Source organism: Stegodyphus dumicola, chromosome X1, assembly GCF_044657685.1.
Source record: "Stegodyphus dumicola isolate Sdum_Otavi_A_Nest chromosome X1, ASM4465768v1".
Taxonomy (NCBI): domain Eukaryota; kingdom Metazoa; phylum Arthropoda; class Arachnida; order Araneae; family Eresidae; genus Stegodyphus; species Stegodyphus dumicola.
Genome location: NC_140780.1, coordinates 161,547,235 through 161,691,413, shown reverse-complemented (window position 1 = coordinate 161,691,413; position 144,179 = coordinate 161,547,235). Strand labels below are relative to the sequence as shown.

The following is a 144,179-nucleotide window of genomic DNA, read 5'->3' as shown; positions in this document are numbered from 1 at the left end:
ATTGAATCTTTCAACTTCTTAATCAGTAAGTTTGCTGAATCTCAGCTGTATCTTAGAACGCGGTTATCCTGTCATTTATTTTTAGTTGTACTTTTCTATTTTGTTAAACCGCCGGGTCGACGTAGTTTGTGAGCGTCAGGTGAACGCAGCTGTATTTCTAAAGTGGAATAAAAAGGGATTTAAAACCCTTCTTACGAGTTTGTGTAATTTACAGTTCAAAGCAGTCACTACCACTGTTGCTGACAAGTTGGGGCCTCGCAACATTATAATGGCGCCCGAACACCTTACGAACTGAGATGGCCGAAAACTGGATGGAAGCTCCTGTACAACTCCAACAACAAGAAACCAGTTAGAAGGATGTGAATACCTGGTCCAAACGATGAGAGCATCTATCAAGCCAAACGTCAATTTCGACGGAAAAAATTCGGTGGCGATTTTCTTAGAAGGCCTCGAAAATCACTTCCAGTTATACCCTGTGCCTGAAAGACAAAAAGTTGCCATTGCCACGTCTGCACTAAGAGGACAGGCCTCACTATGGTGGAAGAGTATAGGGAAATTTTTATTAGGAGAATTCGGAGTCCAAACATATACCTTTGAAAATTTCAAAATATCATTATTAAAGGCCTTCCCCATAGTGAAAGACCGAGCAAAGCTAGAAGCCGAGCTGTATAGTTTTTATCAACGTAATATAGAAGAGTTGACGGACTTTATTCTGCGAAAAGTTAAGCTGACGGATATGCTGTATGGAAAGAAATCTGACACGGAGATAATTGAAATAATCTTACCAAGATTGCTACCTGCTGTCCAAGATTACTTCGAAATCCGAAACCCAAGCACTTTGCAGGAACTCTTCGAATTCGCGGTCAAGTTCCAAAACCGAAGAATAGCAGAAAAATCTAGAGGGGCATCGTATTCTCAAGGTCCCCGCAGGCAATTCTCAAATCAACAGACCGGAAACACAAATCGCTCTTATGGGGGAAAGAGCTATCAAGCCAAGTCATCGAAGCTCGAAGGTCAAGGCCCAAAAAGGAAATTTGAAAACAATCGTCCGCGTACCCAGAAGACTGAAGTTGAAAGGAAAGCTTTAAACGAGTAGACGGGCCTGTAAAAGCGAGGGTCCAGACCACGGAAGTTTCAAAAAAACCCTCAAGAAGATACCTAAATACGGTCATGGTAAAGAATTCACAATTACCGATTATTCAAGTCCTGGTTGGCGATGTACCAGTAGAAGCCCTCATTGATACAGGGGCAGAAGGTAATTTTATGAGTGATACATTTTTCAAGAAGAATTTTAATAGGTTACGATTATTTAAAAATAAAAACACAGAAATTATAGCGGCGCAAGGAAAAATCTGCCAATGTATCGGGAAATTATCATTAAAAATACAGGTAAAAGAGGAGAGCCACAAAGTATTAATTTTTGTGGTGAAAAATTTGCAGAGTCCAGTCATCTTAGGCATGGAGTTTTTAAAGGCCGCGAAAGCCAAACTAAATTTTCAGGAGAATTAGATTATACGGGAAATGGATCGGAGGGTGGTGGAGCCAGTGCAACAACCGCAGGTAGACCTTAGCCATTTGAAGGACCATGAAAGTCAAGCCATCCAGCAAGTGGTGAGTACATTTTCAAACTTGTTTTCAGAACGGCCTGGTAATTGTCAAATTGTAACGCATGATATACAACTAACTGCCGATAAACCCTACCGGTATGATAAACAGAAAGAGCAAATTATTGAAGAACACATTCAGGAAATGTTGCAGAATCAGATAATAACGCCCATAAATAGTGAGTACGCGAGTCTAGTCGTACTATGTAGGAAAAAGAATGATTTCCCTCCTTCGGATAAAAGGGCTTGGAGGTTTGCTATCGATTACAGAAAGCTTAATATTATTACTAAGTTCCCAGTTTACCCTTTGCCGGTAATAGAGGAAATTATTAGAAAGATTAAGTCTGCGAGATACATGACTACTTTGGACTTAACGTCTGGCTACTATCAAATAGGTATGAGACCTGAAGACATACATAAAACCGCGTTTATCACAAAATCGGGCACTTATGCATTTTTACGCATGTCCTTTGGGTTGTGTGGGGCCCCATCAACATTCCAGAGAGCTATGGACATTGTTCTAAAGCCTGTCCTAGGAAAATCGACTTTAATCTATCTAGATGATATAATTATAACGAGTAGTACGTTGGAACAACACATTAAAGACTTGGAAGAGGTTTTTAAATAATTAAAAGAGGTCGGTCTTACAATTAACGCATCAAAATGCAAGTTCGCGACTAAAGAACTTAAATATCTGGATTATAAAATTTTGCAAAAGGGACTCAGGATTCAAAAGGGACTCAGGACTCAGGATTTAAACTCAGGATTCAAAAATAAAAGCCACCAAGAATTTCCCACCTCCCAACACCGCCAAGAAACTTTCTTCTTTCCTTGGGTTATGTTCTTATTATCGGTCGTTCATAAAAGATTTCGCGAACATTGTTGAACCGTTGCTAGTAATTAAAAGAAAAAAAAAGTAAGTTTACGTGGACAGCAGAAGCAAATGCAGCATTTGAAAGGTTAAAAGAAGCACTCATCAATGCCCCTGTTTTGAAATTCCCGGGAACGGACGAAAACCTGGAAATTGCAGGAGATGCGTCGGACTATGCCGTAGGTGCGGTTCTCATGCAGAATGGCCATCTTTTGGCATTTTTTAGTAAAACTTTAAATTCTACGCAAAGGAATTATACAGCTACAGAGAGAGAAACATTAGCCGTATTAATGGCTGTACACAAATTTCGAGTTTATTTCGGCAAAGCGCCAGTAACAGTCTTTTCGGATCATGCGGCTGTTGGTAGACTTTACTCGGGGAAAAACCTAACGCCCAGGTTAATAAGATGGGCTTTAAAACTCCAAGAATATAATCTAATAATAAAATATAAACCGGGTAAGGAAAAGAATGTTGCTGACGCACTATCTCGAATAAAACTGGACGATGAAGGCAATGAACTCAAATGCGCTGTGTTGACTTCAAAAATTTTAGATTCTAGAGAAACAATTATTGCTGAATTGAAAGCTGATCCTGAATTTGGAAGTATCTATGCGTATTTGAAAGACCACGAAAGCTTTGAACAAATAGAAATAGAGCAGAGAACTATGAAATAATAGATAATTTATTATTTTATACGAAAACAACAAACGAAAATTTCGAATACAAACCAGTCATCCCAGCCTCGCTTCGATTAAACATTTTGAAGGAATTATACGACGCGAAAACAGCGGGTCATTTAGGGGTCAGAAAGACTTTAAAAAGGATACGCGGGGCGGTATATTTCCCGCAATTATACAAAATAGTAACTGCGTATGTAAGATCCTGCAATCAATGCTAGTTAATAAATTATATTAGTTACAGCCCTGCCGGGTACTTAAATAGCATTCGCGCTACATTTCCGAATGAAATTTTAGGCATAGATCTTCTTGGTCCTTTCCCTCAGAGTGAGTTAAATAAAAATCGTTTTCTTTTAGTAATTGTAGATCATTTTTCAAAATGGACAGAAATTGGTTCGCTTAAACGCGCGTCAGCCAAAACAGTCGCAGATGCATTCTTACACCGATACATTTTAAAATACGGTGCAACGATAAAAGTCATTAGCGATAACGGTAAACAATTCGTTAGCCAAATGTTTGAAAACATTTGCACTGGACTTGGCATACGCCATATCAAAATGGTTCCGTATAGACCACAGGCAAACATCGCAGAAAGAGTTAATAAAAATATTGTAAAAATAATTCGAAGCTATGTTAGCACACATCACAAGCGCTGGGATGGCTACATAATTGAGTTAGCTTATGCTTTAAGAACAGCAAATCATGATACTACGGGAAAAACTCCAGCAGAATTATTTTTAGGACGTAAGTTAATTACGCCACTAGATAAATTATTCTTTGTGCAACAAAGAGAAGAAGAATTCGAACAAAAAGATAGACAGAAACTTATTGATCAGGCGGTTAAAAGTTCGGATACGGCAAGACATAGACAGGTGACGGAGGACGGGGACGCCTGATGTTTAACAGAGGTAAACAGGCATATGTCCCGCGCCCTTCCCTATCTAGTGGCAGCAACTCCCAGCAGCCTCATGAGGCCACCTCGGGAGTTTTTTGAAGAATTTTACGTAATTGTACATGGCCATACAGAGGCGTCTTAGGAATACATTAGTTTTGATCGATAGGCGGATGATTTGTTACATCTTGGTTTGTTAGACACTGTTAAACACTAATTACAGCATATACATACACAAGACATAGACAGAAACTTTACTGTGATAGAAAACGCCGTGAAGCAAATTTTAAAGTAGGGGATAAAGTTTCAAAGCGGAAATTTTCTTTATCAAGTGCCCCAGATAATTTCACTGCAAAATTGGCTCCAAAATTTGAAATGTTAAAGCCAAAATTTGGCCGAAAGTAAAATACTTTCGTATTCTTGTATTAATGAAAAATTTAGTTTCAGTGCCGCCAACTTGGCGAAGAAAGCGCGAAGTAAAATTTTATTTTTATCTTATTCATTTTATGGTAAATTGTAAAAATCATATGTATTAGAATTTTGTAAATATAGGTAAATACTTGAAAGTTATGTAAAAGTAGAATTTAGTCTAGAAGCATAAAATTTTAGATGCTAAAAGTAAATGCTCATCAGAAACGAGTTCAAATCTAAGTATTAAACAGTAGATAAAATCATGCTTTAGAGCGAAAGCCTGCATGTCTAAAGATGAATGAGGGGGAATTTAGAATGAATGTGTTTTTTAGGGTTCTCCACCTACACTTGAATTTTAAGAATGTTAAACATAGCTCATCGAGTTTCAGTATATTGGATTAAGGTGTGTCATATTTGGTCGTTTGTATGCTAACAAATCATTGTGGTTAGGGGAAGTGTTGTAGTACAAAAACACGAAGATTTCCCGTTTGACACCACACATGGTGGAGAACCAGGGTAAAGTTAAATTCATGTTTGAATATTTGAATGAATGTGAATGTAAGCAGTTAAATAAGGAAAAGAAAAGGATCGAAAACGAAAATGTATCGAGTGTTAAGAAAGTGTAAATCATAATGTATTTCGAATATACTGATACTTATTCCTTCCAGATGCTGGAAGGAAGAGAAAAAGTTTGAGTGATGAAGACCAAATTCCAGAAAGGATCCTGTAAGAAGATATGGTAATTAAACATCTACAGAAATGATTATAATTGTTTTAGGAAACAGTTTATTTTATCTAAACGGAGCTCTTGGGTTTTAGGTCAGAATATGGAAACTTTTTCAACAGGTCGTTTCTAGGACCTGCTTCCAAGTTTACCAAGTTCTGGCAGCGGCAAATGTAGGGTTTATATTTATTTTTAACTAACATTTATTTTAAGTTTGTTGAGAATAATCACACGTACTCCCCGTTCTTGTTTTAATGTCATGCATTTTAACTGTAACTGTTTTATAATTTTTGCTTAGGTTGATCTGGCAACGGTTGTAGTGGTGCTCGTGTGATATGTAGAAACGTGCTTTACCATGTGCGTGAAATTCCATCTTTTAATAAAGCCTCTACTTAATTATCATCGGCCTCTGATTCACTTCTTTTAAATCTTTACAGCAGAGCGTGGTTCTGATATTGAACACGCTAGAGGCGAAGCATTTATATTTGTTTTGTGGAACTTATTTGTTTGAAACGGAATCGCGCGTTAAGTGAAATTTGAAATGGCAGCACGTGATGAGAACACAAAGTATTGTGTTGAGCCGTTTAACGGTAAAAACTTTTCTCTGTTTAAGCGCCGTGTAGAAGCTGTGTTTGCAGCCAAAGAACTTGATAAATATTTAGACGTTGAAGCGGATGAAACGAAAGTCGCTGAAATCAAAGATGCAAAAAAGGCTTACGCATTGCTGCTAACCCTTCTAGATGATGCCATATTGGCGACCATGTCGAGTGAATCTTCTGCATGTGAAATTTGGAGCAGTTTAAAGAATAAATACCATAAGGTGAGTGCAGTTAGTCAAATATTAGTACGAAAGAAATTATCGACACTGAAGAAACGCCGAGATTGCAGTATGCAGTCACATATAAACGAACTGTTGGCTATCGTAAATGAACTGCGGCTTTCGGGTGCTGAAGTCAAAGATATGGATGTGATTATTTATTTGTTGATGTCGCTACCTTCTGAGTACGACATTAAATCGACGATTGAGAACCAGCCAAATGAAATGCTTACGCTGGACTTTGTTATGCAAAGGCTCTTGAATGCTGAAGAATTGCAAGGTGAGAGAAATTCTTACGATTCTCGTATTTCTGGCTCAAGTAATAACGTAGCTTTTAGCGCTGATAAGCGTGATATCATCTGCCACAAATGTAAAAGTAAAGGTCATATTGCCAGACTTTGCAAGAAAAAATTAGTTTGTTTTGGATGTGGACGCCCAGGGCATTACAGGAAGGATTGCAGATTTAAGCATAAATCAGATTATAGAGAATCGGCTGCAGTAACATTCATGGTTGGTGAGCCTGTTGGAAATTTCATTCTGGATTCTGGAGCATCTACACACATGTGTAATAAAGGTGAGTGGTTTGAAGAAATTAAACCTTTTTCTGGAACTGTTGCATGTGCTTCAAAAAATGAAGTTTTAAAGGTAGAAGGTATTGGTACAGTACCTGGAACATTAAATGGAAGAGAAATATTACTTAAAGATGTGTTATATGTGCCTGAGTTGAACGGTCAATTAATATCTGTGAAGAATATTCAAAAAGCAGGTTACAGTGTAATTTTTAAGAATGATGTAGCTGTTATTGAAAAGAGGAATGAAAAATTTAAGTTTGCTAAACTCAATGAGAAAGGACAGTATGTGAGTCAATTTGAACCAGTTAAAGCTTCAACATACATTGCAAATCATAGTGCAGAATTATGGCACAGGCGCATGGGGCACTCATCTGATAAAATGTTAAAAGAAATGGGTTTGCCAGTATCTGAGTCACCTTCAAGCTTTTGTGAAGAGTGCATATTAGCAAAACATTCCAACACCCAATACATAATCAAGCTTCATTCTGTTTTCATCTAATACACCAATTCTTACCAGACGACGAAGCAAGGCATTACCTTCAAAAAGTCTTCTAGTATCTTTTTCATCAAGAGTAAGCAATTCCCGAGCAGTTTTCCGTATTTTGGCTAATGTATACTTCACTCTCCAAACTTCACGCTTGTTTCGGAGTCCAAAATCTCCAATAAACTTCAATTCTTGGTCAAGACGCTCCTTTTCAAAAGGACGACGTGGGGTTACATATGTTTTACTATGAACAGTTGGTATTCGAGGCATCTTTCAAACCCGTATATGCCTCTGACGTATTAAAACTCTGGCATGATGTATACTTTTAGCAAGACCTTGTTTAAATACTTGAGTCTGAAGTCTTCGTTCCAAAAAATGTTCCACACGTAAACCCAATACAGTGCATAAATGCAACATAACAATCAGCAATAGCCTCAATGCTGTCTGTGGATACACAATCAATTTGCTCCAATAAAAAATCCTCAAATTCATTTTTAAGTGAAGGAGGAATCAAATGAATTTCTTTCAAACATACAGCTAAACATTGAATTGCACCTAATGCCCACTGATCATTTTGGCTAGGCATTTACATAAGTTTACAAATCGCCGTGCCTCACTTAAACGTGAAATATACACATCATCTGATAATGGTGGCATAGGTAATATCAAGTTTTCATCTAGAGGTACCTTCCTCATTTGATCACTCGTAATAAAGAGGACAAAATTATTTAGTATTTGTTGCATAGTTGTAAGCATTTTTTTATAGTGGATCAACCACTCTTCTTTATACAATTTTGGACTGCCTTTCGCAATACAAAATTCGGTGTGATAATGCCAAGGAATACGTGTCTGGTGAACTAGCTCGTTATTGCAAGAAAAATGGTGTTATGATAGATCCTGCTCCTCCATATTCACCTCCTTTAAATGGTGTGGCTGAGAGAGCCAACAGATATCTTTTAGAGAAGGCCCGAGCTCTAATATGTGAAGCAAAGCTTTCTAAATCCGTCTGGGGCTATGCTGTACAGACAGCTGCATATCTTAAGAATAGAATTCCAAATCAGACTGTTGAAAATGTACCTTATAAGCTCAAATATGGGAAGCCGCCTGATTTGAATATTATTAAGGTGTTTGGATCTGATGCATACATGAGAGTTCCTGATAACTTAAGAAAGAAATTGGATCCAAAATCAAAAAAGATGATTTTTATTGGATACTCTACCATGGGTTATCGTTTACTGGACCCAGTCACAAATCATGTTGTGGTTTCTCGAAATGTATTGTTCAATGAAGAGAAAAAGAAATGTATCTCAGTTCAAGATGATTTTTCCATAGAAAGTAAAGATCCTGCTAAAGATGAGGTAGTATATGATTCAAGTGATGTAGATTCCAGAAATCTTGAAGAAAGTCATGAAGAAATTACTAGGCAAAGAAGAAATGTAAAATTACCTGTAAAGTTGAATGATTACTTTATGTATGAAGCTAATGTGGCAACTGTTGATACAGTAACATATGAGGATATAACATCATTGCCGACAGAAGAGCAAGTCCTATGGAGGAAAGCCATGCATGAAGAAATAGCTTCTCTTAATAAAAATAAAGTGTGGGAGTTAGTCAACTTGCCAAAGGATGAAAAGCCAATATCCTGTAAATGGGTGTTGCGCATCAAAAGAAACAATGTCTACAAAGCTAGATTGGTTGCTCGTGGCTTTGAACAAAAGCCAGGTATTGATTACTTTGAGACCTATGCTCCTGTAATTAGTACATCATCACTTCGACTTGTGCTGGCTATCATTGTTCAAAAGAATCTTGAAATCTATGCATTAGATGTAAAGACTGCATTTCTGAATGGTGATCTCCAAGAAACAATATACATGGAACAACCAATGGGCTACAATGACAACAGTAGTCGTGTGTGCAAGCTTCTTAAGAGTCTTTATGGACTTAAGCAAGCACCGAGGCAGTGGTTCAAGAGATTTACTGATTTTATAATTCTGTCAAACTTCCAACAACTTAACTGTGAAGCATGTACTTTTGTAAGAAGAACTAAACAGAGTGAAATATTTATTGTGCTGTATGTGGATGACTTGCTAATTGCTGGTTCTAATGATTCAGAGGTAAAAATTGTGATTGAATTACTTAGAAATGAATTTGAGATGTCCAAGGCTGAAGTTGCAAATGAATTTCTTGGAATAAGTTTTGAATATTCACAGAACAAACTTACTTTAGGCCAAAAATCTTATGTTGAAAAATTGTTAAATAGATTTAGAATGTTAGATTGTAAGCCATCTGATACTCCTCTAGTGCCTAAGTCAACTTCATCAAATTTTGTGAATGGTGAAAGATTTCATGGCCCTTATCGTGAACTTGTAGGTGCTTTGCTGTATCTGTCTATGACAACTCGTCCAGATATTCTGTTTTGTGTGAACTGTCTGAGTCAGATACAAGAACAACCCACTAACAGTGCTTGGGCTGGTCTGAAGCAAATTCTTCGATATTTAAAAGGGACATCTGAATTCAAATTATTATTTTGTAAATCTAATAGTGTTGATATTATGTTAAATGTTTATGTTGATGCTGATTGGGGGTCAGATACAAATGATAGAAAATCTATTTCAGGGTATATTATTTTCTTTAATGATTGTCCTGTAACTTGGTCTGTTAAAAAGCAAACATCTATTGCTCTGTCCTCTACTGAGGCAGAAATTTTGGCTTTAGCAAAAGCTATTCAAGACCTAACTGTATTTTATAATTTATCTAAAGAAATTTTAGGAGTCGACAATATTAAAGTTTCAGTTTATGAGGATAATCAGTCTGTAATTAAAGCAATATTGAATGAAAGTAATTGTGCTAGACTAAAACATTTGGATATTAAATTAAAGTATATTAGGGATATTGTAAAATTGTACGATATAAATCTCGTATATGTTTCTAGTGAAAATCAGTTAGCTGATTTGTTTACAAAATGCTTGCCTAAACCAAGATTGTGTTATTTAAGAGATAAATGTAAAATAATATGTGATTAAGGGAGGGTGTTGAGAATAATCACACGTACTCCCCGTTCTTGTTTTAATGTCATGCATTTTAACTGTAACTGTTTTATAATTTTTGCTTAGGTTGATCTGGCAACGGTTGTAGTGGTGCTCGTGTGATATGTAGAAACGTGCTTTACCATGTGCGTGAAATTCCATCTTTTAATAAAGCCTCTACTTAATTATCATCGGCCTCTGATTCACTTCTTTTAAATCTTTACAAAGTTTAAGCTATCTGTCCTGTCAAGCCTCTACTTTTCCCTAGAATTGCCAATGCCAGAGTATGTAAATCGTAGTAGAACGCGCAGAGTATTCAAATTTTAGCAGAAGTAAATTGAGTTTAAATAGAAGGGAAACGAGATTGTAAGTGTGCGTCTTGAATCGCGAGTGTGAAGGTTGCTAGGTAGAAATTTAAGAACCGCGCGTTTCGGCCTGTGTTCCTATTTCGGCAGTTCGTTGAATCTTTCAACTTCTTAATCATAAGTTTAATTTTGATTAAGATAATCATAAGATTAAGTTTGCTGAATCTCAGCTGTATCTTAGAACGCGGTTAAGTTAGTTACGATTATAGAGCCTCGTAGGTAGTGATTTCGTTATTTATTCATCCTGTCATTTATTTTTAGTTGTACTTTTCTATTTCGTTAAACCGCCGGGTCGGCGTAGTTTGTGAGCGTCAAGTGAACGCAGCTGTATTTCTAAAGTGGAATAAAAAGGGATTTAAAACCCTTCTTACGAGTTTATGTAATTTACAGTTCAAAGCAGTCACTACCACTGTTGCTGACAAGTTGGGGGCCTCGCAACATTATAAACTTAACTGAAAGATACCCATGTTTTACATTGTCAATAATTTACTTAGCAGTGAACTCTTCCAGTCTTTTGAGAACGAAATTAATTTATCATACCTGACAAATAACTCCTACATAGTTATGATACATTACACGAAATATGGAGCAGACTTCCAAATAATGATCTAACATAGTAATTAACTTAAAAGACCTAACACAAATAATTTTAAGTTAGAAATTTCAAACTGACATTGCTTAATAATGAACTTTTACAGCATTTTTGTCATTTAACTTCTCATAGATAGTAAATAAAATTACACACAAATAATTATACAAAATAAGTAATAATGACAGAAAGTCCATATAATGATCTACTATAGTCACCAACTTTAAAAATTTTAACGCATTTTTTAATTTGTCATAAGAAAGACCACACTTTTTTGAAAAGCATTTTTTTAAATTAAACATTGGAGCCACACAATCCTGCTCACATGTATAACATTTTTATTTATCATGAGCATGACACATAATAAGTAAATAAAATACATTTCACAAAGTATGAAACGCATTTTCTCTTTTAACCGGCTGTACTCTTAAGAAAAGATGCAATATGGAATGCTTAGTACCACTTGGTGCCTCATTTCCCCACGCATTGATCAAAATATACGCGCACTTTAAAAATCAGTTAAACAAATTCAAATGCAAGTATTCAAACAGGAATACTTCACAAATTAGATTAAAGATAGGTACACAATAAACTTAAGTGATAAACACAGAAAGCATGTAAGGACTAAGAAACAAAAATGTATTCGTGAACTTTTTAAGATAAACTTGCTCTATATTTTCACATGGGTTGCATTTTTCGTTTCAGATTAAGCAAACATTCAAGATAATTACTGTATAGCTAGGGATTTTATTCATACTTGTTAGTAACGTAATTTATTAGAACAGTGACAGACATATAGGAGAAGTATGCCATATCCATGGAAAAAAAAATTCCCAAGCCAGACTTAACAGTGAAATATAAAATGGAATAAGAAAATCCCCTATTTCCAACAAAATTAGTATCTAAGTATGCAAAAACATGAACAAGAAACGAATATTTTTTCTGAAAATTTTCCGAATGAGATAAGTCAGGACTAGTTTCATGAACAGAGCATGAAATATAATGATGAATTTTTAATTTTATTTTGTCTGTAGTACATTTACTTATACTGAATTCTTCCACTTGGTTGACTGTACTTTACATTTAGACGCAAGTTGATAAATCAGACTGATTTTGTGTTTTAAAGCTTCAGATTCAGAAATAATACAACTCAAAAGTAAAAAGATTAAAACGACAAGGGAATATACTGTAAACAAGCGAACGTGATGAATGACCTGATTTTCATGAATTCAAAGATCGATAGCAAAATTTTAATGCATTGTATATGAACTACTTTTTCAAATGTATTAAGATCACTGTTTTCCAACTTTACATAGACTTTAAGTAAACATTTAATATAAATTTATCGTTTTTCCTGACATTTATCTACGTATTTACTTAATTTTTGCATTTTGTTTCCAATTATAATACCAAAAGAACATAAGAGAACATTTGTTTCTTGAAAACGTCCATTTTTTTACCCAACTGTTATTTCTTTCATATCTTTGAAATAACCTATTAAATACATAGTTATCTTGTATTGCCCAGACAACTGTTGGTCTTGCCAATGTCTGAGGGAAGTCACAAAGCTAGAGAATTTAAGTAATATTTTATCATTACGGAGAACTTCGTTTTTTGATGAAAATTGGCCGAATTTAGTAGTTCATTACCGATCTAGGAGCCTTTAACTATTTCTATTAAAAACAAACACACTCAGAAATTATCATCAAGATTTTCCATACAGATATATTTGTCTAATTTTCATGCCATTGCATTTCCAATAAAATATGATTCATTGCCAGATAATTAAATGTTTGTTATTTTTCCCGCATCCGAATGCTCATTACATATTATTTAACAAAATTGCAAACAAGTTAAATGAATATTTCCTGAAATACTGAACATTTCATTTCGGAAAGTTTGCATGAGTATTTTCATTTTGAATCGTTTAATATTTCTTTTCCTGCATCTCAAGTAAATTTTTAACATAAAATTTTCAGTTTTGACGAAAGTTAATTGCGGATGGCTGTGATGTGTTCGTGTTTTCATAAACAGTTTTTTCTGAAGTACCTTATTTGTAACCTTTAGAACACTTTGAATATTACCATTTTTTACATTACTTCCACTGCAAATCACTGAATTTTCAAATATTTTCCTATTTATCGTTTACAATGCCTTGTAAAGTCTTGAGAACAAATTTTTACTAAATAGTTATATTATTTGATTTAATAATTGTGTTACACATTTAGAAGATTTAACAATACTACTACGCTGAACCAGAAATTAAGAAAAGAAATAGAATTTTTATCTTAGTATGCTATAGGAATAGATTAACTTTCTCTGACTTAGATGTATTCGAATGTAGATAATGGAGACTTTTAACTCAGCTCATACAGACTTCGAATATTTTCTCTAAGTCACCACGATCACTGACTTGAATTGTCATAGATTTTTCTCGTAAAGACTATTTCTTAAAAGAAGTTTATATACTAATTTCATTAGAAACATGTCTAAAAAATATATCATCTTCATAAAAAAACATCAACGCTTTGATTTGAATTACTAGGAAAACAAGAACCATCGTTTTGTAAACATGGTTTCTCTCTGACTCAAAAGTTTCTGCTCTGTCATATTCGAAATAAACAATTAACCGTACATACCTAATATATTGCACTGAGAGTTATATTTTAACTTACTGCATTACATTTCAAGTGAATGTGTTTATTGCATCTTTTAATAAAATCTTAAAGGCTGAAATGAGTGTTTCATTACCAAATTTGTATTTTCTAACTTCATTCTACTGAAACGAAAACATTCATAACTTATTGCGAAGAAAAATGTTTACGTGTTATACTTTTTGATTAATTTTCATACCACAGTATCATCTTTGAAAATTTGTTTCTTAGTCCACTGCTAATATATTACTACTCCACTGCTAATATATCCTAGTCCACTGCTAATATAGTGACTAGTTTCCTAGCCCACTGCTAATATATTTTCGCTCTTTCAATATATTTCGTACGTGACGAAAAAACTCAGTTTAGAAAATGTTTTTATTTAACAACTTGTATTGCATTGCTGAACCGGAGCAATGCTTTCATTTTTATTTCATATCATGCGAATATTTTAAAAAAGGCATTTTTTCCCCTTCTGTTAGCACAGTTTTAACCAGCATTTTACTATTACAGAGACTTCTTTAGGAAAATCTCAAGGGTTAAATTTAACGTTTCATTACTAATTTTGAAGATTCTGGATATATCCTACTTAAAATTTCATAACCGATTAGCAAAATAATTTATATATGTACTTCGTTGTGCTCTTGGTTAATTTTTAAATCGTTGTTTATTTATAATATTTGATTTCTAGAGAAGTATCGAAATGATTATTTACTTTCCGCTTTTTCCAAAGAATTTCGTAGACACATATGTTCAGTATAGAAAATGTTCCTAACTTAAAAATATTATTACCCAAATAAAAAACATGCAAAATTTTCCTAAAAAATTATATATTCGTTTTTTACAAACATGTACAGAAATACCCACATTTAGTTATTTAATGTGCATTTTCGTATATCAGAACTAAAATTTCGAACGAAAATTTTTAAATAATGTCATGTTCCATAAAATTTATGTCTTATTGAGATCATTGTCTTTTCGCGCGTGTGTGTGTGTGATTATGGCAAAGCCTCGAGGGCTATCTGCCTAAGAGGAGGGATGCCTTCGTTCGTATTCGATGCCGATACTTTTAAGGGAAACTGGCTCGTATACACGTTACACGTGGAGAAAACAACGAAAACGCCCATGCAGCCAGCCCGTTCGCCGGATTCGAACCTCGGACCGAACTACCAGTGTTCAGTGATTTTACCGCTTGGCCGCTAGTGGGCCCCATTGTCTTTTCGCAAACGTTTTGAGAGTGTGCTCTAGGTTGTCGTTTAGACATTTCGAAACTGTTTTCTCTTTGCTATTGGAAACTATTTTATCTTTGCTGCTTTATCTCTTTGAACATATGCCAATGAATTCCCGATACTTTTTTGGTTTATCTTCAGCTTATGAAATATTAAAATACTTAAAAATATATTTGTATATCGTTTATGTTGACACTTGCGAAAGATTTTCTGGATGTTTGTTTTTGAGAATGTATTTATTTTATTCACGTGAATGAAGCTGATGTTTTCTTAAAATTTTATTATTCAGAGTATTATTCAGAGTATGACAGAATGCCGGATTTGTTCTCTTTATTCAACATTCATATGAACTTCAGTATTCCAAATATCTCACGTAAATGTAATTTTCCCCATCAGCAATAGGAAGACGAATGGGATAAATGCAGGTTATGCAGATATAAGGTAAAAAATTTGGAAGTAAAAGCAATTTTTCAGATCTAGGCAATTCAGTTGAATGTGCTAATATTCATCCTATTCGAAGCTTACTATTTGGAATGACATAGCATATAAAATGTAAATTTGACAAAAACAGATATAATGAAGATCAAGTACTCTGAAAAATCTGGACGGTAATTATACAAAATAAGTTATATGGCAGTTTTCCATAAGAAGTGGTTCCAGCGAAAGAAACATGCCGGCAATCTCCTGAAACTTTAAGTGGGCATTTGACCTTCGCTCTTACGTAGAATTTACAATTCTATTTAGCTTTTGTCAGAGCAAAGATCAGGTGCTTACTTAAAGTTTTAGGAGATTGCCGGCGTGTTTCCTTCGAAGGAACCACTTTTTATGAAAAACTGCCATATAACTTATTACGTACTTCAACTTGTAAAAGAAATCAAAGGTATTGGATCCTATTCCCGTATTAAAACACCTTTTTAAGTAAAGCTGATTCATGCCTAATCTATAAAATGATAATAATAATAATAATCGCTCCCCCTTTGAGTGAAATTTCATTTGTCAAATCTCATTTTTCGTGCCCTTTCATTCGACGCAAGACTTTTTTTCACGAAAATATGTTCCCATGCACTGTGTAAAACGTTTAAGTTTAGGTTATTCGAACCTTATAAGAACTTATTTCAAGTTATTATTTATTTATATTATTCATCATTTTACTCATAAGGACTTATTCATTGATTTTTATGTAAATATATGTTCAAGATTTTCTTTGAAAGGTCTAGAGGATATTACATTTTTAGTGCAGAAATAAATTACCTATGTAAATCAATTGTCATGATATTTAACTTTTTGTGAAGGGGAGCCTATTTCTAAACCATTTGCTAAATATCTAATGTTTTTACTGTGACCATGAATTTTTAAATGAAATTACTTTAATAAGGTGATTTAATTAATTTTTTTAGGCTGAAAGGTCCTTCACCAAAAGCCTTTGCACGCTGTGCGGCGTGCAATGGCAATTCCTGGGACTTTCCTGAAAGAAAATTTTTTAGGTTTCCTAAAGATCCAGAAAGGTAATACACATTTTTTGTTTAAGCCTAGTACTTATAAAATATATTAGAATATGTACAGTTAACATTTCCTTTAAAGTGGCAACTGTGGCCAAATTAGTGGATTGAATTGCCAAACTAGTGACATGCAACTTTTAATTATTGCCAGGCTGTGTCTGCTTTAATAAGGAAGTAACATATAGTGCATATATAGCAGTTTCTTTTTAAATTTTCAATTTTAATGATAAGTTCACTAACAATTAATGATAAGTTCATATGCTCCCAACTTACATTAGCTGAAAGTTATGCAGCACCTTATTTTATTTTACACATTTGTGCTTATAGTTAATTTGTATTTAAAACTATCTGTGATTCTCAAAATCGTAAAAACAACCTTGTATTTAGCGTAAGTATAATGAAACACTCAATCGATTTCGAGGGCAGCTAAAGGTCCCTCCTCATCAGGAGAAAGAAATACCTAGAAAGAAGAAAATAAAGGGGAAGGAGTCTCAGAAACACGTGGTCCTTATCAGCACTGCACGTGGTTATAACTGGATTTTTAATCAGAGTTGCACTGGCCGCCTACTTTTACTGAGCCAGGCTGTCTGATCAAGTATAAAGAAATATTAGCGAAGTTAAAATAGGGAGCGAGGGGCAAATGCACCTTCACGCTCAAAATCTGAACTTCAAATAATGGAAAGCAACCACTGAACGAATTTTTATACCCTCTGGTAGTACCAAACGCGAGGAGGTAACGCCATCTATCGGCAAAAATAACTGAATTAAGATAGTAAAATTTTAAAGGCATTAGGAAGGACTGGATTGGACTTCAAATCATTAACTAAACCTGCTAAATCTTTGTGAATATGAAAAGCCTCAAGAAAATCCAATTCACCTATGGAAGAAGCCTTTTGGATAATTTTTGCAGACCCAAAGTCAAAATTATGGTTAAATGTCCAACTATGATACGCTATTGAAGACTTGTTAATTTCGCCTTTTCTAACATAAGATTCATGTTCCTTGATACGAAACTTCAACGCTCTTTTTGTTTGGCCAATATATCTTAAACCACACTGACACGATATACTATAAATTCACCAAGAATTCAAGACTCTCTAGTCTTATCTGTGATTCATTAAATGATCTCTCTTCTAGTCTTACCTGTGATTCATTAAGTGATGACAAACAAAAGATTGCTTTGATGATATAAGAGTTTTAAAAATGGAATAATTTATGCTAATTGCCTAAAAACTAGTTTTATCTATGTGTAACATGTATATAAGCCTTAAAAATATTTTACGATGTCATCTACAAAGATCACACACAAACACACAGATAGCTTTTGCCACAATCCTAATAACCCAATCCAAGCCATTCTTGTGCCCATCTGCGGCCGAGTGGTAAAATCACTGAGCACTGGTAGTTCGATCTGAGGTTTTAATCCTGTGAATGGGCTGGCTGCCTGGGCGTTTTAATGGTTTTCCCCAAATGCAACATGTATACGAGCCAATTCCCTTTATAAAGTCCTCTACGAAGGCATCCCTTCCCTTAGGCAGATAGCCCTTGAGGCTTTGCTGTAATCACATAACCCCAAACCAACCAATCCATTCTTCTATATACATTTACATTATTGTCATTTCAGGTGAATTCAAAGGGTTTTCTATACAATTTTTTATGGTAATTAGTGAAATATACTCAAAATTATTTTAAACAAAGGAACAATATTTATTTATTTGACAGGATGAAATGTATCATCTCAATTCATTATTAGGCTGCTTTGATGAATTTTTTTAAGACGCTTCAATGATTTACATTAGATGTGTCATTTTGTCTTGTTAATTTTTAAATTTCTTTGGATACACATTTTTATTTTTTTTCCCTGGTAGATCAAAGCTATGGGTTGATGCTTGCAGCAAGTATTTAATTGGGCGGGACAGAGATATAATGCAGAAACCAGCAGATGTTTTGTATAAGACCAGTCGGATCTCGCTCCCTTGCTGTAGCTGCCGAGCGTGTAGGCCGCACTGCTGAGCACTTCCGATTTTTCGTACTGCGAACTGTCCCAGTCCCGTAGGCGGACGGTTAAGTATTCTGAGTAGGTTTTTATTGCGAATCTCTGAGCTCGACAGGTACCTCTGGGTACAACAAAATGTCCTTTTTTAGGGCACAATGTGAATCCTCTGACGATGACATGGAATCGGACCGATCGATGATTTCCACCAAATCTGTGCAGTTTCGACTCCGACGAGCAGACTTTATCAAATCACCCAAGAGGGCGAGCAAGAAAAAGAAGAAATTCTCCATCACTGCGGCTGATATCACCCAAGAGGTAACTGATAGTGCTCCGACCAAAACCCACGCATCATTAATGAAAATGCTTCGTGATCAACCGGGAATGCTTGAAAGGTTTTTGGAACCACCTGGACTGAATGACAGCCATGCAATAACAGAGCCAAGACAAGCAGAGAACCCTCCAAGTGCTGATATTGAGACATCGAAGGAAATATCATGGGTCTCCCCCAAAAAGACGGCGCGGCAACCTGCCAAAACGGAACAGATGGAAATCCCTACCGAAAACAGATTTGATGCACTAAATGAAACTTCGAAGTTACCCGAAAACGTATGCACTGAGGAAATACCACCCCCCATTGTCTTCAAACAAGAGCTGGTAGACTGGCTTATAGTTGAACGTGATCTGCGAGAAATTTGCACGGAAGAAGTCGAAGCGACCATAAAAGTAAAATTAATATACGTTAATACCAAGAAAATGGAGGACTACCAAAATGCCTTGAAATTTCTCAAATCCAATGAAATCCCTTTCCATACTTACCTGACTGATAACGAAAAACCGCTTAAAGTCATTTTGAGAAATCTCCCGACCAAAATTACCGAAGAAACGATTTACAATGATCTCGCAAGAAGAAAGTTCCCGGTGCTCAAAGTCAAGCAATTCTGCCGAAGCAAAAAGTGCAACTCGGAAAAACTGCCAATATGGCTCATTGAATTGAAAAGAAATGACGCAGGCCATGCAATACATCAGCTGAACTGTATGTTCAGTATGAACATAAGGATTGAAAAGTACAGCCCCAAAAAGCGACCGACGCAGTGTTTCCGATGCCAGGAGTGGGGGCACTCCCAGTACTTATGTACCAATGAAATCCGATGCTGCAAATGTGGTGAAAATCACCGCAGTAATACTTGCCCGAAAAATCAGGATGAAACTCCCACATGTCTATTCTGCGGGAAAAACCATGTCGCCAGCTATCGTGGATGCGAAGTGTATAAGAAGAAATTCGATAAAAAGACAGTACCGCGAAAAACTACAGACTCCGTCTTCAAAACTGATGAGCTCCCACGACAGTCTACAAAACCCGATGACAATATACCACTTCCCCGGAATGTCCTATACAGCGAAATGCTAAAGAAGAGGCTGAACCAAGTTCCTGCAGAAGACAGAAAAGCCCCTTCCAGGCCCAAAGAAGAGAGGATGCAAGAGTTTATTGAAAAAATTATCTACTTCATAGAAGGCATCAAAACAGCTAAAACAACTACTGAAAAACTCTCATGCGGCTTTAAGGCTGCTATTTACTTCATGAAGATTGCTGATGAGGACTTTTAAGGATACACACCTACGATATATGCAGTGTCCTTATGTATTTATTTTCATCTTTCGTCTATCCTACCACTAATTTATGTCCCTGTTCCGGGTTTTTCAAGCAGCATCGTTCGGGGTCAGTTTATGGGAGGGTGACCTCCCACGTGACTGGGTCCGACGAATCAGCAACTAGAATTATGTAAAAATTCTCTTTCAACTATGCACAGGACTTGTTCGCACCAGCCCGACGGCTTTTATCATCTTACTATGCCATCTTATATTACAGCTTTCCAGAACTAATGCTTATGTACCTTGTTTTAATTAATAATTATGATTTTTGTTTTTCTTTTGCACATTTGTTCTAGGAGATTTCCTGGTTATTTTCATCACAACATTCGAAGCCACCAAACTATTCTACAAGGGGTAAGGCCTTCGGCCTAGGCACCCTGGTGTCTCAAACACCGCTCTACCGGGGAAAGTGATGTTTGTGCATACCACACTACAAAGATGCATTTCCTGCATTCTTCGGCTAAACCAACAAAATTTGGTGAAACAGGTATGTATTATATTAGTGTTCAAAATGTATGCAACTCATGCTCTTGTTTTTATGGTGCGTGGGCTTTGTAAGAAATGGAAACAGGTTATTGGTAATTTTTTTTTCTTCTCACACTACTCCAGGTTTTACATTGTATACTTTGGTCATGGAAGCCCTTTCAAAATTATTTGTTTGTGGTTTGACTCCTGTGGCATGGCGGGGCAAATAATGTTATGTGTTACAAAAAAGCAATGAAAGTCACAGAGGAGAGACCACATATTGAGTGTCAAGATAAAAAGATGTTCACACTTTTTGATGTGCCTCACCTTTTAAAATGCTTGTGAAATAATTGCGAATGTTTAGAAGGCAAGCTTATTTTTATAGTTTTCTAAGTTGAGAAACCATTCTTCTATCTCATTGTTAAATGTGAGGATAATTTTCATTTGCATCTGAATAAGCTTTTATGACTATTAAATTAGATCAGGTTTTCAGGAAAAATAAGTATTTAAAAATTGGAACTTTATAATTTGTTAAATGAAGATAAAATGTTAATTATTTTAGGAGGAGAACAGAAAAAAAAATTGCATGAAATTGAGAGATTCATTTATTTAAGATTCTTCTGTAGTTTACATATTTTGCTACCTATCATAACATGTCATTCACAAAATTTTTATTTTTATAGTTAATAGAACTCTGTAACTAATTGAAAAAGTTTAATCATATGAATTTTTAAGAAAAAATTAAAACATATATTTCAAATATTGTCTTTGTAATATGTAAATATATCATAAAATTGTATCTGTCATGACATATGAATGATTTTTATATTGATAGAAATGTTTGATTGAGAAAGTTAAACCTTTAATGAATTATCATTTATTCTTAGTTGATTTTGTATTTATGTAATATTTCATAATGTTACAATTTATTGATTTTATTATTGCTGTAAGGGTATCTTTAGAAGGGGACTTGTGTTTTCTGAAGTATGTTTACCAAAACAATTTCAAAGCATTATGAATGAAAGATAGTAAACAGTATTAAGTAAAAAATGCTAAAAATATTTTATTATTATTCCAGAAATTTGGTGATTTAATTCAGTTTTATTAAGGAAACAAAAATTGTTTTTATTTTTGTATGTACTTTGAAAATTCCATTAGAGCAATTTAATTTCTGCAAGTTGCACTGTTTTACTAAAAATCAGTATATTATTAAGATTATATTATAATGTAGGTTTCTTTTATTTTCCTTATTCTGTAAATTATCAGAAAACCAACCTGTTTATTATGGATAATATAGAGATTCTGATATTTTGTCGTAAATTACCCAAATCTCTTTAACAGTTTGTAGATGCTTTTATTTGTGATCTATGAAGTGAAAATACATCAGTGGTCAAGTTTCCTGGTTGGTTGAATCATAGTGGAATAAATTATTTGAAAATATAATCAACAGTCTTAAGCTGAATTTTTATGTCATTATATGCAATAATAAAATATACGATCAATTTTGCTTCGGAAGTATTCAGTTGTTGCTGTATGATTTATTCATTGTTTACATATCATGAATGTGAATATTTTAATTAATAGTTTTTAATCATAGTAATTTTACTTATTTTAAATGAAATTAATTTGTTTAAAATAACTGAAAAGCTTATTGTTTAAGACTGTTAAGTATTATTATTTTCAAATTATCAAAGCTTGTTGTGTTATTTTCATTTTTAAAAATATGTAATTCTCTGACTATGATAAAAAAAAATCTGTGATAAAATTTGTGCTAAAAATATGTCATAAAGATGTTAATTTCAGTACTGTGTATAATTTTTCAGCTTCCTGCCCAAGATATTTGTCTTTTAACTATTTTAGTTTTTTATGTATAGCAACTTTTGATGAATAGTAAGCAATCTAATTTAGAAATATTTCTGGAAAAATTTAGTTTTTATTCATTTAATGTTAAAAATGTTATTTTAGTTAGCAATCTTTTAATGTGTTAGCATTTTAGAATAAAAGAAATTTAATTGTTTTTAATAGTTCAAGAATATTTTCACTAAATGTAGTTGTAAAAAAACTGAAATTATACATTTATAATTGTATATATAAATATGACAAAAATATTAATTTTTGAAAAACATTCTTTATTTCAGAGTAGTAATAGGATATATTCCATAAGCTGTAATCTAATATTAGTTAAAATATAAAAGGAATGTTTTGTCAAATCATTTTTGTTATAGTTTAATTAAAAAATCATTAACTCTAAAATTTGTTTAATTTAAAATCTACAAATACAATATTTTCATGATTTTTTCAAGTCTTATATGAGAAAGGAATAATCGTGTGGTAATTTCTTTTGTCATAGTATAAAAATTATGTGTATTTAATATGAAATTGTTTGCATATAAATAAATTTTTTTCATTATTTTAATTGTGTTGTCTTCACTTTTTACTCTAAAAATTCTTCTACATATATTTAATATTTAGCTAATTTTTATAAGAGATGAATTTAATTGCTGATCAGCATTTTAAATTTTCTCCTGTCAAAAAATAAAATTTTCCTTCTGATAAATTTTTCACAATAGTTTTCATTTCCTGTTTAATACTATTGTATTAATAGTACATTTTAAAAAATTTCTAAGTAAAAGTAATAATGAGTAATTTAAAATGCCTAAAATTTGCGCTAAAGCTGCTAAGGAATAAATCAATAATTTATTATTAGAAAAGGTATTTAGATATCATATCCAAGGAAAAGAAAATTAAAGCTATGAATTATTAGAAAAAACAAGTAAGAATTTTTAAGTAGCTTTCCAAGTCAGTATCCAAAGTTATCCGAATCTATTGTAGTAGTAATTATTTAAAATCAAAGCATAATTTCAGATATTAATTTTATGAAATATAAAGTTCGAAAATTATAAAACGTATCTTTAAAATATTCTACAGCTTAGGAGATTTGAGAAACGTACAAATCGAAAATTAATTCGAAGCAGAGAATTTTATTAAGAGGTAAAGTAAGTACTTACATATATGTTTTTGCACTTTCTCACCAATTCGACAGCCTCTGTGCCTCATTTATGTAACAGCTTGATTACTCCCAGCTCATATCTAGACCACTTGTTAGTCATACTCACATTTAATTCAAACCAAACAGATATTGCTGTTGTGTTGTATCCTGCCAGCTCATTTCCTTTTATACCCGTATGTTAGGAGACCCAGCAGTTAAAAATCTCACAGTCATGGTTTTGTAACTTTTGATGTAATTATACAATGCCAATTAATAGAGAAGTGTGTGCGTCAGAAAAACTTTCTAAAGTTTTTAGAGCACTGGATGAGTTTGTGTAAATTACAAACTTTTTGTGCCGTAGCTTAAATATGAAAGTGACAGCAAGATAAACAGCAGTTAATTCATCATTAAAGGCAGAGAAAACATTGTGCAGTCGTTTGTTGTCGAAATGATTTCCACTCACAAACGATGCTACATGACCAATTCTCTTTGAACCATCTGTATATATAGGAATGAAGCCCTTATACTCATCTCTGTGCTCAAGAAAATTCTGCCTATATATATATATAATATTTTTAATGGTTTTCTTATGAAGATGGCGGAAAACATGCAGAAATCGAATTTTCAGGTTGTCTCAGGACGGAATTTAGAGATGCTTTATTGCCAACATCCAACAAGCACTATATATTTTTTCACATCCAACAAGCACTAATTTTCGATCAATGTTTCAGTTCTTTCAAAGAATGGAAGTGCATTGCTGTACAGCAAATAAAAGATTGTAACTAACATCAAGCTTACATTGTAAGGATCTTAAGTTTTACTAACGTTTATTTTATTTTAAATCTTTACTATCACTTCTTATTTTCTACTTCCGGCCAGAATTAAAAGCTTTAACTTATTTATGCAAATTTGTCTGGCAAACGCCAAGTACTTAAGTTGTGGCTTTTTGCCAAGCGAGAAGAGAGGAAGGAGTTAGTCGAAGCAGGCCGCTTGTCTTAGCAGTTTTACTCGGTTGCTGGTTGCCTTCCAGGCCAGAGGTTTAATCCTCTTGATAATTTTAAACGTATTGTAGTGTTAACAGTTCTCTGTACTACATACGGCTTCCTGTTAATATACGGCCAATCTTCCACGTAGGCCCTTGTTTATTATTCCAAATTTAAGTTAGAGTTAAGTTAATATTTTTTATATTCTTACGTTCAGACCACAAGTAGTTGGTCTCTATTCCGAAGTACGGAAATTATTGTAAAGAGTGAAAAATAAAGGGTTTCGTATACCCTTCCTGTGTATCTTGTCTACTTCCCACATTTATTGGACACAGCTTTAGTAAGCTCCCTGTTCCGAGTCAGGTTCTTGCATGTTCCCAAAGCAAGTAAGGCGGAACATTGAACCTGATAGTGGCGCCCAACGAAGAAGAATAAACATGGCCGAGTTTCAAGAAGAACCTGTGCTGCCTGCAGAAACGACTCAGAATCCAGAAATGCCAGCTGCCGCCCTGGAAGGATTTGGTTACATCGTCCAGACCATGCGCACTTCGATGAAACCAGAAGCAACATTTAATGGAAACTCACCGGTAACCAGTTTTTTGGAAAAACTAGATGACCACTTCATGATATATCCCGTGCACGAGTTCCAAAAAGTCACCTTAGCTACCAGCGCTTCGAGGGGCCAAGCGCTTAATTGGTTCAAATGCATAGGCAGAAGTCTCTTGGGTCAAGCGGGAAGTCCCACCTATACTTACGAAAATTTCAAGACTGCCTTAGTAAAAGCCTTCCCTGTCGTAAGGGATCGTGCGAAATTAGAAGCGGAACTTTTCAGCATATACCAGAAACCAATTGAAAATCTCTCAAGCTTTATTTTAAGAAAAATTCACGTCTTCAAACTCTTGTATGGAAATCGTCCGGATCCTGAGATAATTCAAGTGATTTTGCCGAGGTTACTTCTCCAAGTACAAGACTTTATTGAATTAAGGCATCCGACTACACTGGAAAAGTTATTTGAGCTAGCAATCCAGTTTGAAAGTAGAAGATCGGCGGACATTGAAAGAAGACGCCAATATCAACAACGAAACCAATTTGGTGAGCCAAGACCACAGCAAAGTCAAGCACACGGCTACGGAAGCAAAGCGAATCAGTGGGCAAGGAAACCCGAGCATCCAAAAACAGCCGGCGAACGTCGACAGTTCAATAGCAATCCAGGAAAAAAGTGTCAAGGCCAGTGGAAAAAGAAGGAAAGCATGGAAAGAAAAAAGGATTTAAACTAAAACGGATTTCTGCTGACGGGAGGGTGCGGAAATCCGAAGGCCAAGAAAACCCCTCTTCCTTTAAGTTAAATACAGTAATGGTGAAAAATTTGACTCTTCCGAAGATTGCAGTGTTGGTGAATAACATCCCAGCCACCGCACTCCTGGATACAGGCGCGCAGTGCTCCTGTGTGGCAGAAGATTTTTTTAGGAAGTATTTTCAGAAATACCGCATATATAATTCGGATAATACGACAGTGTTAGCTGCGCAAGGAGAAAGATGTAAGTGCATAGGTAAATTATCGCTATACGTTCGTATCAAGGACGAACAAGTAAAGGTTATGTTTTTTATAGTAAAGAATCTGCAAGCACATATTATCTTAGGGATAGATTTTCTTTCAGAGGCAGAAGCAACGCTGGATTTTAATGAAGCGTCCCTTAAGCTGACGATGAAACCAGTTCGAGAAGAAAAATCGGAACCGCCAATGTTAAACCTTGATCACCTGCCTAAGGAAGAGCAACAAAGAATCCGACAAGTGGTAAGTGAATTTGCTTCGTTATTTAGTGATATTCCAGGATTTACTCAAGTTACTAACCATAGTATTGACAGAGATTCAATGCCAGTTCGCCACAAAGCATACCGGTATGATAAGAATAAAGAAAAAATTATAGAATGGCACATTAGCGATATGCTACGTAAAAAGATTATAACGCCCATCTCAAGTAGTTATGCTAGCCCGGTGGTTTTATGTAAGAAAAACAATGACTATCCATTGATACATCCAAAAAGGTGGCTTTTCGCGATTGACTATCGTAAATTAAACTCCATAACTAAATATCCGGTATATCCGTTACCTATTATTGAAGAAATTCTAAGGAACATAACGTCTACCAAATATATGACGACTTTAGACTTAACGACTGGTTATTTTCAAATAGGGGTTAGACCGGAGGACGTGCCTAAGACTGCTTTTATAACCAAGTCTGGCACTTATGCATTCCTGCGTATGCCGTTTGACCTTTCAGGGGCACCGGCAACATTTCAGCGATGTATGGACATTGTGTTAAGGCCTGTTCTTGGAAAGTCCACATTTATCTATTTAGACGATATCATTATTACTAGTGATAATCTGGACCAACATGTACAGGATTTAAGACAGGTGTTTTCTTTATTAAATGAGGCCGGTCTAAAAGTTAATGTCGAAAAGTGCAAATTTGCAGCCCCTGAATTAAAATATTTAGGTTACAAAATATCTCAGAAAGGAATCGAGACAGACGAATCAAAAATAATCGCTGTGCAAAAGTATCCGCCCCAAACACGGCGAAGAAGCTCTCTTCTTTTCTAGGACTTTGTTCATGTTATAGGTCCTTTATAAAAGATTTTGCAGCTATTGCTGAACCATTGTTAAAATTAAAAAGGAAAAAGGCAAGATTCTCGTGGACGGCCGAAGCCAATAGTGCTTTCGAAAAATTAAAACAAGCATTAACGCAAGCCCCTGTGTTGAAATTTCCTGAAAAGGATGAGAATTTAGAAATTTCAGCGGATGCTTCGGATTATGCGGTAGGAGCGGTACTTTCGCAAAATCAGCAGCCCGTGGCATTTTTTAGTCGAACTTTAAATCAAACACAAAGAAATTATTCCGCGACTGAGAGAGAGGCACTTGCAGTTCTGTTAGCAGTGCAAAAGTTCCGAGTCTATTTTGGAAGAGCGCCAATAACAGTGTATTCTGATCATGCGGCGGTAACTAGATTGTACTCAGGGAAAAACTTATCCCCAAGATTAATAAGATGGGCACTCAAGCTACAAGAATATAATCTGGTAATCAAGCATACCCCGGAAAGGAAAATATCGTAGCAGATGACCTATCCAGAATAAAAATAGATGAAGAAGGTAATACTGTAAAGATGCAATGCTCACAGCATGTACAATAAATTCCCGAGAAACTGTAATAACCGAACTGGGTAAGGATCCTGAGTTTGGAAACATTTATGAGTATTTAAAGGATCCTGAAAATTTTAGCCACCAAGATATTGTGGCGATAAGAAATAGGGCGGCCCATTACGAACTAATAGATGGTCTATTATTTTATACAAAAACTACAAATTCCAACAACGAATTTCGACCTGTTATCCCAGCTAGTCTTAGATTAAATATCCTGCAGGAGTTACATGACAGCCCTTTAGCTTCTCACGCTGGTATTCGAAAAACTATCCAACGCGTACGCGAGGCAGTCTATTTTCCTGAACTGCAAAAGTTAACAAGGGCGTATGTCCAGTCCTGCCCAATATGTCAAGCAGTTAATTATATTAATTTCCGCCCGGCCGGGTTTCTAAATAGTATTAAATCCGAATTTCCAAATGAAATAATTGGCATCGATTTATTGGGCCCTTTCCCAAAAAGTCAGTTAAATAAAAGTCGCTATCTCCTTGTTATGGTTGATCATTTTAGTAAATGGACCGAAATTGTTCCCTTAAAACGAGCCTCCGCGAAATTAGTAACTGATTCTATTTTAAATAAGTATATTTTAAAATACGGGGCGCCCCTAAAAGTTATATCGGATAATGGTCCTCAATTTGTAAGTAATATATTTGAAGACATGTGCCAAAAACTGGGCATACGTCATTTAAAAATTGTCCCGTATCGGCCGCAATCAAATATAGCGGAACGGGTCAATAGAAATAAAGTGAAAATTATCCGTAGTTATGTTAAAAATTTTCATAAAAGCTGGGATAACTATGTCAATGAATTTGCTTTCGCCCTTAGGACCGCAAAACATGATACAACGGGCAAAACTCCTGCTGAGTTATTTTTAGGCAGAAAGATTATAACGCCGTTAGATAAATTATTTTATGTTCAACAAAGAGCCCCAGAATTTAAAATGGGTGATATAGAAAAATTAATTAAAGAAGCAAAAAAGAACACATTAATTAAAGTAGCACAAAGAAAACAGAAGCTCTATTATGATTTGAAACGACGGGGAGTAACTTATAAAGTAGGAGATGAAGTATTAAAAATTAAGCATTCACTTTCTTCAGCACCAGAAGATAAAACCGCCAAATTTTTTTCCACGATTTGAAGGACCATATGTCATAGAAAAAATAACTCAGGCTGTAGTGGTGTTAAAAGCCAGGAATGGTGAAACATGCTCCGCAAACATTGATCAAATAAAACCATACTATGACCGTAATAAAATGCAAATATTTACAGATCTTTTGCAGGATCCGGCACGGCAGGCACAAGCTCCAGAGATGGAACAACGTCAAGCACAAGGACAAGCCATTAGGAGGCAGGAGCAATTGAAAAGAAAGTTTTCCCGTTGGAAAATTGAAGGTAACAAGAAAAAGAAGCCTTTCCACCGTCCAGAAAAGAGAGCGCACGACCACCCCCAGAATGAAGAAGAGAGAAGTACGACGAATGCAAAGAGAGCCAGGAGAAATAACGGCAACTATAACCCGGCTCCCAAACGGAAGATCTACTCATAGGACAGGGCTCTCTGCAGCAAATGTCGCCGAACTGCGGAAGGGCCACCAGCGGCGGAGGAAAAGATACAAGAAAAATTTGAACGGCCAGCAACGAGGTCCAAGCAGGAACGAGAGAGAAGTGTCCCGGTTCCGCCAAGACCAGCGGCCATCAAACGGCCAGGACCACAGGCAGAGGCGAAAAAGAAGATATTCAAGGGTGATCGAACTGGAGGGAAAAGAAAGCTTCTAGAGGAAGGCACTGAAGGGCGAGCCCGCACAAGAAGGAGGATAAATCAAACTAGAATCTTCGCTACCTTCCAGGACTGGGCTGAGAAAAGAATGTCCGAATATCACAAAGATAAGTAAAATTTTATGTTACTTTGCAAACTTAAGTTAATCTTTCATTCTTACTGCAAGTGGCAGATTTCAAGACGTTTTACCTCATGTGAGGTCTACCTTTATCGCCAAAAAGGCGAGAAATGGGTTTTTACCTATTTTGGTATTATGTTTTTCAATTACTCGCGAGTAAAATTAAAGTTGATGTATAATAGGAATGTGTAAATACTTGAATATTGTAAAAGTTATTGTATAAATTTTATTTAAAACATTCTGGCAAGAAAGAAGTTTTAGTCTGAAAGACTTTTGAAATGTAGTATTTCAATGTAGAAGAATTGGCACTTGCTTGGGAAAGAATAGAAGTTAATAATGTACTACTAATGTATGTTTTAAAATGCGTAAAATTAACGGCATGTTAATATGTTCTTATATACAATGTGAACTGTTATTTTAAATGTTAAGAAATACTGTGATATGGTAAAAGTGAAAATAATGCCAAAGATTTTAAACTTATTCGTGTGACTGAAAAAAAAAAAAAAGAGAGAGAGAAAAGTATTGTGAATATGTGTTAAAGGTTGAATGAATGTAGTTAGGCTCTCTGACGCTACACTTCAGAGTTAGCCACTTTCAGAATAGTACCTCAGGGTTTAGAGATGAAGATAGGGTGTGTTACGAGGTCTTGTTATGTTGAATTTTAACACGTTGGTGTTTTGATTGTAGGCGGCAGTGTTGAACACGTATACATAAACACATTCCTGGTTGGTGTTTTCTTTTACAACACATGTCAGAGAGCACGGGGAGAGATAATTAAAATAAAGTCATGAATGAAATAAGAATGTTAAGAGAAATATAAATATTCATGTTACTTGCCATTTCATTGTGTAACATTTCATTAAACTAGTTTTCCTTCCAGATCTCTGGAAGGAACCAGATTGAACTAAAAGCTCCTGTTTAGATGCAGTACAGATGAAAAGTGGTTGTCCATGGAGCTGATAATGTAAAAACAATTTTTTTTAATTTCTAGTTTCTAGTGAGAAATGTTTGTAAAAGATTGGCCTCGCGTTAGATTCTAGAGCTAAAAGTTTTCAACAAGGTCGTTTTAGACCTCAGTTTCAAACTAATTAACTCTGGCGGAAAGTATGTAAGGATCTTAAGTTTTACTAACGTTTATTTTATTTTAAATCTTTACTATCACTTCTTATTTTCTACTTCAGGCCAGAATTAAAAGCTTTAACTTATTTATGCAAATTTGTCTGGCGAACGCCAAGTACTTAAGTTGTGGCTTTTTGCCAAGCGAGAAGAGAGGAAGGAGTTAGTCGAAGCAGGCCGCTTGCCTTAGCAGTTTTACTCTGTTGCTGGTTGCCTTCCAGGCCAGAGGTTTAATCCTCTTAATAACTTTAAACGTATTGTAGTGTTAACAGTTCTCTGTACTACATACGGCTTCCTGTTAATATACGGCCAATCTTCCACGTAGACCCTTGTTTATTATTCCAAATTTAAGTTAGAGTTTAGTTAATATTTTTTATATTCTTACGTTCAGACCACAAGTAGTTGGTCTCTGTATTCCGAAGTACGGAAATTATTGTAAAGAGTGAAAAATAAAGGGTTTCGTATACCCTTCCTGTGTATCTTGTCTACTTCCCACATTTATTGGACACAGCTTTAGTAAGCTCCCTGTTCCGAGTCAGGTTCTTGCATGTTCCCAAAGCAAGTAAGGCGGAACATTGAACCTGATAACATATTGAAGGGGATGATCAGATTGTGACATAATACTGAAATAACGATTAAGAGACAATTGTTCACGTCTTAACTGTAGTGATGATTTAAAAGAATCAAAGTTTGGCTCTACATGGAGATGGCCGGAAAGCTCCAGAACAAATTCGCATAGCCTGATGATGAAGGATCTAGTTTCAATAGAATTGAAGCCCGAGAGGATCCATAAGCAAGTGAGCCATAGTCCAATCTAGAATGGATAAGCACTCTGTAAATCAGAAGTTTAGAGGAGTGTTCTACACCCCAGGAAGTGTTCGTAAGGACCTTTAAGAAATTTAGTATTTTCGTACACTTATTCCTCAGTTTTAAGACATGAGAAAGAAAAGTCAGTTTTCGATCGAACAATCACCCCAAAAACTTTATTTCAGTTGCACCTGGAATCAATGATACATTAAGATGTAACTCAGGCTCAGGATGGAGACCTTGCTTTCTAAAAAAATGCACGCACACAGTTTTCTGTTTCGAAAAACTAAATTCTTTGTCTGACCATTCCTGGATATTATTCAAAACGATCATTAATTGCCTTTCTACACGTCTCATATCTTTCCTTGGACAGCTAATTTGTAGGTCATCCACATATAAAGTTACTAAAATGATGAGAGGAAATTCCTTTCATACAGAGTTTATTTTTAAATTAAACAGAGTAACACTCAACACGCAGCCTTTAAACACACCCTCATCCTGTTCGAAAACATCTGCCAAAACACAGCCAATCCTTACTTAGAAAGTTCTAGCGTTCAAAAAAATTCTGGATGAAAACTAAGTTTCTGTGAAAGTAAGTAATGTAGATGTCACATAGAATACCATACCTCCCTGCCTTATTATAGAATAAAAAAAAGTGACAAGATGGTTTCTTCTCACAAAAGCTTTACGAATGGATGTTCCGAGAAGGAGCATGTTATCCACGGTCATTCTTCCCTCTCAAAAGCCGCTTTGATAAAGCGATATATTATTATTCTTTTCTAAGAAACAGACTAGGAGGCTGTTTACCATTTTCTCAAACAGCTCGCATACACAACTGGTAAGTGCAACTGGCCGATAGCTTGACGGATTTTTCAGGTCTTTCTCCGGCTCAGCTACAGGAATAACAACAGCTCTTTTCCATGTACTGGAAAAAGCATATTCCTTCTATATCTGATTCTAAGCAGTGAGAAGGGCATTCAATGACTTATAGGACAGATACTTCAGCATTTCATAGCTCTCACCATCTAGAACAGAACTACACCTATGCGTTTGCAACGAAGCTCACTTTAACTCAAGTATCGTAAAGTATCTTTTATAAGGATCAGAGTTAGAAGAGTTGAATGCAATGGGATTTCTTTCAGAGCAGTTTAACAGAAAGAATTGGAGGTGAATAATTTCCACTGGAAGAAATGGCAGCAAATGTCTCACCTTCAGTTTTTACAATTCCTTCTATGGAGCTAATCACTCGTCTATCTTTCTCCAGAAAAAAAGTGAGCGATCATTATATATACCTCATGCTTTTCGAACTCATTCTCAAACCCGCTACTTGGCATAGAAGGCGTTATTGGTGACACATATGAAATCCATGAATCCCTCTGCCGTCTTAGTGTTTGTGCATTTGCTTTGGGTCTTTTGAAGGCTATATGGTTTCGCTAAGTGGGTTGGTTGTCTACAAAAAAGTCCCCAAGCTTTCCTATGCATTTTTAGTGCTTCATGGCAATCACGATTCCACCATGGTTTGGAAAGTTTTGTCAATTTTCCTGATGTTTAACAAATTGAGAGGATAGCTGCCTGAATAATTACACTAGAAACGGCTTCCACTGCATCACTGATGTAAGATTACACTCAATAAGAACACAGTAGAGCACAACTTAAACATAACTAACTACTTTATTTTACTAATATGAAATAAAATGAATGAAAAGATGGATTAGGTAAAAGTGAATATTACAGGTGGTAACCTCACAACTAACGTTTCAGTCCAAACAAGGATTCCTGTAATGATGTACATTTTTCACGCATTATCAGTCTCTAACAGTTCTACAGGCGCGCAGGCTCATGCCTTGAGAGAATACGTCTATTCTCATCCATCGACGGCCAGCTATAGCCAATATGATTAGCTTGGCTACAAGGAACTTGAGTATCGAAGGAAACCGTCTGTTTCCCACCAAGTTATCGAGGATCCGCAAGCCGTCTGCTCTCCTCCCTTCCTTTCCACATCTCGAAGTTATCTGGGCGTTGTTTCGATTGCGCCGAGCTGTGCTAAGCTGCGATGACGTCACCTCGCTATGTAGAAGTAGAAGTAGAGGGAGTCGAAGAATATGCCCCCACATTCTCGGCCATTCGGCAGGACATCGTCGCGAATGTCGGTTGAGTGGACATCACCATCGTCATGAGGTACCTACAAAGAGAAAAAAAAAAAAAAAAAAAAAAAAAAAAAAAGATTATCAGGTCCTTAGATTTGAGCTGATAAAATCATCAATCAATTTGACCATGGCTTCATTTGGTCAGCCGCAGTAGATGATAATATTTGGTCCTTCATGGCATCCTAATTTTTCAACTTCATATCTATCATTCGATTTAACTGCTATGACTTTGTACGGTCCGTGAAAGTTAGGTTCACCCGGTCCGTGAAACTTAGGTTTCAAACCAGTCCCATACTGAGTTCGCTGAATGCCTACCAAGTCGCCAATCTTATACAGTGTCGGTTTCTTCCGTATTTTGTTAAACTGTTTACGATTCTCTTGTTGTAACTTCAAAATATTGTTTTTGTACCTTCTCTCATTTCATCCCGTTCACCCATTACCTGCTTTAGATATTCTTCATTCTGTTGTTGTGCTAACCGAATCTTCTCATTTACATAGGATGTGTATGATGTCAAAGTCAAAGTATTCCTACTTAGGGCATCAGCGTGTTTCATTTGGCTTCCCGAACGATGTACAATTTCGTAATCGAATTCTTCAATAAACATTGCCCATCTTGCAATTCTTGGGAGTAAAATCTTTCTTATCTAAAGTTTTCTGAAAAGCGCTACAGTCAGTTACAATTTTGAATTTAGAACCTAACAAATAGTTTCCAAACTTCTTAAGAGCTTCTATAACTGTAAGGGCTTCTAATTCGTAACTACAGAGTTTCTCTTGCTGCGGTGAAGTATTCTTACTCATATACTGAATGGGTGATAACTACTATTGTTAGACAGTTGGAGTAGTACAGCACCAAAGCCTTGACGAATAGCATCAGTATGAAGTTCTAATGGATATCCTTGCCTAAAATATACGTAGAACGGGTTCTTGACAGAGAATTTCTTTTAATCTACCAAATGCTTCCTGTTGTTAGGAATCGAACTTAAAACCAGTACCTTTTTCTAAGTAAGTCACTAAGAGGTTTGGCTATTTTAGCATAATGTGGAATAAATTTACGAAAATACCCTGTTAGTCCTAAAAAGCTTTGTAGTTTTTTAAAATTACGCGGTTGTGGAAAGTTTTGAACAGCAACAATTTTGGAAAGTGACGGTCGAATAGTTCCGTTTTCAATTACATGTCCCCAAAATTCAATTTTTCGCTTTAACAACCGGCACTTTTTGAAATTTATTTGTAATCCGTATTCCGAAGCGGTTTTGAAGACTCTTTATAATTTCTCTAAACATTCAATTTCATCCTTAGCCGGTACGATTATATCATCCATATGAATAATTAGCACACTTCCATTCAGTAAGTCTCGAAATACTGAATAAATATACTTTTGAAAAAAATTTGGACTAATACATAAACCAAAAGGAGCTTTAAGAAATTCATAAATACCATTATGTGTTACGAACGCGGTGTATTTTGTGCAGTTCTCATCTATGTCTACATGAAAAAAGCCATTTTTTAAATCTAGTGTTGTGAAGACCTTTTATTGTTCTAAGCGATCGAGTATTTCCGGAAATAAAGGCAGTGGAAATTTGTCTTTAATAATCTTCTGATTTAATTTCCGAAATTCAATGCATAATCTTTTAGACCCCTCCTTCTTGTCACACAAAACTATAGGTACAGTATAATTCGAATTGCTAGGTTTTATAATGCCATCTTTCAACCACTCTCTAATTTGCTCGTCAACAATTTTCTGTTCCGCGAAAGACGTGTATCTTCTATTTTGACAGTCAGGGATTTCATCACATAAATTTATTTGCATCTTGGAATCAGACTCTATTTTTCAGAGGCTGGTACGAAATAATTAATCTATACAGTCTTTCTTTATGTTCGACATTCGAAATATGCGTTAAATCAATCTTGTTTGTAGATAGCATTTACCACATGTGCAAGGTAATTAAATTGCAAGTCATTTCCTCTTTCGGGGTTGTTTACATTAAGAGAGACGCTAGACGACTGCGAAAGATTATAAACATTCTTCAATAACACAGCGGTATTCAAATTTCCCATAACACAATGAACATTAGCATTCCGATATGAGTCAGCAGTTATTGTTGGTTGTGCATTAGCACTGAAGGCGTAATGAGTACGTTTCCTCAAGCACAGAATTAAAGAATCATAAGTCAAAATGTTAACTACGAAATCTTTATTTAATAAAATAGGATAATTTTGCTTAACTTAAGCATAACAAAAAAGTAATAATCTTCACGGACATTAAAACACTGAAGTATCGAAAAGAATAACTTACATAGAATCATCATCAGTCTTAAATCACCAGGCTTACCTATTTTAGGCAATAAAAAAAAAAAAAAAAAAAAAAAAAAAAAACAGGAATATACTTTGACACCGCACCTGAAAAAGAAGGCACTAACTGCATTAGACCTTTGGCCAGGTACAAGAAGCTAGGGTGAAAATCAAATATACTGCATTGTTCATGAACTTAACTTTCTCTCGCCAATATATATCTTGGCGCACGTTCGTTTCGTATGCCTTTCGAGTTTCATTATGCAAAATACCCAAATTTATGCTAACATTGCCCCTGTTTTGCTAATGAAACTCATATCAATTGCAATTCATTCCTGAAAAACTGAAATTTAGCTTTAGGAATTGGTTTAGTCATAGTATCAGCAACCATTTGCTCTGTTGAAAGATAAGCAAGTTTTACTATTCCTTTGTTATTCAAGTCGCGTATATGATGAACTTTTGTATCAATATGTTTTGTGCGCGAACTGAATTTTTCAGATTCTACAAGTCTTATAGTAGACTGATTATTTTCAAATACCTTTATCGGTAGAGTTTGGGGTAGATTGAAATCTTTTGTTAATTTTAATAGCCATAACAGTTCTTGCGTATCTTGCGATAATGCAACATATTCAGCTTCTGCTCTAAACACAAGTTTGTTTTCTTGAAAACCACGAAATACAGTTTCTTCCTAATAAAATAACACTTCCTGATGTAGATTTTCTATCTTCAATATCTTGTCCCCAATCAGCATCGGAATAAACTGTAATATTAGGTTCTTCACTCGACGAAATTTGTAAGGATAGATTCTTTGTCGTATTTAAGTATCTAATGATTCATTTAACAGCATTCCAGTCCTTTTGACGGGGATTATTACACCTTCTGCTGAGTATGTGAGTTGAAGCTGTGATATCTGGTCTTGTAATAGACGATATATACAAAAGACTTCCAATAGCTGGGCGAAATTTATCATTTGAAGTTAGGAGATTTTCTTCTTTGTTTAGGTTATAATAGTTCGTTTCCATTGGTGTGCTAGCGGGTTTCGCTTCTTCAAGTTGAAATTGCTTGACAAGTTGATTTATTTTATTTTTCTGTGATAAGAGATAACTTCCATCTTCTTTGCGATTTATTTCCATGCCTAAGAAATATTTAGCTTCACCAAGATGCGTTATTTGGTAACGTTTCTGTAAATCATTTATTGTTTGAAGAATTAGTCCTTCTTCTGTAGAACTTATTAGGATGTCATCAACATACATTATTAAATTAATTCTTTTATTACGAACCACTTTTGTGAAAAGACACGTATCTGCTTTGCTTTGACTGAACCCAAGATTCTTCAATGTACTTTCAATTTCTGCATTCCAGCACCTAGCTGCTTGTTTGAGACCATATATCGACTTCTGTAATTTACAAACTTTATGTCTTTCTTCTGGAACCACGAATTCTTCTGGTTGTTCCATATATATTTCTTTATTTAAGTTGCCATACAAAAAAGCTGTTTTAACATCTAGTTGATGTACCTTGGCATTATTATACGCTGCCCATGCTTAGAAAACTCTTATCGTAGTGTGTTTTACTACTGGTAAAAAAGTTTCATCATAATCACTGCCGTATTTTTGAGTAAATCCTTTGGCTACTAAGCGTGCTTTGTATTTTATATTTTTACCAGTTTCATCATATTTTGTCCTAAACACCCATTTGCTGCCTACTGCATGTTTTCCTGGTGGTAATTCTGTAAGTGTATAGGTTTCATTTTCTTTTAGAGAATGTATTTCTTCTTGCATAGCCTTGATCCAAGCTTCTTGTTCACGTTTTGGTAAGTTTAGAATTTCTTCAAAGCTTTCTGAATCTTTATTTTTAGGTAAGATTGATTCTTCGTCTTCTGCTTGATAAGAGAATCTTTCTGGTGGGACCCCTTTGGTTGATCTGCTAGAAACCCTTCTTTCTACATTTTCTTCACATTTAATTAAATCTTCAGAACTTTTTGAATCTTCTGTAAAATCATCGCCAAGATATGTTTCTTCATTATTTTCTTCATCTTCTGGCGAGTTATTGAAGTGAATTAATTCTAAATCTTAAGCATTATTTTCTGCATGTTTGTCAGATAAAGACGCGTTTTCTGAAAATTTAACAGTTCTACTTACTATTATTTTTCTTCCGCCTTCATAAATCCTGTATCCTTTACTTCGTAAATCGTATCCTACGAATATTCCTTCTTCGGCTTTGTTGTCGAATTTACGCCGTTTTTGTTTGTTCACGTAATAAAATGCTTTACAGCCAAATACTCGTAAGTGACTTAAGTTTGGTTTTCTACCATTCCACAATTCATATGGTGTTCTATCTGTGGCTTTAGTTGGTAACCTATTTTGAAGATATGCAGCAGTAGCTGCTGCTTCAGCGCAGAATCCTTTCGGTAATTTAGAGTTTATTAGCATAGCTTTTGTCATTTCTATTAAAGAGCGATTTTTCCTTTCTGCGACGCCGTTCTGTGCCGGACAATAAGGAACCGTAGTTTCATGAAAAATACCAAGTTTCTTTAAATAATTTTCAGTAGTTTTGTTACAGTATTCTGTACTGTTGTCGGATCTGAGAACCTTTATTTTTTTTTCTAAATTTATTTGTTGTCGATGCAACATACTGTTTAAGTTTGTCGAATACTTCATCTTTTGAAGTAATAAAATAAATTTTGAGTATAACGCAAATAGTAATCAATGAAAGTTACGAAATATCTTTTCCCTCCTAAGCTGTTGACTTCAATTGGCCCACACACATATGTGTGCACTAAATCCAGTGGATTTTTAGATCTAAAACTATTTTTGGGATAAGGTTTTTCAGTTAGTTTCGCTTTTACACAAGTAGAACATTCCAAACTATGAGTGCATTTGCCAAGTTTAATGCCGTCTGCCAAATCATTTTTCTCAAGTGTTTTTATGGCATCTATATTTCTGTGGCCTAATCTTTGATGCCATTTTAGTATACAGTTCGTATTTGAACATGAAACATTATGTTATTAGTATGCTTTCTCGTCAATTGAGTTTACAGTCAATTTATATAAACCTTGCTGAGCGTTGCCGTCGGCTACGAGTATATTGTTACGCTTTATGTAACACTTATTATTATCAAATGTAACAATGCAACCTTTATTCGTAACAGATTGAACAGAAAGTAAATTACTATCTAAACCTGGAACATACAATACATTTTCTAATTTTATTTGTGTAACCTGACCCTTTAAGTTTTGAACTTTAAAATAACCTTCACTAATACCATAAGAATTTAATTTTGGCTACAGTTACTATTTGTTTATTAGAGTCATTTAATTGAGAGAAAAAATTCTTATCACTCGTCATGTGAGTTGAGGCTCCTGAGTCGATAACCCATTCTTGCGTTTGCGTGTTTTCATGTTTATTTTCCACTTTTAGAACTTGATTAAACTGAATCTGCGAATTTTCAGTTTCAATACTTTTAAGATACTTATTTTCTTTAAGTTTTGTTATGTTTTCTACACCTTGCGTATTTACTATTTGGCATGCATTACTTTTATAATTTTGAGAATAATTTCTTACTTTACTGTTATTTACATTTGTTTTCGGAGAAGTTCTAGCGTTGCGTTTTAAATGAAAACAGTCATTTATCGTATGGTTATTTCTCTTACAATAATTACAATATCGTGATTTATTTTCGCTTTTACTTTTTAAAGCAACTGAATCGTATTTTTGAACTTTCTTAGTTTCCACACGTCTACAATACTCATCCATTAGTTTGTTTTAAACATATTCTAGCGACAATTCAGCTTCCGATTTACTTTCTATTGCAATTATTAAGGAGTTGTATGAATTTGGTAAAGAACATAGTAATATTGCTATTAAATTATTTTCTTTAATTTCTTCACCTATACTACGCACCTTTTCAGCCAATTCTAGTACTCCTTTGATATGTTCCTGCATTTTAGAACGTTCATTATATCTAATGGAATATAGTTTTCTAAGAAGAAATAACTTGTTTATTAAATTTACACGTTCATGGACACATTTTAACTTCTGCCAAACTTCTTTTGCAGATTTACTATGCAAAACATGGATAATTTGCGAATCCGAAATGTTTAAGCATATTAAAGCTTCAGCCTTACGATCATTCTTTAACCAAATATGAGTAACAGTTTCCGGTTTTTCTTCTAATACAATATTATCTAAACCTTCTTTTATTAGAAGTAGTTCTATTTTAAATTTCCACACTGAATAATTTTCATCTGTTAACTTTTCTATACAAAATGATTCTTTTAGAATAGACATAATTATTCGTTACAATTATTCTTTTAAACTTTGTAACTAGTATTTTCAACAAAGAGTTTTGACACTTTATGCCCCTGGAATCTTACAACATTACAAAATTTCAATTTTAGAATTTCGTTTAGAAGCATTTCCACAAGGCAATTATCCTAATCAGTCTCATAATCTTTTGTTGGTTGTGCATTAGCACTGAAGGCGTAATGAGTACGTTTCCTCAAGCACAGAATTAAAGAATCATAAGTCAAAAAGTTAACTAAGAAATCTTTATTTAATAAAATAGGATAATTTTGCTTAACTTAAGCATAACAAAAAAAGTAATAATCTTCACGGACATTAAAACACTGAAGTATCGAAAAGAATAACTTACATACAATCATCATCAGTCTTAAATCACCAGGCTTACCTATTTTAGGCAATAATAATAAAAAAAAAAAAAAAAAAGAAACAGGAATATACTTTGACACCGAACCTGAAAAAGAAGGCACTAACTGCATTAGACCTTTGGCCAGGTACAAGAAGCTAGGGTGAAAATCAAATATACTGCATTGTTCACGAACTTTACTTTCTCTCGCCAATATATATCTTGGCGCACGTTCGTTTCGTATGCCTTTCGAGTTTCATTATGCAAAATACCCAAATTTATGCTAACAGTTATAAAATTCACATTACTTTTATTCCGATGAGAAATTATTTGAAGGCCATTCTCAGTGAAAGAGAAGTTTAACTGATTCATTACATTTAAACCTAACACAATTTGATCACACAATGATTTAACTACATAAATTTTGGTACGAAGTGAAAAACCATCAATTAAAATTCAGAAATAAAAAGCCAATGGGAAATGTTTGCTTTGCCTCGATGCCGAATAATGTGATATCGCTAAAATTTAAATTTGGAGAACCAATTTGCTTATGTAACTCTACACTGCATATTGTAACATCTGAACCAGTGTCAACTAGACTATCAACTAAATGATTACTTATTTCTACAGTCTTCATAATGCTACCATTATCCGGAATTTTCTGAACCAACGATGTTTGCTTCTCGGGGATTTCGTTTTGACAGTCAGTCGATTTATGCCCCAACTTTTTACATTTGAAACATTTCATTCCGCTTGATTTGCTTTTACACTTAGATGACTTTTCTTACACTCAGAATGACCCAGTTCACCGCAGTTAAAACACTTCACTTTATTTACGTTAGACTGATTTCGGTTTGATAACGCAAGCTTACTTCTATCTTTAATTTGAGTGTCTACTTTAGGTTTTTGATTTTTAAACTTTGTCCGCTCTCATTTTGTCATAAATTTTTAGCCTTTGCTTAAATTCAGGTATTGTTTCGCAATCATAGAGTATATTTTTCCTCACCACCGAATCTGGAATACCATCTATGACATATTTAATTAATGAAGCATCTTCCATATTACCTCGCGAACACATTTCTTTCATTTTAAAAAATACTCACTTAAAGATTCATTAGGCATTAATTTACGCTTACATAACATTTCATGCAATTAACCTGAATTAAAAGCTTTACCAAATTCAGATTTCAAAAGCTCTTTTGACTTTCACCACTAATTGACATTAAGTTCACTCTGAACAAATAGTTTTGCTTTACCTTTTAATGACCTTTTATCAAAAACTAATTTATGCAAATCACTCAATTTCAAAGAATTTATGACATCTTCAAATTCATCAATCCCTTTATCAACATTTTCATATGCATTACCAGAAAAAGGATTAACAATACTTTCAATATCCGAAAAACTAAGATGAGGTTTAAAATGATCTTAAATTGGAAACTGCACATTGTTATTTACTTGAGACTCATTAAAACCAGGATTGTCTCTTTGATTATCATCAAGCATTACTTCAGCAAATTTTATTAACACTTCCGTCTTATATATCACTATTTTCTTCATGCAAAATATTTTCAAATACTACAGATAAATCGCATAGAATAGAAACAATTCGGGTTACTACTTCTGTTTTCGAACCCTCCGAATTTATGCATAGTACATTACAAACTTTAATTAGCTCATTTAAAGAAAAGCTATTCTGTACTGTATCTATTTTCTTATTCAGTTCTTCAGAATCTGGTTTAAATGTAAAGCCAGGAAATTCACGTAATCTTTTCCGGTTATTTCTGTCACCTTCAGTATTAAAAATAAGCTTGTGCAAACTTTTGATTTCGGAACTTTTACCCTTCTTTAAAGCTGCTTCCAATTCTGGAATTTCTACTAACTTCATATTGAAAAGAAAGTTTTGTACTCACCCGTCAGATGATCGTCTTCAACCGGTAATCCAACGCCTCGTAATAATAATCCACTAAATTAACAGTAAGATAATACACAGTAAAGCAAACAATAGCTGAACTTGAAACACTACTTTTGGATTCGCGCCACTGTTGGTTGCCATTTTATTTATAAGATTATACTCAATAAGAACATAGTAGAGCACAACTTAAACATAACTAACTACTTTATTTTACTAATGTGAAATAAAATGAATGAAAGATGGATTAGGTGAAAGTGAATATTACAGGTGGTAACCTCACAACTAACCTTCCAGTCCAAAGAGGATTCATGTAATGATGTACATTTCTCACGCATTATCAGTCTCTAACAATTCTACAGGCACGTAGACTCATGCCTTGAGAGAATACGTCTATTCTCCTCCATCCACGGCTAGCTATAGCCAATATGATTAGCTTGGCTGCAAGGAACTTTGAGCATCGAAGGAAACCGTCTGTTTCCCACGAAGTTATCGAGGATCCGCAAGCCGTCTGCTCGCATCTCTTCCTTTCCACGTCTCGAAGCTATCCGGGCGTTGTCTCGATTACGCCGCGCTGTGCTAAGCTGCGACGACGTCGCCTCGCTATGTAGAAGTAGAAGTAGAGGGAGTCAAAGAATATGCCTCCACACTGATATGCACATCGTGTACCATTTGAGCTGTGGAACAGAAGAGTTCCCAGTCTGCTCTATCAAGTATAAACCGAGGGGAACTTGACATGGACTTTGCTCCTTTTCGTGCGAGAGATGCAAAAGTGGGACAATGATCGCTGCTGTAAAGATAATTTCCAACACTAAAAGTATAGAAAGGCAACAGGGATGGCGAACAGATTGTACGATTAAGAGCGTGAAATGTTCTTGTAGGTTCATGGAAGTGCGTGTCCTGCTCATTATTCAGGACAGAAATACTGATTTTCGATCATCTGCTCAATTTGTCTTCCATGGAAATTCGTGTCTTTACTTCACCAGAGCGAACTATGGCCCTTAAAATCGCCTATTATGATAAAGGGTTCAGGCAGCTGCTCTACAAGGTCATTTAATTCCTGTTGATCAAAATGCTCATTTGGAGGTAAATAAAGAGAAATGAATGAAACCACAATATGAAAATTTGCTTGTATAGCGACAACTTGGAGGAATGTTGTCAAAGGTAGTGTATCTGATGGATAATATAGTGAAATGAAGAAACTTACACCTCCACTGGCACGCTCACCTGCAAGAATATATTCCCTGGCATATATTCTTGCAGAATATATTCCCTGGCATATATTCCCTGCCATATATTCTATATGCCAGATATATATAGAATATATTCCCTGGCATATATTCTTTCCCAATACCTGCAAGAATATTGTTCCGTTTCAGGTTTGTTTCTTGCACGGCTAAGCACACAGGGGAATGAGCATTGATCATATCCATGACGTTAACCAGGTTTTGATGGAATCCGCGACAGTTTCATGAGACGAACTGGGCCATAATGCTTAATATTTGTTCTTTCTGTGCTATTTTTAAATTTTGCTCAGATACAGATGTTTGAAAACTTCTAACCCCTCCTCTACTTTCATACTGTCTGAATCTGTAGATTCACACACCATGTCATCAAATGAGCTATTGCTAGGGCTTCTATATCTGTTAACTGTTTTTGAGAGATATTTTTCGGTTTGCTTTGAATTAGTATTTCTTTCTCTTTTTTTGCATCACATGAGTTGATTTTCCATTTTTCTTGCTGCTTATAATCTGATGGGTTTTAGTCGGTAAAGTTTCGGTACTAGTTGAAGTTTTGATTGCAATTGTATGACCTGATTTAACAGCACTAGCAAAGAGATATTCGAAGCTGTGCGCTTTGAACTAGCTTACTGACTTCAGCATACGAGATGTTCCTAGTAACTTTCGCAGTCTGTACTTCATTTACTGATTTCCAATTTGGGCATGAGTGCGAAAACTCTATATGTCACCCTTGCAATTGGTATATAGTGGCGCAGAGGAGCAGTTTTTCACTATCGTGGCCAACCACTAAACATAGCGCACATGTCAGGTTTGCACAGCAAGAGATCTTAAAATGACCAAATCGCTGGTACCAGAAACATCGCATCGGGTTTGGAATATAAGGTCTTTCGCGACAATTAAGATATCCAGCCTTAATATTCTTAGGTAAATCAGATGAGTTGAAGGTCAGTATCACGTATTTTATTTTGAACAACTGACGCATCTTGATTGCATCTTTACGCATCTTGATTTGCCTAGTCGCACAGATGTTTCTGTTTGGCTAGCTCAGAAAGGAATTCTTAAAAAACAAACAGAATGTCGATTTCCGAGATTACGTCTCGACAAAAGTTCAGCATTTTACGCGCTGAAACATTTACGTTACTTTGCCCAAGTTTAGATATTTGTAGTAAAGAAGCAGAGTAGGTGGCCGAAATCGTATCAACAAGCAAATCTCCAGAACGCGGAAGCTTTACCTTTCTTGACTCACCAATACATGTATGAATATGTTTGTTTATGAGAACAGGATATATCTTTTCTAATTAACCAGATGGGCTAGGTATAATAAGGAAAAGTGGACAATTACTGGATTCGCTGGCATTTCCAGTGTGCGTATTCGCTTTGCAGTTCTTATTTCGTCATATTCAGTATTTGTGTTTGGGACATTTGTGTCTGGTTTCTTATCATGACGATTATGTAAATTTTGAAAAGCCATATTTGAAATAAATAAAATTCAGGTCTAACCGCCATGCTTACAACGGAGCCCAACGAGGAAAATTGATTCTAGTATTAGGGCTAGCCGGACCTATACATAAATTGAAGCCACACAGTCGGCTTTCCCTAGAGCAGGTACTTCCGAAAGCCTATCTCCAAGCTGCTGATACAAAGGTCAGGAGACTAGCCGATTGATACTAGTGACAACAACAAAGTGCCTCCCGTTTACCTGAAATAGAGGCCAAAGCAATGTGTGTGTCTCAACTACCAGAAGCCTCTTTTCCAACGACACGAGTCTCCACGCACGGCAAATTACGTGGGCAGTTTTCTCGCCACTTGAAAACTAAGGATAAGAGCTATGTAGCTTCTCAAGACCTCCGAAGAGGAAAACCATAAATGAGAAAGGAAAGTTATAGCTAAGAAGAGGAGAGCCAGAAAACAGGATGGATCAATGGGGCTCCAGGATCTTCACACCTGTCTCACGAACAAGATGATCCCCTGAAGGGCCTTGGGTACCTCCGGATAGCCACACCCGTACTCACAAAATGTGAGCCATGAGGATGGGCGTTCTTAAACTGTTTCAGCAAAAGGAGAGAGACGATACTACCCATAAAAAAGAATAATATTTATAACGGAACCTATAAGGCATCAATATACTCAGAGTGATAGAAAAGCGTAAAATTAAATGTCCAAGTTTAACTTTCAATGGTGAAAAAAAAAGAATTAACTAACTCATCAAAACAGCTCAAGTGGTTGCCCTATTGTCTGCGACTAAGATAATTTATTTACACCATTAACGTAAGAAAATTTTATATTTTGTTTTTACACTGCTGAAGCACAATTTAATTTAGTTTTACAATGATTACCTGAAGATGAGCACTTTTGTTAGTTTCAACAGAATGGAGCAATTTTCTATAGGTCTAATTAGGCAATTTTCATTTCTCACAGGCAATTTTGTTGACTGTCTCATTTTGAAAGGGATCTAGCCCCTACGTTTTCTTGTTTTCTCACCCCGAATTTAATTCTAAGGGGTGACCTAAATATGATGCTTATGTCAACAAACTACATTCTATGAACTCAAAGCAAAAATTAAGCATGATTTTTTTTAAAAAGGGGGGGGGGGGCACTAGTGCAAAGAGAAAGGTGGCAGCAAATTTGGGAAAACGCTTTCGTGCATGTATTCGAAGAAAAAGGTGACATTTTGAACACTGAGCCTGTCGATGTTCAAAGTTTTGTCATTTTTATTTCTCACCATAACCATTTCAATTTAGTTCATGCTCATAGTTTGATTAATTTTAATATTTTTGTAACATTTTGCATAGATTGAGTGACTTTTTCCCCCTTGTATATAAATATGCATATATATAAATTTACACACATACACACACGCGCGCACAGCAAGTATCACAGATTTATGTCTATTAGAGCCAACTTCAAAGGTTCAAGCAGTGTCACCTTAATTATGGTTCTTATGTAGAAGATTTATTTTTATTAATGCTGTATTTATATAATGGTCAAAGTGAGTATCTTACACCAAGAAGAGAACATTTAGTCAATTATCGTACATCAAACACAAAAAAATGTTTCTGTCGTTATATGACATCTTTCTTTCCTATTACTGAAATTCGTATACATGCATACAAAAGATACTTAATATACTAAATACTGATTATAAGTCAAATTCTTATTCTTTTATTGAAATTGACTAATACTCTATATTTGTCGAGATTATTATTAAAATTTTCTGAATAATAAGTTGGTGAAAATTATCGATCAAAAGACAGCAGAGCTCGAGGCAGCATCTTACTGGTTGAACATAATCATGTTTTTTTTTTAAAAGATCTTGCAGAAGGTTAGTAGTTCTAGATGTCTCGATTAGGTTAATTTATTGAATAAAATAATACAATATAATCCAAGATTTTGACACAGATCTCAAAATACTGAATTGAAGAGCAAAGGCTATTCTTACGAAATGCCCAGCTGCGGTAAGATAGCTTCCATTCAAAGAGGGTTTAGGGTTGCCAGAAAGTAGCAAGGAAAGGCAAGTTTGCCATATTTGTTTCGAAATCGTCCATTTGGTGACAAAATTGGCAATATGACGGAGCGAGAACATTCTAGAACGAATTCTTATCGGTTTTTCATGAATCTGCTCGAAGACAGGCCAAAAGCTATATATGCCCTTCCTGTACGCAGAGTAGACTATGTTGAGTGCAGAGACTAGTTTGAAAGCGACCGAACCGAGTCAGGAGATGTACACTGCGCAAATGGGACAGTTCTGTATCTTCCATTCTACTGTGCCAAATGACGGAATTCAAATTGCGTTTTTCATGTCTCGAAAGCGCGACTTAGGATATATATTAGATTTGTATATGGCATTGTTCTAACATAGGTATTATGACACAAAATCGGACTTTTTCTGAAATAACATACCATTTTTTTTTTCCATATTTCGATTCTACGACTCAAATTATGCGTAAGTATGAAATTTTGTAAATTTTGTTGAGAAATTGATGGAGAAATTTAAAACTTTTTCTTGGCGCAATTTTTTCAGTTTGCGCCAAGAATAATCACTTGGCAAAGTTCTTAATTTACAGCAACCTATTTTCCGTTCCCTCTTTTTTTTTTTTTTTTTTTTTTTTTTTTTTTTTTTTTTTTTATGTACATGAGCGGAAAAATAGCCAACGTTCATACTTTCAAATAATTTTGACATAGTGCGTAAATCACATTTGGCGTTATTATCGCTTATAATAAAAAGCTATGTTTCAAAACGCGCCAGTATGTAAACTCACGTATATCTTAGGAAAGTTTCAATAAAAAACTCTAATTTTTTGTAGGTATGCTTAGAAATACATCTACTTTAAGATGATGGTAAAATTTTATAGATTATAATTCAAATTTGTTTTCGAAAAATTTATAAAAAATATTTTAAAATACAAATTTAAAAAATAAATCATAAATAATGTGCAAATTGTATTTGGATTAAGCCTAAATTTCAAATTCTGGAAGAAGGAATCAAGTAAGTTTAATAATAAAAAAAGAGATATTAATAAATATAGACCAAATTCAATTAACATTTATAGGAGAAAAAATTTTGAGAACTCATTTTTAAAAAAAACTACTCGTGCGATTTTTACAAAACTTGGCAGTTTAGTATAATTTGAGTCCTTTAGATTGGAGTCGAAATAAGGGAAAAAAATGGCATGTAATTTCAGAAAAAGTCCGATTTTGTGTCAAAATACCAATATTATAACAATGCTATATATAAATCTAATACATATCCTAAGTCGCGCTTTTGAGACATGAAAAACGCAAGTTGAATTTCGTCAATCGGCCCAGTAGAACGGGAGATATAAAACTGTCCTTTTTTTGTTTTGTTTTTGCGCAGTGTACTTTAGTGCTTTACTGTAAAGCTTTCTTCACCGTTGTAGCCTGAAGGCTGTGTTTCTGATTATTTCAGCATGTTTATCGGAGTTTTTCGACGACTGTAAACATGTCTTTGGAACTATCTTGAGTAATACTGGCGAACAAATTGTGTCTCCATTCGTCATCAAGTGTTGTCATCAGTCACTCCAAATTCCCTAACCGGTAGAACGCAACACTATCTAGCTTTGTGGGGGGAGGGGGTGAATAGGTTATTTGAATATGGCAAAGCACATAAGGGCTATCTGCAGAAAGGGGAGGAATAACTTTCTGATTAAAACTGGCTCGTATTCGTTACACATGGGAAAAACCAAGGAAACCAACCATGCAACCAGCACGGTCTCCTGGGTTCGAAGCTAGGACGAGCTGCTAGTATTCAGCAGTCTTTAACCACAATACCACTGGTGGGGCGCTTTATTAGAAGGGATGCTTTCGTAGAGGGCTTTCGAAGAGGAACCGCTGCATGTTTTCATTACACACGGGAAAATTCTTCAACAGGCGTAACCGCCAGAAACAGATGCTAGCAAGAGCTATATGCGTTTCTCGGTTTAAGACTTTCGGCCATTAGTCCTCTTCCATTAAAATGATTTTAAGTTTATTCAGTATTATTTATCTTTAATCTATTGAACATCATTTGAATGTCATAAGGGAAACTGATGCTTTTTATCAAAATGACATTAATATGATCTATTCTCGAATGTTCCAGATAGCACTGAATAAAATAAGATAATATTATTTATGAACTATGATAAAGTGATTAAAAATTGTTCAGCTAAGCTCCTCCGTATTTCTCATTTATTAATGCAATATTCTTTGTGTCATCATTTTGAAATCCTTTAATCATGCTCATAATTTTCTTCCACTAGTGAGTTCGGAAACACAATTTAATTGGAAACATACCACACTGAGTTTGCGCTTTGGATACACACAAAATAAATTGTATGTAATACATTTATTACTTATCATCACAGAATAGACACAATCTAAAAATAAAATTCTACACAAATAATAAATTTCTATTAAAATATGGCACTAATCTTCAGGAAACCAGTCTTCATCTCTGTTTTCAGTTACTGTCGTATTTAGGTCATCGGGTAAACTGTAACTGACTTGAGAATTGTACCCGTGCTGGCACTGACAGTTGCTAAAAAATCCTTCACTTGTTCGTGTTATCCAATTTCTTCCTTTATGATGACGTGGCATCCTCGCACGTTCACTAATGTGATATAAAGCTTTTCTATTGTCCACCATCTGTTATCATATAAAAACATTTAGATGAAATAGATTATTTAAGATTCTGCAACAATAATTTGAAAAGAATACACAAAAAATATAAATTTTGGGATACTGTTTTATGCATTATGCATCAGCACTTACAATTTATACTCATTCTAAAAATAAAATACAAAGTTTTGACTCTCATGCAGTAAAAATATAGAGAGACATTTAAATTTTGAATTCCTATTTCCTGAAAATTCATTTGTTGTAAATAAATATTAGAGCGGAACCTTCCAAATTTTATGTTACTGAGAATCAAACATAATTTTAGGAAACGATTTCTGATGTTAATAAATTAAGCGATGAGAACTGATGTTCGCAAAAAGATTAAAAGAGAGGTTGCCGCAAAAAGATTTGATCAATGCTTTTATTATCAAAAAGGAGGTCTTATTTAGAGAATCTTTTGGGAATCATATTCCGCCGCCTTAGATTGGAAAGTGGTTGTTGATTCTGACTACCCCTACCGAAGTCCGGGTTAAAATCTCGGAGAAGGTATAGATGTACACTGCTCATCAAAATTAAAGTATAATAACAAAATATGTTTACTAAGTTAATGTTGCAATCAGTGTCCAATGCTGTAATTATTTATGTTAATTAAATACAATCAAACACAAAATTGAACTTTAGTGCACACGTTAGAGCCAAAAATATGCAAATTTGGTGCTTTACGTTGCGCGCACAAAGAACGCATGCTGGAATTCCAGTCTATAGTGCTGTTTAAAGTGAATGTAGTTTCTGAGAGTGATCAGTGTTCAGTAGTTATGGCTCAAAGGCATCATTTAAGTGAAGGTCAAAAGTGGCGAATAATTGGTGGAATCGAGGGAGGTCAAATACAAATGAAGGTCGCAAAAGGTTTGAATATCCATGAAGAGTCTGGAGCCGCTTTTTAAGCAATGAATCAGTTGATAGACATCCTGGTCAAGGGCGACCAAGAGCAACAACTGCATCAGAAGAAGTTTTCTATCGTTGTCGGCTCGAAGAAACCTCGAAGCGGCTGCAAGAGAATTGGTTTTAGAATTTCAGGCTGGCACAGGATCTTGAATTAGTAGTTTCACTGCTTCACAAAGGTTTAACGAGGTTGGACTGTATGCGGGAAAACCGATAGTTTGTGTCTCACTCCAGCTTCCAGAAGGACCCGTTTAAACTGGTGCTGTCGTCATGTTCAATGAAGCCAAGACGACTGAGCTCGAGTATTGTTTATTGATGAGCCCAGATATAATCCGAACATAGATTCTAAAAGTGTTTCATATAAAGAGAGGACGGCACACGCGACTTACCGTCCCTTGTCTGTGAAATATCCCGTTTCCACGACGGCGGTTTAATAGTTTGGGGAAGAATCATGACAAATGGCCGCACCGACATCATATCATTCAAGGAGATTCTGTAACCACTTCATATATGTGTGTGTGTGTGATTATGGCAAAGCCTCGAGGGCTATCTGCCTAAGGGGAGGGATGCCTTCGTGGAGGACTTTCTAAGGGAAACTGGCTCGTATACACGTTACAGATGGGGAAAACCACGAAAACGCCCATGCAGCCAGCCCGTCCGCGGGATTCGAACCTCGGACCGAACTACCAGTGTTCAGCGACTTTACCGCTCGGCCGCTGGTGGGCCCACTTCATATATATGGACGAAGTATTGGAAGCCCACGTTAGATCGTTTAAGCGTGCCGTTGGCCCAGATCATGGAGGTAGGAAAGGGAGGAGGGGCCATTCCGCTTTGGAAGTGAAGCACTGCTTTGAAGCTTGGGTCACCAGACGGGGTGTTCTTTGTTTACATTCAGAAGCTCGCTTGACAAGATTCTGATAGTATTTCGACACACGACAGTTCCATAGAAATCGAAAAAGGGACACTCTCGCATAAAAGAAACATTCATAGTGTGATGGATAATAGCAATTTGTATAGTTTACTGACATTTACGCAAAAATCACATCTTGGTTGTTTTTCGACAGCGATTTCGACAGCGATTTTGATTATGAATTTGTTTTATAAAATTCTAAGCTGTTGCACTACAGAAATATAGATTTTAAGAAAATTGCTAAAAGAGATTTGCCAAAATTTATTTTCTAGAAGATTTGAAAAGTTTGAAACTTGATGGCTAAATGTAAATAGAAAATTATGTATGTTAAAATATTTCTAATTAGGCACATAGGTCAGATTAAGTTTTTATTAAATAGAGTAACGCATGCAAGGGCTATCTGCCTAAAGAGAGAGATGCCATCATGGAGGAATTTTGAAGAAAAACTGACCTTTGAGTGGGTATTAAAAATAATACTTATAATTTTCCTTCAAATTATATTCATATATATTTTTTATGTAAAACTTTCGGGTGTATGCTAAATTAGTGTAAATTACTTTACACGAAAAATATAGTGAATGCACAGAAATTAAAGATTTGCACATGCCGGAAATGATAAATAGGAAATATGTATGGATATTTATGCATGTGCTTGCAAAAAGCATGTATCTGCCTTTGACAAAATACTTAAATATTCATTAAATTATTTATAAATGTATTTGAAATGAAGAATTTATTCACTTATAAACAACTGTGAAAGTACTGTGAAGAAATCTAATGATTAAATGTATCTAATTTATAATGATTATAAATGTTATCTAAATATATAATAACCTTAATATTGAATTGTAAACATAAATTGAAATCCTGTTGACAAATACGTTATAAAACTATTTAAGCAAGAATTGTTCGTATTGGAAAGCAATCTGTTAAAAGGTATTGTAAAGCAAATGCTATGAGATGCGCACTTAAGAACGTAATAAAGAGTTTTGGAATATGTATTGTTGAAATGAAGGGTAAAAAAAAATCTGATAAGTATAATTAAAAGAATTATTCGCTTTACATTTTATAATAACTCAGTTACAAGTTTTAAATAATACTTAAAAAAAAAAAAACAACTTATTTTATTCCCTTTCAGAAATGTTCAGAGAAAGTCAAATACTATTTAATACCTATTTAATTATTAGGAATTAGCGAAATACTTATTTAAAGTATTTCGCTAATTCCTAATAATTTTCTAATTTAAAATGAACCGAATAGAGCATTAATTATAAATTGACTTACATTTTTCGATTTAAAAGAAGCCAAAAAATCATGTCATATTTAAGAAAGTATTTTAGGAAGAAGCTCTATAAATAGAAAAGAAATAATGCATAATTTTAATATTAATAATACAATAAACTTTGATCTTAATTTTTGTACCTTAACCGAATAAAATCGAATTACCTTCATTTTTTTTTCTAATGTAATTAACGAAAACTTGTGAAAATATTTCATTCAAATTAAGAGATTCCATTCTGAGAAAACTGTCCTGTGAAAAGTATAGCATTTAATTCCGTTCAGAATGAAATGTTGTTTAAAAATATGTTGTTTTCACATACTTAGGACTCTGAAGTGTTGTAGAAAAAGAAAATATATACATTTATATGTATATTTGCGACGTAATTACAAAATATTTACACCCGAACGCGTCAAATCCCATAGAACTCAATGGTAAATGACCCAATGTTTTGGTCACCACGTAGGGATCGCCGGTGCTTCAGAGCAGGGTACGGAGAAACTTGTTTAGGCGACTCCATCTTACTTCCTACCTCCATGGCCCAGATGTTTTGCTAATGGATGACAATACTCGACTCCGTCGAGCATATGTGGTGCCAAATTAGTTGCAGACAGAAGATATCACTCGAATGGATCGGCCACTTTACTCATCCGACTTGAACCCGATTGAGTATGTGTGGAATGCCTTAGGGCACCGAATTTCAGCACGCCAAATTCGTTCCCGAACCCTACAGGTGCAGAAAAGTTTCAGTTTTAGAAGAATGGCATGCAGCTCCACAAGACTTGATCAACACTTTTGGGAAGTCTATGAAATCAAGATGTGAGGAATGCATATCTGTCCGAGGTAACCATACACCATATTAAAGAAAACTCAAGAGGTGACTTAATTTTCCCCTCATTTTCCAGTTTCTGTAAATTTGGTTTAAATTTCAATATTTTGCGAATAATCAACTGCCAAACATTGTAATTTATGTTGACGAATGTTTTTGTACAAATTTTTATAAATAATTTTTCATGAGGCATCAGTTGCGTTTTATTTCTGTCATTATTCTTTGATTTTGATGATCAGTATAAACTGTCTGCCCCTTTATAGGAGACAACAGTGAACTACATATTAGGTGCCTTCATAATAAAGTGACCACCGCTTCTGGCCTTAGCACTGGCCAGCGCCTATAATGGCTAGTGCCCGCCATTGGGAGGAAAAAAAAGGGTTCGTATTCCAGAAAACAGTGACAAGGTGGTATTGGTAGGCAGCTGATTCATAACATTATTTGCATAAATTAAAAATAAAAAAAATATTGTTCAATGAATTTTTTTTTGTGTCAGTGTAAGATTATGAACCTAAAGTAATAAAGCCGCATATGAATATTAAAAATGTATAATTTATTTGTTAAAAAATTCTTTCACTTTACCGAATGTAACAAAAGTATTAATGAAAGTGTACTAAGTGCAAATAAATCACAAAGGAATATCACTGAGTAATAAACAGAAAAAAAAATCAAGCTAAAATTATTCCAAATCAGTATTTTTTAACCAAGCCTTCGAGCATATGATAAGAATTACTTTCTCACATTGAAAGGTCTAAAAAATATCAAACTTTGAAATTAAAAGACTAGGTCAATTTTTCCCGTACGGATTTCAAATAGTTATGTTTTACTATTTAAAATGTATATAAACTGTTATTAAACATTATTATATGTACCGAGGGACTTAAAAAAAAGCAAGATTTCGTAATTTTTATAAAAATGAACAAGCTGTATAATTGGAAGCACAATGTTGATGAAATGCTGTTAAAAGGTGTACATACATGATACAATAAAAGACACAATAAAACTTAAAAATTCAAGAAAATACTTATGTTCTAATGAGGTTATATGATAAACGAGATGAAATTAAATCATCATAGAAACAAAATCTGTTTATATGAGCTTTGTTCTTCCCTTCTATTAGATGAGCAGAGAAAGAGGGAAATAGCTACGTCTTTTAAATAATCGAGAAAGATAATTTACATAATATTTTGTTAAGTGCACCACCTTCCAAAAGTTAAATATGCAATGTAAATTCTGATCTCGTAAATGTGCCCTTGAGTTTCAGTAGAAGGTTGTAAAGAGAATATTCAAATATCATATGATACGGCCAGTTAGGATTTACTATCCACAAATGAACAAATTAAACATTGATTGAAGACGATACCTGTTTCAAGTATTTGAGTTTATTGCTTCAACTGCTGATAAAAAATTTTCGAAAGAAATTGCTTGTTATTTTTCAATTAACTAATATCAGTACCTAATACACATTGGGTGATTCTCAACGCTGGCGTTCTCCATTATCTAAGATGTACCTCACCTTTTGATGATTAGTATATGATTTTAACAGGTGAGCGATAGATCCTGTCAACTTTGAGAGCAACGGTCAGTACCACAGTTGGCACTGAGATTCATTATCCCAGCAACTACTGAGATTTAATAATTGTAATTCACGAACTATTTATAGTGTTTTGAAATATATCTTTCTGACGCAGATATTAAAAAGGAGAATTTGCCATATTATTCCAATCTTTTGCATCGTGAGAAGTCTCAGTTCCACAGATTTTAGTTTGCGAAAGTGTACTTATTTATTTTGTTTTTTTCGACATTGTTTCAGGTATTATATTTCTGGGAATAAAAGACAAATTTTGCAGATACTTCAATTTTTCATTTTTGATTTGCTGTGACACCTGCACTTTAAATTTCTTTAGGTGGCAGCATTTGCTAAGAGTCAAATTCGTTTTCATAAAACGTAAAGCTGAGTAAGTATAAACTCTGTTAATTTTTAAATCATCTTCAATTAATTTTTGTGACTGTTTTTAACATCTTAAATCAGATGTTATTATTTTCTTTTTCTATAAATTCATTCTATTTCATACATTTCGTGAACTGACGAAACAGATATATAACCACACTCTAGTGCTTTGTAACACACTCTAGGTGCAAGCAATCCCTTAGAAGAAAATATTCATCTTCAACTTGAACAATTAAGGCTTTCCGTTATCGAATAAGTTTACAAGCTAATATGTTGCATTAATTTATAATGTAATAATATAAAAGTTAGTTCCCTCTTCTTCCCCACCAACATTTGTCATCTTTTTCTCGAATTTCTGGAATAAGCTCTCAGCCTAATAGGCTTACGACAGCTTAATTTTTTTCGGATGCAAACAAGAATCCAAATATCAAAATGAAACTATAACTATCTGTAATTTCATTTTATTACTAAAGAATATTATTTATTTTTGATCTTTATACTGACATATATTACTTTTAATTAAAGCATTCTAGCTCTTTTGATTAAAAATACTGCTTAAATTTTAATAATATTATTCTGGCCTTTGATATTTAGTACAGTAAAAAGCATTTTGTACGAAGCATCATGAAAATTTGTTAAATGATATTTTACCTATCATTATGATTTGGGTTTTAATAGAAAATATTTTTGCTGTAAAAGTCTGTTCATGTGTAGAAATTGTAAATTTGGGAGTTTCTGCAGAATTTATTTTCAGATAATTTTATTCTATTTCTATTTCTTTTCCTTTTCTTTTCTGTTTGCTTTTTTCCTCTTTTTAAACTTTTCATTCTTTATATCGCTCTATCGTTTTCCAACAGTGAACTTTGTTCCAGTGCAGAATGTTTAGCGAATTTAATGAGACGTTCTAGTGGTTGGTATTCTGCTACTTTGGATCTCATTCAAGTCACAGATATGAGTTCTTCACCACATATATATTTTTTTTATTTCCAATGGCTTGGAAAATGTTAAAAAGAACTAAAATCTTCCAAACAGAACAATAGAACCGAAGTCATTGCCTAAGGCTCTTGCCTCCCAGTATCTCGACCTCTTCGTAGGACCACGAAGAGCCCCACATCGAAGCAGGTTGTTCCTGTCCATTTCTTCTCCAGAATTACAAAAGTGGACAAATAAGATCATTTGAAATGCCTGTGCAGTGCAAGTCTTCACCAAATAGGGATATTTGTTCTTCATTTGTAGTAAATGAATCCAACAACGCTCTCAATAGTGCGTGCCCTCAGCAAGATCTTAGTTAATAGAACTTTGTGTGCCCCAAATTGACAAAACTTGATTAGTACTCTACATGAGATTATCGTGAATTTGGATATCATTTCTAATGGAATTAGATTTTATTCAAGCACACTTGGGTACTAATCAGCTGAAATGGAGAATACTTTAAACATGATGTGAGCTCGGACGTGAAGGCTAACACACATTTCCATGCCATGTGCTTCACGGCTAGGCTTAAGGATGATAAACCAGGATTACACAAGATAAGTGCAAGCTTCTTACACAACATCCTTGAAGACAGTTGTACTGAACGATTCTGGTCTTAGTAAAATGTCTAATTATATTGTCACCAAAGGCAAAAACTCTAGTAAATTTTTAAATTGGTGCTAGAAATATTCTTGTGAGTATGGGGAATGATTGTTTTGTTTATCCTAAAACTCCTGCGCATCCGGCCAAACTGCTTAAAGCTTTGTAGTGATGTCCCAATAGTTAACAAATTTGATAAAAGTGATTTACAATGATGAAATGGATACTGAAATCCAAGTTTTGCTTACACAGGTACTGGAGCCCCCCAAAAAACAACAATGGTTAGACAAACTGTCATTTTTCTCTGAACTTCTGGAAAATTTCCAAAAATTATGCCAACATTGATATTTAGGAAAGAGTGAATAAAGAAGTTCCAAAGATCCCTCCCATAGATGAGACAGGGCATGGCTGTATTGCCAACTATCTCAACTCTACGGGGATACAGACCTATGTCATGTCTAAGCATCATGAAAACTCTATAAAATTAGCTAGGAAGGGATTGCCTTCTTCGCCCAAATGATGACATAAGACACCATGACTAAAAAAGGCCTTCGATTTCTTCAAAATTTATAATATGTGCAAAGCGAAAACGAGAGTGCCCATGCCTGTCTTTCAAATCCAACCCGCAAACGCCCCATATGTTAGCAAAATGTATGAAATATAGGCCTGCAGTTCACCATTGTAGTCATTATTGTTCATGGCATATTTAATACGCCCACAGCATTCATCAAGATATTTAATGAGATACCATATGCAATAAAAAGTGATCTTTATTTCCGGATTTCAAACGTTTATCCTTCCACAAACGGGACTCTGCAATTCTTCTAATTTCTCTTTAGGGTTGTGGTATTCACAGGCAACAACGCGGGAGGAGAGGCCTGCTCCACCATTGGTTCCATATCTCATCACCATAGACATTATTGATTTACTCCATTTTAAAATATCAGTCATCCCATACATCCCATACGTGCTGTGGTCAATGCTCCCAGGTATGTCAAATGCTTTGGGGCACAAAAAAGTTTGTATTGTTACCAGGGCAAACATGTAACTAAAATTAGTACTATGATTGGGGGTAACATATTGCTAAATGTAGATGTTGTTCCAAACCAGGACCAAACAGGCTACAAGACCAATCCCAGACTATCAAGGCTCGAAAATCTCATCTCAGCAACTCTCGAGGTACAATACCTTCGACTAATTCTACCAACAACTCAAAAACCTGTTTTAGATTGTAGAGACATTAGGTTATTTCGGAAGCAGGCACGATGTGAAAATGAGCAACACCTTCGCCGGGAATCGAACCACAGATCTCTGCAATACGCGCCCAGCGTGCAGACCACCACACCACGAAGGCTCTCAAAGGCGGGAGAAATACTTTATATATTCTTCCTTTTAAAGGGCGACTGGAGTTTTTAGGGGACCCAATCGCCAATCTGCTAATCCTGGGTGTGGAGAATGATAATCCACCACCTTTTTAGTTCGGGCGCCACTGTAGAAACATTAGGTATTTTGGAAGCTGGCAAGATGAAAAATGAGCAACGCCTTCACCAGGAATCGAACCACGGACTTGTGGAATTCGCACTCAACGTGCAGACTTCACCACAAAGGCATGCTAGGAAGGCGGGAGAAATACCTTATAAGATATACAAATACTCACCTATATAACAATTAAAGAGTTAAAATAATTCTTTCATGCTATATCTCTGTTCGGTATAACAGCCCGTATGCCGGAAATTCAGGCTACGGCAAACGCTGTTATTTATTATTTATTGCGTTTTTCATTTATTGATAAACCGTTTATACTGTTTTCTGTAATCGAAGATATAGTCAGTTCTGAAAATTATGTAATCGTTCAGATTCTTTGTGCTCTGTTACCTGGAATACAAATGGTTGTCACGAAATGAAATAAACTTCGTGACTTTGTGAATGAATACAACCCTGGTATATTTTTCCTACAAGAGCACAAGCTCAATCAGGGACAAAAATCAGTATTTTCAATTAAAAAAAACTATCATTCCTACTTATTATAAACTCCTACTTCCTTAGGTAGAAAATTCGTCTTTAGCAACACGAATGTTAACTTTTCGTAGCGGACGTTTTTAACCGTGTACCGAAGGGGTGATTTCTCGAACCCAAATTATTCAACATTTACGTGAAGAACATTTCCGCAGTTACCCAAAACTACTTTTGTACTTTATGCCGAAAACGCAGCGATCCTCTTACAAAATGTTTTCTTCGAATTATCTATCTCGGTGTGATTTCGACCAGCAACTACCATTGATTCCCCACATACATTCTATGATTCAGAAGTTTCAGATACGCAAAGCAAAATTCTGGTCCTAATTGCTCAAAACAGCGTTCTGTCTGTAGATTTTAAGTTACTCATTTACAAAACCGTATGAGACCCATGCCCTTCTATGTTGTCTTTTCTAAGCTCATTCCTGTAGGCCGAAAAAAAAAAAAAAAAAAAAAAAAAAAGAAAAAAAAAAAAAAGCCTGTGCTAAGTCCTAAACAGTCCAGAAAAAGTAGAATCAACTAGGAACTTAAATTGATACAATTTCGTTCTTAGGTATTATATTCACTTGAGGTTCAATTTTCATGTAAACCTGAGCAATAATAATAATAGCATAATACTCATCTATAATTATGACTATAATGCTCCTGCTAATAATAAACATCTCGTGACCCTCTTTAACCCTTAGAAAACCGAAACCTTCTCTAACCTGCATGCTTAAAATACCGAAACGCCCGAAATGCCTTTCGAGATTCACAGCAATTTCCTCCCCTCCCCGTCCATTAACGCACAAAGAAGTGTAAAGATTTCAAATGTCACGAGCAGCCTAAAGATAAGAAACCACAAATAAATCCTTTTAGAACAAGGTCTGCAAGAAATTGATGACAATTCATTTGGGGAAACTGCACCCGCTATAGCATACCTTAGGAGAAGGGAAGAGAACAACACCGTAATCTCGGTTGTGTTCGTTTGGATGAAAGACCGTCTCGGGTGTTGTGGCTTTCAAAGGGTTAAAAGACAAATACTGTAACCGCATTGTCTGCCTGTGTCAACATTCACTTCTGTTAATAAGTATTCATGCAAATTTTATTTATATATAATTATTATTTTGCTTGCAGTTAGTTAGTATTTAGTTGTAGTATTTCCTTATATTTTGTCTTTTGTACATGATTGTGTATTTGTTAACTAATTTGATCATAAATGCAAATACATATTTTATGTACTTTCATGTACTACTGATTTCACGAAATTTTTGAACTGAACTCTGTATGAACTTTGCAAAAAATTTTGTGTAATTTTCTCTCTGTAAAAAAATTTCGTAATTTTTTCCCTGCAAACTGACAGCTCAAACAGCTAGCGAAAATCATAGACCAAAATTATATTTTTCAACGTTTTTTCCACAAGTTACTCCTGAACAATGTAATAGTTCGAAATTTTCTATGAGCTTCGATCGTGGTTTGACATCATGTACGAGTGCTCCGGTGTCTACGCCAGTATACCGTCTAGATTCACTCTAATTTACTGCTTCTTATTCATACAGATACGTTTGTCTTACCTGCGTTTGTAGTGTTGCCCAAATCCCAGTATTCCTCATATTATTATATTTAAACCTTGATCGTGATCTTTTATGTGATGCAAAATCAATAAAGCTACGTAATAATCAACAAGCTTTTCAACATATCCAATCTATATGGTAAAAGAATACAGAATAAGTAACAAACATATTCATAATGTGGAGCATAATTGCGGTACTTACTGTAGTTTTGTACGTTGAAGGTGGGCCACATGTTACCAATTTGTACTTCATTTCGCTTAAATTTAGATTTTTCTTCTTAGCCAATAATTCTAGAAATTTCTCATAGGATTGAATATTCAGAGACTTTTTAAATCTGAAATTGAAATTTATTTTATCAAAAGTTCCATTTAAAAAGTTTTATGCATATATTCCATATGTAACTAGCTATACAAATGTATGTGCGTATATATATATACATATTTATTTAAATATAGTGTCACAAAATGTTTTTTAAAACAAAAATATCCCAAAATTATTTTCGCGTAAAATGCTGCTGAAAGGCTAATCAATTATAGACAGTATACATATTATGCACAGAGAGAAAAGAGAAAAGTTATTTTAAATGTTATTAGATTTTTAAATGAACTTTCCAAGGACAAATACCAAAGTTGTGATTATTTATGATTATTTCTGGAGAGATAGCGAATGATATAAGATTTCATGTAATTGTTTGTGACTTCTGATTTATAAATTAAGTATATTTAGGATTTGATTATTAAATATTAGTTTATAGTTTGTATGGATTTATTTAGTTTTACTAAGAGTTAATTTTTAGTTAAGGAACTTGTAGAGTTGCGCGCCTCCAACCTGCACGCAACAAAGTGGTGACTGCTGAAACTGGAATTTAGACAGAGTCTTGCTAAGGGTTTAAGTCCCTTTTTATTCAACTTAAGAAATTACAATTGCGTGCTCTTGATGCTCACAAACTACGCCGACCCGGCGGTTAAAATAAAAATAAGAACCTGAAAAAAAATAATAACAAGATTCTAACTACGATGCTCTCTAAACGTAACTGACCTCACCGCGTGCTACAATACCGCTGATAATTCAGCAAACGTTGAATATCACGTTGAACGATTAACAATTCTCCGAGGCAAGCACACAGGCCGAAACGCGGGGTTCTTCAATTTCTGGCTAACTACCTCCGCGCTCGTGAAGTAAGAACAGCACACCTCGAACTCGTTTCCATTCTATTTAACTCAGAATACTTCCGCTGATAATTTATTTGTCTTGAACAGCAGGTAACAATCTTGGTAAGATTATTTCAATAATCTCCGCGTCGGGTTTCTTCCCACACAGCATATCCGTCAGCTTAATTTTTCGCAAAATAAAGTCCGTCAACTCTTCTATATCCCGTTGATAGAAACTATATAGTTCGGCTTCTAGCCTTGCTCGATCTTTCACTATGGGGAAGGTCTTTAATAACGATTTTTTGAAATTTTTAAATGTATATATCTAGCTTCCAAATTCCCCTAATAAAAATTTGCCTATATTCTTCCACCATAGCGCGGCCTGTCTTCTTAGTGCAGATGTGGCGATGGCAACTTTTTGTCTTTCAGGCACAGGGTAGAGCTGAAAGTGATTTTCTAGGCCTTCTAGAAATATCGCCACCGAATTTTTTCCGTCGAAATTGACGTTTGGCTTGATTGACGCTCTCAAAGTCTGGACCAGGTATCCAAATCCTTCCATATGGCTTGCCATTTCTTGGTGTTGTCCCGCGGCTTCCATCCGATTTTCGGCCATTTCAGTTCGACAAGTGTTCGGGCGCCAACGTAGAGTTGCGCGCCTCCAACCTGCACGCAACAAAGTGGTGACTGCTGAAAACTGGAAATTAGACAGAGTCTTGCTAAGGGTTTAAGTCCCTTTTTATACAACTTTAGAAATTACAAATGCGTGCTCTTGACGCACAAACTCACAAACTACGCCGACCCGGCGGTAAAATAAAAATAAGAAACTAAAAAGAGATACTAACAAGTGATTAACTACGAGGCTCTCTAAACGTAAGTAACCTCACCGCGTTCTAAAATACCGCTGATAATTCAGCAAACTTCTGAATATTACGTTGAAAGACTGACAATCTGCCGAGGCAAGCACACAGGCCGAAACGCGTGGTTCTTTAATTTCTAACTAGCCACCTCCACGCTCATGAAGGAAGAAAGCACACCTTCGAACTCGTTTCCCTTCTATTTAACTCAGATTACTTCCGCTGACAATTTGAATCCTTGCGCGTTCTACTAAAATTTACATACTCTGGCATTGGCAGCTCCAGGGGAAAGTAAGGCTTGACAGGAAAGATAGTTTAAACTTAAAATAAATGTTAGTTAATATAAATATAAACCCTACATTTTCAGCTGCCAGAATTTGGAAAACTTGGAAGCAGGTCCTCACAAACGACCTGTTGTAAGGTTTCTACAATTCTGAACTAACTCTTAAGAGCCTCGTTTACACACAAAAAAAAATCTTATGTAACAAAAGGTATACTAAATTTCTGTAGATACTTATATAAATCTCTCTTCTTACAGCAACTTTTCCTGGACTTCAGCAATCAATCTTGTTCTTTTCCTTCCAGCATCTGGAAGGAATAAGTATCAGTATCTTTCTAAATACATAATAATTTACACTTTCTTGACACTGAATAAATTTCTGTTTTTAAACAATTCGTTTTCCTTAGTTACTGCTTAATTCACATTCATTCAATTATTCAAACATTAATTTAACTTTACCCTGGCTCTCCACCATGTGTGGTGTCAAACGGGAATATTCGTGTTTTAGTCTTACAACACTTCTCCTAACCACCATGATTTGTTAGAGTTCAACGACGAAATAGACACACCTTACTCGACATTCTACAACTCGATGAGCCCACTTTAACATTCTTAAAAATTCAAGTGTAGGTGGAGAACCCTACAAAACACATTCATTCTAACTTCCCCCTCATTCATCTTTAGACATGCAGGCTTTCGCTCTAAAGCATGATTTTATCTACAGTTTAATACTTAAATTCGAATTCATTGCTTTTAAGCATTTACTTTTAGCATCTAAAATTTTATGCTTCTAGACTAAATTCTACTTTTACATACCTTTCAAGTATTTACGTATATTTAAAAAATTTTAATACATATGATTTTTACAATTTACCATAAAATGAATAAGAGAAAATAAATTTTTACTTTACTCATTCTTCGCCAAGCTGGCGGTACTGAAACTAATATTCTTATTAATACAAGAATACGAAGTTATTTTTATCTTCGGCCAAATTTTGGCTTTAACATAACATAATTAGTCTTTCGATCAACAGAAAATGCTTGTTCTTAGATTTTATACTTAAAGGAAATAATACTTTTGCCTTAGCTAAATAAAGTAAAACAAAACTAAGTCTCAACCGAGACATATTGACTTTCGTCAAAACATAGAACTTCGTACTTACGGATAACATTTCGGAACAACAAAAAAAAAAAATTATAGAACATTTTAACTTATCTTTGAGTTTTCGATGATTGAAACTCCGTCATTCTTCTCTGGCAAAACTGTTCCCACGTTATAGGTTTCATGGACGTCAATCTTCTCCTTACTGACCTCCGAGTGTCGTCCACATTAGTTTTTCTTTTGCGTCCTCTGCATGCTGGCCTCTTGGCGTAGCAATCGTCGGGTTGCTGTCTTTTTCGTTTTTACCCTGGACGGCTGGTCTTGGCGTCCTCCGGTCTGGTGTCATTCTTGAATTTCTTCTGTTGGTGGTGGTCTTTTCGTTCCTCCTGCTGTCTTTTTAGTTTCCGGAACGGCGGCCTTGTTTGCCCCTGACTCTCTGGCCCTGGGAGCGTTCTCTTTGATGTATAATTTCTACTGCGATACGTTGTAAGTGGTGTTTTCCTCTTTACCAAGGTTTCTTTTCGCGGTGGCTTTGCATTCTTGTTTTTCTTAAATGCTGGAGTCTGAAAATTTTCGTTTTTTCTTTTCGTTACCGTCACCTGGATTGTAGAAGGGCTAGGTCTCTCTTCCGTTCTCTGCTTCTTGGGTGGTGGAACGGTTGTCGTTATTTCTGGACCTTCTACTTCTTTTAGGCTTGAGTCCTGCAAAAAACATTTAAGGATTTCAAAATCATTTTGATTATAGTATTTTTTCACCTGGTCGGGACTTGCTTTACGGATTTCCCCTCTCTCGTTCTTAAGGTACAATACGACTCCCTTGATTTCCTGAATTACATATTGGCCTTCAAATTTTGGAGCTAACTTTGCAGTAAAATTGTCTGGGGCACTTGATAAAGAAAATTTCCGCTTCAATACTTTATCCCCAACTTTAAAATCTGCTTCACGGCGATTTCTATCGTAATATATTTTTTTCTTATTTCTTGCCGTATCCGAGCTTTTAAGCGCCTGATCAATAAGTTTTTGCACATCTTTCTGTTTAAACTCTTGCTCTCTTTGTTGCACAAAGAATAATTTATCTAAAGGCGTAATTAACTTTCGGCCTAAAAATAATTCTGCTGGGGTTTTTCTCGTAGTATCGTGATTTGCCGTTCTTAAAGCATAAGCTAATTCATTTATGTAGCCATCCCAGCGCTTGTGATGTGTGCTAACGTAACTGCGAATTATTTTTACAATGTTTTTATTCACTCTTTCTGCTATGTTTGCCTGTGGTCTATACGGAACCATTTTGATATGGCGTATGCCAAGTCCAGTGCATATGTTTTCAAATAGTTGACTAATGAATTGTTTTCCGTTATCGCTAATGCCATTTATCGGTTCACCGTATTTTAAAATGTATCTGTGTAAGAATGCATCTGCGACTGTTTTGGCTGACGCGCGTTTAAGTGCAACAATTTCTGTCCATTTTGAAAAATGATCTACTATTACTAAAAGAAAACGATTTTTATTTAACTCGCTCTGGGGGAAGGGACCAAGAAGATCTATGCCTAAAATTTCATTCGGAAATGTAGCGCGAATGCTATTTAAGTACCCGGCCGGGCTGTAATTAATATCATTTATTAACTGACATTGATTGCAGGACCTGACATACGCAGTTACTATTTTGTATAATTGCGAGAAATATACCGCCTCGCGTACCCTTTTTAAAGTCTTTCTGACCCCTAAATGACCCGCTGTTTTCGCGTCGTGTAATTCCTTCAAAATGCTTAATCGAAGCGAGGCTGGGATGACTGGTTTGTACTCGAGATTTTCGTTTGTTGTTTTCGTATAAAATAATAAATTATCTATTATTTCATAGTTTTCTGCTCTATTTCTTATCGCATCGATATCTGTGTGCTCAAAGCTTTCGGGGTCTTTCAAATACGCATAGATATTTCCAAATTCAGGATCAGCTTTCAGTTCAGTGATAATCGTATCTCTAGAATCTAAAATTTTTGAAGTCAACACAGCGCATTTAAGTTCATTTCCTTCATCGTCCAGTTTTATACGAGAAAGTGCGTCAGCTACATTGTTTTCCTTACCCGGTTTATATTTTATTATTAGATTATATTCTTGGAGTTTTAAAGCCCATCTTATTAACCTGGGCGTTAGGTTTCTCCCCGAGTAAAGTCTACCAACAGCCGCATGATCCGAAAAGACTGTTACTGGCGCTTTGCCGAAATAAACTCGAAATTTGTGTTCAGCCATTAATACGGCTAATGTTTCTCTCTCTGTAGCTGTATAGTTCCTTTGTGTATGATTCAACGTTTTACTAAAAAATGCCAGAGGATGGCTATTTTGCATAAGAACCGACCCACCGCATAGTCCGACGCATCTGCTGCAATTTCCAGGATTTCGTCCTCCTCCGGGAATTTCAAAACAGGGGCATTGATAAGCGCTTCTTTTAATCTTTCAAATGCGGTATTTGCTTCCGCTGTCCACGTGAATTTAGTTTTCTTTCTTTTAATTACTAACAGTGGTTCAATAATATTAGCGAAATCTTTTATGAAAGACCGATAGTAAGAACATAACCCAAGGAAAGAAGAAAGTTTCTTGGCGGTGTTGGGCGGTGGGAAATTCTTGATTGCTTTTATTTTTTAATCTTGCGTTTCTATACCCTTTTGCGAAATTTTATAACCGAGATATTTAAGTTCTTTAGTTGCGAACTTGCATTTTGAGGCGTTAATTGTAAGACCGGACTCTTTTAATAATTTAAAAACTTTTTCTAGATCTTTAATATGTTGTTCCAACGTACTACTCGTTATAATTATATCATCTAGATAGATTAAAGTTGATTTTCCTAGGACAGGCTTTAGAACAATGTCCATAGCTCTCTGGAATGTTGATGGGGCCCAACACAACCCAAAGGGCATGCGTAGAAATGCATAAGTGCCCGATTTTGTTATAAAAGCGATTTTATGTGTCTTCGGGTCTCAAAGCTATTTGATAGTAGCCAGACGTAAGGTCCAAAGTAGTCATTTATCTTGTAGATTTGATCTTTCTAATAATTTCCTCTATAACCGGCAAAGGGTAAACTGGGAATTTAGTAATACTATTCAGTTTTCTCTAATCGATAGCAAACCTCCAAGCCCTTTTATCCGAAGGAGGAAACTCGTTCTTTTTCCTACATAGTACGATTGGACTCGCGTACTCACTATTTATGGGCGTTATTATTTTATTCTTTAACATCTCCTGAATATGTTCTTCGATGATTAGGTCTTTTTGTTTATCATAACGATACGTTTTAGTCCTACAAGGTTTTTCGGCAGTTAACTGTATCTCATGCGTAACTATTTGACAGCTACCAGGGTTTTCTGAAAACAAGTTTGAAAAATTACTCACCACTTGCTGGATGGCTTGACTTTCATGGTCATTCAAATGGCTAAGGTCAACTTGCGGTTGTTCCACAGGTTCCACCACCCTCTGGTCCATCTCCAGCACAACAGAACGGTCTTGAAAATTCCGTTTGGCCCTCGCGGCCCTTAAAAACTCCATACCTAAAATAAGAGGATTTTGCAGATTCTTCACTACAAAAATTAATACTTTGAGGCTTTCCTCTTTTACCTGTATGTTTAATGATAATTTCCCGATGCATTGACAGGTTTTTCCTTGCGCCGCTATAATTTCCGTATTTTTGTTTTTAAATAATCGTAACCTATAAAAATTCTTCTTGAAAAATGTATCACTCATAAAATTACCTTCTGCTCATGTATCGATGAGGGCTTCTACTGGTACGTCGCCAACGAGGACTTGTATAATTGGTAGATGTGAGTTTTTTTTACGATGACCGTATTTAAATGTCTTTTTGAGGGTTTTTTTAAAACTTCCGGGGTCTGGACCCTCGCTTTCACAGGCCCGTCTACTCGTTTAAAGCTTTGATTTCAACTTCTGCCTTCTGGATACGCGGACGTTTGTTTTCGAATTTCCTTCTTGGGCCTTGACCTTCGAGATTCGATGAGTTAGCTTGATAGCTCTTTCCCCCATAAGAGCGGTTTGCATTTCTGGTTTGCTCATTTGAAGACTGCCTTCGGGTACTTTGAGAATACGATGCCCCTCTAGCTTTTTCCGCTATTCTGCGATTTTGAAACTTCACCGCCAATTCGAAGAGCTCCTGCAATGTGCTTGGGTTTCTAATTTCGAAGTAGTCTTGAACAGCAGGTAACAATCTTGGTAAGATTATTTCAATAATCTCCGCGTCGGGTTTCTTCCCATACAGCATATCCGTCAGCTTAATTTTTCGCAGAATAAAGTCCGTCAACTCTTCTATATCCCGTTGATAGAAACTATATAGTTCGGCTTCTAGCCTTGCTCGATCTTTCACTATGAGGAAGGCCTTTAATAACGATTTTTTGAAATTTTCAAATGTATATATCTGGCTTCCAAATTCCAATAATAAAAATTTGCCTATACTCTTCCACCATAGCGCGGCCTGTCCTCTTAGTGCAGATGTGGCGATGGCAACTTTTTGTCTTTCAGGCACAGTGTAGAGCTGAAAGTAATTTTCTAGGCCTTCTAGAAATATCGCCACCGAATTTTTTCCGTCGAAATTGACGTTTGGCTTGATTGACGCTCTCATTGTCTGGACCAGGTATCCAAATCCTTCCAATTGGCTTGCCATTTCTTGGTGTTGTCCCGCGGCTTCCATCCGATTTTCGGCCATTTCAGTTCGACAAGTGTTCGGGCGCCAATGCAAAGTTGCGCGCCTCCAACCTGCACGCAACAAAGTGGTGACTGTTGAAACTGGAATTTAGACAGAGTCTTGCTAAGGGTTTAAGTCCCTTTTTATACAACTTAAGAAATTACAATTGCGTGCTCTTGAGGCTCACGACCCGGTGGTTAAAATAAAAATAAGAACCTGAAAAGAAATAATAACAAAATTCTAACTACGAGGCTCTCTAAACGTAACTGACCTCACCGCGTGCTACAATACCGCTGATAATTCAGCAAACTTTGAATATCACGTTGAACGATTAACAATTCTCCGATTCAAGCACACAGGCCGAAACGCGGGGTTCTTCAATTTCTGGCTAAATACCTCCTTGCTCGTGAAGTAAGAACAGCACACCTCGAACTCGTTTCCATTCTATTTAACTCAGAATACTTCCGCTGATAATTTGAATCCTTGCGCGTTCTACTAAAATTTACATACTCTGGCATTGGCAGTTCCAGGGGAAAGTAAGGCTTGACAGGAAAGATAGTTTAAACTTAAAATAAATGTTAGAGTTAAAATAAATATAAACCCTACAAACTTTCCTTTCAGTCTCGTTTTCACCCATGCTTTCGTGCCAGGATGCTAATAAGCTAGCCCGCGTGTATTCAAATAAAGGTAGAAAGAAGTGCTATTTAAGGAAAGATTTTGCAAGGTGAATTGAGAGCAAGTTATGCTTGTTTGAAGGCCAAATTTTATTTTGAATTTCTAGTGTTTAGATTACTAAGACGTTGAGTGTTTCTTGTGTTTAGGCTTATTTTCCGACGACAAGTCAGATCCTTTCTGAGCATTAATTTATCATATGAGCCGTTAGGTTAAATTTAATACATTTTGTTTTAAGTTCAACGTTGCCTGTTTGAATTAAGCCAGAAGTGTTGTGTAAGCCCAGGTAGGCCATCTGTGCAACTATATTAATTGAACAAAGGGTTCTTTACATCCTTCTTCTGACTTTCTGTTATCATTAAGACCTGAAGATAATTCCTCCCGCTGTCTTTTAGAGCTTGTTAGTTTATGCTGTAGAGACATTAAGTATTTTTTGAAAGCAGGAAAGATGAAAAAGGAGCAAAGCCTTCGCCGAGAATTGAACGCCGGACATCTGGAATACGCGCCCAGCGTGCTGACCACTACACTACGAAGGCCTGTTAAGAAGGCGGGATAAATACCTTATAATGTTACCAAAAGGAGAACGAGACCCTATAAGTTACTCAATTGGAGCTAGGTTTCCTCAGAAAGTCCTCCACGAAGGCATCCATCTCTTTAGGCAGATATTCTTCGAGTGCTTTACTATAATCTACATAATATAGGCTTAATCCAATTCAAGAATTCCATCCCCCGTTTCAGGTTCTGAATTTTAATTTGAGCTTCCCAGTTCATTTACCCAAGAATCTGTTAATATTTAATTACCCTATCATGACCAGAGCAAGCATTTCAGTAATTCATACCTTTTGTTCAGCATCCAAGCAGTATTCACATTTATCTGCACGCCATCTCCCTTTGGTCATCCAGTTCTCTCGGTTATTAACAAGGCCTCTTGAAATTCTTCGTACCTTAGCTACGCTGAATTAACGGAAATACTGTCTTATATTGGGTCTTGTAATTTTAGTTACCATTTTTCACTGTTTTCCAGCAACTGAAATGCGTGTTGTTGTCAGTTGGTTGCATGTGCAGAAGAAAGGCGACTGAGAATGCATTTGAATTATCTAGAGATCAAGTAGCAGTAAGCTCGGCTGTTCTTTGGATTTTAATTTCCTTTTCTAGTTTTTTTTTTTTTTTTTTTTCATTTCGACACCTCTGTAACGGTTTCCCATTTAGATGCTTTTTTTTTTTTTTTTTAAAAAAAAAACAATCGAGTTACCGAGGAAACTAATAATTTAGCAACGTGCAGATTGCAGTCAATTGTATGTTTCTAACTCACTGAGGTGAATTTGTAGGTATGGGTATATTGTGGGTGAATTATTTATGGCAGAGAGAAATTGCTTTCACGATCCCTAACCTCGGTCCCTAAGAGAGGTCGGTCCAGCAGGTAGCAGACCATAATAGCGCTGCTATGATCAGATTCGAGCTGTCGGAGAGCTAAATAATGTTCTGATTTCCAGGATCCACCTGAATGCCTAATATAACTCTAACTGAAAAGCAATGGCTTGATGGGTCATTTTAGCTTGTCTCTATAATGTGTTTCACATTACAAAATCCTGATTTTGGGGTCAAATGTTGGAATGGAAAAGACTAAATTGAAAGTTTTACATAGATTTTTGTAGCTTACTTCAAAATAATACATTTTTTGTTTTAGTGTATTACTGATTTGTTTGATTCCACTTTCATAAATTCGTAAAGGGCACTTTTTGTATAATAGCTTGAAATGTATAGCTTCTGTAGCTAGTAATCAAAACACACATTCAAAGTTAGAGCAGTATTTTATACGCGTTTTACGTGAATTTGACAGCTATCCAAGCAAAATTTCTTTAGAATTTATTTAGTGGCTTGTAGGGTTTATATTTATTTTAACTAACATTTATTTTAAGTTTAAACTATCTTTCCTGTCAAGCCTTACTTTCCCCTGGAATTGCCAATGCCAGAGTATGTAAATTTTAGTAGAACGCGCAAGGATTCAAATTATCAGCGGAAGTATTCTGAGTTAAATAGAAAGGAAACGAGTTCGAAAGAGTGCCTTCTTGCTTCACGAGTGTGGAGGTGGCTAGTTAGAAATTGAAGAACCACGCGTTTCGGCCTCGGCAAATTGTTAATCTTTCAACGTAACATTCAGAGTTTGCTGAATTATCAGCGGCATTGTAGAACGCGGTGAGGTTACTTACGTTTAGAGAGCCTCGTAGTTAGTCACTTGTTAGTATCTCTTTTTAGTTTCTTATTTTTATTTTACCGCCGGGTCGGCGTAGTTTGTGAGCGTCAAGAGCACGCATTTGTAATTTCTAAAGTTGAATAAAAAGGGACTTAAACCCTTCTCAAGACTCAGTCTAATTTCCAGTTTTCAGCTGTCACCACTTTGTTGCGTGCAGGTTGGAAGCGCGAAACTTTACATTGGCGCCCGAACACTTTTCGAACTGAAATGGCCGAAAATTGAATGGAAGTTACTGGACAACAACAAGAAATGAAAAGCCAATTGGAAGGATTTGGATACCTAGTCCAGACTTTGAGAGCGTCAATCAAGCCAAATGTCAATTTCGACGGAAAAAATTCGGTGGCGATATTTCTAGAAAGCCTCGACAATCACTTTCAGCTCTACCCTGTGCCTGAAAGACAAAAAGTTGCCATCGCCACATCTGCACTAAGAGGACAGGCCGCGCTATGGTGGAAGAATATAGGCAAATTTTTATTATTGGAATTTGGAAGCCAGATATATACATTTGAAAATTTCAAAAAATCGTTATTAAAGGCCTTCCTCATAGTGAAAGATCGAGCAAGGCTAGAAGCCGAACTATATAGTTTCTATCAACGGGATATAGAAGAGTTGACGGACTTTATTCTGCGAAAAATTAAGCTGACGGATATGCTGTATGGGAAGAAACCCGACGCGGAGATTATTGAAATAATCTTACCAAGATTGTTACCTGCTGTTCAAGACTACTTCGAAATTAGAAACCCAAGCACATTGCAGGAGCTCTTCGAATTGGCGGTGAAGTTTCAAAATCGCAGAATAGCGGAAAAAGCTAGAGGGGCATTGTATTCTCAAAGCATCCGAAGGCAATCTTCAAATAAGGAGACCAGAAATGCAAAACGCTCTTATGGAAATGCAAACCGCTCTCTTGGGGCAAAGAGCTATCAAGCTAACTCATCGAATCTCGAAGGTCAAGGCCCAAGAAGGAAATTCGAAAACAAACGTCCGCGTACCCAGAAGGCAGAAGTTGAAAGGAAAGCTTTAAACGAATAGAGGGGCCTGTGAAAGCGAGCGTCCAGACCCCGGAAGTTTTAAAAAAACCCTCAAAAAGACACTTAAATACGGTCATCGTAAAGAACTCACATCTACCAATTATACAAGTCCTGGTTGGCGATGTACCAGTAGAAGCCCTCATCGATACAGGAGCAGAAGGTAATTTTATGAGTAATACATTTTTCAAGAAGAATTTTTATAGGTTACGATTGTTTAAAAACAAAAACTCAGAAATTATAGCGGGGCAAGGAAAAACCTGTCAATGCATCGGGAAGTTATCATTAAACATACAGGTAAAAGATGAAGGCCTCAAAGTATTAATGTTTGTAGTAAAACATTTGCAAAATCCACTTATTTTAGGTATGGAGTTTTTAAGGGCCGCGTGGGCCAAATTGAATTTTCAGGACAGTTCTATTGTCCTCGAGATGGACCAGAGGGTGGTGGAACTTGTGGAACAACCGCAAATTGACCTTAGCCATTTGAATGACCATGAAAGTCAAGCCATCCAGCAAGTGGTGAGTAATTTTTCAAACTTGTTTTCAGAAAACCCTGGTAGCTGTCAAATAGTTACGCATGAGATACAGTTAACTGCCGAAAAACCTTGTAGAACTAAACCGTATCGTTATGATAAACAAAAAGACCTAATCATCGAAGAACATATTCAGGAGATGTTAAAGAATAAAATAATAACGCCCATAAATAGTGAGTACGGGAGTCCAGTCGTACTATGTAGGAAAAAGAACGAGTTTCCTCCTTCGGATAAGAGGGCTTGGAGGTTTGCTATCGATTACAGAAAACTGAATAGTATTACTAAATTCCCAGTTTACCCTTTGCCGGTTATAGAGGAAATTATTAGAAAGATCAAATCTACAAGATAAATGACTACTTTGGACTTAACGTCTGGCTACTATCAAATAGCTATGAGACCCGAAGACATACATAAAACCGCGTTTATAACAAAATCGGGTACTTATGCATTTCTACGCATGCCCTTTGGGTTGTGTGGGGCCCCATCAACATTCCAGAGAGCTATGGACATTGTTCTAAAGCCTGTCCTAGGAAAATCGACTTTAATCTATCTAGATGATATAATTATAACGAGTAGTACATTTGAACAACATATTAAAGATCTAGAAAAAGTTTTTAAATTATTAAAAGAGTCCGGTCTTACAATTAACGCCTCAAAATGCAAGTTCGCAACTAAAGAACTTAAATATCTCGGTTATAAAATTTCGCAAAAGGGTATAGAAACGCAAGATTAAAAAATAAAAGCAATCAAGAATTTCCCACCGCCCAACACCGCCAAGAAACTTTCTTCTTTCCTTGGGTTATGTTCTTACTATCGGTCTTTCATAAAAGATTTCGCTAATATTATTGAACCACTGTTAGTAATTAAAAGAAAGAAAACTAAATTCACGTGGACAGCGGAAGCAAATACCGCATTTGAAAGATTAAAAGAAGCGCTCATCAATGCCCCTGTTTTGAAATTCCCGGAGGAGGACGAAATCCTGGAAATTGCAGCAGATGCGTCGGACTATGCGGTGGGTCGGTTCTTATGCAAAATAGCCATCCTCTGGCATTTTTTAGTAAAACGTTGAATCATACACAAAGGAACTATACAGCTACAGAGAGAGAAACATTAGCCGTATTAATGGCTGTACACAAATTTCGAGTTTATTTCGGCAAAGCGCCAGTAACAGTCTTTTCGGATCATGCGGCTGTTGGTAGACTTTACTCGGGGAGAAACCTAACGCCCAGGTTAATAAGATGGGCTTTAAAACTCCAAGAATATAATCTAATAATAAAATATAAACCGGGTAAGGAAAACAATGTAGCTGACGCACTTTCTCGTATAAAACTGGACGATGAAGGAAATGAAGTTAAATGCGCTGTGTTGACTTCAAAAATTTTAGATTCTAGAGATACGATTATCACTGAACTGAAAGCTGATCCTGAATTTGGAAATATCTATGCGTATTTGAAAGACCCCGAAAGCTTTGAGCACACAGATATCGATGCGATAAGAAGTAGAGACGAAAACTATGAAATAATAGATAATTTATTATTTTATACGAAAACAACAAACGAAAATCTCGAGTACAAACCAGTCATCCCAGCCTCGCTTCGATTAAGCATTTTGAAGGAATTACACGACCCGAAAACAGCGGGTCATTTAGGTTTCAGAAAGACTTTAAAAAGGGTACGCGAGGCGGTATATTTCCCGCAACTATACAAAATAGTAACTGCGTATGTCAGGTCCTGCAATCAATGTCAGTTAATAAATGATATTAATTACAGCCCGGCCGGGTACTCAAATAGCATTCGCGCTACATTTCCGAATGAAATTTTAGGCATAGATCTTCTTGCTCCTTTCCCCCAGAGTGAGTTAAATAAAAATCGTTTTCTTTTAGTAATTGTAGATCATTTTTCAAAATGGACAGAAATTGTTGCACTTAAACGCGCGTCAGCCAAAACAGTCGCAGATGCATTCTTACACAGATACATTTTAAAATACGGTGCACCGATAAAAGTCATTAGTGATAACGGTAAGCAATTCATTAGTCAAATATTTGAAAACATATGCACTGGACTTGGCATACGCCATATCAAAATGGTTCCGTATAGACCACAGGCAAACATAGCAGAAAGAGTTAACAAAAACATTGTAAAAATAATTCGCAGTTACGTTAGCACACATCACAAGCGCTGGGATGGCTACATAAATGAGTTAGCTTATGCTTTAAGAACGGCAAAGCACGATACTACGGGAAAAACCCCAGAAGAATTATTTTTAGGCCGAAAGTTAATTACGCCTTTAGATAAATTATTCTTTGTGCAACAAAGAGAGCAAGAATTTAAACAGAAAGACGTGCAAACGCTTATTGACCAGGCGATTAAAAGCTCGAATACGCCAAGAAATAGGCAAAAAGTATATTATGATAGAAAACGCCGTGAAGCAGATTTTAAAGTTGGGGATAAAGTATTGAAGCGGAAATTTTCTTTATCAAGTGCCCCAGACAATTTTACTGCAAAGTTAGCTCCAAAATTTGAAGGCCAATATGTAATTCAGGAAATCAAGGGAGTCGTATTGTACCTTAAGAACGAGAGAGGGGAAATCCGTAAAGCAAGTCCCGACCAGGTGAAAAAATACTATAATCAAAATGATTTTGAAATCCTTAAATGTTTTTTGCAGGACTCAAGCCTAAAAGAAGTAGAAGGTCCAGAAATAACGACAACCGTTCCACCACCCAAGAAGCAGAGAACGGAAGAGAGACCTAGCCCTTCTACAATCCAGGCGACGGTACCGAAAAGAAAAAACGAAAATTTTCAGACTCCAGCATTTAAGAAAAACAAGAATGCAAAGCCACCGCGAAAAGAAACCTTGGTAAAGAGGAAAACACCACTTACAACGTATCGCAGTAGAAATTCTACATCAAGGAGAACGCTCCCAGGGCCAGAGAGTCAGGTGCAAACAAGGCCGCCGTTTCCGAAAATGAAAAGACAGCAGGAGGAACGAAAAGACCACCACCAACAGAAGAAATTCAAGAATAACTCCAGACCGGAGGACGCCAAGACCAGCCGTCCAGGGTAAAAACGGAAAAGACAGCAACCCGACGACTACCACTCCAAGAGGCCAGCATGCAGAGGGCGGAAAAGAAAAATGAACGTGGACGACACTCGGAGGACTTTAAGGAGAAGACTGACGTCCATGAAACCTATAACGTGGGAGCAGTTCTGCCAGAAAAGAATGACGGAGTTCCAATCATCAAAAATTCAAAAATAAGTTAAAATCTTCTATAACATTTTTTCTTTTGTTCCGAAATGTTATGCGTAAATACGAAGTTCTATGTTTTGACGGAAGTCAATGTGTCTCGGTTGAGACTTCGTTTTGTTTTACTTTATTTAGCTAAGGCAAAAGTATTATTTTCTTTAATTATAAAATCTAAGAACAAGCAGTTTCTGTTGGTCGAAAGACTAATTCTGTTATGTTAAAGCCAAAATTTGACCGAAGATAAAAATAACTTCGTATTCTTGTATTAATAAGAACTTTAGTTTCAGTGCCGCCAGCTTGGCGAAGAATGAGTAAAGTAAAAATTTATTTTTCTCTTATTCATTTTATGGTAAATTGTAAAAATCATATGTATTAGAATTTTGTAAATATACGTAAATACTTCAAAGTTATGTAAAAGTAGAATTTAGTCTAGAAGCATAAAATTTTAGATGCTAAAAGTAAATGGTCAAAAGCAATGAATTCAAATTTAAGTATTAAACTGTAGATAAAATCATGCTTTAGAGCGAAAGCCTGCATGTCTAAAGATGAATGAGATGGAAGTTTGAATGAATGTGTTTTGTAGGGTTCTACCTACACTTGAATTTTAAGAATGTTAAAGTAGCTCATCGAGTTGTAGAATGTCGAGTAAGGTGTGTCTATTTCGTCGTTGAATTCTAACAAATCATTGTGGTTAGGGGAAGTGTTGCAATACTAAAAAACACGAATATTCCCGTTTGACACCACACATGGTGGAGAGCCAGGGTAAAGTTATATTCATGTTTGAATACTTGAATGAATGTGAATTAAGCAGTAACTAAGGAAAATAAATTGTTTAAAAACAAAAATTTATTCAATGTCAAGAAAGTGTAAATTATAATGTATTTAGAAAGATACTGATACTTATTCCTTCTAGATGCTGGAAGGAAAAGAACAAGATTGATTGCTGAAGTCCAGGAAAGGTTGCTGTAAGAAGAGAGAATTAAAATAAGTATATACAGAAATTTATTATACCTTTTGTGAGATAAAAGATTTTTTTTATGTAAACGAGGCTCTTAAAATTTAGTTCTGAACTGTAGAAACTTTTCAACAGGTCGTTTTGTAGGGTTTCTATTTATTTTAACTAACATTTATTTTAAGTTTAAACTATCTTTCCTGTCAAGCCTTACTTTCCCCTGGAATTGCCAATGCCAGAGTATGTAAATTTTAGTAGAACGCGCAAGGATTCAAATTGTCAGCGGAAGTAATCTGAGTTAAATAGAAGGGAAACGAGTTCGAAGGTGTGCTTTCTTCCTTCATGAGCGTGGAGGTGGCTAGTTAGAAATTGAAGAACCACGCGTTTCGGCCTGTGTGCTTGCCTCGGCAGATTGTCAATCTTTCAACGTAATATTCAGAAGTTTGCTGAATTATCAGCGGTATTTTAGAACGCGGTGAGGTTAGTTACGCGTTGAGAGCCTCGTAGTTAGAATCTTGTTATTATTCTCTTTTTAGTTTCTTATTTTTATTTTACCGCCGGGTCGGCGTAGTTTGTGAGCGTCAAGAGCACGCATTTGTAATTTCTAAAGTTGAATAAAAAGGGACTTAAACCCTTCTCAAGACTCTGTCTAATTTCCAGTTTTCAGCTGTCACCACTTTGTTGCGTGCAGGTTGGAAGCGCGCAACTTTACAGGCTTATCTAAATACATGGAATTTTTACATAAAGCACTTAAGGCTGCAGTAAATATGTTTATAGAATATATGCAAAAGAAAAAGAAACCTAAGATTTGGTCACAGTTTAGTCGCTAATGTAAACAATATATGGAAAACCTCGCTTGTAATTAATCTCTTTACAAACTTTGCCAGTTAATTTTCGATGTATACTGGATGCGTATTATTTTAGTGTATCTCTTCTAAAGAATATTTTAGCCCTCAAGAACATAAGCAAACATGTAAACAAATAAGGCGTAAGCATCAGTCATTACTTTCCTATGTCTGTATTAAAATGAATTTCTGTTGTCTGTTACCACGAGCTTAGTAATAACTGAAGTCATGTTTATTAAATCAGTGTTATTTCCAAATAAGAAATATGAAAAAGATGTTTAAATTGGAACAAATTTCAATTACTTAATTTTTTGAACTCGGTAATAAAAAAAGTCATATTTATGTAAACGGTGTTATTTTAAAATAACTAACAGAAAAAGCTTTGCAGAGAAGAGATTTTAAGCGGTTTTTGCCTATCAAATATTTAGAGGCTTTAACTCAAAGCTGAAACCAACTTTGTTCAAAAATTTGTATTAAGGATAACAGAGAGGTTTTAATTGAATCATATCTGTTTAGGTTAACTATTAAACAATACACACACAGTCTTACTTCATTTTGAACATAGTGCTGTCACTGGTGCAGAATTAGAAGAATAATCACTCTTACTTGGCCACTTGTCTGAAGTATATTCCAGTATCTGTTGTGTTAACTCTCTTGTTATCAATGACCTTAGCTTGTCGTAACCATCTGTCACTACATGTCAGAGTGATAGATTCTCCATCCCTGTTCAGATCGCCATACCTTGCATATAATCGGAAAAGTTGCCGAAAAGACATATGATCAATCATCCAGAAGAATCGAGACTCTGTATTTCCAGGTTCGGTAAAGGAGCTCTTCATCTGATAATTAAGAGTCGAAAATTTAGGATCTTGTATTTCTTCTAAAACGTCATCAGATTCAGGTGTGGATGATTTTGAAAATAAAGTAGGGGGAAGAACTTCTGCTTTCGGATGCCCAATTTCAGAATCGTCATCAGTTGCTCCACTTGGTGTTTTAGGGGCTGCTAACTAAGATAACTTATTTTATTATCTGAGGATGCAATAATCATTAATTATAAAAGGTAAAAGAATGAGTATTAAGAGTGTAAAACAAGAAGGATGAAAAGTATTCCTTAAGACATAAGCTTATTGATAAAAATAGTTTTAGAATAACAAACACGACAGAATAAATGAGTAATGAGAGAAGTTACTGAAACCTATGTTTGGAAGAGCCAGCATATGCACATTTACCATCTTCAAAGTAATTTTCTTTGAAAGTGAAACTCCTAACTCTTTGTAGTATTTTAGGAAGTGAATTTGAATATAGTGCTGTCACTGGTGCATCTCTTCTAAAGAATCTATTATGTGGTAATATTTAAGTAATTATATATTAAGTAAGGTAATATATTAAGTAAGGTAATATATAATTCTCTTCTATAATGTGGTAATATTTAAGTACTTCTTCATGGCTATTTGTATGTTATCCATCTTGTTATATGGTGGTGCATATGGTTTACCTGGTAGTGCGGAATTTTTAATTTGTGGGAAAGAAAAAAAATTGAGATCAATTGATTAGGGATCTATTAAAACTGGGGTGGAGCTGGACAGTGAAGGACAGTCACAACTATGCTCAAGGTCCATGGCTAACTACCAGTTCGCCCTCTGGTTCACTCATGTTTATTTTTAAGGCTGTTCGCAGCCTTTTCAAGAAATTAGCCACAAAAGTATTTACAGTAAGGTTCATAAGAGCTGTCTGCTTAAAAAAAAACGGCTACCTTGGCTTAAGATTTTGTTCGGACACAAGAGCTGTCTTCTTCATGAGAAGGAATGCCTCAGAGATTGCCTTCGTTCAGAAGGATATGTTGTCATATAGAATGTTTCAACAAAAGCGCCGTATCTCATATGCCCGAAAAAATACTTTATTCTTTGAAAATGGAAAATATTTAGTTACATAAACAGATAAATGTTCCGATTTAAGAAAGTCTAGTTTGATTTAACAGCACTGGCATTTTATCACTGTCAGTTAATTTTTCACCTTCATTGTAGCTTAGTTGACTTGAATTGCTACATAAAGGAACAGCGAGTTTTGATTGTGAATATTCATTGCAAGAGTGGAGAGTGTTAGGAACAGACTTTTTGTTAGAAAGCTTCTTGCAATCTCTGAACATAAAAATGCACCTAATGAAGCAAAAGTCTACAGACTGATGAAGAAATCTGAAGACACATGTTTGACAGCAGACATTAAATCACAACGCTCTCGATCTAGCCAGTCTGTCGAAAACATCGCTATTTTACGTGGCAGTGTTATTGGACGTCCCCAAAAAATCCGATTTAAAAAGAAAACAACAAAAAATATGAAAGAGGAAATTGAATTCGTTATTAGTCACCTCGATCGTCAGATATGTGAAAAAGTGATTACGAATTTCTTCGAAGGAATGCGGTGCCTCAGAGCAAGTCGTAGAGAACGTATTTACATGTTGATTTTAATTGTCGAATTTGTTGTGTTTTCTATAGTATGGAAAAGAATTAAAATAATTGTAAAAACAGTGTAAATTTAAGCGCTCCCCCAAAATAAATTTAAAAAAAAACTCTTTAAAATACAGAAAAAATAGTATATATTCTGTAAGTAATCGCATATATCAAAGGTTTAAGTCGTAAGAATATTCTCTACCTACCATACCTTTATAGTTAAATATGTAAAGTTAAAGAATTTTAGAATTAAAGCAATCAGAATAGTTAAAAAATAAATACATGTAGATTTAAATACTAAAATGAGGAAAAAAGCTGTTAATAATTTTGAGAAATAATTATGAAATTAATGACTAATACACCATATTGAAAATTTTAGGAAAAGAGTAGAAATAAAATTATGTACCGGTTGTGATCAAGTTAAAAAATTAATTGCTAAACAAACTTTTAAAGGTAGAACAATATTTAGTAAAATTTAGCAGCTGTTCATTTATCAAAACATTTAATGTATAATTTTTATTATAATGTTATGAAACCTAAATATAAAGACCTTTTATTATTTTATATGGATACCGATAGTTTTATATATGATATTAAAATAGATGATTTTTTATAAAGATTTAAAAGGTATCATTGATTATTTTGATATATCAAATTATCCTAAAGAAAACAGATATAATATACCTTTAAAAATAAAAAGGTATTAGATAAAATATTTATTGAATTTGTAGATTAAGATAGCTAATAAAACTGAAGATGAAATAATTTAAAAAATCTAAAGAATTAAGAAATGTGTAGTTGAAAATAGAATTATGTTTTAAGATTATAAAAACTGTATATTCAGTAAAAATGAACAATATAGAACACTTAAATGATATTAGAGATTTAAATTCTAAATCTCTAATATCATTTAATGATATTTAAAAATAAGAAAAGGAAACCTTAAACTGGAAGGGTTAGGAATTTTATATGATACTTAAAATAATTTATATAGATGGTGAAATTATCATTTTGTAAAAGCCTTTAAAAATGCTTATAAATAAGTAAGCTGAAGAATTCAGTAGTCTTCGCTATTATCCTTAAACTCTAGAATTGAAAGACTTAGAGCCTGGGAGATATAATCTGATCTTACTACTGAAAAAAAAAACTGAAACTAAATATGGAGATTCATACACAGAAAAAATAGAAGCAGATGGTAAAGAAAAAGAGTATTATCTTAAAAAAAGGGTCATGGGAAACTTTTTGAAACGCAGCTAAGAAAGTTAACAAAAGGAATTACATATTCAATTATGATGGTATGCTTGATGGAGAATATTTGTATGAATTAGAAAAAGAAGCTTAAAACTGTATAATTTTTTTAACATTGTGTCAAGTTTACCTTTTATTTTAAAAACATATATTTTTATTCTAAAAACTGAAGATTTTATTTCATATCTAAAAAACATATATTTTTATGTCATTTTTATTCCCAAATCTTAAGACTTTTGTGCATTTTTTCATATCAAAAAAGCACACATCTTATTCCAAAAAAGTTTCTATTTTTGTGTATTTTTTCATATCTAAAAAAATATATATATTTATTTTAAAAACCTAAGATTTTTGTGTATTTTTTCGTATCTAAAGAACATACATTTTATTCCAAAAACTTCAGATTTTTTCGTTTTTCCTCTAATTTTTTTTATTTTCTGTCATATCTAGAAAATACGTAAAAACATACATATATTGTTAAAAAAACTAGACATGTGAAAGAGTCGTTCATGAAACTAAACATGTGAAAAACTAGACATGTGAAAGAGACGGTTTTTGGAAATGTGCGCCAGAAAGGTCATTTCGACTCTATCTCATATTAGTGCAAATTTTATGAAATGTTGCTTTTCTTTCTCAGACAGATATTTAGATTTATGAAACTCGAATATATTAAAACCTAAATGCTGCTAAGAATATCAATAAGCTGAATAAGGCTAATTTGAATATTACTAAGAATACTGCGGTAACGCAGCTTTCCGTGTAAGAAGAGAGCTCGTGCTGCTGCACATTTACATCTGTGAATCTAAATAGGTAATTTAGATTACCGCGTGCAACTACCAGACATCTGCAAACAAATGCACAGTATAATCAACTAAAGACGTCGACTCAAAATTGAATATAGTACATTCAGTATTATACCTATTTCATCTTATCTGCACCGCTACATAAGAAAAATTAGAGGAAACATTGATTTATTGATGCAATAATAACAGAAACAAAACTAATGCATCTTACTCTTATACAAATAATAATAGTTAGAATACTTTTACTGAAAGCAAAATTATATAAATATATGCCAATCCAAGACATAACTTACCTTCACCAGTTGCGTATGAAGCATTTTTCTTTGCAACGGAATTAACAAAAAAAGTTCTTTTAAAAGTGTTTGCCATTGATCTTCTGATCTTTAAGACTGTTCTCTCTCACCTCGCTAACAAAACAACATCAATTATCATAGGAATGTTTAAGAAATTCTTATTAATAGGGTTTAAACACTGAATAACTCTAGAATAGAAACTCACAATAACTTTTCCAAACATTTGGAAATCAAATCATGTTCCGTTATGTCATTCCTAACCTTGACGATATGTCACGTTTCGCCTCTACCATGGAAACGACAAGAATTTTATTTCGATGATGTCGCAGTAAACCGACCGGTGAAAAGATCGATGTCGTTTTGCGCCACCCCTCTCAAAAATTGCCTTAATGAAAGTTGCCTTCAAATCTATCTGAATGAAAACTGAGAATCAGCTTGTACTACATTATCCGATCTCTAAAAATAATCAAAATGCACATACAAATAACTCATCCCTATATTTATATAGTCATGTTATAAGGTATTTATCCCGCCTTCTTGGTATGCCTCCGTAGTGTAGTGGTTCGCACGGTCGAGGCGTACTCGAGAGGTCTGCGATTTGATTCCTGACGAAGGCGTTGCTCATTTTTCATCTTTCCTGTTGCCAAAAAAATCCCAATGTCTCTACAGTGGCGCCCGAACTAAACCCTGAATGATGCCACATCCAGGATTTGGCGATTGGGTCCCTTAAAAAAACCCCAGTCGCCCTTTAAAAAGGGGGGTATATAAAGTATATTTCCCACCTTCTTGACATGTCTTTGTAGTGTGGTGGTCTGCACGCTGGACGCGTATTCCAGAGGTCCGTGGTTCGATTCCCGCGAAGGCGTTGCTCATTTTTCATGTAAAAAAAAAAAAAAACTAATGTTTTTACAATGTATATAAACACACACATAAATATACGTGTGTATAATTACAGTTATCAAATGTCTCAAGTGAAAAATAGGAAAATTATAAAAGAAACAATAAACTTAATTCTAATGCAGAAGTCAAACAACAAAAATCAGAGTTATACCTACAAAATTTTCACAGGACTAGTTTCGATGGTTTTACCAAACCATCATCTTCAGCTGCAAAACCGCAAATGAACAAGGTAGGAAATAATGATTAGATAAGATAAGAAAGCCTGAACAAGAATAAGCAAGTGGCGCCATCTGTTGGCGAAACCAGAACTAAAACATAATTTCTCTAAAAGCCGAAGGCAAATTTGGATTGGAATTAGGATCGTTAACTAGAACAGAAAGATTTTTATGAATGTGAAATGCCTCTAGAAAATCCATTTCTCCAATGGAAGATGTTTTTTGAATAATTTTGGCAGCAGAAAAATTGAAAGTGTGATTTTCGGACCAGCAATGTTGAGCAACAGAAGACTTCTGTGTTTCCTTTTTTCTAACATATGCCCCATGTTCTTTGACGCGAAATTTTAAGGCTCTCTTAGTTTGGCCAATGTAAATTAAACCACACTGGCAAGGAATCCTATAAATACCCCAGGAATTCATATCCGGAATGGGGTCCTTGAGTATAGAAGTCGGAATTTTATTGATGGGAGAATAAACAACCCGAAAGTTAAATTTCTGCAAAATATGTGCAACTTTATAGCTAATTGATGGAAAGAAGGGAATGACAACAGAATTTTTATAATCTCCTAAAATAAGAGTGTGGCTTTTAGTGTGTTCAGATGAGAATTTTTTAACTGCTTGATTTATAATGTTGGGTGAAAAGCCCCTGCCAATAGCTATTGCTTTTAAATAATTTAGTTCTTCATCAAGGGCTAGTTTGGAGGAGCAAACTTGAAGAGCACGGAAAACATAGGAATAAAATGAAGCTAACTTTTGTTTAGTCGGATGACATGATTTAAAGTGTGGTGGAAGGCAAACCGATGAAGGTTTACGGTAAACTGTAGTACTGAAGTTGGATGTGTTACGTGTGACCAGAATGTCGAGAAACGGAAGAGAATTGCAAGTCTCAAGTTCAAAAGTGAACTGAATAGCAGGATCAATAGAATTCATTGTTGAAAGAACTTTTTTTAAATCATCTTTATTACCATCAAACAGGGTAAAAGTATCGTCTACGTAGCGGAACCATGCCGGGAAGTTTAAAGTTTCAAACAATTTTGATTCATAATAATGCATGTAGATATCAGCCAGGATGGGACTGAGAGGGCTTCCCATGGCTAATCCCTCAGTTTGCTTGTAATATTTATTTTGGAAAACAAAATGTGTTTGTTTCAAACAGAGTTGAGTGAGAGAAATTAGCTCCTCAATTTCGATGCAAGAGAAATGAAATTCGCGAAGTCTGGTTTCTAGACATCTTAATGCACCCTCCACTGGGACATTGGTGAATAATGATTTTACATCAAAAGAAACCATGAGTAAATTACTAGGAGAAATGTTTTTAACCTTTTTTACAAACTCTATTGAATTTTTTATGGTGTAAATGTTATTGTCTAATAGAGTGGAAAATCTAGAAACTAAATATTTAGCTAAAGGATACGAGGCAGTATCTAAATTTGATACAATAGGGCGGAAAGGAATACCACTTTTATGAATTTTGGGAAGAGCATATAATCTGGCACAATTCGCAACAGATGGGATAAGCGAATGTTTTAAGTTGCTTGAAATGATTTGCGAAGATTTGATCGCAGTTTTTATTTTGGATAAGTCCGAAGGTGAAGGATCTTTAGGAATCGGATTATATGGTCCTTTGTTTAAGAGTTTAGTGACACCATCGATGTAAGTGTTCTTATCCATGACGACTATCTGGCCACCTTTGTCGGCCTTTGAAATGATAATATCCGGGTTAGAATGAATTTCGCGCATTGTAGCTCTTTCTCTCGCAGTTAGATTTGGTTTCAAAGGTTTATTATTGAATTTCACATTATGAGCGATAAGATGCCTAATCATTTCTTTCTGTGAATCTGAAACTTTACTGAACTTGAAAGCTTTTTCGATTTTTGTTGTTTGACTTCTGCATTAGTATTTATTCGGCGTGTTATTGTGTCTTAACTTAATTCTAGTTAAGCTAAGAGCTGCTATCTCTCTTCGAGTGATTGAGAGAATGAAAAATTAAGGGTAAGCATTAAATTAGACGATACTATTGATCAACAAAAGATTAAATTTGAATAAAATTGTGGTAAAATAAAGTATGAAATGGAACAAAGCCAAAAAGATGTATCTTAAATTAGCGGAACAATCCTGAGTAAATGTAAATTACATAATCACAATCAAAATAGCAAAACCATAAGGTTTTCCATAAAAAAGAACAAATGTAGAACTCTATACAATGCTAATAGTAATTATCTCTATCGTATATACGCAAATAAGGCACAAAAAGGTGCCAGTTCAACTGGATGTAGAGCTTAATTTCTCGATCTTCCAAGGCCTGTTTTGAAGTGAAGGCAAAATTTTTAATAAAAATACTTCTAGTACACCTAAACATTTATGAAATAAAGCAGACTACGACACTGAATTTTTCCATTCCTTTAAAGTCTTCACTATATTGCAAGTTCTTATTTCAACTTAAGGACAACAAAATATATTAATAATTCTTTTTTGTTTTCATAAAAAATCATTTTTTAAAATTCAAAACATGCATTTAAAATTGATAAATTTTAGCGATAACATGGCTAATTATTGCTCTTGCTCAGCACTTGCTTATTGTGTCACCGCGACTAGTGGCCGAATGGTTAAAAGCTGGTGGATTCTAGTAATGCGTCTTGGGTTCGAACCGACCCGAACGGGCTAGCTGTAAGGTGGGTTTTCACCAAGTGGTTACATAAATGCGAGAGCAAATTGCGATACAAAGTCGCTCTACGAAAGCATGCCTCTTCTTAGACAGATAGCTCTTTTGTTATTAGACATATTCAACCTACCAAGCCAAAACTTTATGTGTTATTTTTAAACTAATTACTTATTTTTTTAGTTGTAATTCGGATGCTTTTATCATTTTGGTGCTTTGTTTAACTGAAAGCTCTCTTTTACATGTTTTTCGGTACCTCAATTTCAGTATTGTATAAAAATATTTTAATTATTTAGTAATGAAATAGAAAATGTTAATATTTAAATCAGTTAAGCAGTGATTTTCCATCTTTAAAAAGTATGCAAAAAAACGTTTTTATAAAATTTAAGATACTTATTCTGTAAATAGTAACTAAAAATTATGGCTGAATAAATTAAATATTTAAATGTGTTAACTAATTGAATTCTTTTTGTAATTTATTTTTCTTACTTATCTTTTTTTTTTTTTTTTTTTTTTTCAAAGTATGGCATAAGTCCAGAATCATAAAGCTGCATATCAAGGCATTTAAAGGCATATTGCTTTTCATGTCTCATATGAACTTCAAAATATCATCCGTCGTTTTTATAGTTCCTTGCTTTTAAATTCCCCAGGAAATTTTTACAAACGCTCATGAAAATCTCTCTTTCAGCCTTTTTAACACCATTGAACTACTGATCAAGTGTCCAGATCAGAAATAACTCCCTAAATCCGTAATTCAAACACCCGAATCAGTTTGCTTCTCATACTTGTGAGAAGCTTAGCAAATGCGTACTCATTGCTGTAACAGTTATATTTAGAATGCAGCCATGCGGCACCGACAATATACATTTAGAAACATCCATGCCTTCTCTGGGATTCGAACCCGAGCCCTTCGGCACGGCAGTCAGCGACGCTAACTACTATACCGGTTGGGCGGCTCATGCAGAATCTAATAGGTATTTGTCGCAGCAAAGGAAGCATGAAAACTTTGCGATACCCTCCCTGGGATTCGAACTCTAGACTTCTTATTGCTAGCTAAACAAGTGAAGATGTATATGAAACAAGTGAAGATATATATGAATTACACCCGAAAAGCATGTGGTATGCAAGGAGAATTCATCCCCACTTAAAAAGCCACTGAATAAGAGTAGCTCCAGTTGCCAAACCCCGATGGTGATAAATTATCGTTCAGCACATTTTAGTTCAGTATCCACTTGTAGAATATTTTAGAAACGTTTGGAACAGGAAACAGGAGAAATCTGCAATGCCCTAGACGGTACTGGAACTTCGGACTGCCAGCCGGACAGTGCCGTCTCAAATGCGGTCAAGAAGAAAAGAATGGCGTTAATTACGAAGGGTAAAGTAAACGGGTGTGCTTGAGGTCATAAAGAGAGTTTTTTTTTTTTTTTTTTTAAGAAAGTTGTTTTTAGGTCTTCTTGAATATCAATATATCAAGAAACTAATGGAAAATTTCTTCCCTTATAATTTTCTTCTTAATTTCGCAGAGTGCTTAGCATCATAGCTGCTTTTAATAGAAACTAGCATGGAGCTACAGAGAGGGTTCTCATTTGCTCTTTACTATAAGTCAGTAATTACCAAAATGTGAACATGGATGTGCACTGCGAAAAAAAAAACAAAAACAATTCTATATCTCCCCTTCTACTGGGCTGATTGACGAGATTCAAATTGCATTTTTCATGTCTCGAAAGAGTGAGGATATATATTACATTTATTACATAGGTATATTGACACAAAATTGGACTTTTTCTGAAATGACATGCCAAATTTTTTCCATATTTCGATTCTACGACAGAAATTACGCCAAACTGCCAAGTTTTGTAAAAATCGCACGAGTAGTTTTTAAAAAATTAGCTCTCAAAATTTTAGCTCGTCAATGTTAATTGAGTTTGGTATATATTTATTAATATATTTTTCTTATTATAATTATTTGATTCTTCCTTTCACATTTCGAAGTTTAGCTTCATTCCAAATAACATTCGCCCATTTTTTTTATTTATTTTTAAAATTTGTATTTTTAAATAAATTTTACAAATTTTTCGAAACAATTTTGAATCATAATCTATAAAATACTTACCATCATCTTAGATGTATTTCTAAGCATACCTGAAAAAAAAATAGAGTTTTTTATTCAAAATTTCCGAACATATACGAGTATATGAATTTATATATTGGCGCGTTTTGAAATTGGCATATTTGTTGAAAGCGATAATAACATCAAATGTGGTTTAAACACGTTATTAAAATTATTTGGAAGTAGGAACGCTGTGACTTTTTTCTGTAAATGCACAATGTAAAAAGGTAGGAACAATGTAATTTTTTTTCTGTAAATGCACAATGTAAAAAGGTAGGAACAATGTAATTTTTTTTTGTAAATGCACAATGTAAAAAGGTAGGAACAATGTAATTTTTTTTTTGTAAATGCACAATGTAAAAAGGTAGGAACAATGTAATTTTTTTTCTGTAAATGCACAATGTAAAAAGGTAGGAACAATGTGACTTTTTTTTCTTCTCCTACACAATGGAAGGGAAAGGAAAATAGTTTGCCATATATTAAGAAGTTCACCAAGTGAATTATTCTCCCTGCTAAAAAATGCCCCATTGAAACCAGTAAAACTTTTTATGGGTACCTATAGAATTTTTGTTGGTTTCTACTGACTTTTACTGGTTTCTATTGATCTCTGTGAGTTTTTCTTACTGGTATCAATTGACACCCATACAACTAGCATCAATGTCAGAACTTTCTACTGGTTTGTATTGGTTTATACTGAATTTTACTGGTTTCCTTACTGGTATCAATATAATAATAAATCTTCTGTTGGTTTATATGGGTTTATACTAATTTTCTATCTGACGTTAATAGACTTCTTGTAAACAATAAAATTAATAGAATGAAAATATGATCTCTTTAAGACCATCAGAGTAGGTCTTTTTAGAGAGGGTTTTTACTAAATATGCTTATTTATTTGATTTAAAAAAAAAATTCCGGAAACAATAACAGTAATAATATACACCACACACAACGAGGTCTCTCTAAGACGACCAGCCGCAAATAAAAAATTCATCTTTGCAAGTGGTCGCCTTAGAGAGGTGATGCTCAACAGTAATATATACTCAACGTTCTCAGAAATAAGTTTACCTTTTCGAGGTGGTCGTCTTAGGGAGGTTGCATCTACGAAATGAATCTCTCTAAGGCGACCAGTCACACTTGCAGAATTTTCTTTGTGAATGGTCGCCTAACAGAGGGAATATTCAATACCGAAATATACTTATGTTTTCAGAAATACTGGTTTCTTTCAGAAGCGGTCGTCTTAGGGAGGTGGCTTTTGCTACGCGTTGGTTCTCTGAATACACACACATAAGCACTTACATTTCTAATACTACAAATAAACACCAGTATCAACCAACATCTCTTTAACGCGATTAAGTTCATTCACAATCGCAAAACTATTTTCTCCGTGTTAACGCTGACGCGAGGAAAGAAATTACCCCTCCCTCCCATGCGCCTTTCCCTACTCTAAGAAGTTTCCCAAACAAGCAATATGGCGCCGTTCTAGTTATTGTTGTGCGATGGTGGTGTTATTTTCTTCGTGGATGTAGTAATGCAATATATAATTTACTATGATTTACTGTATTACACATTTTACTATGTTTTACTGTTTTGAAATTAGTAATAAATAATAAAATACCAGCACTGACTATGAATATGAAAGCAAATACCACTAAAGCCATGCACGTGTAATCTTGTCTAATGTTTGAGAGAACTTTGCTGATAGCTGATTTAGTTGTGAAATGGAGTTTCTGTGCGTGAAATTGATTTTCTATCATTACTTTTATCCTGAAAAGTGATAATTTGGTTCAGTGTGCTTAGATCAGACGCACAAATAAAATTTTTTGCATTCTACTAAAACTTTATTTTTGAAAATTGTTTTTTTTTTTTTTTTTTTTTTTTTTTTTTATTTCCAGTTTAGAAATACTTTTTAAAGCTTGTTCATGTAGATGCTTTATCATTTGAATATTATGTACTAATAAATTTGAGCATACCTTACTTAAAAATGATCTTGCATGTTTCAATTTTTCGACTAATGTGATGTGGCCGAGCAAAAAGAATGTTTTTTATGTCTTAAAAAATCTACTAATTTATTTCGCGAGAAAAAAAGGTAAGTTTTATTAATGAAGTAAACATTGAAATATTTAATGTGTTGAATCTTTTTTTCCATTACTAAAATTATGTGAAAATTTAGATGATCATAGTAGCTTACATTTTCTTTTTGGTCTGTTTTTCTTTACAAGTATGAGACTAGAACTACATTTTTACATTAAATAATTTGTGCTATTTTGTTAAAACACATATAATCATTTTTATGCATACTTTAATTTTCATTATTATTAGTTTGCTGAAGAAAATTTCAAATGTATTTTTCATAAATTTCTTTTGAAATAGAAATAGATTTGTGAATAAGATTTATGTAATATTAAATGTACTAATCTTGGGAATATAAAAAGTGAATTATTTATTTGAAAAAAAATTACATTAAGTGAAACCTCATATAGTGGTTATTTTCTTAAATGACCACCTCTGACAGTGACATATTTGTCAGGAACATAATTAAATAACAGTACTTAAAATCACTCATAGTTTTGTCAGGCTACAGGAAACTGGCATTACCTAGAATTGTGGAGTTGATTGTTTTAGGAAAGTTTTACTGCATAATCAATTGATTTAGGTGTAGTAATTTTTACGTGGGTATGAATTTTGCAGAAGTAACAGAAAGTTTTTACAACACAATTAAAACCAAAGCTTTTCGGATCATGAGTCTTGTAAGGGCCCTGTTTTAGCATTGCTTTCAAATATAATTAGAGTAATATTTAAATATTATTTTCTTTCATTAGTTACACTGAGGAAATGGTAGTTACAATTTTCTGCACTAAGTTTATTTGTTTGTATAGATATTAATGTAAATAAAACTGTTTGTAAACAAATGTAACTATATATGCTACATCCGCTTAATTGCAATGACAGTAATTTTAACTGCATTTGTATAAGGCTGTAGAGAAGATTTATTTATATTGCTAAATACTGCACTATATAAATTTCATTTGGCTTTGTAAATACAGGAAATGCTCAGCATGAGGTATGTTTGTATTGTATAATCTACTGTCAAAAACAATAGCTACCTTTTCAGTACTTTAAATATTACTATTTAGAATTTTTATGGTTCAAAATAATATTTCTATACACTTTCTAAAGTATTCTTTCTATAGTAGAAATCTAAATAACTTATACCTAAAACACTGACTCAAATTTATTCCAATAATGCATCGCTTTAATTAAATTTATGTTTCTTTGAGATGATATATGAAAAACCTTTTGTAATAATAAATTATTAATATATATAGGTAAATTGTATTTTTTCTATAGGAATTTAGTTTCATTAAATTAATTATTTAATAAATAGATACTTATAATTATGTGTATATGAGCATATTCATACTTATTCAAAGAGAGGGAGTTCTTACAGTACGAAAGTTAATCTTTTTTACATCAAGAACTACATATAGTATAAATACCCATTATGTTATAGATTTTATTTATATAAAATCTGTGGAAGATTATATAGCACTAAAAGTGAGATACGAAATAAAATATTATACGCTATGACATATTTCCTTAATTCCCGAACTGTGCGTTGAGAATTGGTATTTGTTGAGACTTGTAAATTTAAAGTTCGTTTTGTTACAATATAATTTATTGTATTTTGGGTATTATTAAGTTTATTATATTTTATCTTCATGTTTCATTTATCTTCTGAGAGATACACGTAACATTCAAATAAGGGGGTCGACACAGTGTTTGTATATTACTATTTCTTCACTACATTATATTCTAGGATTCATATATCCTAGAAATATGTGCAACTTTATAGCCATCAATTAGCTATAAAGTTGCACATATTTTTGTAGAAATTTAACTTTCGGGTCGTTTGTTTTCTCATCAATAAAATTCCGAGTTTCATACTCAAGGACCCCATTCCGGATATGAATTCCTGGGGTATTTATGGGATTCCTTGCCAGTGTGGTTTAATTTACATTGGCCAAACTAAGAGAGCCTTAAAATTTCGCGTCAAGGAACATGAGGCATATATTAGAAAAAAGAAAACACAGAAGTCTTCTGTTGCCCAACATTGTTGGTCCGAAAATCACACTTTCAATTTTTCTGCTGTCAAAATTATTCAAAAACATCTTCCATTGCAGAACTAGATTTTATAGAGGCATTTCACATTCAAAAAAATCTTTCTGTTCTAGTTAACGATCCTAATTCCAATCCATCTTTGCCTTCGGCCTTTAAAGAAATTATGTTTTAGTTCTGGTTTCATCAACAGATGGCGCCACTTGTTTATTCTTATCCAGGCTTTCTTATCTTATCCTATCATTATATCCTAACTCGTTCGTTTGCGCTTTTGCAGCTGAGGATGGTGGTTTGGTAAAACTATCGAAATAGTCCTGTGAAATATTGAAAATATAACGCTGATTTTTGTTGTTTGACTTCTGAATTAGTATTTGTTCGGCGTGTTATTGTGTCTTAATTAGCACTGTAATTATTCATGAAAAGTATGCTGCTAGTTTTTAAAAGGTTTCGTGCCATCTAACGTGAGATTAATAGCTTAATCATGCTGAGAATAAGGAGGTTTGTGGTTTATTTAATTGAATATGGCAAAGCATATGAGGGCTAGTTGATAAATGCATGCTTTCGTGGAGAGTTGTCTTGGGAAAATAGGCACATATTTACATTACACTTAAGGAAAACCGCTAAAATACTTACACCCAGTAAGCTGTAGGGAGCTCATGCAATCCTTTTGTTAAATTTGCTCTTAATTTGGAAGAATTTCTCGTTCTTTTTGTTCGCTAGTTTATTTATTCAAAGAAAAACACACGTAGCTTACCGAATTTCGTATGTTAGACCCGAACGACCTTTAAACTCGAAGAAGAATATTATTGTGACGAGTAGGGCTTTTTGACCGCACAAAATAATTTAGATTTTGCGACAATATCCTTAAATGGAAAAACTTTAAGAAAATTTAATCCTAATATAAAAAAGATACTCTCAGAAAGCAAATGATGTAAAAGAAAAAAAAATAATGTGCGGCAGTTTGTGCAGCATTAATTTATTCGCTGTTTTATGCAATTTCTGCAATATTTTATAATACTTACATTTCTGAGAATTTGAATTTAATTTTTTAAGATATTTTCTTATTTATTCAGAATTATTTGTATTTTTCCCCTAAGAAGTAAAACATTTAATTAGACTCTGATTCTTTGTTTTCATAAGATAAGTTATGAACCCTTTGTTAAAATTTTAGTAATTCATTGCAGCTTACGCAACCAGCCCCTTCATGGGGTTTGAAGTTAAGAACCAATTACCAGGGTGATCATTCCATTCATTGGTCTTATCGACTTGAATACAGTGAGCCTGAGTAAAGAGGAAACACCTTTCATAAATATAAAAAGCGATAACAAATGCATTTCTGAATAATAATTTTAAAACATTTTGATGGCTGTTTGAAGATCATTTTAAACGATTTATTAATTATATATATATTGCAAACTATATATACGTATCTGTAATTAGAAGAATAAGTATCTCTAATATATGCAGTATAGCTTAAAAAATATTTAAATAGGATACTTAAATATTTTTCTTCGAATAAGTATTAGAACAGTTTCTCAGTTAGCATCTGTTCTCGTCAACGAATGATATAAAATCTTGGGTTGAAATCCCATTCAGATTCTAAAATATGATTAATGAAATTTTCCTAAATATCAGCAAATAATTAATTTTATTTCTTTATTCTTTCCTATTATAATAATTTATTGCTTATTAGTATAAAAACTGAGCTAATTAAAAAATAAACCTTTTAATAGCATAGTTCACAAACATCAATAATGAAGTATTTGGTAATTATTTATACTAATAGTTTCTACAAATATTTACACCATCAACGTAATTAATGAAAACCATTTGAAACTAAAATAGGATTTGAATTAGTGAATTGTAGTTAAGAATAACGATTCCATTGTTCAGAATAATATTGGAATAATTTAAAAAATGGGTTTTCAGTCGGAAAAACAAAAATATAACTAACAGGATTTTGACTACCCTTTTTTTCCTTCATAAGTGCCGAATATCTGTTAGTCATATACTTGATCAAAAGAGTCAATAAGTATTTTATCCAGATGATAATATTAAGCATTGATTAACGTCTTCTGTAACTACTTTAAATTAAGGCTTCCTGTCAGCAATCCCCTTAATTTTGACTCGCAGTATTTATTTTCAGGTCAGGTTGGTTGGTTGGCTGATTTTTTAATGGCCCAAAACCTCGAGGGTTATTATGCGCCAGACAAATGGTGAATAAAATTCAAGATGCATAAACACACTGTATCAAGTGAATTGATGAAATGAACCTGAAATGCTGATGGATTGGATTGGATTATTTAATTATGGCAAAGCACACGAGGGCTATCTGCCTGAAATGCTGATGAAGGCATGGAGAAATGACTTTGAGAAATGCTCTAGCAACAGGTAGAGCAGGATAAAGGGAAAATAACTTCAAATCATATGGTAAAAAAAGATGCCTTTTAAAAATCTTATGAGGTTGATGTGAGGGTTTCTTCCAATGAGATCTGTTAAGTTAACATTCGTAGATTCATATAAAATTCACGTTTCTGATTAAAAGCAGGACAGCAGGTTAAAATGTCGTTGACTGAAATGGGAACGTTGCAAGTGCCACAAATAGGCACATTATCTCCTTTCAAGAAATACTGATGTTTCAATCTGCAATGACCAATTCGTAGACGAGTGAGTAGTACATCCTCCTTTCGATTCCCTCTCGACTCCCAATACTCCAAATTGGGTTTTACCTGCTTTAATTTGTTCAGCGTTTGGCATTTTCAGAGTTCTTGCCACCTGGACAAGATCTTTGTTCTGATGTAATTCCGTATGTCTGTAAAAGGGACATCTTTTTCAGAAGTAATATCAGCAGATTTTGCTGCGATATCGGCAAGTTCATTGCCTTTGATGCCAGCATGTCCAGGCACCCAGCAGTACGCAATATAATAAACTGCGTTTCCCAAACGGAGGTGTGTGTTTAAAGTTTCTAAGACCAAAGGGTGGCTGGTATTTGTATTTATTGATTTAAGAGGGGCACTCAGAGAGTCAGAGTAGATGATGAACTTTCTGCTATTCTGCTTAGAGATAAAGATTAAGGAATTCAAAATGCAAAAGTTTCCGCAGTAAAGACAGATGCAGCCTTATGAAGTTTACTACTTTTTATTTCTTTATCATGATCATGATTCTTTGAGCCATCAGTAAAAATTGCTTTGTAGTTGGAATGACTGCTACTATGCTCTAGGAAAATTTGTTGATATTGGACATCATTGGTACTGCTCTTCTTCAGTTCTCCAAAAATATTAAGTAGGTGAATATTCACTTCTTTAATTAAGACACAATAACACGCCGAATAAATACTAATTCAGAAGTCAAACAACAAAAATCAGCGTTATGTTTACAAAATTTTCACAGGACTAGTTTCGATGGTTTTACCGAACCACCATCCTCAGCTGCAAAACCGCAAATTTTTATTTTATCAAATCCTAGTTGATTTCTCATTTAAACTACAACAGTGCACAATCCTAAATGTTGGAAATTATTTCTTACAAATTTTAATTTTTATGAAAATTGTTAAAAAATATATAGAAGCATTTAAACTGGTAGTTCGGTGCAACTTTCGAATCCCGGGGAGCGGGATGGCTGAATGGGTGTTTTCACGATTTTCCGCATGTGTAACGTGTATGCAGTACCTTATGGATGCATACGGGAATAAACCGGTTAAAATCGCCGGAAATTTAACATGGGAACTCTTATACACACGAACAATTAAAAGCGGGCTGCGATTTTTTGGCGACCAACCCTGCTACAGCAAACTGCTAGTTTTTTTTTTTTTTTTTTTTACTCAACATATTTTCCAACAATCTGCTAGCCGAATTACGCTGATGCTAGAACTTTTATGGAACAAAAGTGCTTTATCATGACGAAGATTAGGTGCGAAATTCGGAGAAAGTGTAGAATCGCCCACTGCTTGCCGCATTTTTAAGAATTGCATACACGATATCCATGTACACGTCGACCTATTTTCACTTAAAAAACATCCTAGAATTGCACAAAAGTGGCATTGCGCACACTCTTAACTTTATTCATGTACACATCGACCTATTTTCACTTAAAAGGTCAAAGAAAATTGACAAAAATCCAATTCTTCTTACTCTTGTAAAAAGCGCCAAACAAATAAGTGGGCGATTCTGCACTTTAGCAGCGAAATTGTTTCAAGTGCTTATTAGCTAAAATCCCGATTGGAATTTTCCGGAAAATGTCACATTACTTGTCTCATGATCTCTCATTTCTTCGACACAAAATAATCTGTGATTCGAACTGTGTACTTCTCAGATTATTGCTAAAGTCCTAGCTAGTAACCTTTATCGCCTTACCAAAATGTCGCCAAACTACCTGTTACCATATTCCAAAGATCAGCCGAAATAACTATCTTGAAATTTAAAGTTTAAAAATGATGGCAATTATTTTAATTAATAGTGTCAAGCTGATATAATTACAGAACAATTTTCAAATTTTAATTAAAATCAGATTTTTTAATACATAATGAAAGCAGTTTTTCGTTGAACATTTTTATAAACAAAATGGTATATATCAAAGGACTATTTACCATTACTTTAAATAGAAAAAGGTTCTCGGGTTAGGGGGGGAAAAAAAAAAAAAAAAAAAAAAAAAACCCACCTTTCACATTATATTTAAACAAATTAAAATATAAAATGATGTAATAGATACATAGTCTAATTAATAATTTATATATTATTAATTAACATTTAAAAGGCCAACAAGTGAATTATAATTACAAGTGTTTGAGTAATGATTATGTTTGGTATCCTAAGTTGTCAAAGATCTGATAGTAAAATATGCATTTTTTTATGCAGAAAGAAGAACGAGGATCATTTAGTAGTATCTTAACCATTGTTTGAGTGTGTACTGTTCCTATGATTTCTATGCCTGTTTGCTCACAGCACTGGCAATCCAGGTTTATATTTTGTTATGGTTAGCATAAAATATTAAAATTAATATATTCAATAAACAAAAATTTGTTTTCATACATGATCAAAGCATTTTGAAAAAACTGTGTTAGATCAGTATACATTCTTAAAATTAAGGCGTACATTTTTGCAGTCATTACATTAAATAAAAATATTAAATAATAATTTCCCTTTTTCATTCTAGAAAAAATGAAAATCCATGCTTTCTTTTACAACCCTTAGTTCTTTCTGAGAGTAAATTTAAGACCTTTGTAAAAGAGAAGTGGCATAAAGGATTTAGTTATTATAGTCATATAATTTGGGAATAATAAATTTCCAAATATTAAAAATATTTTTTTAATATTTAGGGATTGAGTGGGCTTTCTACTAAAAATACAGAACTTGCCATTGTTCAGATATAATTTCATTTTTTTTTTTCAAATTATTGAGGTCACATAAGAGATTTTTGAAGAATGAACAAAAACAAAAAAAAAAAAAAAAAAAAAAAAAAAAAAAAAAAAAAAAAATGAGTACCTCATATATTTTTGTTTTGATGCACTGTAGTCATTTGATAAATCTGTATTTATTTTGAAAGGTTTAGAATGAGAATTAAAGGGGTAAAGGTTGGTGCCATTTAAATTTCACTTCACTTTGTGGCATTTGTGTATATAGCAGAGCTTAAATTGCGTCGGTACTTCTCAGTTTTTGAGATAAATTATAATATCAGACGGAGCCCTAAATAAAAGGGCTCAGGCACTTATTTTATGCAAGTGAACCACAATTTTAACACAGAAATTTTGTTTTAATAGAAAACATGTCTCAAAAATCCGATTCTAACTTCTGAATGCAAGCCTGTCTTTCCATCGCACTCAAGCCTTGCACAGAGATTGAGAATTTTGAGGAAAGAAAAAGCCTCAAATTATATGTCAAAGGCTTATTCTCCAGGCTATGCAATGAATTTATGAGAGCGGTTAAATTTTGTATTCCTGAAAGAACTTAAAGTGACACCCTGGTCGTAAACGTTCCATGCTAGTGACTTCCTTCAGCAGAGCTGTAGACTTTCTGAATGACGTAACCAAACGGGCGGACCACTGCTGCCACTTGTACGAGAAGTTTTACATTTATTCTCACATTGTATTCACGAAAAGTAATCAGGGAAAATTTCTGCTTGACGGCTAGAATTATATCGACAGGGCATCGCGATCAGGTAGTCTTGAACTCTTCCCTCTTTATCTTCAAAGCTACACTTTTCAGTTAAGTTGCTTTCCATACCCTCATACTCTTTCTAGAATTCTCACTATTCTCCTTAGTGGAGCTTTAATCGTTTTATCTTTTTTCCTTGGTGTGCTGCAAAAAAAAGACTGATCATCCCCTGGAATAGTACATTTTATGTATAATCAGGGTTTAATCTCAGACGGAGATTAGCTGAGCTGCTTCTTAGCATCTAAGTGGAATTGTAATTCCGGACAATGCCTCACATAAGACGAGGTCCGATACTTTTTTTCCTATTTAACTATTCAAAATTAATTTAATAATTTATTAAATTTCTCTTTATCTTTACATTTTTCTTAATTTAATTAATTAATTTAAATTTATTATCTAATTATTAGCTATTTTAATTATTTTTTTTCTTTCCTTCGTCACAGTCTTCTATAGGGCTCCGGCACTTCTAATTTTAGCAATTAAGCCCTGGTATATAGCATGGAACAATAAGTCCTCAAGAGTTAATGGGAACGGAAGCGGGGTAGATGATCTTTGGATCTATCTCCTGGTCATTGTTTCAAAATGAGATGGAGCTGGGCAAATTCATATAATGTGTCCAAGGTTTAAACTAATGACAGACATAACCAAGTGCACTCTTGGTCAATGATTTTGTAGACGTTTTTGACGTTACTATCAGAGGAGTCTGTGATTATATTTAGAATTTAACTAAATCAAAAGTTACTATATGTTATTAATTGCTTCAACATTCAATTAATTTATTATTAAATAATCAATAATTATTTTTCCTTCTATCATGTCTGAATAATTTTATATTCTGAAGCTGTCATTTCAATATACATATAGAAATTATAAATTTATTCACTATTCCATAATGTAATGGAGGAATTAATATTCTTAAGCATATTAATTCTAAGCAATTGCAATCTAATGTGCTTTCAACTGTTGCAAAAAATGCCTTCAAACCTTCTTAGCTAGGGCAATTAAAATAATGCCGATATCTTAAGTAAAATTCATTGTACGAAATATGAGGTACTGAATATCACGAAAAGTAATAAAACATATTGCCCATTAGGCACAACAATTCTATGTCGTCACCTTTATCGTCACCATTTTGACGGTATTTACTAACAGTGAATTCTGTGGATGTATAGCAGAATAAAAATATTATATTATTAATTGTTATTTTACCGGCACGAAAGTAGTTGATGAATACTTCTTTCACCGAATCAATTAGGAGCAAGCAATTCCACGCTTCAGCAACATCACATCGATGTGTATGCCGAAATGAAACTTTAATCAAAGTGCACAGATTCTTTTTTACATACTCATCACGACATCTTGTATACTTACTATTTTTTTAAATTCTGACATGCAAAGCAGCTAAACATTCTTAATTTCTGAAACTAGCCTCTTTCTTATTTAGTCTTGCATGTTGACACGCGTGGAAGACACTACTTCGTAGGAATATTCATCAAATAAAATTTTATAAAATTCATTTCCCACTTCGTTTCAGATACTCGCGGGCATCACATCAAGAATTTCGTAGTCACATAGGGTCACCTATGTGACAACGAAATTCTTTTCGAAATGCAGAAAGTTAACAACCTCTTCAATATTTGCCTAGAAATCAAAATGTCACAGATATGTATGAAATTTAATCAAGAATACAAAAGCTCGGTATAAATTATTTTGTTGATGAGTTTTGAAAATTTTGATTGAGTAGAATATAGCCATAATCTTCAAAAATTAGCAATGAAAAATTTATTTTAATCTTTAAGATTTTACAGAAAAAAAAAAAAAAAAAAAAAAAAAAAGCACAGTAAAGAGGTCTTTTTTATTGATTAAAATATTGCTTGATATTTCGCTAACAGAAGGGAAAAAATAACTTTGCTTTGTGTATTCGCATATTATGTAATAAAAATTAAACCATGTCCCCGTCGATCAATGCAATACAAGTAAGTTAAGTAAGTTCAGTAAGTTATGAGGAAGAATCTATTTATTTTTAACTAATAGTTAATTTTTAGTACTTTCTGTCACTCTCTTTGGACCCACACTTTTCATGCCAGAATGTAAATGAAATATCGAGCTCTTATTAGCTTATTAGCTTATCGAGCGCAGATTGAGTGGAAAAGAAGTGCTAACTAAGCAAAGGTTACGCAAATTATTTTCATGGACCTTATAAGAGATAGACTAACCCAGTGGGCGTGGCGTGCGTCACCGACATGTCGGCAAGAAAGATCTGGTTTACTTTAACACTGAAACCTATGGCGTTTGTATCACATAACTCTTTTTAATTATTAAATGTGATACGTTGTATAGTGATGAGATTATAAAAGCCACAGCTTTTCCAAATAGGATTTAATATATCTCATTAAAGCACATTTTACTGCATTTCGCCCATTTTTTTACGCGTAACTCTTGTACAAACATCTTTACTTTGGTAAAACGGTAAAACCTCTAAGCACAAAATTTATGAACTTAATTTTGCATAAAAATAAAGTAAAATTAAATAAGATTGATAGTACGCGATGCTTTGAAATAAATAAGGTAAAATTAAACAAGATCTGATAACTTTTTTTAATTTAATGAACATTTTCAGGCAGTGATTTTCCAAACTATAATAACATTACAAAACGATCATATTTATTTTATTATATGATCATTAAATTATTAACATTAAAGTGGATTAGTTATACTAATTCAGAAGTCAAACAACAAAAATCAGCTGATTCAACAAAAATCAACAAAAATAACGCTGATTTTTGTTGTTTGACTTCTGAATTAGTATTTATTCGGCGTGTTACTGTGTCTTAATTATAGAAGCTTCAAACAGGCTTATTTTTTGCTTTCTTTTCTGCACGTGGTGTGGCCGCCATTTTGCGATTGCATGGGTTTCGGTAAGTAATTTTTTGCAATTTTGAAGTTCTGTTTATGTTTCGTATATTTGGATATTGTGCTTTGCTTGTCTGATTTTATGCATTTTGGTTACAAATGTTTTGTTTTCTGTTCGTTTCACTGAGGGATTTTTCTGCTGTTTTGTGTGTGCTTTATTATTGCTTAGTTAATTTAGTTTGATTTTCTGCATTGTTTATCATGCCTTCATCCGTTAATCATTTCACTAAATTACGCCTGAAATGGCAAAAATTTCTGAATCATCTTCACTTTTTACTTAAATGTAAATGTAAAAAATTGATCCCCAATTTTATGCAAATCAAATCTAATCAAAAACCTTCCAGTCGCGTTTCAAGAATTCTGTTAAATTGCAAGCTTGCCTTACTTCGGTTCATCATAAGGGATGCACGTCAACAATTGTCCAAAATTGAACATAAACTCTATAAGCTTCATCTGGAACTCGCTAATTCATATCCAAAATTCACTGCCCTTGAACAAAAGTCTTGGTTTAGAACAGAGAATGCAGTTAACCGTCATAAAAACACCCTTGCAGTTAAATTCGAAAAACTTCTTTTACAGTCTTCCAGTTCAAGTAGTTCAAAAAGTCTTCCCATTGTAAACATCAAGCCAATAGTTAATATTTCTAATGTTAGTCTTTAAGAAGAGCAACAGAGAATTCTAAAATATAATTTTAACTTCTCATAAACCTGTAAACCCTCAATTCCAAAGATTTTGGCTCCAATCGAAAACGCTTCCAAGTTCAGTAAGGTTTCAGATTCACAGAAAGAAATGATTAGGCATCTTATCGCTCATAATGTGAAATTCAATAATAAACCTTTGAAACCAAATCTAACTGCGAGAGAAAGAGCTGCAATGCGCGAAATTCATTCTAACCCGGATATTATCATTTCAAAGGCCGACAAAGGTGGCCAGATAGTCTTCATGGATAAGAACACTTACATCGATGGTGACACTAAACTCTTAAACAAAGGACCATATAATCCGATCCCTAAAAATCCTTCACCTTCGGACTTGTCAAAAATAAAAACTGCGATCAAATCTTCCCAAATCATTTCAAGTAACTTAAAACATTCGCTTATCCCATCTGTTGCGAATTGTGCCAGATTATATGCTCTTCCCAAAATTCATAAAAGTGGTATTCCTTTCCGCCCTATTGTATCAAATTTAGGTACTGCCTCGTATCCCTTAGCTAAATATTCCCCCACCCGAGGGTCGACGTAGAGTACTCTGCGCAGTACTGGCTAGGATCTGTACCTAGGCAGTCTCGGCCACGTCGGTATAATATTTCGAGCTTGGCGGTTCCCGAAGGCCCATGGAGTAAGTTCATACTTGCTTTTCATGGGTTGGGTGGTGTAAGTCCCTTCCACCAGAGTATTGGTAGCCAAATAGCAAACTGGACCATTGAGAGTCTGGTCACAGCTGTCTTTGGTATTCCATGCAAAGCCTAAGGAGAGGGGCATCCCGTGTAGTACTGGCGGGTAGCATTTCAACGTCCGGTCAAAGCGCCAAGTTTATAAGCCCACCCCATCGTGGTCTCTGATCGCTGGGACGGTGGTCTTGGTTGACTAGTGTAGCGGTGAGCCAGTTTTTAACTGGTAGAGATCGTTTTTGAAGCTGTTGTCCTGGTGATGTGGGCACTTGGACCTCATTTGGTGTGTTCTACCATTTCTATGGTGGCTTATATTCTGGTTTGCCCGCCCCGTGCCTAATATCGGGGGATCTCAATTGGGCTATATCCAGATACCGTAGAGTTCTTAATTGAACGAGGCGGGAATTAAATATAGTTAGTTAGTTAGCTAAATATTTAGTTTCTAGATTTTCAACTCTATTAGACAATAACATTTACACCATAAAAAATTCAATAGAGTTTGTAAAAAAGGTTACAAACATATCTTCTAGAAATTTACTCATGGTTTCTTTTGATGTAAAATCATTATTCACCAATGTTCCAGTGGAGGGTGCATTAAGATGTCTAGAAACCAGACTTCGCGAATTTCATTTCTCTTGCATCGAAATTGATGAGCTAATTTCTCTCACTCAACTCTGTTTGAAACAAACACATTTTGTTTTCCAAAATAAATATTACAAGCAAACTGAGGGATTAGCCATGGGAAGCCCCCTCAGTCCCATCCTGGCTGATATCTACATGCATTATTATGAATCAAAATTGTTTGAAACTTTAAACTTCCCGGCATGGTTCCGCTACGTAGACGATACTTTTACCCTGTTTGAAGGTAATAAAGATGATTTAAAAAAAGTTCTTTCAACAATGAATTCTATTGATCCTGCTATTCAGTTCACTTTTGAACTTGAGACTTGCAATTCTCTTCCGTTTCTCGACATTCTGGTCACATGTAACACATCCAACTTCAGTACTACGGTTTACCGTAAAGCGTCATCGGTTTGCCTTCCACCACACTTTAAATCATGTCATCCGACTAAACAAAAGTTAGCTTCATTTTATTCCTATGTTTTCCGTGCTCTTCAGGTTTGCTCCTCCAAACTAGCCCTCGATGAAGAACTAAATTATTTAAAAGCAATAGCTATTGACAGGGGCTTTTCAGCCAACATTATTAATCAAGCAGTTAAAAAATTCTCATCTCAACACACTAAAAGGCACACTCTTGATTTAGGAGATTATAAAAATTCTGTTGTCATTCCCTTCTTTCCATCAATTAGCTATAAAGTAGCACATATTTTGCAGAAATTTAACTTTCGGGTTGTTTATTCTCCCATCAATAAAATTCCGAGTTCCATACTCAAAGACCCCATTCCGGATATGAATTCTTGGGGTATTTATAGGATTCCTTGCCAGTGTGGTTTGATTTACATTGGCCAAACTAGGAGAGCCTTAAAATTTTGCGTCAAGGAACATGAGGCATATGTTAGAAAAAAGGAAACACAGAAGTCTTCTGTTGCTCAACATTGTTGGTCCGAAAACCACACTTTCAATTTTTCTCCTGTCAAAATTATTCAAAAAACATCTTCCATTGGAAAACTGGATTATCTAGAGGCATTTCACATTAAAAAAAATCTTTCTGTTCTAGTTAACGATCCTAATTCCAATCCATCTTTGCCTTCGGCCTTTAAAGAAATTATGTTTTATTTCTGGTTTCACCAACAGATGGCGGCACTTGCTTATTCTTGTCCAGGCTTTCTTATCTTATCTAATCATTATTTCCTATCTTGTTCATTTGCGGTTTTGCAGCTGAGGATGGTGGTTCGGTAAAACCATCGAAACTAGCCTTGTGAAAATTTTGAAAAATATAACGCTGATTTTTGTTGTTTGACTTCTGAATTAGTATTTATTCGGCGTGTTATTGTGTCTTAATGTCAGGATTAGTTATTTTAATAATTCATAAAATTCGGAGCATAAAATTTTGAGCGTAATGAAGGGGAAAAAAAATAAAATAAAATCTAGAAGCACTCAGATTTTATATTACGCCCAAAAGGAACCTTTTTTTTTAAAGTTTTATGTGTTACCTATATTTATTAAATATCATATTCTTTACCCGTAAACCACATACATTTGAAAACAGCATATCTTTAGAATTTCCGCACTGGAGTGTTCGGGGGAAACTGTTATTTTCCATACAGTGCTCGCTCTGAACACGTTGAGTTTGTTAATCAAAAATTCGTTCAAGTTTTACAAAATATTAAATAGATTAAAAGAAATTCGAAATTCGGCCGTCCAGATGCCCAAGTTCGGGTGGAGGATTACATTATTCAAACTTTGATGGCTCTAGATACTGTCGTTTTTGTCACAGTGCGAGAAACATACATGTATTCATGCAGATTCTTCATTATTTAATTTCTTTACATATAATACAGGGAGATAATATTTGGTAACAACAATTTGCAAGGAGACACGGACATTTATAGTAAAACAGCGCAAAATGCCGCTTTGAAACTAACAGCTTTTATAGGCTACTGCCCCTTTAGGCTAATAAATTAAATTAACAGTAAATAAAAAAAAATCTTATGCAGAACTAAAAATAAATTAAAAAAATTTGATGTGTACACCACATGACTTCCTTGTACGGAATGCTAAATTATACGCATTTTTTCTTGCATTTCATTTAAACGTGTAGGGTTTATATTTATTTTAACTAACATTTATTTTAAGTTTAAACTATCTTTCCTGTCAAGCCTTACTTTCCCCTGGAATTGCCAATGCCAGAGTATGTAAATTTTAGTAGAACGCGCAAGGATTCAAATTGTCAGCGAAAGTAATCTGACTTAAATAGAAGGGAAAAGAGTTCGAAGGTGTGCTTTCTTGCTTCACGAGCGTGGAGGTGGCTAGTTAGAAATTGAAGAACCACGCGTTTCGGCCTGTGTGCTTGCCTCGGCAGATTGTTAATCTTTCAACGTAATATTCAGAAGTTTGCTGAATTATCAGCGGTATTTTAGAACGCGGTGAGGTTAGTTACGTGTAGAAAGCCTCGTAGTTAGTCACTTGTTATTATTCTCTTTTTAGTTTATTATTTTTATTTTACCGCCGGGTCGGCGTAGTTTGTGAGCGTCAAGAGCACGCATTTGTAATTTCTAAAGTTGAATAAAAAGGGATTTAAACCCTTCTCAAGACTTTGTCACCTTTCCAGTTCTTACCAGTCACCACTATTGTTGCGTGCAGGTTGGAAGCGCGCAACATTACATTGGCGCCCGAACACTTGTCGAACTGAAATGGCCGAAAATTGGATGGACGTTGCTGGACAACAACAAGAAATGGCAAGCCAATTGCAAGGATTTGGATACCTGGTCCAGACAATGAGAGCGTCAATCAAGCCAAACGTCAATTTCGACGGAAAAAATTCGGTGGCGATTTTTCTAGAAGGCCTCGAGAATCACTTCCAGCTCTACCCTGTGCCTGAAAGACAAAAACTTGCCATCGCCACATCTGCACTAAGAGGACAGGCCGCGCTATGGTGGAAGAATATAGGCAAATTTTTATTAGGGGAATTCGGAGGCCAGACATATACATTTGAAAATTTCAAAAAATCGTTATTAAAGGCCTTCCTCATAGTAAAAGATCGAGCAAGGCTAGAAGCCGAACTGTATAGTTTTTATCAACGGAATATAGAAGAGTTGACGGACTTTATTCTGCGAAAAATTAAACTGACGGATATGCTGTATGGGAAGAAACCCGACGCGGAGATTATTGAAATAATCTTACCAAGATTTCTACCTGCGGTTCAAGATTACTTTGAAATTAGAAACCCAAGCACATTGCAGGAACTCTTCGAATTGGCGGTCAAGTTCCAAAATCGCAGAATAGCGGAAAAAGCTAGAGGGGCATCGTATTCTCAAAGTATCAGAAGGCAATCTTCAAATGAGCAGACCAGAAATGCAAACCGCTCTTATGGGTGAAAGAGCTATCAAGCTAACTCATCGAAGCTCGAGGCCCACCAGCGGCCGAGCGGTAAAGTCGCTGAAAACTGGTAGTTCGGTCCAAGGTTGGAATCCCGCGAAGGTGCTGGATGCATGGGCGTTTTCGTGGTTTTCCCCATGTGTGACGTGTATACGAGCCAGTTTCCTTTAGAAAGTCCTCCACGAAGGCGTCCCTCCCCTTAGGCAGATAGCCCTCGAGGCTTTGCCATAATCACACACACACACATCGAAGGTCAAGGCCCAAAAAGGAAATTTGAAAACAACCGTCCGCGTACCCAGAAGGCAGAAGTTGAAAGGAAAGTTTTAAACGAGTAGAGGGGCCTGTGAAAGCGAGGGTCCAGACCCCGGAAGTTTTGAAAAAACCCTCAAGAAGATACTTAAATACGGTTATCGTAAAAACTCACAATTACCAATTATACAAATCTTGGTTGGCGATGTACCAGTAGAAGCCCTCATCGATACCGGAGCAGAAGGTAATTTTATGAGTGATATTTTTTTAAGAAGAATTTTAACAGGTTTAGATTATTTAAAAATAAAAACACAGAAATCATAGCAGCGCAAGGACAAACTTGTCATTGTATTGGAAAACTATCTTTAAAAATACAAGTTCAGAACGAAAGCCTTAAAGTATTAATTTTTGTAGTAAAAAACTTGCAAAATCCACTTATTTTAGGTATAGAGTTTTTAAGGGCCGCGAGGGACAAACTCAATTTTCAGGAAAGTTCTATCGTGCTGGAGATGGATCGGAGGGTGGTGGAACCAGTGGAACAACCGCAAGTCGACCTTAGCCATTTGAATGACCATGAAAGTCAAGCCATCCAGCAAGTGGTGAGTAATTTTTCAAACTTGTTTTCAGAAAACCCTGGTAGCTGTCAAATAGTTTCGCATGAGATACAGTTAACTGCCGACAAACCCTGTAGGACTAAACCTTATCGCTATGATAAACAAAAAGAGCAAATCATAGAAGAACATATTCAGGAAATGTTAAAGAACAAAATAATAACGCCCATAAATAGTGAGTACGCGAGTCCAGTCGTAATATGCAGGAAATGAACGAGTTTCCTCCTTCGGATAAAAGGGCTTGGAGGTTTGCTATCGATTACAGAAAACTTAATAGTATTACTAAATTCCCAGTTTACCCTTTGCCGGTTATAGAGGAAATTATTAGAAAGGTTAAATCTACAGGATACATGACTACTTTGGACTTAACGTCTGGCTACTATCAAATAGCTTTGAGACCCGAAGACACATAAAATCGCTTTTATAACAAAATCGGGCACTTATGCATTTTTACGCATGCCCTTTGGGTTGTGTGAGGCCCCATCAACATTCCAGAGAGCTATGGATATTGTTCTAAAGCCTGTCCTAGGAAAATCGACTTTAATCTATATAGATGATATCATTATAACGAGTAGTACGTTGGAACAACATATTAAAGATCTAGAAAAAGTTTTTAAATTATTAAAAGAGTCCGGTCTTACAATTAACGCCTCAAAATGCAAGTTCGCAACTAAAGAACTTAAATATCTGGGTTATAAAATTTTGCAAAAGGGTATAGAAACTCAAGATTCAAAAATAAAAGCAATCAAGAATTTCCCACCTCCCAACACCGCCAAGAAACTTTCTTCTTTCCTTGGGTTATGTTCTTATTATCGCTCATTCATAAAAGATTTTGCTAATATTGTTGAACCCTTGTTAGTAATTAAAAGAAAGAAAAGTAAATTCACGTGGACAGCGGAGGCAAATACCGCATTCGAAAGGTTAAAAGAAGCGCTTATCTATGCCCCTGTTTTGAAATTCCCGGAGGGGGGACGAAAACCTAGAAATTGCAGCAGATGCGTCGGACTATGCTGTGGGTGCGGTTCTTATGCAAAACGGCCATCCTTTGGCATTTTTTAGTAAAACGTTGAATGATACACAAAGGAATTATACAGCTACAGAGAGAAAACATTAGCCGTATTAATGGCTGTACACAAATTTCGAGTTTATTTCGGCTAAGCGCCAGTAACAGTCTTTTCGGATCATGCGGCTGTTGGTAGACTTTACTCGGGGAAAAACCTAACGTCCAGGTTAATAAGATGGGCTTTAAAACTCCAAGAATATAATCTCATAAGCAAATATAAACCGGGTAAGGAAAACAATGTACCTGACGCACTTTCTCGTATAAAACTGGACGATGAAGGCAATGAACTTAAATGCGCTGTGTTGACTTCAAAAATTTTAGATTCTAGAGATACAATTATTGCTGAATTGAAAGCTGATCCTGAATTTGGAAGTATCTATGCATATTTGAAAGACCCCGAAAGCTTTGAGCACACAGATATCGATGCGATAATAAATAGAGCAGAAAACTATGAAATAATAGATAATTTATTATTTTATACGAAAACAACAAACGAAAATCTCGAGTACAAACCAGTCATCCCAGCCTCGCTTCGATTAAGCATTTTGAAGGAATTACACGACGCGAAAACAGCGGGTCATTTAGCGGTCAGAAAGACTTTAAAAAGGGTACGCGAGGCGGTATATTTCCCGCAATTATACAAAATAGTAACTGCGTATGTCAGGTCCTGCAATCAATGTCAGTTAATAAATGATATTAATTACAGCCCGGCCGGGTACTTAAATAGCATTCGCGCTACATTTCCGAATGAAATTTTAGGCATAGATCTTCTTGGTCCTTTCCCCCAGAGTTAGTTAAAAATCTTTTTCTTTTAGTAATTGTAGATCATTTTTCAAAATGGACAGAAATTGTTCCACTTAAACGCGCGTCAGCCAAAACAGTCGCAGTTGCATTCTTACACAGATACATTTTAAAATACGGTGCACCGATAAAAGTCATTAGCGATAACGGTAAACAATTCGTTAGCCAAATATTTGAAAACATATGCGCTGGGCTTGGCATACGCCATATCAAAATGGTTCCGTATAGACCACAGGCAAACATAGCAGAAAGAGTTAATAAAAACATTGTAAAAATAATTCGAAGTTATGTTTGCACACATCACAAACGCTGGGATGGCTACATAAATGAGTTAGCTTATGCTTTAAGAACGGCAAAGCACGATACTACGGGAAAAACCCCAGCAGAATTATTTTTAGGCCGAAAGTTAATTACGCCACTAGATAAATTATTCTTTGTGCAACAAAGAGAAGAAGAATTTAAACAGAAATTTGTGCAAACACTTATTTACCAGGCGGTTAAAAGCTCGGATACGGCAAGAAATAGACAAAAGTTATATTATGATAGAAAACGCCGTGAAGCAGATTTTAAAGTTGGGAATAAAGAGTTGAAGCGGAAATTTTCTTTATCAAGTGCCCCAGACAATTTTACTGCAAAGTTAGCTCCAAAATTTGAAGGCCCCTATGTAATTCAGGATATCAAGGGAGTCGTATTGTACCTTAAGAACGAGAGAGGGGAAATCTGTAAAGCAAGTCCCGACCAGGTGAAAAAATATTATAATCAAAATGATTTTGAAATCCTTAAAAGTTTCTTGCAGGACTCAAGAGTAAAAGAAGTAGAATGTCCAGAAGTAACGTCACCCGTTCCACCCAAAAAGCAGAGAACTGAAGAGAAACCTAGCCCTTCTACAAGTCATGCGACGGTACCGAAAAGATGAAATGAAAACGGTCAGACTCCAGCATTTAAGAAATACAATAAAGCAAAGCCGCCGCGTAAAGAAACTTTTGTAAAGAGGAAAACACCACATACAACGTATCGCAGTAGAAATTCTACATCGAGGAGAACGCTTCCAGGTCCAGAGAGTCAGGTGCAAACAAGGCCGCCATTCCGGAGAACGAAAAGACAGCAGGAGGAACGAAAAGACCACCACCAACAGAAGAAATTCAAGCATGATTCCAGACCGGAGGACGCCAAGACCAGCTGTCCAGGGGCAAAACGGAAAAGACAGCAACCCGACGACTACCACTCCAAGAGGCCAGCATGCAGAGGGCGAAAAAGAAAAAGCTATGTGAACGACACTCGAAGGACCCTAAGGAGACGACTGACGTCGATGAAACCTATAACGTGGGAGCAGTTCTGCCAGAAGAGGATGTTGGAGTTCCAATCATCGAAAACTCAAAGATAAGTTAAAATCTTCTATAAAATGTTTTTTCTTTTGTTCCGAAATGGTATGCGTAAATACGAAGTTCTATGTTTTGACGGAAGTCAATGTGTCTCGGTTGAGACTTAGTTTCTTTTACTTTATTTAGCGAAGGCAAAAGTATTATTTTCTTTAAGTATAAAATCTAAGAACAAGCAGTTTCTATTGGTCGAAAGACTAATTCTGTTATGTTAAAGCCAAAATTTGGCCTTGTATTAATAAGAACTTTAGTTTCAGTGCCGCCAGCTTGGCGAAGAATGAGTAAAGTAAAAATTTATTTTTCTCTTATTCATTTTATGGTAAATTGTAAAAATCATATGTATTAGAATTTTGTAAATATACGTAAATACTTGAAAGTTATGTAAAAGTAGAATTTAGTCTAGAAGCATAAAATTTTCGAAGCTAAAAGTAAATGCTCAAAAGCAATGAATTCAAATTTAAGTATTAAACTGTAGATAAAATCATGCTACGGCAAGGTTGCGTTCTGTGTATTCACAAATAAGCTACTTATTCAATCAATCACATTTATTTTTAATTTACATAGTGAAAAAAAAAGAACATTCTACAAAAACATATCATGCAGCGTATATGCACGCTAGCGATCACGGCACAAGCACGAGGAAGAACTAACTACAACAAATCAGTTCACTTCACTTGAGAGAAAAGTACAGAGTTTAGTTGCAGCACTGCTATACAAGAAAAAAACAAAGTTAACATTTAATTTAAAAGTTCGTTGCATGGTTGCTGCAATGCTTTAGAGCGAAAGCCTGCATGTCTAAAGATGAATGAGGGGGAATTTAGAATGAATGTGTTTTGTAGGGTTCTCCACCTACACTTGAATTTTAAGAATGTTAAAGTAGCTCATCGAGTTGTAGAATGTCGAGTAAGGTGTGTCTATTTGGTCGTTGAATTATAACAAATCATTGTGGTTAGGGGAAGTGTTGCAATACTAAAACACGAATATTCCCGTTTGACGCCACACATGGTGAAGAACCAGGGTAAAGTTAAATTCATGTTTGAATACTTGAATGAATGTGAATTAAGCAGTAATTAAGAAAAATAAAACGAACAAAAACTTTATTCAGTGTCAAGAAAGTGTAAATTATAATGTATTTAGAAAGATACTGATACTTATTCCTTCCAGATGCTGGAAGGAAGAGAACAGATTGATTGCTGAAGTCCAGGAAAGGTTGCTGTAAGAAGAGAGAGTTAAATAAGTATCTACTGAAATTTATTCTACCTTTTGTGAGATAACAGATTTTTTTTTTTAAATGTAAAGGAGGCTCTTAAAATTTAGTTCAGAATTGTGGAAACTTTTCAACAGGTCGTTTGTAGGACCTGCTTCCAAGTTTACCAAATTCTGGCAGAGGCAAATGTAGGGTTTATATTTATTTTAACTAACATTTATTTTAAGTTTAAACTATCTTTCCTGTCAAGCCTTACTTTCCCCTGGAATTGCCAATGCCAGAGTATGTAAATTTTAGTAGAACGCGCAAGGATTCAAATTGTCAGCGGAAGTAATCTGAGTTAAATAGAAGGGAAACGAGTTCGAAGGTGTGCTTTCTTCCTTCATGAGCGTGGAGGTGGCTAGTTAGAAATTGAAGAACCACACGTTTTGGCCTGTGTGCTTGCCTCGGCAGATTGTCAATCTTTCAACGTAATATTCAGAAGTTTCCTGAATTATCAGCGGTATTTTAGAACGCGGTGAGGTTAGTTACGTGTAGAAAGCCTCGTAGTTAGTCACTTGTTATTATTCTCTTTTTAGTTTCTTATTTTTATTTTACCGCCGGGTCGGCGTAGTTTGTGAGCGTCAAGAGCACGCATTTGTAATTTCTAAAGTTGAATAAAAAGGGATTTAAACCCTTCTCAACACTTTGTCTACTTTCCAGTTCTTAGCAGTCACCACTATTGTTGCGTGCTGGTTGGAAGCGCGCAACATTACAAACTTATTGGATTGAATTAAATCTACTTCGCCGACAGCGCATAAACCACAATAGAATAAATGCATTCTTTAAAATTCATTCTATTTGTTTACCATAGCGACACTCTGGCGCTAGGTTCACTTAACAGTATTATATTTCGTTCCTATTATAACTCAGAATGCACAAAATTTATATCATTTAAAGAATTATCTAATCATTGCCACATGTTCTATTCAAATACTATAATAAAGCTAGAACGATGTATAAAAGAAATTAAGCAAAAAAAAAAAAAAAAAAAAAAAAAAAAAAAAAAGTTTTTCACAGACGATTGAGTATTTCTCATTCAATTAATTCAGTTCTCACTTCGCGACAAGGCAAAAATACATAAAAACTCAAAATATCTGTATTAAAAATTACGAAGTAAATCTTAAATACTTATTTCCTCGAAAAAATTCCAGACAGGATAAAGCATGATTTAATTCGCAGTAATAAATGAAGGCGTTATCTTTGGTGTTGCGAAGCTAGATTTCTCTAGATTGGCAACAAATCCACTATCCTGCTGTTTCAAATGTAAACAAGCAATGACCGCCATCAGAAAAATTATTAGGCTTAGCGGCACTTAAACAACTTTAAAATTGTTGATAATTCTAAAAATATTGCCTATTGTTTTACTAAAGGCATAAAAACCTTAACCGGATGATAAGAACAACATAATTCAATCATTTTTAAAGCAAAAAATGTACAATTTACAAACATATAAGAGTAAAGAAACTGAGATCACTGAGCCGGGTAACAGAGTGGATATATATACATAAATATATTTATATACGTTTGGTGCGGCCGACTGCAACCAAAATACGAGGTGCACATCTACATGTTATAGCAGTCCTATATACAAAATTTCAACGTTCTGAGGCTACTCGTTTTTGAGTTATGCGAGATACGTACGTACGTACAGACGCCCCGAAAAATTCTCTTCAGAATTCATTTTAAAGCAGTTTTATAATTTTTTTGGAGGAAAAGAGTCTTTTATTCTGTCCTTACGTACAGATATCACGCAAAAACATCGTTAAATTGTATTCGATAGCGGTCAAAATGGATATTTTCGTTGAAATATGCTGCCTGAAACCTTTCGCGATTATACTTCCTTTTTACTTCGTACAAGGAAGTAAAAAATAATTACTATAAAATGCAAGCAAAATTAATTATTACAGTTAAATACAACTTTAATATTAGAATTAAATGTATAAACATTTTTAAGGAGTCAAACGTGTTTATCACTATGATGTATTATGAAATATAATTGAAATAAAATTCCTTTATAGAAATTGTGCTATAATACTCATCTATAATTTTTAAAAAGCAGCACAATTTAGAATTTTAAACACAACTTTCAAAAATTCGTTTTTAAATATTTTAGTATTTTTTACTTATTTACACCAATAAAAAGCATAAAAATTGCAAGAGAAATTTGCTTGTTTGAAATTTTCTATTAGTTCAGATTTAAAATATTATTTTCTATAAGAAGTAGTTACAAATTTCCTTACAGCATAGGAAAAGCTAAAAAAAAATCCAGTTCTGAAAGCATGCAATAGCTTTATAATTATTTGGTACGTTAATTATGCTTGATAAATATGCTAAATTTTTAAAAATCAATCTCAATTTCAAAAATAAAAATATGTAGAAATTCTAATTTGTGAAATGAGGCGCTACAACCAGCTTTTCCTTGACAATTATACACGCTGAAATAGGCAACCAATGTTAAATTTCTGCAAGTCGTCCCTACTCCTCCGGATGTGGTCAAGGTGACAGTCGGCAACGCCTCAGACGAGGGAGAAAACCCGTTTGGGTTAGTCTATTTCTTATAAGGTCCATGCTAGTCAGTGGATGATCATTCATCGGAGCCAGTCACGTGGAAGGTCACCCTCCCAAGAACTGACCCCGATCAATGCTGCTTGAAAAACCGGTAATCCTGAGAGAATGAGATGCGAAATGTTTCAAAAATGAATTAAGTCTATGAGTTTCATCAGTTCAGGGGAGTGAGCATCCATTTTTAATTACCTTCTTCAGCTATTTTCATCACACGTACATTGCGGCTCTGAAACCTGTGGATAGTTTTTCGGCTACCGTTTTGGCGTTTCTGATTTTATCGATGAGTTCAATCATGTTACTTAGAAAGTCTTGTATTTTTCCATCTTGTAGCCAGCTTAGCGCTTCTCCTGATCTTTGGGGATCTGGTTTAATTTCTTCTTTAGTTTATCAATATATTGTTCTTTCTGGGTGAGATTAGAACTTCCTTCAGAAGTCTTGGTGAATTTGGGGAAATCTTCATTTCTCTTTACGAATTCTTTTCGTTTTTGAGGAGCTGGTTTTTTCCTCAAACATTTTTCTGTACTGTTCGCAACCACGATAGCTGCAAACGTGGTTTTGCTTACACAAAAAAGACAGATTGTTTTTTTTCCTTGCTTCTTAGGACAAATATTACTGCGGTGTTCTGCCACATTTACAGCATCTAACTGTATTGTACATAGGTGCTGGGAGTGCCCCCACTACTGACACCTATAGCACTGAATTGGGCGCTTTCTTGGGTTACATTTTTCAATTGAGACGTTCATGCTAAACATGCAGTTCAGATGATGAATTGCGTATCCTTGCTTGTTCTTTGAGTTCTAATAATGAAATTGGAAGCTTTTCGTAATTGTTCTTTCGGTTTCTGCAGAACTGCTTCACCTTCTTAATGGGGAATTTTCTACGCTGTAAATCTTGAAAAATTACTTCCTCAGTTATTTTTACCGGTAAATTCTTCAGAGTTACACGGAGGGGTTCTTCGTTGTTCAGTAGATAGGCATGGAAATGTATTCCTCTTTCTTGCATTAGTTTCGTCACGTTTTTGTAGTCTTCAATCGATTTCGTGTTTAAGAAGATCGCTTTCGACTTCATATTAGCTTCTATTTCTTCTCTGCAAATATTTCTTAAGTCTTGTTCAACTTTCAGCCAGTCTACCTTCTCCTGTTGGAAAACAATTGGAGGGGGTTTTTATTCTGAACTTTCACCTTCCAATTCGCTCTGTATTTCTTCTAGCTTTTCGGATCTGTTATTACCATGGAGGTAGGAAAGGGAGGAGCGGCCATTCCGCGCTAGAAGTGAAGCACTGCTTTGACGCTTGGGTCACCAGACGGGGTGTTCTTTGTTTACATTCACAAGCTCGCTTGACAAGATTCTGATAGTATTTCGACACACGACAGTTCCATAGAAATCGAAAAAGGGACACTCTCGCATGAAAGAAACATTCATAGTGTGATGGATAATAGCAGTTTGTATAGTTTACTGACATTTACGCAAAAATCTTGGTTATTTTTCGATAACTAACAACAGCGATTTTGATTATGAATTTGTTTTATAAAATTCTAAGCTGTTGCACTACAAAAATATAGATTTTAAGAAAATTGCTAAAAGAGATCTGCCAAAATTTATTTTCTAGAAGATTTGAAAATTTTGAAACTTGATGGCTAAATGTAAATATAAAATTATGTATGCTAAAATATTTGTAATTAGGCACATAGGTCAGATTAAGTTTTATTAAATAGAGTAACGCATGCAAGGGCTATCTGCCTAAAGAGAGAGATGCCATCGTGGAGGAATTTTGAAGAAAAACTGACTTTTGAGTGGGTATTAAAAATAATACTTATAATTTTCAACTTTCGTGTGTATGCTAAATTAGTGTAAATTACTTTACACGAAAAATATAGTGAATGCACAGAAATTAAAGATTTGCACATGCCGGAAATGATAAATAGGAAATATGTATGGGTATTTATGCATGTGCTTGCAAAAAGTATGTATCTGCCTTTGACAAAATACTTAAATATTCATTAAATTATTTATAAATGTATTTGAAATGAAGAATTTATTCACTTATAAACAACTGTGAAAGTACTGTGAAGAAATCTAATGATTAAATGTATCTAATTTATAATGATTATAAATGTTATCTAAATATATAATAACCTTAATATTGAATTGTAAACATAAATTGAAATCCTGTTGACAAATACGTTATAAAACTATTTAAGCAAGAATTGTTCGTATTGGAAAGCAATCTGTTAAAAGGTATTGTAAAGCAAATGCTATGAGATGCGCACTTAAGAACGTAATAAAGAGTTTTGGAATATGTATTGTTGAAATGAACGGTAAAAAAAAAAAAAAAAAAAAAAAAAAAAAAATTGATAAGTATAATTAAAAGAATTATTCCCTTTACATTTTATAATAACTCAGTTACAAGTTTTAAATAATACTTAAAAAAAAAAAAAAAAGAAACTTATTTTATTCCCTTTCAGAAATGTTCAGAGAAAGTCAAATAGTATTTAATACCTATTTAATTATTAGGAATTAGCGAAATACTTCTTTAAAGTATTTCGCTAATTCCTAATAATTCTCTAATTTAAAATGAACCGAATAGAGCATTAATTATAAATTGACTTACATTTTTCGATTTAAAAGAAGCCAAAAAATCATGTCATATTTAAGAAAGTATTTTAGGAAGAAGCTCTATAAATAGAAAAGAAATAATGCATAATTTTAATATTAATAATACAATAAACTTTGATCTTAATTTTTGTACCTTAACCGAATAAAATCAAATTACCGTAATTTTTTTTTCTAATTTAATTAACGAAAACTTGTGAAACTATTTCATTCAAATTAAACCATTCTGAGAAAACTGTCCTGTGAAAAGTATAGCATTTAATTCTGTTCAGAATGAAATGTTGTTTAAAAATATGTTGTTTTCACATACTTAGGACTCTGAAGTGTTGTAGAAAAAGAAAATATATACATTTATATGTATATTTGCGACGTAATTACAAAATATTTACACCCGAACGCGTCGAATCCCATAGAACTCAATGGTAAATGACCCAATGTTTTGGTCACCACGTAGGGATCGCCGGTGCTTCAGACCTGAAACTTGTTTAGGGCGACTCCTTCTTACTTCCTACCTCCATGGTTATTACTCGTGATCTCCATCCCAATGGTACTTTTTTCGGGGAAATCCTTGGAACTTCGTTTAAATTTTCTTCGTCACGCTCCTGAGCATTTCCGCGTTGAGTATCTGTTTCCGTCTGGACAGGCCTTTTTCTTCGAATTCAAAGCGTCTATGAATTTATCTAGGCCTTGTGTGCGTAACATCTTAACTATATAGTCCACTTTGCTTTGTTCATTCATATTTCCAGCCGCTTCTCGTTATATCAGATTCCGAAGATGTTTTCAGCTCCTTTTTCTTGCTTTTCTTCTTGGGTGATTTTAAGAAGTCGTCTTTCCTAATCGGGAATTGCATAGATTTTCTTGACACTATCGATCAGTCCGATTCCATTTCGTCATCTGTCGTTTCGCCTGGTGTCCTAAAAAAGAAAATTTTTTTGTACCCGAGCGTACTTGCAGAATTTGCAAAAATTAATCGCAAAAAATCACTAAGAACTGAGCTGTCCGCCTACGTGACTGCAGAGGAGAGGTGTTGATGTTCAGTATAGAATCATTTTGCACTGTTTGGATATCATTTCTTGAATTCCCGCTCTAGCACCGCATTCAGTATAACTTGATTAGTTTCTTGATACAGGATAATTCTTGATAAGTTAATTCTTATTTAGGACTTTATCCTACATGGAAATAATTCTTCTTTCTTAGATTGTGGATTTTCGTTTCAGTGTTGGGGGCCGTAATTCATATTTTTCTCCTTTTTGACTACATTTTTATATTTTATGTAAAAGAAGAGAATTTTTTTACGCTTATGAAAGGTATGAAATGTTTGATTTTGTTCAAGGAGGCGTAAATTCTAGCTATATTATTGAAGCAGAGAGAATTTTAAAAAGCGCATCATTTAGTAAAGCACGGAATTTTACTTGAAAAACCCAATGTACAAATTTTGACTTCCTTTTGAAGGATAAGTTCTATAGCGTAATGATCGCATGAAATCGAAGGACATTTCATTGTTGAAAAGGAGAAATTTTTTTTTTTTTTTTTTTTAAATTTCTTGTTCATGTAAAGGAGGAACTGCTGGCTGTTGTAAGCATTGTGTCGCTGTTTTGATTTTAACGTTCACTGATTGTAAACAAATGATTTCATATGTATTTAACTTGGGACTTCCAGAAAATCTTTGCTGTTAAAAGTGTCTTTTTTTCCATAAAATTTATTTTGAATCATTATATACTAAAAATATATTGATCTATATATGCGTTTATTGTATTTATACATACATAATAGCACACATAATACATAGCATTATATGTTATACATTATATTATAATTTATACATAATATATAGCTATTATATACATAATAGCACTACTTATCAGATGCAATTTTGAGAATATCAACAAGCAAAGCACTTAAAAATGAAAAAAAGACACTTGTAATAGAAATATTAGTGTTCTATACGTATTATAGAAAATACATGAAATGAATAATACCATTACCAAACACTTCAAAAAAAAAAAAAAAAAAAAAAGAGCAGATTAAGTATTCCCTACCTCAGTACTTGAGAAAGCAATCCTGCCATATAGCATGTAGTTAATTTTTGATTACATAATATTACAAGCATTTTCTTTAGATTTGTCCTACGAGTGGTTAAAACTGGTAGTTCAATCTCAGCTCAAATCCGGGTGAACAAGCACTGCAGTTTTTTTTTTTTTTTTTTTTCAAATACGAACGAGTTTCTCCTATAAAGTTCTTCATAAAGGCATTCTTCTTCAGGCTGATAACCAATGTGCTTAGTCATATTCAAAGACCCTAATCTAACCTTACCTTTCCTTTAGATTCTATATTCACATGTTATATCTTTATCTGTTAAGATTTGTTCATAACAGGATCACCAAGCTTCTACCAATCCAGCAGGAGCATACTCAAAACATGTCAAAACCATGTGATTTATAACAAAATCGATTATGTTTTCACCTTCCAAACCTTTATGAATGTTCCAAATTTTCTTAAGGATTCTTAATAACCTTATTATTTAGAAATGTGTTTATTGTTGTTTTTATACTAACAAAAGCATTTAAATATAAAATATCAATTAAAAAAATAACTGAAGTTTTCTTTTAACCAGTTTTGCTTTTCTAATGCTGTTTTTAATTAGGAACATTATGTCTGACCAAAAAATTTAAGAATAAGTCTATTAATTAATTACATTGTATGAACTTCATCATCTTTGAATATGAAACATCCTAAATGAAAACACCGAGTCCATTCCAATCTAATACAAGAATAAATTATACATATCAAAATTCACAGTAAGAGCTTCTCCGTATTATATTACACAAAGATTAGAAACCAAGTCTCCACTTACGAAATCTTACACTGACATGATGGTCTTGTACTGAAACAGAATTGTAGCAACATAGAGGATATAAATTACATTATGTCAAAGAATTATTTAAATTTCCTGAATAAATTACAGCATTTAGAGTAACCAAAGACACACACAAAAAAATTTCAGATTTGTTGTAAAATTGGTGCCATGTCTTTCCATATGCTATAATAACTTCACACATTATCTACACATTTTTTTTTTTTTCCTGTCAGTCAAGAAGATTAATGGAAATATTGTCCTTACAAAAATTATTCTGACATATATTTGGAGAAACAGATATTTCTTTTTGAGTTACATGATCAACAGAAACTATACAGATATAGCATATAAAAACTTTGAAAAATTATATGTTGAAACTTGTGGAAATTTGGGGAAATTTATTTGGTTCGATAATCAAGAGATAAAAGTGGTTTATTAAAGATTTCTCAGCGCTATAAGAAACCAACGAGAATTTATGAGTATGTTTCGATATCATGTTTATCCATTATTGGGGCTAACAAACATTGTTATCAGTTTTTGTTAGCCCAAAATGGTGGAAAGTAGAGTAAAAATATTAGAAGTTTGAAGATAATCATCAATACACCATAATGTATTTGCATAGAAATATAATACCCAACAACCAAAAATAAATTAAACTTACGAAATGAATTTTAGTATGCCATAATGGTTTCATGGGAAAATATAACATACCTCTTAAACAATTACAATCTTTATATACACCAGCCATTTCTTTTAAAAAAAGGCATAAAATATATTAATCAGATAAAATTTGTTGTAAGAGCTTCATTATCTGGTTATAATTCTTAAGCAAACAAGAAACCATTTCAAGTACCATAACATAATTTTCATAAGAGAATTCCATCCATCACAGAATATTAAAAGCACTTTGGTAGAAACAAGAAATTTTACGGCAATTTTTCAACCATATTCTAATATTCAGATTGTAGATTTAAAAATTTTATCATTTAAAAAGTACAATTTCATAGAATGTACATTTTCGATTCTTTATTCTTAGGGAAAACATTGTATTTTTAAAGAAATCCAATGCTTTCTTTCTTATAAGTACATAGACTCCAGAATTCTAATGTAATTCATTATGATAAAAAAAAGGTATTTGCCAGCAAAATGACATTCTATAAAATCATAAACATTTGTAAAATATAACCATATAACCATTTGTATGCACTGTCTTTGGTCGCATGTGTTCCAGGAATGCATAAAAAAAACCTAACACTTTTATAAAATGCTGAAACTAGGGGTTGGATAATCAGAAAATACTTAAATATTTAGTATTTGAATGAGGTTGATTGTGAATGCTTCATATAGATTTGTTCAAAAACAATGTACTATTCGTATGTAACACAGAATAAAGTATATTAAATTACTGTTGACAATTTCAGTTTCTTGGTGCATATTTCATAGCTGATTATACACATGTAATATTAATGTGTACCAGTTTTCAATCGAAAGTACTACACAAGGGCATCATCTACACCCTTAGGTATAGATGAGCCTGAGCAAGCTTTGCTGTAATCAAATACACCAGAACCATTTTACCTTAGACTATTCATTTAACAACTGTGGCAAAATTTGGTACACTTCTGTTATCAGGACCGAATTCAGAAATGTATGTATGAATGCATTCACATATGCATGTATATAAGTACGTATGCATGTATGTTTGTGTATAAACACACATATAAAAGTGCATACACACATACATACATTTCTGAATCCAGTCCCTATAACAGAAGAGTACATAGATTTTTCTATATATAAAACATAAAATTTATGTATTTTTTTATAAGGAACAATATTTCTGACGTGAATCAGTTGTCATCAACTAATGTCAAGGGCAAGTGAAAAACAGAAGAATAATTATATAGAATTAAGATTTCATGTATATTTAAAAAAATTTTCTTTAGTGTAACTGTTCTTTTATTCATAGAACTTTATACTTGTATTTTCTTTTATTCAAATAGTAACAGTTAGAAGTGAATAGTTGTTTGGCTAAATATGGATATGTTCTTGTGTGTTTCATGCAGTTCTACTTCGGGTACTTACTCTGCGACATACTGAATTTAATTTTTATTTGGAAACTCATTAAATTAATTGTGATGGTGTGTGCTGAGAAATGGAATTTTGTGAAGAATATTTAAACTTGCCAATAAAAATAGGAATAATTTTAAAGTTTCTATCAACATTTTTTATATTGTTATCAAATGTGACTTTAAAAAATTCTTTTTTTTAATGGTAAAATGTGAATTACATTAAAAGGGTATGATTTTATTTTAATTTCTTTATGAAAATAATAAACCTAAAAGACACACAGATCTCATTAACATATGAAAAACATAATAGTTCTATTAGCAACTCGAAATATATATTGTGATATATTCTAAAAGCAAAATCATATAATAAATAATGATATAAATTAAATATATAAAACTCTATAATGAATAATGATCATAACTGTATAATAAATGCGAACACACATTATATCACTGTGCTGTGAATGGAAGAATATTTGATTAGAAATTTACCTTTTATATATATTTGATAACATGGAACAGTAAAACATAAAGATGACAAGAATTTATGAAAATAGGTTATGCAACTTAAGAAACAACAAGTTCTATGAAATGCACTTTAAGTTACTGCAATATCATGATAAACCATAAATAACCATAAGACGCAATAACTTAAGACAATATCATAAGACATATTACCAAGATAAATATAATTTGTTCCTTCTTTTACATCAATAATAAGTTTTCTTTAAAAATTTAACCAGTGAATGCCAAAACAAATTTATTATCGGTGCCTTTGATGCAAGGTCACACAAAGATAAACTCGATTTAGCAAATTTCTGAAAACATTAAAGTCAAAAGTGTTAAATTACAACAACATCTGTTAAACTATTTTTAGTTTAATAGATGTTAAGAAAGCAATTGTCTGGAAAATTTTAATTCTTATATGAAAACTCAATTAAATTTCGAATAAGTGACTAGGCTTGCACAGTATTTTAGAAGATATTTCATGTTCATACACTGAAAATAAATTGCACTTTAACCCCCCCGAGCATTACGGCTTTTTCAGGAAACGGCATGAAAAATAATCGTGTTTACTCATCTGGTCTGTTGAAAAAACGACAAGTATTTTGACTCAAACTACTTCAAAAGTGGGCCCCCCCTTACCATGTGGATATAATTAAGCTAATTTTCTCATCCGTTGAATTTAGCGAGTGAAATTAATTTCTCTCCCCATGGTATCTTCATCAGAGGATTGGTTGCTAAAATGTTATTTTATCTCCTATTTGGCTACATTATAGTTTGCATACTAACACATATGCTGTATATTGCTCGTACCTTAATCAAGATATGTGCCGAATAAGAAAGTTAGTAAATATGCATCAGTAATAGAAACTAAGTAAAATGCTTTAAATTTTCAGTTTTTTTAAGGAATTGCTTCTATGATGGTGAAAAATTTATCTTGCATTCTTTACAGTTATTTTCTAAGAAAATACTTTTTAATATACAAAAGGAATTTGTGAGAATTTTTGCCCTCATGTTCTAATTTTTCGAATACAAATTATTTGCAAATTGTTTTAATATTATGTTTATATTTAGTTTTCAAATATTTTAAGTTTATTCCAGATTAAAGTATTAGATTTAAATAATTCTTTAAATTGCATCATAAATTTATAAGAAGTTAGTTATTTATGACATCGTTTTGACTTGTGAGAAATAAGTAAAGTATTAAAATCGTGAAAAATTTCAATTTTCATATTTCAAAGGAAATTTCCATTTTCATTAGTTCCATCCTGACGCTTACACGTACGTATGTCGCATAACTTACCATAAAATGCTGAAATTTTATATTTGGAACTTATGACTAGTTTTAGCGCGACGTGTGACCGTACATATGCATTCATGTATATCGCTTAACTCCAAAATGGTAAACCGTAAAATGTTGAAAGTTTCTGTATGCGATTGCTATAACATCTAGTTGTGCACCTCCCTTTTTATTGCAATCAGCAGTTTCAAATGGGCATTTTGAAATGCAAGAGCCTATTTTATTTTCAAACGAAATAGGTTCAAATGAAGTTTAGCAAAAAATGTGTTTAATTTATTTGGTGTACAAGAAACTTTTAAAAAGATAAATTCCTGCTTTCGATATACTTAAAAATGTGAAAGAGAATTTTCGACAACGAACTTGTCAAAATCAATGTTCAGATGCAAAATAACAAACAAGCATCCGAACGACTGTATGGATTTTGCCATAACATAGCATGTACCAGAGGGAGGAAAAAAAAAAACTCTCAGAAGAAATGCAGTGTTAAATTTCACATTAAAATATGATTTCCCTGTATTTAATTTTCATCTTGCTGAATTTTTTGTAAATAATACAAAGAGTATACCTTTTCTTTAACATATTATACCACACATTTTTATACTTTGTGTAATGCAGTTATAACTGAAATATTAAAAGTGCAATATATAATTGCAGCTAGCCAAAATTTTATAAACTTAAAATTGGCTCCCATTAAGTAAAAGTTGCGAATAACTGCATCAAGGGAAGGAATGCAATTTTATTTCTTTGTCTCTATTTGGTTTCATTTTCATATAGAAAGAGTTAAAAATAGGTTATCTAGGTAACAAAATTTAAACACACATTTTCAGTAAAAATTACAGAATAACAGATTTTGTTCCCCTGAAGACGCAACACCTCGCTATTCCAGCTATGATACAGACATAGAGACATACTGTCATAGAGAAATTCCTTTCTTAAACAGGGAATTCATATACTTTACGCTGTTTTTACACAAGTACTGTTTATGACTAATCCATGGTCAGGGAGTAAAATACTTTATAGTACACCCATCTAAATTTTTATTATTTCCCGTCATCTGTATAGACTGTTTACCTATCACCACTAAACTCCCAAGCTGCATTCCACACAACTCATACGATTCTTCAAGTCATGTTTCGTAGCCTATCAGTTTTAATACGGCAGGTACTTGCTGAGCGCAGACTTGTAAAGCGTGATTTTGCGTATAGCAGTACCTTAAAGGATCCCATTTAATTTGTCCACTGCTGGAATTTCATTTATACGTGGTGCAACATTCATCCATCAATACTGGAAAGAATTTATCTGCTACTTTAAACAATTTCCATCGACTCAAAATGAAGTCCGAAAAATCTTACAAATCTCAAAAAAGCAAAGCATGCCCAAGAATTTTCACATATGGAAGACAGAGAAGTCAATGCATTAGAAAATTACAAAAGAAGAATTGGGTGCTTATAAAACCCCTTGTTAATAAAAGCGCTCATTACGAAGAAGAGCTTTTAACTGAAGATAAGATGAAGAAATTGTCAAATAACACGAAAGCAATGTCTGATCTTCTAGCGGAGACGGACACAATTAAAGAAAAAACAGGACACTTCAAAAGAGCTACTGGGAAACATGGGCTCTTTACAGCGACACGGTTACAGTTGCATCAGCTTTTTCAAAAAATAATTCTGTCATGCATTTGCCAAGAGAACGAAAGAAGTCCAAAAGAAACTTTCAGAGTGCTTTGCAAAACAAAGTTGAAAGTTAATCTACAGAATTTTACTTCGATACTATTAAAACATCTCTGATTTGATTTCAAAATGAATTTTTATTTATGGAATCAATTTTAAATAGATCTTTGCAAATTGGTTCATAAAACTTCACAATATGCCAAAATAGTTCAGATTAAGGGAAAAATATAATAAAGTATGCTTAAAACAACTAATAAAAAGCACATTTTGAGCAGCCTTAACAGAAGACAATTTGGCTCAACTAACTTTCTTTAACTAAGAGGAAAATGTTTAGCCTCCTCCTCGTAATGCGAAAGGAGGCCACTTGGGAAAAAATTACACTACAGCAGTAATTTTGAAACCACTACGAAGCAACAGAACTCTAACAAATCTCAGACTTCTGATAATTATAGTGTGATTAACAGTTCGACCTCACTTCGAATATTACAATACAATATAAAGAAAGCACCAATTCAGACACTTCAATACGGAATTCTAAAGCTAAGAAATTAATGCATAAATGCTACCCTAAACATTAAAACGTAATATGAAGCATTCATGTAATATAAATAACTAGTTAAACCCCAATATAATGCAACATGTGAAAAAGGACGTACAAATTATAACATTCAAGCATTTCTAGTGGAAATAAAGTTAACATAAAACAATAATTACCAGCCACAGATGTCTTTTTGCTCTGCACTATTTCTTCGTTCTTTTTCTTTCACGATATCATGTTCCACAATCCAAGAGTGCACAAAAGTGATGACAAATTACACTAGAAGAGGAGAAGGGGGAAAAAAGGAATAATTAGATTTTAACTAATTTGAAATTAAATAATAATTACACACAAAGAGAAATACCTAATATTGTTTCTTAATATATAAAACTTCAAAAGTAGCTTCTTTGTTTTAATATCCAGCAATGTGCTACATTGTTACTAAAATCATGACTGCAGTCGGTAGAAAAGCAAATGATTTCTCTAATACGACAGAAGTACATTAAGCGAAAGGGGTTTTTAATGTATGGGTACAACTTGTCAAAATCAACGTTCAGATGCAAAATAACAAACAAGCATCCGAACGACTGCATGGATTTAGCCATAACATAGCATGTACCAGAGGGAGAAAAAAAAAAAAAAAAAAAAAAAAAAAAAAAAAAAAAAACTCTCAGAAGAAATGCAGTGTTAAATTTCACATTAAAATATGATTTCCCTGTATTTAATTTTCATCTTGCTGAATTTTTTGTAAATACTACAAAGAGTATACCTTTTCTTTAACATATTATACCACACATTTTTATACTTTGTGTAATGCACTTATAACTGAAATATTAAAAGTGCAATATATAATTGCAGCTAGCCAAAATTTTATAAACTTAAAATTGGCTCCCATTAAGTAAAAGTTGCGAATAACTGCACCAAGGGAAGGAATGCAATTTTATTTCTTTGTCTCTATTTGGTTTCATTTTCATATAGAAAGAGTTAAAAATAGGTTATCTAGGTAACAAAATTTAAACACACATTTTCAGTAAAAATTACAGAAAAACAGATTCTGTTCCCCTGAAGACGCAACACCTCGCTATTCCAGCTATGATACAGACATAGAGACATACCGTCATAGAGAAATTCCTTTCTTAAACAGGGAATTCATATACTTTACGCTGTTTTTACACAAGTACTGTTTATGACTAATCCATGGTGAGGGAGTAAAATACTTTATAGTACACCCATCTAAATTTTTATTATTTCCCGTCATCTGTATAGACTGTTTACCTATCACCACTAAACTCCCAAGCTGCATTCCACACAACTCATACGATTCTCCAAGTCATGTTTCGTAGTCTATCAGTTTTAATACGGTAGGTACTTGCTGCGCGCAGACTTGTAAAGCGTGATTTTGCGTATAGGAGTACCTTAAAGGATCCCATTTAATTTGTCCACTGCTAGAATTTCATTTATACGTGGTGCAACATTCATCCATCAACACTGGAAGGAATTTATCTGCTACTTTAAACAATTTCCATCGACTCAAAATGAAGTCCAAAAATTCTTACAAATCTCAAAAGCAAAGCATGCCCAAGAATTTTCACATATGGAAGACAGAGAAGTCAATACATTAGAAAATTACAAAAGAAGAATTGGGTGCTTATAAAACCCCTTGTTAATAAAAGCGCTCATTACGAAGAAGAGCTTTTAACTGAAGATAAGATGAAGAAATTGTCAAATAACACGAAAGCAATGTCTGATCTTCTAGCGGAGACGGACCCAATTAAAGAAAAAACAGGACACTTCAAAAGAGCTACTGGGAAACATGGGCTCTTTAGAGCGACACGGTTACAGTTGCATCAGCTTTTTCAAAAAATAATTCTGTCATGCATTTGCCAAGAGAACGGAAAGAAGTCCAAAAGAAACTTTCAAAGTGCTTTGCAAAACAAAGTTGAAAGTTAATCTACAGATTTTACTTCGATACTAATAAAACATCTCTGATTTGATTTCAAAATGAATTTTTATTTATGGAATCAATTTTAAATAGAGCTTTGCAAATTGGTTCATAAAACTTCACAATATGCCAAAATAGTTCAGATTAAGGGGAAAATATAATAAAGTATGCTTAAAACAACTAATAAAAAGCACATTTTGAGCAGCCTTAACAGAAGACAATTTGGCTCCACTAACTTTCTTTACGAGTATTCATTAAATTTTTATTTACATCTCTTTTTTGTTCAACATTTAACAGAAACAGCACTTGATAGAGAGACTCTAAATTCAGAAAAAAAACTGAAACAAAATTGGTTTGTACACAATTACTCTGACCTGTTGGGAAGAGAAGACCCCATTGCACAGGGAAAATATTAGGCCACACAGAAAGGAAAATGTTTAGCCTTCTCCTCGTAATGCGAAAGGAGGCCACTTGGGAAAAAATTACACTACAGCAGTAATTTTGAAACCACTACGAAGCAACAGAACTCTAACAAATCTAAGACTTCTGATAATTATAGTGTGATTAACAGTTGGACCTCACTTCGAATATTACAATACAATATAAAGAAAGCACCAATTCAGGCACTTCAATACGGAATTCTAAACCTAAGAAATTAATGCATAAATGCTACCCTAAACATTAAAACGTAATATGAAGCGTTCATGTAAAATAACTAGTTAAACCCCAATATAATGCAACATGTGAAAAAGGACGTACAAATTATAACATTCAAGCATTTCTAGTGGAAATAAAGTTAACATAAAACAATAATTACCAGCCACAGATGTCTTTTTGCTCTGCACTATTTCTTCGTTCTTTTTCTTTCACGATATCATGTTCCACAATCCAAGAGTGCACAAAAGTGATGACAAATTACACTAGAAGAGGAGAAGGGGGAAAAAAGGAATAATTAGATTTTAACTACTTTGAAATTAAATAATAATTACACACAAAGAGAAATACCTAATATTGTTTCTTAATATATAAAACTTCAAAAGTAGCTTCTTTGTTTTAATATCCAGCAATGTGCTACATTGTTACTAAAATCATGACTGCAGTCGGTAGAAAAGCAAATGATTTCCCTAATACGACAGAAGTACATTAAGCGAAAGGGGTTTTTAATGTATGGGTACAACATGAACAATGAAAGAAAAAAAATTTAGACAGTTATTACGGATAATAATCTTCGAGAAGAGTAAATAATTTCAGCGTTCGTAGAAAGATGGCACCAAAAGACAATAAGCAGGTAATTTTAAATAACAAATACACAAAATAAACTTTACTGTTAGCTTTGAAGCAGGTGTTATATATTAAACTATCTTAATTCACACACAGAATTAGTGACATAACAGATAAAAAAAGAGTAAGAATCAAACTAGAAATATATTAACATTAAAAGAGCTATACATATATACTTTTGAAGATTTTTTTTTTAAAAAGGGCTCAAAAACACCATTCTGAAAATAGATTTTGGAGAACATCTTGGAAACAAAAGTCATAAACCATTAAAGAAATATTTCATTCAGAATTTTAACGTAAGAACCGTTTCTAATTTTCTTTACGTCGTTACTTTCATCGATGAGAGAGGACAGCTTAGTCCAATGTACAAGAAATTATCCTGAAATATTACCATGTCACTTTAATGAAATTATAGCAATATTTCACTGAGGGAAAGAACGTATTCTCTAGCTGCCCGGGTTCGAGCCTAGCTTTAATACAGCAAGCCTAAACACATGAAATGCCATTGAATTAAACAGCATTTTGATATGTCGCAAAAAAATTTAAATGCAATTTTGTGGAAGAGTTATTGCAATTACCTACATACTAAAATTTTGACCAAAAATTCAAGAAAACTAAGATACTCTTTTTTTTTTCTTCGAAGGAATCAAAGTCATATACTACTGTAGGGATGCTCAACTTATTGCACTATAAAACCTAAACATAAGAACGAAACTTTGTCAGCTATGTGAGATGTCCAATACCGAGAAATTCCGTAAATTGTAGAATAGAACCTACGTCTGAAAACACACGAAAGGTAAAACATATATCAAATACTTTACTTTTACCATTGAAGCATATGTTCTATATTAAATTCTCTAAATTCACATACAGGATTAGTAATATAATAGCTCAAAATATTTTAAGAACCAAACACGCATTATATAAACATTAAAAATAATCTACATACATTTATTAGTGTTATGAGGGTTTATTCTGAAATATTATAGTGTCACTTTGAGTGAAATGATAGAAATTTTCACTCAGGGAAGGGAAATTCTGTCTGGCTGCCTGGGTTCCATCCCAGCTTCTGTTACAAAAGTTTCATAGAAGAATTTTAAAAATCCAGAAACGAAACTTGTGAAGAAATTATTGACCATAATTGGTTCTATGATTTAGTCATTCTTACAGACATAATAACTAAAATCTTAAACTTGAGGAGAGGGAGAGAACTAAACTAAAGTCTTTGAATTCAAGGGTATTTTAAATTCATTTTAAATCAAAATTAATTTTGTGAAAATATTACACAAATATAAGGAATATACATTTTTACCATAATGTAATGTACGTTTCGCCACTTTGAAAATCTGGAGAACTAAAGTGTGAAATATAAGAAAACTGAAACAAACATTTGGAAAATCTCATCGAGCTTAAATTAGTTTCTAAATTAGATGTTTTGAGTGTATTTAAAATTAGACAAACTACTACATTCACTTCAAACCCCATTACATAATACTAGTATTTAAGAAAAATGGTAAAAGATTGCAAATATGTTAAATAAATATTCTACTGATCTAGAAATGGAAATAACTGTGGTAAAAGAATGCAAATATGTTAAATAAAAATTCTACTGATCTAGAAATGGAAATAACTGACTTTCATCCTAATTAAGATCAAGAATATCACAAAAAGCCATTTGAATAGTCCTAGATCAGAAAAATCATGAACTGTTAAACTTTTAAAAAAATAAATTCCTTTTTTCGATCTACTTAAAAATGTGAAAGAGGATTTTTAACAACGAACTTGTCAAAATCAATGTTCAGATGCAAAATAACACACAGGCATCCGAACGACTGCATGGATTTAGCCATAACATAGCATGTACCAGAGGGAGAAAAAAAAAACTCTCAGAAGAAATGCAGTGTTAAATTTCACATTAAAATATGATTTCCCTGTATTTAATTTTCATCTTGCTGAATTTTTTGTAAATAATACAAAGAGTATACCTTTTCTTTAACATATTATACCACATATTTTTATACTTTGTGTAATGCATTTATAACTCAAATATTAAACGTGCAATATATAATTGCAGCTAGCCAAAATTTTATAAACTTAAAATTGGCTCCCATTAAGTAAAAGTTGCGAATAACTGCACCAAGGGAAGGAATGCAATTTTATTTCTTTGTCTCTATTTGGTTTCATTTTCATATAGAAAGAGTTAAAAATAGGTTATCTAGGTAACAAAATTTAAACACACATTTTCAGTAAAAATTACAGAATAACAGATTTTGTTTCCCTGAAGACACAACACCTCGCTATTCCACCTATGATACAGACATAGTGACATACTGTCATAGAGAAATTCCTTTCTTAAACAGGGAATTCATATACTTTACACAAGTACTGTTTATGACTAATCCATGGTCAGGGAGTAAAATACTTTATAGTACACCCATCTAAATTTTTATTATTTCCCGTCATCTGTATAGACTGTTTACCTATCACCACTAAACTCCCAAGCTGCATTCCACACAACTCATACGATTCTCCAAGTCATGTTTCGTAGTCTATCAGTTTTAATACGGCAGGTACTTGCTGCGCGCAGACTTGTAAAGCGTGATTTTGCGTATAGGAGTACCTTAAAGGATCCCATTTAATTTGTCCACTGCTAGAATTTCATTTATACGTGGTGCAACATTCATCCATCAACACTGGAAGGAATTTATCTGCTACTTTAAACAATTTCCATCGACTCAAAATGAAGTCCAAAAATTCTTACAAATCTCAAAAGCAAAGCATGCCCAAGAATTTTCACATATGGAAGACAGAGAAGTCAATACATTAGAAAATTACAAAAGAAGAATTGGGTGCTTATAAAACCCCTTGTTAATAAAAGCGCTCATTACGAAGAAGAGCTTTTAACTGAAGATAAGATGAAGAAATTGTCAAATAACACGAAAGCAATGTCTGATCTTCTAGCGGAGACGGACCCAATTAAAGAAAAAACAGGACACTTCAAAAGAGCTACTGGGAAACATGGGCTCTTTAGAGCGACACGGTTACAGTTGCATCAGCTTTTTCAAAAAATAATTCTGTCATGCATTTGCCAAGAGAACGGAAAGAAGTCCAAAAGAAACTTTCAAAGTGCTTTGCAAAACAAAGTTGAAAGTTAATCTACAGATTTTACTTCGATACTAATAAAACATCTCTGATTTGATTTCAAAATGAATTTTTATTTATGGAATCAATTTTAAATAGAGCTTTGCAAATTGGTTCATAAAACTTCACAATATGCCAAAATAGTTCAGATTAAGGGGAAAATATAATAAAGTATGCTTAAAACAACTAATAAAAAGCACATTTTGAGCAGCCTTAACAGAAGACAATTTGGCTCCACTAACTTTCTTTACGAGTATTCATTAAATTTTTATTTACATCTCTTTTTTGTTCAACATTTAGCAGAAACAGCACTTGATAGAGAGACTCTAAATTCAGAAAAAAAACTGAAACAAAATTGGTTTGTACACAATTACTCTGACCTGTTGGGAAGAGAAGACCCCATTGCACAGGGAAAATATTAGGCCACACAGAGAGGAAAATGTTTAGCCTCCTCCTCGTAATGCGAAAGGAGGCCACTTGGGAAAAAATTACACTACAGCAGTAATTTTGAAACCACTACGAAGCAACAGAACTCTAACAAATCTCAGACTTCTGATAATTATAGTGTGATTAACAGTTCGACCTCACTTCGAATATTACAATACAATATAAAGAAAGCACCAATTCAGACACTTCAATACGGAATTCTAAACCTAAAAAAATTAATGCATAAATGCTACCCTAAACATTAAAACGTAATATGAAGCGTTCATGTAAAATAAATAACTAGTTAAACCCCAATATAATGCAACATGTGAAAAGGGACGTACAAATTATAACATTCAAGCATTTCCAGTGGAAATAAAGTTAACATAAAACAATAATTACCAGCCACAGATGTCTTTTTGCTCTGCACTATTTCTCCGTTCTTTTTCTTTCACGATATCATGTTCCACAATCCAAGAGTGCACAAAAGTGATGACAAATTACACTAGAAGAGGCCAAGGGGGAAAAAAGGAGTCATTAGATTTTAACTACTTTGAAATTAAAGAATAATTACACACAAAGAGAAATACGTAATATTGTTTCTTAATATATAAAACTTCAAAAGTAGCTTCTTTGTTTTAAATTCCAGCAATGTGCTACATTGTTACTAAAATCATGACTGCAGTCGGTAGGAAAGCAAATGATTTCCCTAATACGACAGAAGTACATTAAGCGAAAGGGGTTTTTAATGTATGGGTACAACATGAACAATGAAAGAAAAAAAATTTAGACAGTTATTATGGATAATGATCTTCGAGAAGAGTAAATAATTTCAGCGCTGGTAGGAAGATGGCACCAAAAGACAATAAGCAGGTAATTTTAAATGACAAATAAACAAAATAAACTTTACTGTTAGCTTTGAAGCAGGTGTTATATATTAAACTATCTTAATTCACACACAGAATTAGTGACATAACAGAAAAAAAAAGAGTAAAAATCAAACTCAAAACATTAAAAGAGCTATACATATATACTTTTAAAGATTTTTTTTTAAAAAGGACTCAAAAACACCATTCTGAAAATAGATTTTGGAGAACATCTTGGAAACAAAAGTCATAAACCATTAAAGAAATATTTCATTCAGAATTTTAACGTAAGAACCGTTTCTAATTTTCTTTACTTCGTTACTTTCATCGATGAGTGAGGACAGCTTAGTTCAATGTACAAGAAATTATCCTGAAATATTACGATGTCAACTTTAATGAAATTATAGCAATATTTCACTGAGGGAAAGAACGTATTCTCTAGCTGTCCGGGTTCGAGCCCAGCTTTAATACAGCAAGCCTAAACACATGAAATGCCATTGAATTAAACAGCATTTTGAAAAGTCGCAAAAAAATTTATATGCAATTTTGTGGAAGAGTTATTGCAATTACCTACATACTAAAATTTTGACCAAAAATTCAAGAAAACTAAGATACTCTTTTTTTTTCTTTTCTTCGAAGGAATCAAAGTCATATACTAATGTAGGGATGCTCAACTTATTGCACTATAAAACCTAAACATAGGAACAAAACTTTGTCAGCTATGTGAGATGTCCAATACCGAGAAATTCCGTAAATTGTAGAATAGAACCTACATTTCAAAACACACGAAAGGTAAAACATAATTCAAATACTTTACTTTTAGCCTTGAAGCAGATGTTCTATATTAAAATCTCTTAATTCACATACAGAATTAGTAATATAATAGCTCAAAATATTTTAAGAACCAAACACGCATTATATAAACATTAAAAAAAATCTACATACATTTATTAGTGTTATGAGGGTTTATTCTGAAATATTATAGTGTCACTTTGAGTGAAATGAGAAATTTTCACTCAGGGAAGGGACATTCCGTGTGGCTGCCTGGGTTCCATCCCAGCTTCTGTTACAAAAGTTTCATAGAAGAATTTTAAAAATCCAGAAACGAAACTTATGAAGAAATTATTGACCATAATTGGTTCTATGATTTAGTCATTCTTACAGACATAATAACTAAAATCTTAAACTTGAGGGGAGGGAGAGAACTAAACTAAAGTCTTTGAATTCAAGGGTATTTTAAATTCATTTTAAATCAAAATTAATTTTGTGAAAATATTACACAAATATAAGGAATATACATTTTTACCATAATGTAATGTACGTTTCGCCACTTTGAAAATCTGGAGAACTAAAGTGTGAAATATAAGAAAACTGAAACAAACATTTGGAAAATCTCATCGTGGTTAAATTAGTTTCTAAATTAGATGTTTTGAGTGTATTTAAAATTAGACAAACTACTACATTCACTTCAAACCCCATTACATAATACTAGTATTTAAGAAAAATGGTAAAAGATTGCAAATATGTTAAATAACAATTCTACTGATCTAGAAATGGACATAACTGACTTTCATCCTAATTAAGATCAAGAATATCACAAAAAGCCATTTGAATAGTCCTAGATCAGAAAAATCATGAAGTGTTAAACTTTTAAAAAGATAATTTCCTGCTTTCGATCTACTTAAAAATGTGAAAGAGGATTTTCAACAACGAACTTGTCAAAATCAATGTTCAGATGCAAAATAACAAACAAGCATCCGAACGACTGCATGGATTTAGCCATAACATAGCATGTACCAGAGGGAGAAAAAAAAAACTCTCAGAAGAAACACAGTGTTAAATTTCACATTAAAATATGATTTCCCTGTATTTAATTTTCATCTTGCTGAATTTTTTGTAAATAATACAGAGAGTATACCTTTTCTTTAACATATATACCACACATTTTTATACTTTGTGTAATGCACTTATAACTGAAATATTAAAAGTGCAATATATAATTGCAGCTAGCCAAAATTTTATAAACTTAAAATTGGCTCCCATTAAGCAAAAGTTGCGAATAACTGCACCAAAGGAAGGAATGCAATTTTATTTCTTTGTCTCTATTTGGTTTCATTTTCATATAGAAAGAGTAAAAATAGGTTATCTAGGTAACAAAATTTAAACACACATTTTCAGTAAAAATTACAGAATAACAGATTTTGTTCCCCTGAAGACGCAACACCTCGCTATTCCAGCTATGATACAGACATAGAGACATACTGTCATAGAGAAATTCCTTTCTTAAACAGGGAATTCATATACTTTACACAAGTACTCTTTATGACTAATCCATGGTCAGGGAGTAAAATACTTTATAGTACACCCATATAAATTTTTATTATTTCCCGTCATCTGTATAGCCTGTTTACCTATCACCACTAAACTCCCAAGCTGCATTCCACATAACTCATACGATTCTTCAAGTCATGTTTCGTAGCCTATCAGTTTTAATATGGCAGGTACTTGCTGAGCGCAGACTTGTAAAGTGTGATTTTACGTATAGCAGTACCTTAAAGGATCCCATTTAATTTGTCCACTGCTAGAATTTCATTTATACGTGGTGCATTATTCATCCATCCATTAAAGAAATCTTTCATTCAGAATTTTAACGTAAGAACCGTTTCTAATTTTCTTTACTTCGTTACTTTCATCGATGAGAGAGGACAGCTTAGTCCAATGTACAAGAAATTATCCTGAAATATTACCATGTCACTTTAATGAAATTATAGCAATATTTCACTGAGGGAAAGAACGTATTCTCTAGCTGCCCGGGTTCGAGCCCAGATTTAATACAGCAAGCCTAAACACATGAAATGCCATTGAATTAAACAGCATTTTGAAATGTCGCAAAAAAATTTATATGCAATTTTGTGGAAGAGTTATTGCAATTACCTACATACTAAAATTTTGACCAAAAATTCAAGAAAACTAAGATACTCTTTTTTTTCTTCGAAGGAATCAAAGTCATATACTAATGTAGGGATGCTCAACTTATTGCACTATAAAACCTAAACATAGGAACGAAACTTTGTCAGCTATGTGAGATGTCCAATACCGAGAAATTCCGTAAATTGTAGAATAGAACCTACGTCTGAAAACACACGAAAGGTAAAACATAATTCAAATACTTTACTTTTAGCCTTGAAGCAGATGTTCTATATTAAACTCTCTTAATTCCCATACAGAATTAGTAATATAATAGCTCAAAATATTTTAAGAACCAAACACGCATTATATAAACATTAAAAAAAATCTACATACATTTATTAGTGTTATGAGGGTTTATTCTGAAATATTATAGTGTCACTTTGAGTGAAATGATAGAAATTTTCACTCAGGGAAGGGACATTCTGTCTGGCTGCCTGGGTTCCATCCCAGCTTCTGTTACAAAAGTTTCATAGAAGAATTTTAAAAATCCAGAAACGAAACTTATGAAGAAATTATTGACCATAATTGGTTCTATGATTTAGTCATTCTTACAGACATAATAACTAAAATCTTAAACTTGAGGGGAGGGAGAGAACTAAACTAAAGTCTTTGAATTCAAGGGTATTTTAAATTCATTTTAAATCAAAATTAATTTTGTGAAAATATTACACAAATATAAGGAATATACATTTTTACCATAATGTAATGTACGTTTCGCCACTTTGAAAATCTGGAGAACTAAAGTGTGAAATATAAGAAAACTGAAACAAACATTTGGAAAATCTCATCGAGCTTAAATTAGTTTCTAAATTAGATGTTTTGAGTGTATTTAAAATTAGACAAACTACTACATTCACTTCAAACCCCATTACATAATACTAGTATTTAAGAAAAATGGTAAAAGATTGCAAATATGTAAAATAACAATTCTACTGATCTAGAAATGGAAATAATTGTGGTAAAAGATTGCAAATATGTTAAATAACAATTCTACTGATCTAGAAATGGAAATAACTGACTTTCATCCTAATTAAGATCAAGAATATCACAAAAAGCCATTTGAATAGTCCTAGATCAGAAAAATCATGAACTGTTAAACTTTTAAAAAGATAAATTCCTTTTTTCGATCTACTGAAAAATGTGAAAGAGGATTTTCAGCAATGAACTTCACATTAAAATATGATTTCCCTGTATTTAATTTTCATCTTGCTGAATTTTTTGTAAATAATACAGAGAGTATACCTTTTCTTTAACATATTATACCACACATTTTTATACTTTGTGTAATGCATTTATAACTCAAATATTAAAAGTGTAATGTATAATTGCAGCTAGCCAAAATTTTATAAACTTAAAATTGGCTCCCATTAAGTAAAAGTTGCGAATAACTGCACCAAGGGAAGGAATGCAATTTTATTTCTTTGTCTCTATTTGGTTTCATTTTCATATAGAAAGAGTTAAAAATAGGTTATCTAGGTAACAAAATTTAAACACACATTTTCAGTAAAAATTACAGAATAACAGATTTTGTTTCCCTGAAGACACAACACCTCGCTATTCCAGCTATGATACAGACATAGTGACATACTGTCATAGAGAAATTCCTTTCTTAAACAGGGAATTCATATACTTTACACAAGTACTGTTTATGACTAATCCATGGTCAGGGAGTAAAATACTTTATAGTACACCCATCTAAATTTTTATTATTTCCCGTCATCTGTATAGACTGTTTACCTATCACCACTAAACTCCCAAGCTGCATTCCACATAACTCACACGATTCTTCAAGTCATGTTTCGTAGTCTATCAGTTTTAATACGGCAGGTACTTGCTGAGCGCAGACTTGTAAAGCGTGATTTTGCGTATAGCAGTACCTTAAAGGATCCCATTTAATTTGTCCACTGCTAGAATTTCATTTATACGTGGTGCAACATTCATCCATCAACACTGGAAAGAATTTATTTGCTACTTTAAACAATTTCCATCGACTGAAAATGAAGTCCGAAAAATCTTACAAATCTCAAAAGCAAAGCATGCCAAAGAATTTTCACATATGGAAGACAGAGAAGTCAATGCATTAGAAAATTACAAAAGAAGAATTGGGTGCTTATAAAACCCCTTGTTAATAAAAGCGCTCATTACGAAGAAGAGCTTTTAACTGAAGATAAGATGAAGGAATTGTCAAATAACACGAAAGCAATGTCTGATCTTCTAGCGGAGAAGGACCCAATTAAAGAAAAAACAGGACACTTCAAAAGAGCTACTGGGAAACATGGGCTCTTTACAGCGACACGGTTACAGTTGCATCAGCTTTTTCAAAAAATAATTCTGTCATGCATTTGCCAAGAGAACGGAAAGAAGTCCAAAAGAAACTTTCAGAGTGCTTTGCAAAACAAAGTTGAAAGTTAATCTACAGAATTTTACTTCGATACTAATAAAACATCTCTGATTTGATTTCAAAATGAATTTTTATTTATGGAATCAATTTTAAATAGATCTTTGCAAATTGATTCATAAAACTTCACAATATGCCAAAATAGTTCAGATTAAGGGGAAAATATAATAAAGTATGCTTAAAACAACTAATAAAAAGCACATTTTCAGCAGCCTTAACAGAAGACAATTTGGCTCCACTAACTTTCTTTACGAGTACTCATTAAATTTTTATTTACATCTCTTTTTTGTTCAACATTTAAGAGAGCACTTGATAGAGAGACTCTAAATTCGGAAAAAAACTGAAACAAAATTGGTTTGTACACAATTACTCTGACTTGTTGGGAAGAGAAGACCCCATTGTGAAGGGAAAATATTAGGCCACACAGAGAGGAAAATGTTTAGCCTCCTCCTCGTAATGCGAAAGGAGGCCACTTGGGAAAAAATTACACTACAGCAGTAATTTTGAAACCACTACGAAGCAACAGAACTCTAACAAATCTCAGACTTCTGATAATTATAGTGTGATTAACAGTTCGACCTCACTTCGAATATTACAATACAATATAAAGAAAGCACCAATTCAGACACTTCAATTCGGAATTCTAAACCTAAAAAATTAATGCATAAATGCTACCCTAAACATTAAAACGTAATATGAAGCGTTCATGTAAAATAAATAACTAGTTAAACCCCAATATAATGCAACATGTGAAAAGGGACGTACAAATTATAGCATTCAAGCATTTTTAGTGGAAATAAAGTTAACATAAAACAATAATTACCAGCCACAGATGTCTGTTTGCTCTGCACTATTTCTCCGTTCTTTTTCTTTCACGATATCATGTTCCACAATCCAAGAGTGCACAAAAGTGATGACAAATTACACTAGAAGAGGCCAAGGGGGAAAAAAGGAATCATTAGATTTTAACTACTTTGAAATTAAAGAATAATTACACACAAAGAGAAATACCTATTATTGTTTCTTAATATATAAAACTTCAAAAGTAGCTTCTTTGTTTTAAATTCCAGCAATGTGCTACATTGTTACTAATATCATGACTGAGGTCGGAAGAAAAGCAAATGATTTCCCTAATACGACAGAAGTACATTAAGCGAAAGAGGTTTTTAATGTATGGGTACAACATGAACAATGAAAGAAAAAAAATTTAGACAGTTATTACGGATAATGATCTTCGAGAAGAGTAAATAATTTCAGCGCTGTTAGAAAGATGGCACCAAAAGACAATAAGCAGGTAATTTTAAATGACAAATAAACAAAATAAACTTTACTGTTAGCTTTGAAGCAGGTGTTATATATTAAACTATCTTAATTCACACACAGAATTAGTGACATAACAGATAAAAAAAGAGTAAGAATCAAACTCGAAATATATTAACATTAAAAGAGCTATACATATATACTTTTAAAGATTTTTTTTTAAAAAGGGCTCAAAAACACCATTCTGAAAATAGATTTTGGAGAACATCTTGGAAAAAAAAGTCATAAACCATTAAGGAAATATTTCATTCAGAATTTTAACGTAAGAACCGTTTCTAATTTTCTTTACTTCGTTACTTTCATCGATGAGAGAGGACAGCTTAGTCCAATGTACAAGAAATTATCCTGAAATATTACCATATCACTTTAATGAAATTATAGCAATATTTCACTGAGGGAAAGAACGTATTCTCTAGCTGCCCGGGTTCGAGCCCAGATTTAATACAGCAAGCCTAAACACATGAAATGCCATTGAATTAAACAGCATTTTGAAATGTCGCAAAAAAATTTATATGCAATTTTGTGGAAGAGTTATTGCAATTACCTACATACTAAAATTTTGACCAAAAATTCAAAAAAAACTAAGATACTCGTTTTTTTCTTCGAAGGAATCAAAGTCATATACTAATGTAGGGATGCTCAACTTATTGCACTATAAAACCTAAACATAGGAACAAAACTTTGTCAGCTATGTGAGATGTCCAATACCGAGAAATTCCGTAAATTGTAGAATAGAACCTACGTTTCAAAACACACGAAAGGTAAAACATAATTCAAATACTTTACTTTTAGCCTTGAAGCAGATGTTCTATATTAAACTCTCTTAATTCACATACAGAATTAGTAATATAATAGCTCAAAATATTTTAAGAACCAAACACGCATTATATAAACATTAAAAAAAATCTATATACATTTATTAGTGTTATGAGGGTTTATTCTGAAATATTATAGTGTCACTTTGAGTGAAATGATAGAAATTTTCACTCAGGGAAGGGACATTCCGTGTGGCTGCCTGGGTTCCATCCCAGCTTCTGTTACAAAAGTTTCATAGAAGAATTTTAAAAATCCAGAAACGAAACTTATGAAGAAATTATTGACCATAATTGGTTCTATGATTTAGTCATTCTTACAGACATAATAACTAAAATCTTAAACTTGAGGGGAGGGAGAGAACTAAACTAAAGTCTTTGAATTCAAGGGTATTTTAAATTCATTTTAAATCAAAATTAATTTTGTGAAAATATTACACAAATATAAGGAATATACATTTTTACCATAATGTAATGTACGTTTCGCCACTTTGAAAATCTGGAGAACTAAAGTGTGAAATATAAGAAAACTGAAACAAACATTTGGAAAATCTCATCGTGCTTAAATTAGTTTCTAAATTAGATGTTTTGAGTGTATTTAAAATTAGACAAACTACTACATTCACTTCAAACCCCATTACATAATACTAGTATTTAAGAAAAATGGTAAAAGATTGCAAATATGTTAAATAACAATTCTACTGATCTAGAAATGGACATAACTGACTTTCATCCTAATTAAGATCAAGAATATCACAAAAAGCCATTTGAATAGTCCTAGATCAGAAAAATCATGAAGTGTTAAACTTTTAAAAAGATAATTTCCTGCTTTCGATCTACTTAAAAATGTGAAAGAGGATTTTCAACAACGAACTTGTCAAAATCAATGTTCAGATGCAAAATAACAAACAAGCATCCGAACGACTGCATGGATTTAGCCATAACATAGCATGTACCAGAGGGAGAAAAAAAAAACTCTCAGAAGAAACACAGTGTTAAATTTCACATTAAAATATGATTTCCCTGTATTTAATTTTCATCTTGCTGAATTTTTTGTAAATAATACAGAGAGTATACCTTTTCTTTAACATATTATACCACACATTTTTATACTTTGTGTAATGCACTTATAACTCAAATATTAAAAGTGTAATGTATAATTGCAGCTAGCCAAAATTTTATAAACTTAAAATTGGCTCCCATTAAGTAAAAGTTGCGAATAACTGCACCAAGGGAAGGAATGCAATTTTATTTCTTTGTCTCTATTTGGTTTCATTTTCATATAGAAAGAGTTAAAAATAGGTTATCTAGGTAACAAAATTTAAACACACATTTTCAGTAAAAATTACAGAATAACAGATTTTGTTTCCCTGAAGACACAACACCTCGCTATTCCAGCTATGATACAGACATAGTGACATACTGTCATAGAGAAATTCCTTTCTTAAACAGGGAATTCATATACTTTACACAAGTACTGTTTATGACTAATCCATGGTCAGGGAGTAAAATACTTTATAGTACACCCATCTAAATTTTTATTATTTCCCGTCATCTGTATAGACTGTTTACCTATCACCACTAAACTCCCAAGCTGCATTCCACATAACTCACACGATTCTTCAAGTCATGTTTCGTAGTCTATCAGTTTTAATACGGCAGGTACTTGCTGAGCGCAGACTTGTAAAGCGTGATTTTGCGTATAGCAGTACCTTAAAGGATCCCATTTAATTTGTCCACTGCTAGAATTTCATTTATACGTGGTGCAACATTCATCCATCAACACTGGAAAGAATTTATTTGCTACTTTAAACAA

General features: G+C 33.9%; 1 protein-coding gene and 1 pseudogene across 6 annotated transcripts; both read right to left on the bottom strand.

The window, feature by feature from the left end:
• Positions 1 to 7,010: 7,010 nt before the first annotated feature.
• Positions 7,011 to 7,445, bottom strand: LOC146993345 (small ribosomal subunit protein uS4 pseudogene; annotated as a pseudogene).
• Positions 7,446 to 49,542: 42,097 nt separating this feature from the next.
• Positions 49,543 to 127,487, bottom strand: LOC118201541 (uncharacterized). Of its 6 annotated transcripts, none has more exons than XM_085807166.1 (6): positions 127,384 to 127,487; positions 89,173 to 89,201; positions 83,286 to 83,399; positions 79,101 to 79,501; positions 61,111 to 61,243; positions 49,543 to 49,884 (listed from the first exon to the last, which is right to left on the bottom strand). In XM_085807166.1, the coding sequence occupies exons 3-6, from the start codon at positions 83,307 to 83,309 to the stop codon at positions 49,666 to 49,668; spliced, it is 777 nt and encodes a 258-aa protein (XP_085663292.1). In that variant the 5' UTR covers positions 83,310 to 83,399; positions 89,173 to 89,201; positions 127,384 to 127,487; the 3' UTR covers positions 49,543 to 49,665. The 6 variants fall into 6 exon arrangements, with proteins under 6 accessions (XP_085663292.1, XP_085663291.1, XP_035229545.1 ...); XM_085807165.1 differs by having other exon boundaries at positions 79,101 to 79,497; XM_035373654.2 differs by lacking the exons at positions 89,173 to 89,201; positions 127,384 to 127,487 and adding an exon at positions 83,491 to 83,858 and having other exon boundaries at positions 79,101 to 79,497.
• Positions 127,488 to 144,179: the final 16,692 nt, after the last annotated feature.

Coding starts and splice junctions, on each gene's coding strand:
- LOC118201541 (XM_085807165.1), bottom strand. CDS start 83,361: ATGGCAAACACTTTTAAAAGAACTTTTTTTGTTAATTCCGTTGCAAAG. Junction 61,244..79,100: donor TACTTCAGACAAGTGGCCAA/GTAAGAGTGATT, acceptor TTTCAATTTCAG/ATTTAAAAAGTCTCTGAATA. Junction 49,885..61,110: donor CTTCAACGTACAAAACTACA/GTAAGTACCGCA, acceptor ATATGATAACAG/ATGGTGGACAATAGAAAAGC.